At 38.2% G+C, this 127747-nt stretch overlaps 6 protein-coding genes across 13 annotated transcripts in view; 1 reads left to right on the forward strand and 5 right to left on the reverse strand.

Annotated features, from left to right (window-relative positions):
• cndp2 (carnosine dipeptidase 2) overlaps nucleotides 1-23971 on the reverse strand; it is a 24738-nt gene extending 767 nt beyond the window's left edge. The window contains exons 1-12 of one of the 5 annotated variants that reach the window (XM_059022327.1): nucleotides 23885-23971; nucleotides 14480-14557; nucleotides 13052-13195; nucleotides 12379-12541; nucleotides 10119-10207; nucleotides 9095-9295; nucleotides 8432-8516; nucleotides 6844-7004; nucleotides 5987-6151; nucleotides 3588-3729; nucleotides 2527-2674; nucleotides 1-9 (exon numbers count right to left, since the gene is read on the reverse strand). The exon at nucleotides 1-9 is cut by the window's left edge and continues 767 nt beyond it. In XM_059022327.1, coding sequence (XP_058878310.1) covers nucleotides 1-9; nucleotides 2527-2674; nucleotides 3588-3729; nucleotides 5987-6151; nucleotides 6844-7004; nucleotides 8432-8516; nucleotides 9095-9295; nucleotides 10119-10207; nucleotides 12379-12541; nucleotides 13052-13195; nucleotides 14480-14539 — 1367 coding nt within the window. In that variant the 5' untranslated portion in view covers nucleotides 14540-14557; nucleotides 23885-23971. The other 4 variants (XM_059022326.1, XM_059022325.1, XM_059022328.1 and 1 more) reach the window with 4 other exon arrangements.
• Nucleotides 23972-32595: 8624 nt separating this feature from the next.
• On the reverse strand, nucleotides 32596-46701 carry LOC117400130 (CD83 antigen-like). 3 transcript variants are annotated; one of them, XR_004663370.2, is made up of 6 exons: nucleotides 46474-46701; nucleotides 37596-37729; nucleotides 34416-34647; nucleotides 34216-34313; nucleotides 33309-33681; nucleotides 32596-33242 (listed from the first exon to the last, which is right to left on the reverse strand). XR_004663370.2 is itself a non-coding variant. In XM_034920635.2 (5 exons), exons 1-5 carry the CDS (start codon nucleotides 46565-46567, stop codon nucleotides 33496-33498), a joined length of 744 nt encoding a protein of 247 aa, XP_034776526.2. In that variant the 5' UTR covers nucleotides 46568-46701; the 3' UTR covers nucleotides 32596-33495. The 3 variants fall into 3 exon arrangements, 2 of the variants coding, with proteins under 2 accessions (XP_034776526.2, XP_033855465.3); XM_034920635.2 differs by having other exon boundaries at nucleotides 32596-33681; XM_033999574.3 differs by lacking the exon at nucleotides 46474-46701 and adding an exon at nucleotides 37836-38411 and having other exon boundaries at nucleotides 32596-33681.
• A 5422-nt stretch (nucleotides 46702-52123) lies between these two features.
• On the reverse strand, nucleotides 52124-78097 carry LOC117400009 (collagen alpha-1(II) chain-like). The gene is made up of 22 exons (XM_033999466.3): nucleotides 78012-78097; nucleotides 77160-77213; nucleotides 76650-76703; nucleotides 72610-72663; nucleotides 72466-72519; nucleotides 71864-71917; nucleotides 71725-71778; nucleotides 70116-70169; nucleotides 69971-70024; nucleotides 69745-69789; nucleotides 69219-69272; nucleotides 69061-69114; nucleotides 67491-67544; nucleotides 64889-64960; nucleotides 64760-64795; nucleotides 64253-64297; nucleotides 64135-64167; nucleotides 63641-63787; nucleotides 61436-61612; nucleotides 53815-53905; nucleotides 53633-53710; nucleotides 52124-52729 (listed from the first exon to the last, which is right to left on the reverse strand). Exons 1-22 carry the CDS (start codon nucleotides 78051-78053, stop codon nucleotides 52533-52535), a joined length of 1557 nt encoding a protein of 518 aa, XP_033855357.3. The 5' UTR covers nucleotides 78054-78097; the 3' UTR covers nucleotides 52124-52532.
• Nucleotides 78058-98538, reverse strand: LOC131737000 (collagen alpha-1(IX) chain-like). Its single transcript, XM_059023413.1, has 9 exons — nucleotides 96832-98538; nucleotides 87342-87450; nucleotides 87115-87192; nucleotides 86403-86651; nucleotides 80312-80435; nucleotides 79297-79690; nucleotides 78338-78415; nucleotides 78227-78238; nucleotides 78058-78072 (listed from the first exon to the last, which is right to left on the reverse strand). The coding sequence occupies exons 1-9, from the start codon at nucleotides 96850-96852 to the stop codon at nucleotides 78058-78060; spliced, it is 1080 nt and encodes a 359-aa protein (XP_058879396.1). The 5' UTR covers nucleotides 96853-98538.
• Nucleotides 98539-98657: 119 nt separating this feature from the next.
• Nucleotides 98658-106109, reverse strand: snrnp48 (small nuclear ribonucleoprotein 48 (U11/U12)). 2 transcript variants are annotated; one of them, XM_033998911.3, is made up of 9 exons: nucleotides 105647-106109; nucleotides 105381-105497; nucleotides 104279-104339; nucleotides 104080-104145; nucleotides 101860-102045; nucleotides 101457-101578; nucleotides 99604-99734; nucleotides 99146-99271; nucleotides 98658-98992 (listed from the first exon to the last, which is right to left on the reverse strand). In XM_033998911.3, exons 1-9 carry the CDS (start codon nucleotides 105923-105925, stop codon nucleotides 98941-98943), a joined length of 1140 nt encoding a protein of 379 aa, XP_033854802.3. In that variant the 5' UTR covers nucleotides 105926-106109; the 3' UTR covers nucleotides 98658-98940. The 2 variants fall into 2 exon arrangements, with proteins under 2 accessions (XP_033854802.3, XP_058878313.1); XM_059022330.1 differs by lacking the exon at nucleotides 104080-104145.
• Nucleotides 106110-108689: 2580 nt separating this feature from the next.
• On the forward strand, nucleotides 108690-112248 carry smim13 (small integral membrane protein 13). Its single transcript, XM_034000788.3, has 2 exons — nucleotides 108690-109130; nucleotides 111086-112248. Exons 1-2 carry the CDS (start codon nucleotides 109055-109057, stop codon nucleotides 111274-111276), a joined length of 267 nt encoding a protein of 88 aa, XP_033856679.1. The 5' UTR covers nucleotides 108690-109054; the 3' UTR covers nucleotides 111277-112248.
• Nucleotides 112249-127747: the final 15499 nt, after the last annotated feature.

Below are 127747 nucleotides of genomic sequence, written 5' to 3' on the forward strand. Positions count from 1 at the left end.
TAATTAGACCTGTGAAGAGAGACAATAAAGTTAGTAGTAATACATTACTCAACCGAGTAAAGGGCATGTAGTCTGGCAATGACAGGCAGACTTGCATGCAGTGTGGAGTAGTGGTTAGGGCTCTGGACTCTTGACTGGAGGGTTGTGGGTTCAATCCCCAGTGGGGGACACTGCTGTTGTACCCTTGAGCAAGGTACTTTACCTAGATTGCTCCAGTAAAAACCCAACTGTATAAATGGGTAATTGTATATAAAATAATGTGATATCTGTATAATGTGAAATAATGTATAATGTGATATCTTGTAACAATTGTAAGTCGCCCTGGATAAGGGCGTCTGCTAAGAAATAAATAATAATAATAATAATAATATTCTCTACATGGCAAAGCATTATCGAACACCCTGTAGTGTTTCGAACAAATAACTTATTAACCGCTACCATCTCCTGTGCTGTACCCATTCCTTTAAATGGACTAGATTTTCCAAAGTCATTATTATACAAAGTTATTATTCTGGGAGAAGAAAAATCAAATATTTAAGAAAAATCAAATATGTAATTGATGGCTGTTATGCCATAAAAAAAGAAGTTGCAATTCCTTTATATAAATATATTATTCATTATTTCATTCTAGGTAATTAGAACCAATCACGAAAAACTCCATTGCAAGGTACTACCAAGATGTTGATGCCTACAGAACATTGATAGAATGTCTAGCTCTAAAAACCACACAAATTGAAAAGGTAAATTAATCTGTAATGTAAAGCAATACAAGCTGTTTACCAGTTGCTAATTACTATAAAACCCTGATTAGAAGGCATTATCTGTGCGGTACCTTTCCAAACACAGCCAGTTAACAGACAGTAATGCTCTTTAAATTAGGGATCTATTGCTTAATTAATAACCCAAAATATGTTAATGATAAGCAAACACAATGATGTTGAAAAATAAATTGCAAGGATAGGTATAGCACAGGGGGCAGTTATAGATAGTATGTTTACTTCGTGTCGATTAGGTGAAAAGATTCTTATTTCAGCTACCCATTTACACTTCAGCAGTGCTCTAAACCTGCTCTGAACATGTATGCGCGTGCATAGGCCCTGAACTAAAGTGTGTAACCCCCATGGCGGCGTGTTTACTTTAGCTACAACACGAGGGTCTATAAAAAGCATGGACCATGCAGGAATACTAATTTCTATCTGCATTCTCAATTAAATATTACCTTTACAATATTATGTACAAAAAAAAAATAACTTTGTTTAAAATGAAGCATATACTTTGATTCGTAATATTGTAAAACGCAAGTGGTCCCCCCATGTCTATGTATTAAAGTAGGTTTTATATTAGTTTAACCTTCTCAGATAACAAGATTAATATGTATTAAAAATGAAATATTTAAACACAGGGCAAAAGTTTTAATTTAAGAAATAAACAGTATTTTACTAAAGAAAATATGCCTTTACCTGTAAACAATTAGCAGGTTTTTTTCTGTTTGCTCCAAACTTGAATGAGTACTGTTCTGCTTCTAAAGCAGCGTTTTTTTTTAAAATTTTATTTAAAGATGTAGTCAGTTAATAACCATTTTGCACAGAGCAGCAATAAACTGTGTATATATCCTTCATGTTTATAGACCTTTCTGTAATCATCGGGGATCATCCAAACCTAAACAGTAACTGTATTCATTTGTTAAAAGTTAGACACAGTAGTTGTTTTTGCAAAAAAATAAATTATGTGGGTATCGGTGTGAGTAGTCCTACAGTGAATATGTGTGTGTTTGGATATTATAGCTAACAGTACTGGAGGTGAAACACTGTTCTGGAAATCGTAAAAGGGGGCATTCATTTCTAATCAAGATGTATTTTTATAAATAAGTTTGTCATGTATTGTTATTGACGTATGCAGGACACGTTTCAAGTAAAAATAAGAGGGCAATACAGTATGAAACTGATACATATCATAGCATATAAGAAGTAAACTAGTATTTTGTTGGTTTTATGTTTTCATGTCATTATCAGACAAGTGTAATTGTCATTCTAGTACTAGTAGCCTCTTATTAGCGGTTACCAAAATAAATGTCCCAGGATCCTGTGTATGAGTGGAAACGCCCAGAATAGATGATTTAAAAAAAAATGGTAGCAAGCACCAGATCTGATGACTTTGGTCTGTCATGTTCCCAAGATGGCCGAGTGACAGTGATGCTGTGGGTGTTGTTTAATAATGTGCCTCTGTGTGAACCGACTTAGGGATGGATGTGTTCACAGTAGAGCAAAAAAAAAAAACAGACCAAAGCCGTCGCATAGCCAGTTCTGGAGTAGGCCACTTTTGTGATGGCTGGAATTAGGACGGCTGTCTTTACACTAACAAAAAAAAAATCTGTTGTGTCCAGTGTAAATCAGGGGATCTTAAGGGCAGCAATGAGTTTTTCTTAACTCTTCACTTTGTAGTAATGATTTAAGGATCTAAATAAAGGGAGTTTTGGTTGGCACGTCTTCCTTGGTCTGTCCCTTAATTGTTAACCTGGTTTCTCACCTGTTGATCTTCTCATTCTGGGAATGCGCTCCGTCGTCCGAAGCTCCGAGTGGTAGCAGCATGACATTTTGACCCGTGGCTTCTTGGAAAGTCAGGGTGACAGGAATGCTTCCTCCTTCTCTTGTTAGGTCCGGCTCCACACCAAAGACTTTGTGTAGAAGACAAAAATCAAACAAGTGGGTCAGTAACATACATCCTCTGCCACAGCTCAACTACAAAACTAGAACTATTAGTACCGTGAACAAGTAGATCGCCATGACATACACTACCAACACAAATTATGGACACAACAAATGATTTACGGCAAGACTAGGGGTGGGGATTTTGTTGCGCATTTTTCCTTACTCGGACCCCTTACTTACTAAATATCTTGGTATCTCTGAATTGATAATGATGTCCTCTTCAAACATATATAAAATATTTGAAAGAGCAGTCTGTCCCACAAGTGCAGTGGTATCCCAGATAAGATCCACTTACTATCAATGCAGAATGATGGGGTATGACATGTTCTCTTCATTTTACCCTCAAAAAAAGGTTGCTGGCTAAGGACTGCCCAGAACAACACTGCATTCAATACTGTACAAGTCTCGGCAGTCATCACTGGGTAAAATAGAGAACAAATGCTCCACCCAGTCATTTAGCATTGGTAGTAAATGGATCATATTTAGGGTACTACTGAACTTGTGAGATGTCTTGTTAAAAGAGATGATTATCTATTCAGGGATGCCAAAATATTTAGTAAATAAGAGGTCTGGGTGAGCAAAAATGGACAATAAAATTCCCACCCCTAGTCTTTCTGTAAATCAACTGTTGTTTCCATAATTAGTGTCTGTACTGTATATCCAGCATTATGTAACAATTGTGACATATGTACAAAACCAAACTGACCTTCATATATCCAGCTTCTGATAATCTCAATAACATGTGCTAAAGGTAATTACCACTGATTGTGATTTGTTTAATATGGCTATTCTGTTTGGTAAGACCGGTCTACCCATTTTTCAGGTCTCCTGATCTTGCATCAATGGTAGTTTGCCTTTTAACTCCACACTGTCACATACCTGTTTTGATGGCCTTCCTGCCAGCTACATAGTGGGGGTGGTTGAAGTCAGACACCCAGGACTTTGCTCCATGACCCATAGTCACCTTCATCTTGTTGGGACTGTCTTGTTCAGCAAACTTTTTGGTCAAATGATCAACAACCTTTAAGAAAGAAAAACAAACAAATAAGTGTAACTGAACACTAGAAGCCCAGCGGCAGTCATTTTGGTGGTTTTTGGTTTTAAAATGTAATTTTCTCCAGTCATGTAACACATATGGGGCTGTGCATTCATGTACCTTTCTGTCCGTATGTATTAAATAAAGGAGATGTATTACATTATACCTAAAAGCCCCGGAAGCAGTCACATTGACGGCCACACAGAAAACAATTGTATTTTGATTATACAGAACGGTATTCTACTTTATTATTTTTATTTACCAGTCCGCAATGTGTTTAGCTGTAATCAGATTAGTCTCTACTTTCTGCCTGAGTGAATGACTGACAATCTATTGTTTTCAATCAGCCTTTTGAAGGCTGGCACCTGCTTGCCAGCTGCACGGCTTTGGTCAGTCAATTAGCATCGGGACTAGTGAAAATAAACACCAGAGACCGTGGAGTTTTACAACGCAACAAAATATGGAGTTGATGTTTGGATCAGATGGCGCTGAAGTATTCCGTGAAAGCTGGCTCCCGACGGTTGCCTGTTCAGGTGTTTTACAAAGTATTGGACCTAGCAGCCATCAACTCCTGGGTACTTTACAAAGAATGCACGGAGAAGAATTTACCAAGGCAACTTCGCAAGAAGCATTTGGAACAGAGGGAGACCGCCAAGTGTGTACCCACAGCTGAAGCTGGCAACCCCGCTGAGAGCCTCAAGAGACGCCAATGCCAGGTTGGCAAGCGCAATAAAAATAAAACTTTGGACAGCACATTATCTGTGTTGATTGTGAACAGCCTTAGACTCAAGGTAAAGGAATACCCCTTTGTCAAAAAAAAAGAAAAAGAAATTAAGACTTTTTTTGTGCTGTGCACTTCTGTAAAATCTTTTTTTTCTAAGTTTATTTGTCTACGTTGTTCAGTTGCTTTTGCTCATCTGATAATAAACCGATTACTGTGGAAAAGTTAAAAATATATTGCTATCGTTTCAGTTTTATAAATATGTATGTTGTAAACCGATAAAAAAACGAATTACATCCGACTGTTTCTCCTTTCGTTATACTATTTACAGTGTTTTGAATACAGCCGTCAAAAACTGCTGCGGGGCTTCTAGGTATGAGTATATCTCCGGTCTTTCTAGTGTTAATGAACATTAAATTGATATACTGCATGCCAGTACTGCACAAGCAAACTGAAAACACTAATGGCTAGCAGCACATACAAATTCAAAGATACATACAATTTCTAAACATAAAATAGAAATTTTACTAACAAAGTTTTTATTTTATTTTATGTGCTGTCTGACCCTTCTTCATATTAGCAATACAATTTAGCAGCAAATTTGTATTATTTATTTTGAATGGCTTTAACATCTACTGTACTGAAAATAACTGGTGCATGCAACTTTGCTGTGAGTTTGAAATGCATGGGTATAATGGTACTGTGCATTTCCTGCCAAGATGAGCATGTAGATCAGCAAAGCACCAGGAAGCCATTCATTTGTGTTTAAATATATTTACAAATAAGCTCACACCATTAAAAATGCATACATTTTATTACTGTACAAATCTGTCCAAAGTTATTAAAACTGAATTTGATTCAACATTGTGCTCTTGTTTTTCAGCAAGTGCAATTCCTTCCCATAAGCGGACCACAGCCATGACATCCCTTAACAACGTGCTGCTACAATCAACGCAACAAGGGAAATAACTCAATTAGTTTTGATTGAGATGTCCAATAGAATAAGACATTAATTCAAAGGGTCATCCTTTAGAATGTAAACTTTTCCATCTCCTGCCGAGAAGACAGTGTGAATCAGGAGGTCATCCGCAGGGCTCTGGGCTAGAGGACAGCAGTCTCCTGTAATACAGTACTGCATATAACAGGCACAGTGCCATCTTCAATGCAATACTGAAAAAGCAGATAATAGTATGTGTTCCTAATTAAGCCACTAAACCATTTAAAACAAATTATATGACTTTTGTCTACTTCTACATTTAGAAAGTTGAACACAACCTATATTTAAGTATATTTTTCCATGATGGAGTAATGGAGAAGAGATATTTTAGAATAAGAAAAACTGTAGTCTGAAGTATTACACCTTGTTATGAATAAGCATATTTTGTCATTTCTCATCATTTACTGCATAAAACGACATAAAATAAATGTATCTGGGGCTGTGGTAACCCAGTTCTGTGTGTATTCGTTAATGGCTGGGATGTGAACACAAACACACATGCAAAAATGCCCTAGTTTGATTACCAGTTTCTCTACGACATTTGGGTCCATGTCAGGCACCAGACGAAGGGAGAATTTTCCAATCACTTTCCTGGGAATGACGGTTTTGGCTCCTGAAGCAGAGAAAGCTCCCTCAATGCCGTGCAGGGAGAGGGATGGGTATCTCCAGCGGTGCATCAGAATTTGTTCCTGCAGACAGGAGATTTAATGAAAAATAAATAAATAAATGAAATAAACATAAAATGTATGCATATCAAGAGATTCTATGCTTGACATGAAGAAAAACATCACTGTACGGTATGGATAAAAACATATAAAATATGTAACCAGCACGTTGTAATGTGGACTGTTTGATTTTTGTTTGAAAAAAGAAATTGGTGCCTATTGCAGAGTAAAGGCCGTCAGATATGTAGTCCATTACTCAAATGACCTTTAAATCCACCATTAATCAACTGTAATACATCATATGTGGCCTGGAGTTTGTCTGCTTTTATTTTCTAAGCATTTACATTGTTGGTTTCAGTTTAAAGTGAGATTCTCTGTCGGCTAACAGTTTCACTCTGTGTGTTCCTAACATCTCTACCCCTTATTGAATAGGTTTGCATAAAATTCAGTCATGTTCTTTTAAATTAGTAAAGTTCACTCCAAGTTGAGGTACAATACTGCCATCTTTTGGTAGTTTTAACATTTTCGTGTGCCAACAATTTTAGCTTGATCAATGCAAGTCAATAACTAACAGTACACACAGATGAATTGTTTCCAATACAAAGGTGCCCAGAAATGAGGGAATCGTGCTGAGTGGAGCCACCAGAATTATCACTGCTCTCAGTGTGCTGTTCAGTTGTGGCCCTACGTTGCTGAGCTGTAAAGACAGACTGTACCTTTGTGTCATGCAGAAGCTTGCAGGCTCCCACGTCTCTGCAGTACTCCTTCATATCAAAGTCGATTTTTTCATACAAATTCTTCTCTTCGTCAGTTAGTGGAGCCACTGCCTCATAAATCCCAGGGATAAGAATCTTACCTTTCTTATCTACAAGACTGTCTGTAGAGCAAACACAGAGAAATGTAAAACAAAAAAATATTGAAATTGTAGAAATCTTTAAAGTAATTGTAGCTAACAAAATAATTCCCTAAATCTTAGCCATTTTGCCCTTTCTTTAGCTGCATATCTCTCAAATGTGCAGATTTGAAAGAAACACATTTTATAGCAAAACGTGTACTTTAATTTTAAAACATGATATCAATATTTTAATTCTGTGTTTGTTTTACAGGAAATATTTTACACTTGCACTTCCTGGGTCATTTCACCTCAGCAGTGTCTTCTGGGTCATACCATGTTACTGACTGAAACCATGTCAGTCAATTGGGGAAGGAGCTGATTGGCTATTGACAGGAAAGAAGCCACTTTATGAAGTGGAGTCTTGGGGACAACAAGCCAAGTATAGTACGAGATATCATGTTTTAAACAGAAATACATGTTTACAATAACCGAGGCATATATAAACGAAAGGAAGTGCACAAAAGGCAAGATTTATGAAATTATTTTGTTAGCTACTATCACTTTAACAAGTAATAAAAGTGTTTTAAAGATCCAGTATCATGCTGCAGTTTAAACTTTCTTGCTGCCACAATATACAGTAAGATACTTTTAGGGATGTTGATATTTTAATAATTCAAACATGTATTTGTCTTTTTTTCTATTATTACAGCAACACAAAAAACAAATTAATTAAATCATTAACAGCCTGTGAAAAATGTCGGAATGACAATTCGGAATAACCAGGCTTCTGGTAAGAAAAGGGGCATGAGAGGATTACAGGTTCTGACCTCAGCTCACAACCACAGCGGTCTTGGTATTTAATTTACTGTACAGAATTACTGCTGAAATAAGCATTTTAATGAAATGTTACAATAACGTGTCTCAAATACAGAAATGAAACGTGTCTAAAAACCAATAGGCCATTGAGTTCATTCATCCCAGATGACTCTATTGCACGTGACACCAAGCAGACCATATCCTAGCAACCTGAGCAGTTTCTGTCTGTAAAACTTAGGTTGGGGGAACTCTCGAGTTAGATTAATAGGTGCATCTACTGACTTTTATTGTGGTGCACCTGAATGAAGAATGAAGATGTTAAATTTCGGGACTGCAGCCAAAAATATAAACATACAGTACCACCATGCTTCAGGATACATCTGGGCAGACAGGAAACAGCACAGCAAATTCCCATACATCTTACAAGTATTGTTATAACTTTGGACATGATACTGTCTCTTTAATCAAGGACAACTTCTAATACAACGGCAACCAATAAATAAAAGAATCTGCATTTTAGAAAAAAACAGGAAATAAATTAAGTGGTAGGTAAAATGGTTGTCTTAATAATAAACTAGTGAAAGTCAAAGTGTTTCATTAAGATTTTTGGGTTATGTTGACCACCTTCATTTTAGTTAGTTACCATCACTTACCCATCAGGGCAATGAGGTCTGTCATGGCTTCGTGCATTGAACCTCCAAAAACACCCGAGTGAAGGTCCTTGTCACTGCATTCTACCTGCACAGGGCACATGCAAGTCATTCCAAGCATTTATTCCATGACAACTATCCATATCTGATCCACAATGACACTATCAACAGTGAATACATATGGTTAAGAAATTTGGCTTGTTCATTTTTGCTTTGTGGAAGCAGCTAAATAGGGTTTGCCCGTTAATTCTACCGGTATGTACAGCTATGGCCAAAAGTTTTGCATCACCTAGAATTTTAGGATTGAGACATCGTTTACAAAAGAATATATAGATAAAAACATAAATGAGATCTTTTATTTAACATTATGTAATCAAAGAAACTACAAAATGATATCGCAAAACTCATGTAACTCAAACTTAACGTAACTTTATTCAGCAGGTTTCATTCGACTTTATGAAGCAAAATTACCAGTATTTAATTCTAAAGGGTGATGCTAAACCTTTGTCTATAGCTGTAGAGCCAAACAAAGCAGATAAATGTTTTGTCTGAGTTATTTACTAACATCATTTTACCAAGCTGAATGCAACTTACTACTGATCCTCACAAGCTTCACTTATTTCAAACTACAATTTCCATATTTCAAAACTTAACGCAGCTGTTTACCTCCAAGAAGAAATAGCAGATGCCCCTGAGTCCGTACGTGATGCAAGGCTTGTTTTTGCCCAGCCAGTAGTTATCAGAAATGCAGACATAGTCAACTCCCTTGAAGAAAGAGTCTTTGCGAGCAAAAATAAGGTCATCAAGCCCTTCTGACCCAGACTCCTCCATTCCTTCAAAGCAGAACTTGATGTTGATTGGAAGCTCCTTTTACATTGCAGGAATAAAAAAATAGTGACATTTATATTAATTAACCCTAAACTTCAAGTGATGGAAATATTTTGCCAGTGCAAAAGCTTACAAATTCTGGCCCTGTACATTTAATTCCTAACACTTATCACACTGCTTTTTGCCATTAGGACAGAAATCTTAAATATGCTGTGTAAATGACACCGGAGAAAAGATTTCAGACAGAGTCCAAAAAATAATAAAACCTGTATCAGGGGGAATCTAAAGTAAATATGATAAATTATTTATTTCTAAGTTTGAAATGGAGGGGAGAAGTACAAACGGGAGTCTAAATTGCTAGTACACAGCAAATAAATAAACTTGATGATGATCGTGGGAATTATAAATTTAAAATATTGTATTTATAATTGAGAACATTTGATGGAACGAATATATTGAAAGGTATAACGAATTTAATCTTCGGCTCTCGACCTAATCCTTCTGCGCACATTGTGCGCGTTGGCACGAACATTCGTGCAGCCCTGAGGTAAGGTAGTCCAAAAAATTGTGATCCTGATAAATCAAGTTCTGTGAAACCAGCTTGATAAGTACAGACCCCAGCCCAGAAAGTAAGGAAAACAAAAGTTCATTATGACACAGTTAAGGCAAAAGTCTTTAAGAGATTACTGAGCTAATGTTGTGCGCAACTACAATAACTACTAATTGTTAATGATGAAAGCATTGATATCTGCTTCTGATAACACTTTAGCAAGAGAAGCATTTGCCAAATGTACAGATTCTTTTGGACCTTGGAACTTCCCTTATGCTGACAAGGCATCAGCATGGCAGAGATTTCCCTTACCTGTTGTGTTTTTTGATAAGCTTCTATGCAGTTTAACCAAGCCAGCACAGGTCCTTTGTCATCAGTGGACCCTCTTCCAAAAAGCTTTCCTGTAACAGACCACAAGTGAATAAGTCATGCTCATAACACTGTGTTTTTTTAGGAACATCTAAATGACCTAGCTGTCTGGCAGTAAAGGACAGATAAAAGCTCAAGCTTTGTGAAATGATCAATTATTGTGGGGGACCACCTTGCATTCTCTTTTTTTTTGGTTTAAATTTAGAATCTCCAATAATTTTTTAATTTTCTCCCAATTTGGAACGCCCAATTATTATTATTTTTCTCCTACTGACAAGTTTAAATGTTACTTTAGAGTACAAAACTTACAGTAAATACTTCAACATCATTTCTGGTCGGTCGAGGGTCTCCGACCCTGTGCGACGAGTCGGAATGATGTTCTCTACAATTTTGTGATGCATGTCTTTTTTGGAAAGGTGTACAGCCTTAACAGATCGTCAAACTAAATCATCACCTGTCATTCTAAAATATCTCTCACTGTCACATACCCGCATCTCTCTAATTAGTTTGAAATTATCCCTTTCGGGTTCTCTGTTGGTTGAGAGGACGGATGTACCAACGACGTCGCTTTTGATTTTTTTTTTTAATCCTCTTGTATAAGAGGTGCAAACTCAGCACATCTACTTAAATGTTTATTTATATTCAATTTCACAAATGCAGTCTGTATTTAAAATAAAACCTTTGTCAGAATACACTGTTAAAGCAAAGAAAGTGCCTTCTGTATATATTATTTTGAGATTTATTCTGTTACAGTAAAATCAATAAACAAATGGAAAATTAATGAGCAGTCTTAAAAAAGAAATGCAACATATACAGAGTCTGCCTTAACTGTGGTTTACTCTTTTGCTGGGAAGTATAAAACACTACACTTCACTGCCTTGATTTTATCTATAGCTTAATGCATTTTGTTGGAAAATGTGTTTTTTTTTTCGTTAAACTGCACTAATATTCCAGTTTTGTGTGACAAGGTTATGACTAAGAGACAAGTATTGAATAAACAACTTTTACCATTTTTTCAAAACTATTCTTCCTTTTCATCACTGGCTTTTGTAATGCGAAATATCAACATTTGCTACCGGCTGAAAACATGTATGTTTCAGAAAAATTAAGATCATTTTTATATCTGTGAAAGACCAAACATTTCTGTAATTTTAAACTTTATCTTTTCACTAGTTGAGCCATTATATACATATATACAATCACTGTGGAGTTTTATGCCTGGACGTAGCAGGGGTGGAATTAAGACTCCTATTGCATAGCAGTCTCATCCATTCCAGGTTTAACTACAGGCTTGATTAGCCCCAGGTTATAGTTAACAAGCTCAGGTGTGTCTTATTAAACATAGTAAAAACAGCAATGGTATGCAATGGTAGTCGTATTTATACCCTCTGTAGCATGTACTGTATTCAGAAAATGTACTGTATTCACAAAATGCATTGTTAACCACCTAACAAGCTAAAGAAATAACAATCTTTAGAATGTTTTAGTATCTCGCCACACCTGTCTTTGTGATTGCCTTGAGACTGGTAAAACTAATGGGTGATCTGTTGTGGATGAATTTGATTTAGCACAATTTGTTGCTGAAGTGTTCAGCCTCATTTTACTCTTACACAACTTGTAGATTTGTCAGACAAACGTTCACCTGAGTAGTAATGTTAGCGTGATCGCTACGTGCTAATGTTTTTTTTTTATCATAATAAATTATGCAACAGCTATAAACTGCTAATGGTTATGCTAAGCAAATTTGAAAAAAAAACTAGTTAAAGGGATGATAGAAAGAAACCCATGGAAGTAATTATTTAATGAAGGTGACCTTTCCCCAGTACAGATAGAAAAAACAACTTGTGGATATTGTGCAATGTTTAACACGCAATCTTTCCCCAGTGAGAAACATTTCACTACCAATGCATCCTGCAATTCCTCTGCTGTACCCAAGTGGTTGAAAATCTCAGCTCGAGCAAATGTTTGAGAGAACTTGCAGTATGTCACAATGAAGCCAAGTGGACTTTGGAAAACAAGATCAAAAGTAACTTGCTCCTCCTAGTTGTAAATATCTTATCAACAATACAGCATCCATCAACCATTCTGTTCATAGTTTAATCCATTTTTATTTAATACAGCACTGTATTTTTTTGTAGCAGGCCTATACTGAACTGTGATTTAATCAACCAAACTTTTTAAAAATACAACCCTTGTTCCTTACCATCCTTTTCCACCAGTGTGAAGGGCTCAGTGTCCCAGCCATCGTCAATGTCAGCCGGCTGGACGTCCAGATGGCCGTAGATACACACAGTCTTCTTTTTTGGGTCTGAGCCCAGTTTTCCAAGAATGATTGGAGGCAGGGGGATCTCAGCTCCTTCTGAAAGCTGTACAAAAACAAAGTACATTTACAGAGTTAGAAAGATATATTCGCAGAGAGTATGTTTATATAAAGTTTTGTATTCTACCAGCAATTATGTTTTTTGAAAAATGGATTTGAGAACTCATGTGACACTTAAGCAGGTGACATGTACAGAATTGAAAAGGTCAAAATACATTGATATATGTTTTTTCAAATTAGGAGGCACAAAAACATGGAAAGACTACACATGCAGGCTAGCAAAATGATTACCAGTTAGACTGAGCAACAGGGAAAATGATAAAAAAAAAATCTGCATCTTTAAAGCAACAAACCATTTAGAAAGAAACTAAAAAAGGCAGTTTTTTAATGAAAAAAGCAAAGCATTCCAGGGAACATGAAGTAAAAGGAAGGGCACATGAGAAAATGGTTTATAATACATATGTACAGTACAGAAATGTCATAATTTGTTATCGCAATGTTACAGGTTGCAGCAGCATCCAATTCAGAAATGGGTATCTATGCTTGGTGAATTTACCTTTTGTTTCCCAATATCGACAAGTTCCACTGTTCCTCCGAGCCGTTCAATCTCTTTGGCAGCAATCTCCATCATTCTCTTTATCTCTCCTCGCTTCTCTGGCCATGCGGACACACTCTGCACTGCCACCCATTCTGCCAGTCGCTAAAGAGATGAAATGGGAAAGGTTTCAAGTATATTTGTCTACAGAATACCTCAAATCTATAGAATAGTATATGGACTAATATTTTATAAAGATCTAGTTTAGATGCTTATTTGTGTTCACAACCTTGAGGTGCCCGTTTTGCACTGCTGACACATATCGGAATCAATCAAGTGAACATGGTAGTATTAGTTATGCTTGATTTAAAAAAAAAAAATCTATATTTGCTGCATGGTTGTACGCTGGTAACCAAGACTTTGAGGAAGTTCTAACAGAAGAAGTTTGTAAACATCCACATTTATATAACCCCCTCACTTAAAGAATATAGATGCCCAAATAATTGAAACTGTGTTGGTGTGTATTATTCAGAAAAATATAGAAAAGTACTGGAGAGAATGTGTGATAGATATGTGAGAGCTAAAAAAACCCTGAATCATGGATTCATAAGCTCGTGGCCACACTTTGCTGGGAATTGCCAGTTGCTCTGTGCAGTGTGACTGCAAGTCTTTCTGCAGGTGTGGCTGCATTGCTGTGTATTTTTGCATTCAAGCAAGGTTCCAATCTGTTTAACAGATTGTCAAACCTTTCACCTGTCATTCTAAAATACCTCAAATATTTCTCACTGTCATATACCCACATCTCTCTAATTAATGTATACAATTCTCCCTTTCAGTTTCTCTGTTGGTTGAGAGGGCGGAGTATACCAACCATGTCATTTTTGATTTTTTTTTAAACCTTTTGTATGCTGCTGCACAGCTTTTATAGTTATCTGGATCTGACGTATCGCGTTCATCTGCGACAAAAGTATGAACCAGCTTAGGCTAACTAGTTTCAGTTTCTATTACACAACTACAATCCTGCAAGTCATGCCACAAGTACAGGCATGTGATTCCACCTCTTGTGACTTCCACCACAGTACTGGCCTGATGTTATATGCTCCAAACAATGTAGACCATTGTTTTGTTTAACAAATTATATTGCCTATAAATGTTTGTGGAAAATACAGACATTCAAAAAAGAAAAACACAATTTAAAAGAACAAATTAAAGAAGAAATAAATGTTGAAAATGTATTCTAATGTGTTTATTATCACCTTTTTTATATGATCTTATTGTTTACACAGACAGCGTTTCTGAATAAATCAGTGTCAATGCGTTTTCTTTGTTTTACTAAGTATTAGAAACACATAATTTGTATCATTTTAGTGTTAGCCATTATACATGGCTTCAAATATTAAGTTTCAATGACAGTTACAGTTTACAAAGTTGACAATATTTGAATCTTACCTCAATATAGAGCTCCTGGTGTTCATCCACATACTTAAACAATTTTGGAATGCAAGACATCTTCAGAACACTTGAAGGCTGCTGAAAAAAAAAGTAATGCTGGTGTTGGTGTGGACTACAGACAAAGTGACAACTCAGTTGTTTCCTACTTTTTAAGATCAGACCAATGTTAATCTACTTAAGCACCACCCCTACATGCACGAGGACTGCTGACACTTGCAAAAATAATAAGTTAGTTGCCTGGAGTTAAAGAAAAACACCCTTGTCATCAAGATTTAATGAATGAACTTTAATACAGTGACACACAATCTTTAGCTCAAAGCAGTGATTACCAAGGCTTTAAAACCATTTATAGTATTAGCCACATCACTGGTCCTGTGCGCTGAAAATCTTTCAAAATGTAACTGTTGTTTTTTACTTAATTCTAGATATGCATATGCAGGGCTCTAAATTGGCAATAAAAAAGGGCAAGGCCAAAATGGCCTTCAGTTAAATACATTTGTAATTAAGACAAGGCCAAAGTGTAGGATGTTGTGTAATTTTGCTTAGCAATCATATTTACAGCTAATTATTGACCATATAAAGAAACAGCAGTTTAACTATTTATTTATTTAGAAAATGCTGGAGTTGTTTTGTCAATCAGCAGCCTTGATTCGAAAAGGATTGTTGCCCCCTCCCCCAACTCTCTTTCTTTTGATTCAAGAACCAACCAGGAGTAGAGCAATGCACTCCCTTTTGTAGTACAGCAAACCCCACCCCTGAAGTCGTGGAATACCAATCACTATGTGACAAGTATTCTTAAAGCACTTGACCAGAGATACTATACAGCTCTTTAGTCACAAACACTTACTTCCTTGGATATTGTTGCTACGTGGTTCTAAACAATGTGGCGCTCTCATTGTTTTCTGCATAGACTTTTTAAAAAACGAATTAAAAGGGGGAGAAAACTATTTCAAATCAGACGAATAACAATCATTTATGTATGAATGTACACTTGGTGTCTTGAAAACCAAAAAGGTTTCACACCTACGATGTCGAGGCAAGTTTCTCGCTTAATTCGCACTCAGATTTTACTGCAATTTATTTATAAAGTATATATATATATAATGATTTAAAATGTATTTTAAAAAAAGAATACTAGTAGTTGATAATATTAATGAAAAAGACATGGACTAGTTGACACCGATTTATTATTCTGCTGTACATTTTAACAGTTGTGCTTCTGTTCTCTGTAGTATACAGTAATATAATAATAACAATGAACATGATAAAATTACATGTCGATACACCAATTGTTGCGTTTATTTTTTTATTAGTAGCCTATTATTCGGACAGTTTCCTACAAACCGGCATGTTACCATTTAGGGACCAGCAATACATAAAAACGAAACTGCAGTTTTATCTTTCTCTGAAAGTTTCTGAATGGTGGTTGCAGTCAGCAGCACAACACTAGACCATACTTTAATTTACAGAGGTTTTAAAATGCACTAATGCCTTTTGTCATTGACTCACCAGCTTGTTTAGAACCACCTTGTTTAGGGGAGCAGTGTGGAGTAGTGGTTAGGGCTCTGGACTCTTGACCGGAGGAACGTGGGTTCAATCCCAGGTGTGGGACGCTGCTGTTGTACCCTTGATTATTATTATTATTATTATTTATTTCTTAGCAGACGCCCTTATCCAGGGCGACTTACAAGATATCTTTGAACGTTCTGGGGTCTGTTTCAATTATCTATAAATATATATTTTTAGACCTAATTTTATAGATTTTTAAATTAGTAACATTACTGAGTCTGGTTTTCAAAACTTTTTTTTATTTTTTTTTTAATTTACATTAGTTTCAAAAAGAGAAAAACCCCTGTTAAATTTACAGAAAATAAATGCAGGCAATTTAAGTAAGTAAGGTTGTTTCTTTGACCGGTGGGTCGTGGGTTCAGTCCCATGTGGGGGACACTGCTGCTGTACCCTTGAGCAAGGTACTTTACCTAGATTGCTCCAAAAAAAACCCAACTGTATAAATGGGTAATTGTATGTAAAAAGAATGTAATATCTTGTAACAATTGTAAGTCGCCCTGGATAAGGGCGTCTGCTAAGAAATAAATAATAATAACCTAGCAGCGGATGTGATGTCACAATAAAGAAGAGCACAGAACGAGATGGTAAACTCACAGTGCTTACAAAGGTACCATGAAATGTTCCTGTCAGGACACTGCCCTCTGATTGGCTATAATTTTACTGTTAATAAAACAATGAATAACCTTCTCCCTACACCGAAACCCTAACCTTAAGGTCAGTATCCTATACTGCAGTCATTACACATACACATCTAAAGTAGTTCATGTTGGGCAGTGAATAAGCGTTTTTGTTAATTAAAAAAAAAAAAAGTGACCGGAGGTGCGGACTTCCTAAGTTGTCCTGACAGGAACATTTCGTGGTACCTTTGTAAGCACTGCGGTAAACTCGGCCGTTTCTTCCTTCTTTGCTCGCGCGGGGAAATAGAGCGTTCCGGAGCTCACTTTCTCCCTATCTGCTGAATGTGAAATCTGCCGCACGTCTCAGTTTAAGCACTCTCATGATTAAATCACTGCAACTTATAACACGATTCACATTGGTTCACAGAGACACATGCCTGCTTTACAAGTCCATGCCATTATGTATACGATTAATGCATTTTTATCGCCAGCCAACCACTTTATATTGACCAAGTCGGTCCTGAAACTGCCTGCTGCTCAGCACAAATTCTTTCTTTTTTTATTATTGAATACAGCATAAACTTACTTAAATCAAATTCAAATGTTTTAATAAGGATAAAGTTTGTATTACTTTTTTTATTTTTTTATGCCCATGAAAGTGCTTATATAATTTTTATTTCCAGATTAAATATAACAAAAGTTAAGTTTTTTTCCCTGAAAATTTCATTTTATGAATATGAAATATCCCTAAAATGATTAAAAGGTTCATTATATATTGTAATTCCTCTTCATTCACTACTTGGATTTCAGTAGGTACCTTTTAATCCAAAATCTTTTTTTAATCTTATGTGAGTTTATCAAATTCAGTACACACTGATTCGGGATTTCCAATGATGAGATTAGGTAAAATGCTCTTGACAAACCCTCTGCTTTTGATAACAGGCCTCTAATTAAGCAAAAATTCGAACTGCTCCAAATCCAGTGGGTGCCTCATCAAGCGTATTGTGGTTACCATAGAAAGGGAGTTCCCCAGCGTGGTGAGTTGCCATGGTAACATGACGCTTTGCGAGGCACTCAAGGTTTGTGCGTCACGCGGCAATGCCACAGTTGCCAAGTCCGCTTATAATATAAGATGGTAATTGCGAGTTTTTTTGTGATTTCTTTTGAGCTGCAAGTAGAATTAGACATTTTTTCGTTTTGCACCTATTTTAATAACTGTTTTCAAAATCCCAAGTAACCGCACATAAATTGTCACCTTATTCTTTATTTTTTGGTTCATATTTAAATCAGAAGACGGGTGATAAAACACTATATTGTTTACATATTTACTGCTAATGATTTGTATTTTTTAACCTGTGTGAAGCGTCAGTTATAGTTATCAAATGGATTTTTGACAGAAATTAATTTTTGATCATTTTAATGGTTTTATGTTTTTAATAATAAGTTTTATTTAAAAAAAAAACAAAAAAAAAAAACTTAATAGTACTCACTGGAACCGGATCCTTGAAATTTGGATCCAGTTCGCCCAAAGCAGGAACCGTGTACCCGGTTTCAAAGGAACCGGTTCGTACACTACTGTGCAGGAGTCTTCAAAGTAACAGAGCAAGTTAAGAAAGAGTGTTGTGTTAGAATTAAATATTGTATCGACCAAGCTACAAATACAATGCCTTCCGATGTTTGGCAATTATTTTCTAAAGTAAGACAGCCAGAAAATAAAGAAAGAAAGTAATGTCTGATAACACCACTAATCTGCGTGACCATTTAATAAGATGTCACCCTACAAAACTTCAGACAAAATCTGCATTTATTCATCTGAATAATATCTTTGGTCAGAAGTATTAAGCATCCCGGCAACGTCAGTCCCTAGTGAGCAGGTATTCAGTAATGCTGGGCAGATTTTAAGCAAGTGCCAGTCATCGCTTAAATTAAAACGAGGTATGACACAGGCCCGGTTTTTGGGATGGAACCGCATAACAGTCTCGCGTTTTGATTGTTCCATGTCACATGAATACGTCGTCACACGAGTGGAAAAGCGTGCAGGCATTTTTAACATTGTGATCAGATAGATTGATCTGCTTTCCACAACCTTACCATTAAAATATAATGTGGTATTACACTGTACTGATATTACAAACTATGAGGAATTACTTTATATAAATTATCATGTTATGCAAGAAAGTAGAATTGGCTTTCTGTGGTGGTGTACTTTTTTCTAGCATATATCTATAATCGTTTTTGCGATATATTTTAATATAAAACATATACGCTATTGCAGTTTTGTTACAGGATACATTAGTTTATCTCTAATGTCATCACAGTTTTACATATAGACTGCCCCTGATTTCATTTACGTCGCAAATTCTGGGCCGCTTTACTTTTCAGATAATGTCCCAAATTCTGGGCCGATTTGGTTTGCAGATAACATCCCAAATTCTGGGCCGCTTTGGTTTTTAGATAACGTCCCAAATTCTGGGCCGCTTTGGTTTTTAGATAACGTCCCAAATTCTGGGCCGCTTTGGTTTTTAGATAACGTCCCAAATTCTGGGCCGCTTTGATAACATCCCAATTTCTGGGCTGCTCTGGTTTTCAGATAACGTTCCGAATTCTGCATTTTCGAATTCAGGCCAGTTTTTGAGATATTCTGCTCAGCTGACAGCCGAGTTTCTAAATCATGCATGCACAGTTTACCATAAACTGGACCGTTAATTCATTTAAGAGTACATGAATCAAAGTTAATGTATTTTTTACTCTCCTCAGAAAACATTTAGGAACATGGTATACCAAAAAAAAAAAAGGTCATCTCATTTGCTTATGTAATGTCCATCAATATATAGTGAGGCATAGGGGTTTATCAGAACTTCTGGGTTTAAGAGACCAGTGCCCTTCAACAACTTCAAATAAATCCTATTGTATTGTATTAGTCAGCATTTCCCTTATCTATTCCTTATCATTTATACTGTAGGTCAGGGGTTTTCAGCCTTTTTTTGAAACTGTACCCCTTCTATCTGGAGGTTTCAGCTCGAGTACCCCTTTACAATTTTCGCTCAACTGAATGGTACCTCAGTTACAATAAAATGGAGAATAATCTGATGACCCCCCCCCCCCCCCGTTTATTTAATAAATCTGGGTGACAAACTGCTGGTTTAGGACAGAACAACAAACAGTAAGCTTAATTCTTAAAACTTTTAACTACAAGTATTTGGATGCACAGAATTAAAAAGACAAGTATTGGGTTAGGAGCACACCTATTTTTTTGTAACTTTGACGGCCTTTTGTAAAAGTTTGAAGGCCTTTTGATACCCAGCATACACTGCAATACCCAGCAAAGTTATACACTGATATTCTGATAGCACAGCAATTCAAATGAAGTTTGTAATTGGTTGTGTTCCTCAAATACACAATAAAAAGTGATATTTATAGGGTATACAGTTATACAGCGATACAGTGGTTTCATACATCTAAGAACAGGTACTGCGAGCATCTGGATTCATACTCAGAGGTACTCTGTAGCCTCCTGGGACATTCACAGCTTGTTTGACACCCTCTTGTAGTTGCCCGTTTCTGCATATAAAGCAAAATGCTGTTTGTCAATCTCTTTTTTTTCTTATAAATCAGTTTTTGCAGGAAACATTCCAAAAACACTTGAATCAGTTAGGGACTACCAGTCTGACACTACAGGCCTTTAAATTGCAGTACCAATTTGCAAGTTGCTAAGTGGTTGCGTTCCTCAAATTTGCACTGCAAAGTGATATCTTAAAGAATAGGGTATATAGTGCTTTTTTTCGCCTCCCCTCGCTTTTGGTGCAAAACTGTGCTCCGATACACTCAGGCTGATACTGTGATCACAAAACACTTGGAATGGACTTAAATTGGTGCTTCTGTACTCTTTTTAGATGCACAACAATCTTAGCTAAAGAAAATGGGTTCCTTCGAGTTCGTAAGACCCACGACCGCCATTAGCTGAGCCTTACGCCGATGGTGTTTTTATAATGGGATTTGCCATAGGGAAGGGGGTGGTCTCTTATCGTACCCGTATCTCCACGACCCCTGGGCCAACAAACTCAGAAGGACATTCTTTGCGTGCACAAGACTCTTAGCTAAAGAAAGACATCAGCCACGGGTTCAAACGCCACCCCACCGCCAGATGGTGGGCGTTGCCCCAAAGGGGTTTTATAATGGGATTTCCCATAGACATTTTTCAGGGTGCTGTATCTCGGGTTCCGGGGGTCCCCAAGACTTGAAAATCGGTATGGAGGTCCACCTCGGGGCCCCTGTCGATCCCTCCAAGCGACGTGTCCCCAGCTAGAAAGGACACCAGTTTAGACTTTTTTTGCCAACCTGGAGCTCAAAAGCTATTGGAAATGCAACCTTGACATGCCATCATGCTGAAAATTTGTTGAAAATGTAGCATTTGAAAACGGGTGGCTCCCTGTGAAAGAGGGCCCCCAAACATGACCCTAGGAAGTTCAACCCGGTTTCTAGGCCCCAGGGGTAGACCCCGAAAAGGGTAGTTTTTGGACATTTTTGACAGGGTGTATCTCGGGTTCTGTGGGGGTTAGGAACTTGAATTTTTTTTTGCGTTGGGGCCCCATGGGGCCCCGCACAAGGAGTCACCATTTTCATGGTTCAAATGCCAGGATGGCTTGGCAAAGTGAATTTTTTCGTCATGACATGAGTTTTTGGGTGAACCACCACACCTTTTTAGGGGGTGGTTTGGGGTGCTCCCCTGAGTCTATATCACTTTGAATGGTGCTTCTACGTGCTCGGGTTCGAGAGATATGCCTGAAAATGTGTTTTATAACACTGCCACAGACATGAATGGGGCTGAATACCCAAAAATATATTTTGCAAAGAATTGCTACGGTGGGTGTATGCGTGCAGGGGTTGCATGGTGGTGTGTGCGTGCAGGGGTTGCATGGTGGGTGTATGCGTGCAGAGGTTGCATGGTGGGTGTATGCGTGCAGGGGTTGCATGGTGGTGTGTGCGTGCAGGGGTTGCATGGTGGTGTGTGCGTGCAGGGGTTGCATGGTGGTGTGTGCGTGCAGGGGTTGCATGGTGGTACACGTGTGTGGTGGGGAATTGGAGTTCAGGTTTTGCGCACAAGAGGGGCGGGGAAAAGACTGGGAAGGGTAGGGTAAAAGAAAAATTACTACAATCATTTATTTTCACTTTCGACTCCCAGTCTCCTTACCATCACTTTATGATTTTATTTTGTGATTATTTAATTATTGTCAAAATAAACGGCCTTCATCTACTCACAGTTGCAGTCTCATTTCTGTCCAAAAAGAACCTGAAACACTACAATATACTGATGGACGTTACATAAGAAAACGAGATGTCCTTTTTTCGGAATACCATGTTCCTTCCCAAAAATGTGTTTTAATATTAGCCTTTAATAAAGGAAAACGACTGCTTAAATTAATTTTCATGTATCTATTTCAGTGCAATGTAGTTTCTTCATGTAATAAGAAATACGTTTTTTAACATTTACATTTTTGTTTTTTTCATTAAAAAAAAAAAAAAAAAGATTTCTGGGGAGAGTAAAAAATACATGAACTTTGATTAATGTACTAAGGGTTACTCTGCTATGAATTAACGATCCAGTTTATGGTAAACTGTGCATGCATGACTTAGAAACTCGGCTGTCAGCTGATTCCCCAAAACTGGGCTGAATTCGGAAATGCAAAGCGGCCCAGAATTTGGGATGTTATCTAAAAACCAAGGCTGCCCAGAATTTGGGACGTTATCTAAAAACCAAAGCGGGCCAGAATTTGGGACGTTATGTAAAAACCGAAGCGGCCCAGAATTTGGGACGTTATCTAAAAACCAAGACGGCCCAGAATTTGGGACGTTATCTAAAAACCAAGGCGGCCCAGAATTTGGGACGTTAGCTAAAAACCAAAGCGGCCCAGAATTTGGGACATTATCTGAAAAGCAAAGCGGCCCAGAATTTGGGACGTAAATGAAAACAGGGGCAGTCTATATGTAAAACTGTGATTACATTAGAGATAAACTAATGTATCCTGTAACAAAACTGCAATAGCGTATATGTTTTATATTAAAATATATCGCAAAAACGATTATAAATATATGCTACTTGAAAGAAAAAAGTACATCACCACAGAAAGCCAATTCTTACATTCGTGCATAACATGATAATTTATATAAAGTAATTCCTCATAGTTTGTTATATCAGTACAGTGTAATACCACATATTTTAATGGTAAGGTTGTGGAAAGCAGATCACTCTCTCTATCTGATCACAATGTTAAAATGCCTGCAGGCTTTCCCACTCGTGTAACGACATATTCATGTGACAGACATGGACCAATCAAAACGCGAGACTGTTATGCGGTTCCATCCCAAAAACCGGGCCTGTGTCATACCTCATTAAAACACAATATGGACACTATCATGTTCCTTAACAACACTCTTGTTACTAAACTGCTGTGAACAGTGATAACTTTTTTTAAATTAGGGTTTTGTTCTTCTCTTGATTGGATGTTAATCTGACTTGGATTTGGATTTGGATTTTGCTTTGACCCTCAACTGGTTCAAATGAATAAGGTATATATATATATATATATATATATATATATATATATATATATATATATATATATATATACACACACACAGATGTAATCAATTTAATATGCTTAATAGTTTTTAAAGCGTTACTAGCAATGTTACACAGTAATCCACAGGTCCACATGTATTACTGCGGTTTTATTTATTTATTTTTACCCTTTCACAACGTTGACAGATCGATGTACCTGTTTTTTTGGAGAACGATAGTGAAAAATTAGGCATCGCCCCAGCCTGACATTTTAATCGCTCACAGAGAAATGTTGTACTGTTCAAGTTCAAGTCCATCACACTGCATGGTCTGGGCCAGCCCGGATCGTAAAAAGCAAACAGATCCTAAACGCCGTCCTAACTTGTGACACTGACCGACATACACTGTGAACTCATCTCCATCTTTTTTTGAATGAGCAAGCAATCGGCTGCAGTACACTACAAGACATCACACAAGCATGTGGAACAAGTACACCAACAAAAGTAAAATCATTTCACCCGTATGAACATGTCCAATAATACCCCGCTTACACGTGACCTGTTCGGCAGGCGATATCTCGGTTATATGAGTGTAGTGCACATTTACAAAGCTAGTACACGTACACACCAGATCCATCGCAGTTCTTTGCTTACTCACCCAATCTGTGCATGAACAAAGTACAGCAGGATACGCACTAAGCAATGAGCCAGGAAAGTGATTGCGTCACTTCCTAAGCAACTGACTTGACAACTGTGAGCCTGTATCTAACCAAACCAAAAACAAGGCCTCGTCAGCATTGCAGTTGCCTTTAGCGATTAATTAAATTAATAAAGCGTGATGAATAGTCAATAAATTCCTGTCAGATCGGTATTTTTGTTTGGCAGTTTGTAAGTGTGTGATTGTGAATCGAAGTGTTCCGCATTTTCTTTTTTTTGTTACCTGCGAGTAACATTTTCTGTACATTTTTCGGGGGGCTTATTTTTCAAACATTAATCGTGTAAATGTGTAAATAGATGTACATTTTTATATGGCTTTTTGCAACAAAATATTCGAAATGGAATAACCTGTAATACAAAAATAAATATTATACCATTAAAAAAAAAAGAAAAAGTACTGAGGCGTGCTATGCCGTATGTGCCTCGGTGTTAAGACGTTTTCTGCACCAATACTTTGATATCTATATCTATGGAGATGCACCCCCCAAGTGAAACAAATTGGGTACCCGTGAAAGGGGAGCTCTAAACATACGTGAGCGTCGTGGACAAATGTGCTATGATGATATAATCCAGTTAAGTTTATAAAGTTAATTTATAAAGCCGGATATAAATATATATCCACTGTACGTGGATTTGTCCCCCCTTTGTGGGAAGGCTTATTATTTTTATTATTATAATGCACTGCACCTGAGTAATACAAGGATGATTATTGTATTAACTTAACGTAGACCTGCGGCCGTATTGTAATACAATACTTTACAGAGCTTGCCATAGGGCTGACACGCTTGGTTGAATAGGTCTGTCCCTCATCCTATACGTTAGTATATCTTATCCTTGTTTAAGCGTGTAGCTGTTACTAGAGAAGCATTAACAGATTGCCTGTGAAGTGCTGTCTCTCCAGATATCTGCTTGAATAAAGACTACCTTCTTTATCACCGACGCTTGGAGATTGATTTCATTTTTCGTCCCTACAGCCTATTTATTATTTTTGTATTACAGGTTATTATATTTCGAATATTTTGTTGCAAAAAGAAATATGAAAAATGGGAAAACAAGCCTGAATCCGTTTTTGTATTTTAAACTCAGAAATTAGAAAATGAAAAACGAGTCGTTCTCTGGTTTTCCGATTTCCGATTCTGAATTAAAAAACGATTGGCCAAAATGTGCACGGACCCTTTGCACTGTTGCGTTCCGTTTTGTGGTTCTGATTTAAGAAATAACCCAGTGCACATTGCCATTTTTAGATGTTAAAACTCCAAATTATGTACATGTATTATATATATATATATATATATATATATATATATATATATATATATATATATATATATATATATATATATATATATATGTTGGAAAGATTGTGTTATTTTATTGCCAATCTTAACCCTGCATTTATTTTCTGTATACATAGATTTGATGATGTCATATACTTTACCCTCTACACTGCTTTGGATAAGTTTGTAAACCAAATTGAGTCAAAAGCTTTGTTAAAGTCTGTAAAACAAGCAAATATTTTATTTTTATTTTGGTTTACAAGTTTGTCTATTAGGTTGTGTAGGGTGTAAATATGGTCAGATGTCTGGTGTTTTGGAAGGAAGCCAATCTGACTCTTGCTCAGGACACTGTGTTCGGTAAGGAAGGCCGGTATCCGGGCGTTAATGATACTGAAGAACACCTTCCCCAGATTACTGCTCACATAGATGCCCCGGTAGTTATTGGGGTCGAATTTGTCTCCATTTTTATATATGGGTGTAATTAGTCCTTGATTCCAGATATCAGGGAAATAACCGTATTCTATTCTGGAGGGCCTGCAGTTTCTCCTTTAGCTCCTGCTGAGTGATCGGAGAGTCCAGGGGGTTCTGATTTTCTTTAATTGACAATTCCATTTGTTTTAGTTTTTCATAAATATTTTTTGGTCTAATATTTGTCCATTTTGTGGTATTGTTTTTTATATAGTTTTCAAAATGTTCTTTCTATGTGTTTCCATTTTGGATAGCCAATTCGTCCGGTTTTGATTTATTCAGTTTGTTCCAATTTTCCCAGAATTGGTTTGAGTTAATGGACTCCTCGATTTCTGTCAGTTGTTTATTGGTGTGGTTGTTCTTTTTCTTTTTGAGTGTGTGTTTGTAATTAATTAATGTCTCACTGTAGCTAAGGCGTAGATCTTGGTTGTCTGGTTGTCTGTGTTTTCTATTTGATAATTGTCAAAGTTGTTTTCTTAAATTCTTACTATCTTTGTCAAACCAATTGTCTTTCAATTTTTTCTATTTAGTGTTCCTATTTATTTTTAATTTAGATTTTAGAGCTGTCTGTTTATATATATTATTCAGATTATCTACAGCCAGATTTACACCTTGTTTACTACCACAGAGTATGGGGTGACCAGAAAGGTGTCTATTAATGATTGTATTTCTGGGTTTCCAATTGCTTTGTGGTATTCTTCTGCACTGTTTGGAGCCCATCTGTATGAATGATTGAGGTTGTACAGCTTGCTGGGCTGCGTCTGCATGTTGCTGCTCTGCTCTGTTCTTTTAAGGAACGCAGTGGTTCGGCTGTGATCTGACAGGGGATTGAGGCCTGGCAGTGAATGTCAGTAATGGTGTAATCTACTACACTGTTGCCAAGAGCCGAGCTGTAGTTGTATCTTCCTAAAGAGTCCCCTCGGAACCTACCATTGACAATGTACAGGCCAAGGTCTTGACAGAGCTGCAGTATCTTTCTTCCATTTTTATTTGTCTCCCGGTCATAACTGTTTATGTGGGAGCTGACGGGTGTGCAGTATAGAGGTTTTTGACCAAATATGTGATTGTCTCCCTGTGTGCTGATACAGTCAGGCAGTGTGCCTGTCCTGGCATTCAGATCTCCACAGATCACCACATTCCCCTGGGCCTGGAAATGGCATATCTCTGTCTGGAGACTGGAAAATATTTCCTCATCGAAGTATGGGGATTCTGAGGGGGGAATACATATTGCACACAGGTAGATGTCATTCTATTTTGAGACTATATTTTTGCCAATTTTTAACCACATATGTGACTCTGCTTTTTTATGAGCTGAATATACTTGGTGAGCTCTGCTTTATACCAGATGATAATTCCCCCAGAGTCTCTGCCATGCTGAATTGTGCTGTGTTTCAGCGAGGGCACTATTATCTCCCTATAGCCTGAGGGACAGTGAGTGGACACGTCTGCCCTGCACCAAGTGTCCTGTAGAATAATCAGATCGATGTTTTGAATACTATTTACAAATTCAGGGGCTGTGCTCTTCAGCCCGAATGCTGAGGAGCTCAGCCCCTGGATGTTCCACATTGTTATTGTTAATGCTTTTTCATCAATTCTAACTACTATTCTTCCAGAAACCATTCAATAACTTGGAATGAAATAAAAAATGTTTTGAATATATATATATATATATATATATATATATATATATATATATATATATAATTTGCTATTTACTATTATTATATATTTTCGAGTGTACTGTATATATACACACTTCTTAACTATTGCAGTTAACGTATATTTTTTGTTTTTTTGTAACATTTTTGATGTCAGTTACTTAGCTCACGAACCGAGTGCAGATGAGGTTGAGGAGGTGGCATGTCTCCCCCAGTTCTGTGCTGGCAGTCCCTGTTTGCCGACTGAGAACCGCGGCGTAGCTGTGCTGGGCCTGCTGGTGGACCTGCTGCTGGGCTGGCTGTGCGGGGTGGTGTGCTGGGCCAGTCTTGGGTCTGCTGGGCTGGGCTGGGATGGCTGTGTGGGGTGGTGGGCCGGGCCAGTCCTGGTTCTGCTGGGCTGGGCTGGGTGGGTGTCGCTGGTGTTGTCCCTGTGGTGGTCTCAGGTTCCTGGGGGTCCACCTCATTGGCTCTGGGTCCGCAGGTCATTGGTTCCCGTATGTATTATTATGTGGCTGGAGGAGCCAAGGCTCGACACGGACAGCTCCTGCAGGGACTTCCCCGTCGTCAGACACCATATCTTTGATACCTTCCGTCCGGGGAAGAGGCACTGCTCACTGATGAATTTCCCATTGGAGTCTATCAGCAGGGCTACTTCAGCGTGGTGTTGTCTGCTTGAGGGGGTGGGGGCTGCCTCTGGCTCTGGTTCCGGCTCTGGTCCAGTGTCAGACTGTGTGTTCTATCCCTGTGTGAGGTCTGCGTTGTGTGTCGGTGTGTCAGCCTGTGTCAGCAGGGCTTTGCTGCTGTCTGGTTGACCATGCTCCCCGTGGAATTGCTATTGCTGGGGGCGGTGTGTCTCCTCTCTCTCTGCTGCATATCCTCTCTCACTCCCGCCAGCTCCCTCTTTAGAGTCTCTCTGTCCTGTTGCAGCTCCTTCACCTCTGCTCTCAGCTCTCTGAACAAGGCTTTGTATTCATTTTTCACCTGGGTGAGCTGGTCTCTGAGTTGCTGTGTGGGGGGTTCGTTGTCTGAGAGCCTGGTCAGCACCAGCTCCCGGAGCTCCACCAGCTCCACCTGCAGCAGGGCCAGGCTCTCCCTGAGCTGCGAGACTGTGCTGTGGAGCTCCGGGGGTGGGGCGGGGCATGGGGGGTTACTGTCAGTGTCTGCAGGGGATGTGCTCTCAATGCTGTCAGTGTTGTCAGGGGCAGGGAAGCTCATCTCAGTAGCTTGCTGTTCATCCTTACTCTTTTCTTTGTTCTCTGGTTTTAATTTTTCAGTTTCTGCCATATGTTTTAGGGTTATGAAAATGTCTTCAAAACGCACCAGACTGGCTTCACTGCCCTGCACCACAATAGTGCTGTTCTGGTATAGATTAATAGTTATTAGTACCTGCCCCCCTTTACTGATGCCCCTCTTTATTATAAATCTGTAGTTTCTGCAGATTGCTGCATGCCAGGCACTGGTGTTCTCAGTGTGGAACAGCAGGTTGGTAATCACAGTCCTGTCTTTAGACTGCATGGAGTCTGAAATGAGAGTCTCTGGTCTGGGCTCTCCCTCAGTATTCTTTGTTTGTGCAGTTTCCTGGCCTGTACACTTTTCACCTCTAGAGGGTATGTGATGATTGCAGAGCAGTGGGTGCGGGGGAGGGGCTGCTCTGCTTTCTCTGCCATTGCTCAATGTATCCATTTCTCACACAGACCAACTGCCACTTACACTCTTAGACTGAATTTGAATTTTTGCAGTATTTACAGTATATTATTTCTTAATTTCTATAATTAAATGTTTTAATTTGAGTGGCTTACCTTGTTCTTATTTTCTATAGCAGACTACTCTGTAGTTCTCTCTTTCAGGCTTTCTTTTTATTTTCTGTCCTTTATTTTCCTTCTTTCTTTATTTCCTTCCTTATTTTTCTTCCTTCCTTCCTTCCTTCCTTCCTTCTTTCTTTTCTCCTCTAGTTTTGTTCCTCACCTCTGGTCCTTTTTAACTATTTCTCTTTAAAGTTTAAATTAATCTTTTTCAGCTGTAGATGTTCTTCTTGCTTTTAATTATATTATTTTATTTTAATTCTCCATTATTTATTTCATTCTAATGTAATATAACTGGTTTATTTAGGAGCTCAAGTTAAGCATGACTGATAAGCATGAATCTCTCTCTCTCTCTCTGGTAGTACACTATTACATAGCCTACCTGCTGCATAACATTGCTTGTCTTTACTGTGTTAAAACATGTACCTACACAAAAAATAGTTATAGATTACAGCAAACATGGTACATCTCTCTCTCTCTCTCTCTCTCTCTCTCTCTCTCTCTCTCTCTCTATACAGTATATATATATATATATATATATATATATATATATATATATATATATATATATATATATATATATTTATTTATTTATTTCTTAACAGACACCCTTATCCAGGGCGACTTACAATTGTTACAAGATATCACATTATTTTTACATACAATTACCAATTTATACAGTTGGGTTTTTACTGGAGCAATTTAGGTATAGTACCTTGCTCAAGGGTACAGCAGCAGTGTCCCCTACCAGGGATTGAACCCACAAAACTCCGGTCAAGAGTCCAGAGACCTAACCACTACTCCACACTGCTGCCCATATATATATATATAATTATATACTTAAAAAAAAAAAATTGTAGTCGCCAATTATTTTTTATTATTTTCTCCCAATTTAGAATAATCAATTATTATTTAAGCTCGGCTCACCGCTACCACCCCTGTGCTGACTCCAGACGGTCGCTGGTGCACGGTGAGCCGAGGACACGTGACCGACCTAAACCCTCCCCTCCCCCAGGTGGCGCTCGGCCAATTGTGCACCACCCCCTGCAAGCTTCTGTCCAAGGTCGGCAATGAAATAGCCTAGACTCGAACCGTCGACGTCTAGTCTATAGAGCGCATCTTGCACTCCACGCGGAGTGCCTTTACCGGATGCGCCACTCGGGAGCCGCTATATGTTATTATATTTAATTACTTTTTTAAAATTTTTTATTAAAAAAAAAAAAAAAAAAAAAAAACATAGCTTACAATCCTGCATCTTTTAGCCATATTCTGAATTGGTTTTTATCCGTTGGAAAACGGGAACATTTACAACTTTCTCTTTCACTCTGGTGGTTTCAGTCGGGTACAAAACACTGCACCATCATGAATGCTCGTTAGAATTCATAAAAGCAGCTTATTTAATTAAACTAAGTTTATAATAATTTCTGGTGGAGATCAATGGATACTGTAGGTTTGATCAGACTTTGTTTACAAACAGAGGCCCTGTTGTCATGGGAACGTGACGTACCACTTTCCTAGCGTATTCTGTAAGACTTCCTGTTCCCACGCCTGTTAGTGATACATACAAATCGAAAGACCTAACACCCAATCATGAGAACAAGTCAGTCGTCTGTTCTTTTTCTTCTTCTTCTGATTAGAGATTGGTGGCGCATGCCATCTAATAACAGATGATGTGCTCCCTCTAACACCCTTATACAATATTTTTGTGTAGATACATCCCCATTTTCCAGTAGTCAGTATGCATGTTGCTAACTGCCCAGTTTTGGACCGGACATCCGGTTTTAAGGGAATGTGTACCGTGTATGGTCAGAACCACTGACCGGACAGCAAAAGACCGGTTCTTGCGAATCTTGCACTGTTCATTGCCGTTTGTGTATTTCCATTCTCGTTCTCTAATTAAAAACCTGCAATTGGGTTTTGTTTGCAGCACCCAGAACTTGACATCCAAAATCCCAAACACTCCATACTGCACCTTTATATATCATAGCTAAACATTTCTGTTCTGCCCCCCAAGTTGTCCCAGCAATAGCTGTCAACAAATTCATACATTGCTTGCATTTCTTCTCAATATTCTGAATTTGTTTGCGTCTGGTCTTGCAGTTTGAGCAGAGGGCAAGGTTGCCATATCCACGGTTCTCCCGCAGAATTGGGCTACTTTGAAAAGCCAGCCATGTGAGCCAGCTTCTTGCATCAGCTCAAATCTCACCCAGAATTTAAGGTCAGCATTAAAGTCTTTTTTAAAAATATTATTTATATATCTATTTAACTTTATTCTTTATTGCTATTCATTTAAAATAAATATATGTGTCCAGGTTTATATTAAAGTAGGTCAGCTTGAGGCACTTCAGAATTCCCTAAAATGCAGGAAGTTACATAATTGTGTTTTTGTTTTGTTTTTTTCACTTCATGGAGTTTTGCTTCAGGTTATGTAATTTTAGGTTTTTTATTTTTTAATCTACATGGTTGTCTTTGTGGACCATTTTATTATATGTGAAAAACACTGTAGACCCCCTAAAAATAAGCCCCAAAAAAACTTACGTGATTAAGTTGTGCCACTCTTGGTGCCCCTCTGTGCTAATTTCCAGAATCGCCACTGGCTGTTTGTTTGTTCCATGAGATTGGCGTCTAATTGTAGATTTGGAGACTTGGTGACCCCAAGATGCAACCAAGTACTGTAATTCTCCAACTGTGGCCCTTGGATTTCCCTTTGCCTCCCGAACCATCTGCCTCAGTGTGCGTGGGGGCAAGATACACTTGTGTCCTCTACCAGGCAAGTTTACCACTGTTCCAGTGGTTTTGAACTTCTTAATTATTGCCCTAATAGTGGTAAGTGGTATATTTTGTTTTTTAGCTATTGTTTTGTACCCATTGCCTGATTTATGAAGGTCAACAACCATTTGTCTCTTTTCATTTGTGAGTTCTTTGCCTTTCCCCATGGTGATGGATGACAAATGGATTTCATATGCGTGTTACCTCATTTTTATACCCCAGTGAAACAGGAAGCCATGGAAGGTCAGAATACAGTTCCTTAAGACTGAGATGAACTTAAAGAAGTAGATTGTTAATGCAGATTTAATTTTGTTTGATTTTATTTATAAGAATGTTTAGGGGTGCCAATACTTCTGACACCTATCTTTTTGAGAAAAAATGTTATTACTTGTTAATATAAAAACTTTTTCTCTGAGCAATTGTATTAGAATAAAAGAATATGGTTTTCCCATATATTTGAGCATAAAATATAGCTCATTACCTGTGTGGTTTATTTTATACAGCCTTTTTTGCTCATCTTTATCAAGGGTGCCAATAATTTTGGAGGTGACTGTATATATGTAACAAAATAGTAATTTGTGCACTACAATGCTTAATATTAAAGAGGTGCTGACCAGTGTAAGGTAATTGTATATAATGAAGGTAAAGTCTCTACAGCAATACAAAAGTACAAAAATCTTTGAGCCAAACATTCAGTTTTAATAGCTTACCAAAAGAGTTTCCATAGGTCACACTCTCATCATTTTTCTTATTCAGATGGATTCAATGCGTAACTCCTGCAATATTATAGCTTATTTATTTAACTTTCACAGAATCAAAAAGTAAAAGCAGAACTACTTATTCCTGTTGAAATTACTCCAAGTAAATATAAAACTTCTCCTTTAAGCAAAGGAAAAAACAATATCTTGAAACTTTAGCGGTATGCCATGTTTCCAGCAATCTTCTTTAGCGATCTGATTATCCATACTAAATGGTCTGTGGACCCAAATGTTTGACTTGCAGTACCCTTCCTTAGTATTCCTGAAACTCTTATAATTTACTTTTTCAAAATCATAATACACCCACGAGATGGCACTGTTGTACCACAGGACCCCTGTAACATACATCCTCTGCCATGACTTTAAATAAAAAATAGACCTATTGGTACAAAGAAAAACTTGAGGATCACAATATGAACATCATTTTATAGAACAGAATAATGCCATTTTTAATCACACTGCATGGTCTGTAGTTATAGTTCTTCTATGGCAAGGGTTTTAGTATTTCTTTTTTAAATTCTTGGACTTTAATAAAAAAAAAAAAAAGTATGTTTGTGCCTCTCCGCTCTGAGTCTCCCATCATTCAGCTGAGCAACAGGCTGATGTTGCTATGGACTACAGATTATTTAGTACATGTGATTGTCCAAACTGTACCACGTTTGTGAAGCATTCCTTCATCAATATCTATTAGTTCAGCTCTTTCTCTCTGTCACTTTTCACTGGCTAACTGCAACCTGGATTGGCGACCGGAGTCTCAGCCATGGCAAACATCTCTATCTTGCGAGGTTAGCTACTGTAGGAGCAAGACGTTCATCCCAAATCAAGGTAATAACAGGCAAGTGTGGTGCTGACAGGTATTTCCAGCAGGATTCTGGGCTTCACCTCCATTCAAGCTGGTGTTCTGAAGTAATGGTAAGTTTGCCTTCTTCTGAATATTCTTCATGTTTATCTTAACCTGCTCCTTAGTAACACTGAGGCCACCATCTAAAACAGTTTTCAAACATTTCTAAAAAAAAAAAAAGAAAAAGTTAATTACATTACCAAGCATTGAAGCACTGTTTATTAAGGCAGCAGCAAAGTGACATGTTCTTATTAGGAAGTAAATTATTTCATAACTACGATATGACACTTGCAAAGACATTTAGCTGTTGGAAATATCAGTCAAATTGTTAGTCTGAATAGTTTCTTGCTAGTTTTATAGGAGTAAAATTTGCCTTTGCAATGCTTCAAAACAGACATTTAAATTATGTGAGTCTTAGATAATTTTGCATCTATAAACCCTTTTAACACAACATACAGTATTTTCTCTGGAAAATAAAAGTTCACAAATTGTTATTGTTAGAAATGCCCCTGCCATTAACCTGGCTTCTGTACATGATACAATACATGAATAATACTAGTTATTAGTTGCCACTTTTGTCTAATTGTTTTTCTACTACACAATATTATACATATTCTGTAAAAGTAGTTCCATATTGTACAATATTTATTTCACTATAAAAATAAGACATAATGATAATGCAGTGAATACAACACTTACCCAAGACAAGAAACAAGCCACTAAAGCTACCAGTATTATCATTGAGAAAACAATACAGTAAGCGTCCAAGTAAGTAACTGTCTGATGAGTTGGACAACCTATAAGAAAAAGAAGACAAAAGGGTTTCATTTTAACAGTTAGGAAAGTGTGTGCTTTGTTAATTAGACAATTAGAGCTTTGTATGGAAACTCAGTACTCACCAAGAACCTTTAATCGAATGTATCCCTTTTTGTTCTGCATTCCAAGTGGAGCTGATAGAGAGCATTTGTACTTCCCACTGTCCTCCACTGTGGCCTTGTTTATTTTCAGATCATTTGAACCATCATCCAGTACTTCAACTGACCGATTGAAGCCATTAAACTTTTGGGTCAGATTGCTCTTTAGTTTCTTGCGAATGATTCCTGTCAAAGAGTCTGGGAGATCTTCATTACACTGAAAACAAAGAAGTATATTTTTATAGGTGAATAAACAATGTTTATTTTGCTGGTAAAAAAGATGTGCAGATACTTGCTATAAGTAAATATCCCCCCTCTGCTCCCCCGCTTTCAGAGCCTGCTCCTTCTCCACCCTTGCACCTCAGTGGTCGAACGACCTACCCACGGATATCAGGACTCACACCTGTTCAGACAGCATCTGTAAACCTCACAACTCTCAGCTATACTGGACTATATGGCACCCAATTGTATCAGTACTTGCATCAGCTTGTAATTGCACTGAACTGCTCCATACCTTGCCGTATTCTACTACTGCTCTTAATATAACTACTTCCTGTATCTTGTATTTGACTTTACTCTTATAGGTATCTGTATTCATGTTTTTTTATAATTGCTCTTATTTGAAATCATTCTCATCCACTCATCGTACTAATATCTTTACTATAAGTTTACTGCTCTTAGTCAAACCCACTCTTAAATATAATTATTTACCGTATTCTCTATTTTTTTTCTCTTATTTGAATTTGATCTTTTGCTACTGATTTTATTGTACTTTACAACTGCTCTTATCTGAAATGTGATATTCTGAAATGTGCTACTTTACAATGTGATATTTTGCAATGTGATACTTTGGGGTGCCTGCTAAGCAATTATTATTATTATTATTATTATTATTATTATTATTATTATTATTATTATTATTATTATTATTATTATTATTATTAATAATAATAATAATAATAATAATAATAATAAAGAGATACCACATCTTTTTATGACAAGCCTCTGAACTGTACATTCAGTAGATGGGATTCCCACTGCAGATGGGTTTTCAATTGTAATTCTCAATCTTCTGTTACATCGTGAAATACTTAAAGCTGTTAATTAGCAAATAACCCTTATACAGTAAAGTATTATTGAATCACGAAATAACACAGATCATATGGGATATATAAGGTGCAACCATTTTAACACTAACAAATCATCTTCAACTAGTAGCTGGCTGGGTTAAGAAATATAAAGATGCATCTGTCCACTGTTATTAAACCAGGAAGAACGGTTGTATTTAAACTCCTAAGCCAGTGGTTCACAAGACATGACCCCTGCTGAACAGAGGTATAACCGTACATTTAAATGTGCTCATACTGTAATTGAGCGAACATTTGGAATCCTCAAAATGCGATTCCGATGTTTGGATGTCTCTGGGGGAACACTATAGTGCACTCCTCTGAGGGCTAGCGATATCATCCTGGCTTCTTGTGTTTTTTAACATAAGAAGCTCATACCTGTCAACTTTTGAAAATACAAAATCGGGAGTGGGGAGGGGTGGTGCAATCCGCAACATTTTTTTTTTATTTGGTAAGTATTCACTCTCTACCTCCAGGCTGCTAAAAAGACTTTTTCACATATCCGCCTATACCCCAGTCCACAGGGGGTTGGATATGTGATGTTGTACTGTATTGCCTTTAAGCGCACACTCTTTTGCTAATCAGACTAGTAGCCATTCTTCACACTTTCTTGAATGCAATATATATTTTTTTTTGTGATCCCTTCACTTCATCTGTACTCAGTATTCTAGTTGGGATCTTATCAGGGAATTTTATAATTTTAACTTAACTGTTCTTACCTTGTAATGCACTGTTTCTGCTAAATATAACACAAAACAAAGTTTGCTGGGTTTTTTTTTTATTGTATTCGCTATAGCAACCAAATTTGGTTCATCTTTATACTACTGTATTTTAAGCCAGTATTTACATACATATTTGCTGTCATTTAATAATTGAGGATGAACCAGAATCTCTTCCTATTTTTAACAAATTAGTCAAGAGGCCTGTGATCTTTCAACACCCACAGTGCTGAACAGACAGACACTTTATTCAACAACAAACAGGAACTTAACAACACAATGCCCACTCAATCCATGTAAAAATAGATTTTCTAGTTTCTGTCCACTGAATCACCTGTTTTCCTCTCTACAACCTTCCTTACCAATACATAAGTTATTCAGTGTACTCTTACACCCAAATACATGTGGACCAAGTCATCTAAATGTGATTCATATCTGACCACGTGTTTTGTTTTTGTACATGCTGTATTGATAATCCACATACAAATCTGAGGAGACTATTGAGACACATAGACCTTGATTGAAAACACTGGCAGAGCATGCAAGCAAAATAATTTATATCAAAATAGGAAGAACATTTATATAAAACATTTATGGAACAGTTTTTGTTGATTATATATATATATATATATATATATATATATATATATATATATATGAAACAAAAACACATTGTAAATGTGAAAAAATGCCAAGTTATCAAAAGTGCCCAGCCATTTAAAGTAGAGATATCAGAAATACAAGCCAAGTTAGTAGAAACAATTTGTGCTGGGCAAAGTTGCCCCAATAGTTTCTTGAAACTTGGCTTGTGCTTTTGATATCTCTACTTTAAATGACTGGGCACTTTTGATAACTTGGCATTTTTTTTCTCACTTTTCTAATGTGTTTTTGTTTCAGATAGATAGTCACTGTCAGTTCTCGCGCTTCGCTGTAACTTGGCGAAAGGAATTACCATTCCTCTCGATTATTATTATTATTATTATTATTATTATTATTATTATTATTATTATTATTATTATTATTATTTAGCAGTCTTACAATTGTTACATGGATGAAGGTTATATATGCATCCTGAGCCATTCGAAAAAAAGGCATAATACGTAGTGAAGTCAAAAGAGTATGGCTGTATCACATCAATACCATACATAAATGTATATATATTTTATACAAAAGATTTGACAGCTCATTGCTAGTGTGTTTAATCAAGAAGATACTGACACCAAGGACACACAATGTTATTCGTTGTTTTCGTGTGGCTCCTTAGATATTTCTGGCTCTCTTTAAGAATAACACACAAAAAAAGGTTATGTTTCTCGTACCTTGTACCAGAGTAAAGATCGATATGTCACCCCTAACTCCATTCCAGCTTCACACGTGAGAACTGCATCTTCATCACAATTTACTGTAATCTCCTTTACTGTAGCATTCACAGCAGAGTAAACACAAGCGTAGACTGTAAAAAAACAAACAAAAAAATTGAATATAAATACCGTATATTACAAAGACTTACATTTAATTATTCAACTTACAACCATGCGAATTCTAAAAATTCTGCTTACCATATGCAAAAACCAGAAACACAAAATGAACCATCTTTGGCAAACGTGTAACACTCTTCGCTCTGAAGGAACCAATGACACTGCTGTAGGAACACGCCTGCTACTTTTACAGAATTGACTGAAACTGAGTGTCGCGTTATTGTGCGTAACCAGGAAACCCCGGCCCTCCCAGCAGTTGTTGATGCATAGTTCACCCCTTAGTCTCTGTTGTTGTTTTGGATAAAAGCGTCTGCTTAATGACTAATTCATTAATTTACGAACTTAACATAAACATTCCATCATTAAAATGAAAAAAGTAGAACGGCGACTTTGGCTACGAATAGGTTTCTTAAACAAAATATAGGCTACATTTAGTGTTTCTATTTAAAGGTAAGCAACGTATTTTATAATCATTTTGAATGAAAAGCGAGGGCTGTGTTGTAATTCAGCGAAAAAAAAATGTTTGGGAAGATTTGATGGTGGTCTGTTGCTTGCGCCCTGAAATGTTTTAGCCCCCCTTGGCACCTTGTTCCATGTAGCTAGGGGACGCTCTCCTTATATGCATACACACACAACTTCTGCAAAACGTTATTTCGTTTTCTGTTTACATTTTACTTTCTTTCTTTACAATGACACCACAGTAATGTGGTCGTATTTTCACAGGGTTAAAAACATAAACCCAAGCTAGAACGTCAAGTTTTAAATGAGAAATGTTTTAATTTACATTGTGGGATTTTTTAATATATTAAAAAAAATCCCAACATGTAAAATCCCCAAACAAACACTAACCAGCGGAATTACCATACGCAGACAAAACTACTACTAGTTCCGTTTGGGGGATTTACCTACTACATGTTTTTTAGGTTTCGTCTCCCGCGTAATGGAAATACCAAACAAGCAGAACGCACAATGCCCATTTGTTCTTATAAGTTTAGTACCATAAGGACGTACTTTTAAAATATTAAATCACGACTCACGAGAATAGTATACAGTTACAAAGCCTTATAAAGGTAAGAAAATCTGAATAACACATTCATTCAATTATACAAGGAATAAACTACATCAAAGCATGCATAATGAACTTGTAATCGTATCGAGGGCTTCTGGTGACAAGTTAAATGACGAGAGAGCAATGGTCGAGTTATTTATCCATCACTAGAAGCCCGAGATACGATTATAGGCTTTTGACACTTTGTTGTACTTTACTTTTTATAATTAGTTGTAGTCGTTTACTATAGCTTGAAAAAGTATAGCACACATGACCACCCCCCCCCCCCCCCCTTTTTTAATGCTTTTGTTTTGCCACTAGACTGTATTGTGTTTTTTTTAAAGTCTATTTGGTTACCGTAGTAAATTATACTTTCATATCTGTGTCACTTTAAATGCCTGTATGCTTCTCAGTGTACCACGGAGGGCGTGCGGCTTGTTAAATTATTCTCAGTTTTAACGCATCACTGACAGGACACATTTCGCCAGTATGTTGTCGAGTTGATGTTGGTTTTCACGATTTTCTTCCATTTGCACTTTTTGGAAATTTATATCACTCAACATGTGCAAGCATTTTACTGATTGTCAACGAACATATCTCTTTATCAGTAATATTTTGAAATCTGATCTTCATTTTTATTAAACTGAGTGTGTGCTGTGGTGAAGTCAGTTAAGATGCCCACGCGACCTGTACATAATAAACCTTATAATCTTACAGCTGTACATAATAAAACTCTGGGAGCTTTAATATTATGTATACGGCTGTAAATGGCTACTACTGATTATAAAGAAAATAAAGCTGTTTACAATCTTTTTTGTTTGGAAACCAGTAGGTATGACAATCACATTTTCTTTAGAAATTTCTAAAACAAGAATATGAATATTCACATTTGATAATAAAACAGTTGGCACAGAGTAATATAATTAATGAGAGACCCCTGTGATTGTGCCAGAAATCACAATATATTTCCATAATGTAATATACATTTTAAGTGAGTTTGCAGCTGCAGGCTGAGAAACAATTTATCTGAGCAAAACTAACACCATCATCATTGGAATGAGCACATGTATAAAAAGATACACTGTCATTTCTAATATATTACATCCATGTAGATTTTTATAATCTAAACAGGAAATCCATCACAATAACAACATTTTTTAAAATTATTGTTCTTTATAACTACATGGAAGTTCAGAAAATTGACTCCTGTTTCCCAGTAAGCAAGCACTTATCGATATTTGTTTTTAAGTAGAAATTACTTTCAAAGGGCATGTTAGACTGAATCACTCATTTTTATTTAAATAAACATAATGAAGTCTTATGTTTGTGATGCCTCCTACAGTTTGAGAACCTCTGGTATAAATAAACCGTATGGTGTGGTTGCATGCCTTATTTTAGAGTAGCGCATCATGAAACCACATTAGTAACAGTCTTTCCAAAACAGCTGGGTGTTGAAGTAGACTGCATGAATTCTAAGAGGATGCTCCCATGCTCACAAGGCAGTGAGGGATAAACTCAAAATGATACTGCTTATGCTGACACTGCTTTATGGATAAATAGAGACAACATCAGTCTCAATTATTGCTTGGAGAGAGTCAGGATGTTTTGTACTGCTATAGCAATGTGATCGATGAGGAATCTTTATTTGCATTTGTGCAGTATCGGTACAGTTTTTTTTAGACATGTTAGAAATAGGCCATATAGTATGTGCAAGCAGGCCTTTTGTTAATTATATTCCATCTGGAACGTTGGAATTACAAATATATATATATATATATATACACACACTGAGTGTACAAAACATTAGGAACACCTTCCTAATATTGAGTTTTTGCCCCTTTTGCCCTCAGAACAGCCTCAATTTGTTGGGGCAATAACTGTATAAGGTGTCGAAAGCGTTCCACAGGGATGCTGGCCCATGTTGACTCCAATGCTTCCCACAGTTGTGTCAAGTTGGCTGGTAGTGGATCTCTACTCCGAATAGCTTGTTCCATCTCATCCCACAGATGCTTAATTGGATTGAGATCTGGTGACTGGGCAGGCCACTGCAGTAAGCTGAATTCACTGTCATGTTCATGGAACCATTTCTGGACAATCCTAGCCCTGTAGCCCGTCTGTTGCTCTGCACAATTCGTGTCAGCCTCCTTTGGCCTCTTTCATCAATGAGCCATTTTTGACCACTGGCCTCGTCACTCTATTTCATGGAAAGAGCAGGTGTTCCTAATGTTCTGTACACTCAGTGTATATACAGTGCCTTGCAAAAGTATTCAGACCCCTGACCAATTCTCTCATATTACTGAATTACAAATGGTACATTGAAATTTCGTTCTGTTTGATATTTTATTTTAAAACACTGAAACTCAAAATCAATTATTGTAAGGTGACATTGGTTTTATGTTGGGAAATATTTTTAAGAAAAATAAAAAAACTGAAATATCTTGCTTGCATAAGTATTCAACCCCCACACATTAGCCACCTTTCACTGCAATAACAGCTTTAAGTCTTTTGGGGTAAGTATGTACCAGCTTTGCACACAGTGTCGGAGTGATTTTGGCCCATTATTCTTGGCAGATTTGCTCCAGGTTGTTCAGGTTGGTTGGACGATGCTTGTGGACCGCAATTTTCAAATAGTGCCACAGATTCTCAATGGGATTGAGATCAGGACTTTGACTGGGCCACTGTAGGACATTCACCTTTTTGTTCTTGAGCCACTCCAATGTTGCTTTGGCCTTGTGCTTGGGATCATTGTCCTGCTGAAAGGTGAATTTCCTCCCAAGCTTCAGTTTTTTAGCGGACTGAAGCAGGTTCTCTTGCAGTATTTCCCTGTATTTTGCTCCATCCATTCTTCCTTCAATTTTAACAAGATGCCCAGTCCCTGCTGATGAGAAGCATCCCCACAGCATGATGCTGCCACCACCATACTTCACTGTAAGGATGGTGTGTCTTGAGGCATGGGCAGTGTTAGGTTTGCGCCACACATAGCGCTTTGAGTTTTGGCCAAAAAGCTCTATCTTGGTCTCATCTGACCACAAAACCTTTTCCCACATCGCAGCTGGGTCACTCTCATGCTTTCTGGCAAACTCCAGACGTGCTTTCAGATGATACTTTTTGAGTAACGGCTTCTTTCTTGCCACCCTCCCATACAGGCCAGTGTTATGCAGAGCTCTTGATATGGTTGACTGGTGCACCATTACTCCACTCCCAGCCACTGAACTCTGTAGCTCCTTCAAAGTGATTGTTGGCCTCTCTGTGGCTTCTCTCACAAGTCTCCTTCTTGTTTGAGTGCTGAGTTTTGAGGGACGGCCTTTTCTTGGCAGTGCCTGGGTGGTGTGATGCAGCTTCCACTTCCTGATTATTGATCCAACTGTGCTCACTGGGATATCCAAACACTTGGATATTATTTTGTACCCTTTCCCTAATCTATGCATTTATATTACTTTATCTCTAACTTCTGTAGAACGCTCTTTGGTCTTCATTTTCCTTCAGATTGACAGCCTGACAACAGTCCTTCAACAGTGGGGTTTTTATCCAGAAAATGTGACAGCAACTTTAATGGTTCACAGGTGGAGGCCAATGGTAAGGTAATTGTGTCCTTGTTAGGGCAATTTCTTTCATTGGTGTAAACTGGGAGCTTCCACAGCACTGGGGTTGAATACTTATGCAAGCAAGATATTTCAGTTTTTTATTTTTCTTAAAAATATTTCCCAACATAAAACCAATGTCACCTTACAATAATTGATTTTGAGTTTCAGTGTTTTAAAATAAAATATCAAACAGAACGAAATTTCAATGTACCATTTGTAATTCAGTAATATGAGAGAATTGGTCAGGGGTCTGAATACTTTTGCAAGGCACTGTATATATATATATATATATATATATATATATATATATATATATATATATATATATAAGGCTGTAAGAAAATAGCGGGCTGTCAATTTGTTGCAGAAACCGCAACTTTTAACGCAAACCACAACTTTTTATAGTTGCCGCAACTTTTAATGTGACTACAATGTTTCTATTATTTATATGTAATTTTGTTGTAAAATAATGCTGAAAAATAAACTGTAACAGAAAAGGAAATATATTGTCTTTTACTACTGGGGGATTAGAATGCCTTGTCATCCTCTCTAGCCAATCAGTGATCTTCTTTCCCGTTGCTGTGGTTAGCAACAGGAAAAAAGATGTGGGTCATGATGAAAGTACTGGACATACTGTTAAATTTTGTGACTGGAGGTTTATTGCTGTTTTGCAACTACTGTAGTGGCTGTTCAATTTTGTAAGTGAGCTTTTACTGTTATGCAAGTAATGCGTCATTATTGTTGGCTGCTCACTTGTAATGAAACACAGCGTAAAATGTTTTATTTCAAATGTTGATAAAGTGGGAGTCTTAAGAACTTATGTTCTGGTTATGTATTTGTATGTTTTTTTCTTACTGTTGTTTTTGAACAAATGAACAAAAAATAATCTTGAAAGCAAGTCTATATACGTGCAACTGTTTATATTTATGGCCACGCGGAAACCGTAACTTTAATACACAGTGGCCTCTATACTCAAAAGTGTCTGTACCAAAATGCCTTAATAAGGAACGTTTAAGGCACATTTTAAAGAATATTTGCGATACTCAAAGCACTCCTTCCCACATTCCGACTATTTAATTAAAATAATACTAGTTTTTCGCAATTCCGACGACTGATGAAATTCCTAGAGTTTGGCTTGTTATCTCATCATTAACTTTTAACGTCATTTAGTAGTTTGAAGTGATACACAAAAGTTTTAGTAATGTTTAAGGAGACTTTTTTCTGTAAAAATTTACTGACAGGTTTGGTCTGCCCTAAAAAGCATATTACCCTAGCGTTCTCCATAGGAACTGGATTTGTGCCGTTGTGCCCTCGTGTTGTAGCAGGTATATGGGTAATGCTACCTCTTTTGCTGTTATTAAAGGGCCAAGCAATGTAGTTGCTGTCTGGAAAATGATTATTACTATTTTATGTGTACTTATTTACTGCATTTACTTGTTTGAATGACTCACAAAGCCAAGCATTACTGACAGGGCCGGCCTTAGGGCAAGGGGGGCCGGCCTTAGGGCAAGGGGGCCCCGCGTGCGTCACAAATTGTATGACGTCTTCAGAGTCGAAACAGTCTCGCGAGTATTATGTCGGCCCCTCACAAGTACGAGTCGGGCCATTGTAAAAGGAAAATAAAAAATACAGTACCTGCAACTGCCAAGTCAGCCAAACACAGCCTGTCGTCTCGACTGGAGCTCAGCATATTTCAACAACAACAAACCGAGAAATGAACAGTTCAGTAATATTGTTCAACTCAGATATCTGGCACTGTCCTGTGTTTTCTCTCATTATGTATGTTGTCCTTTATTAACATTCAGGATTATTTTCCTAAAACTCAGCGGAATGGTACCCAATGAATCATTATAAGTTCAAGGTAAATCTAGGTTTTAAAGAAAATAATTAGAAAAAATGGTTTTCTAATAGCAGAAGTGCCCTCAAGATGAAGGCTCTACTCTGTGGTAGCTGACCTTGACTTTCATTTAGCACCCTCACCTTCGGCTTGGGACACAGAACTCCAGTCGCGGTCAACTACGACACGGTAGAGCCTTCATCGACAGGCACTATGGCTTAAGTAATTCAGTAACGCAAATGCAGAAAGGGTTCTCCTATTTTTTAAACCCCTTGTTTCTTACCTGTTCATCTAAATCTAGTCAATATTTCCATCGACATGAAGCTATTACACATACTATGGTACCTTTTCACGTACTGACAGCTATCTAACTGACCTTACAAAGGCTATTTCTTGGAAAGTGGTAACTAAAATTTGATTTATAAATGTATTGAGTTTTGTTAGGATTATTTATGGTTGTCTACTTGTTGGTTGACTTTCTTTTTGTTAATTGTCACTAACTTATCAGTATGTTGTTTTTTTACAGTGTGTGTTGCAGGAAACAAGAGTGCATTTTATTGCTAGGTTTATTAAGTTTTTTATTTATTTGAGTTATAAAGGGTAAATATGAATTGGTGCCCCTGGGAATAGGAATCATTCTCAACTCTGTTTTTGACAGTTGTGTTTAAATTATATTTACAGTGCTTACTTCAAGGTGATATGGTCATGCACACAATTACATTGTAGCTTTTGGAATCACAGTAGGACAATGGTGCACCGCAAGGGCCATTCTAGACAAGATATTTGTTACAACCATTCCCCTTAATTGCTTAATTGAACCAATTAAACCTCTATTCAGGTATTAATCCATTCATTATTTGATTGATAAACTCTTCAACCTAATGTGGAATGACCCTAGAGGACCAAAGTTGTGCAAATGAAATAAAAAAAAAAATTGTGCAAAATATACTGGGGAAACTTATGCGTCAAGTTCAGGTCAATTAATACAATTTTCTTATTTTTACTGTAATTCTCCTCAGAGTGAGACCATATTTGTGAATTGTATGAAAAACTATAAAACCCTACACTGTAGGAGAGAAAGTCAGACATGTGAGTCCTAATAAACATATAGTTAAGTCAGAAGAATATCTCTCTGTTACATAGAAGTTGCATTCTAGGAAACTAGAAAACAGATATTTGAAATGCACACCCAGGGCACTATGTGACTATGGGGATATTAGTGTTGCGATTTTTGTTGGTGCTTCTTTGTTTCATCAAAAGACGGAGGAATCAACAAAGAACAAAGGAAGAGACAAACATGACTTAAAATGTGACAGCACATACATTCATATTATACAGGTATGAATACCAGTGGTACAGGGCCTTTTTAGAAAAACTACCGATATTAAGTGAACGTAGATTTACATTAACATGTGGCATTGTACTGTAGGTTATACTCAGGGCTTCTGATTTTCAGAAGGATTGTAACACTCTTGCGAGATTTAAAATGAGATGTTCTTGCCCGTGAGATTTAAAGCTATATTACAGTACATAGTATTTACATGCTTGTGGAATTTAAAACAAAATTACAAATTGTAGCAAAATGTAAGAAAATGCCTAAACACACAAAAACCCCAGAATATGCCCGTAAGGATTTTGTTGTGGAAGTCAGCAGAGGAAAGAAGGTACAATTCAAGTGTGCAAGTACTGTCCAGTTACTATTCAGATTGTGACAGAAAAAACTGAAAGTAACCGAAAACAATAATTTCATAGAGTATATAAAAAGCGAAAGCCCCCCAAAAAACGATTTACATATTAAAATAGCTAAAAAATAAGCACCGCAAAATGAAATTAATAAAAACCAATAAACAGAGTTATACTTGACTAAAGAAAGGCCATTGCTTAAATTTCTACAGAACTGGAGAAAAGACAACCCTGTGAATTCTGATTATTTTAGTGTCCTCTGGAGGCAACCAGGGAGGCAGATTTCATACAGGTGTAGGGGTCAGTGAAGGTTAAACAAATATAATGAAGCGCACTTGCTGAGCAGAGCTGCAAGGTATGCTGTTAGCAAGAGATGTTTTTCTCAAGACAAGGACCAATACATTAAAATCTGGTTATACAATTTCATTGACTGAGGCACTTTACGGAATGAGAAACTAAAAAGATACAGCTACATTTAGATTTGTTTTCTTAATGCCCTAATAACTGTCTAGCAAACCATAAGCACTCAACAGTTATAATAAGTGCACGTTGTTGCATACCACTTACCGTTAAACCTTGTTTTTCTGATGAGTTTATGTTTAGCTGACATCATTTTTATTTCTGATCCATTTTTGAGGTTGTGAAAGCATTGATCGCACATGAGCACCTTAAAAAATTGATGGTCGCACCAACAACTTTTTTCGTTGCTTATAGCAGAGGAGACCGGGATTTTAACTGCCGCGACCCTGCACTCTACACACACTGTGCCGCTCCGTCCGCCCCGCCCACCACACAGGAAAACAACAGCGCTCAAAGCTGATTCGCTAAAAGAGCCGACGTCGCGAAACAAATCCGCCCCTTTCCGGCGAATCTATTCTGATACAGTCTCCCTAGAATTAGAATTATTCTAGAATTAAGTCTCCCCGGTGGAATAGTTTCACGCCCCCTCACCACAGAGTCTCCATTATCTCTGATCGGGTTTAATTGCATTTTCAGCTATTATGTTGAACTGAAAAAAAAAATCTAATTTTTTTCGTTAATCAAGCTTAACTGTTCAATTTGGCATATCCTTGACGGTTAAAAAACTAAAAATAATGAGATATAAGAACTACCTGAATGAATTAAGAACATTCCCGTTCCTTGTGTACTAATCATCGTCTTTAAACAATCATTGGTTGCCTTGACATAGTAATTGTTTCTACACTGTCAAGATCTACAGCTACTCCAGCCACTCTTTTCCTCTTTTTAAAAATGTGCAATTTACCATATAACCTGTTTAAACAATTAAAATCTTCAACATCAGATTCACTGGAGGGCGGATTTGTTATGGGGGCGGACTTATTTCATGACAACGGCTCCCTTAGCAAGGGAGTCTGATACCCCTTCTCCACTGGCACATCCCACCCATGAGGGCTCGGTACAGGTACGGGTGGTTCTCCACTGGCTATTTGTCGAGCCAAGCGAGAACCACAACGTGAAACTCAGGCATCTGAATCCGGGTCAGGGGCGGGGCTGAGGATTTTCACCATTACGCTGTATCAGTCAGTACACGCCAGAAAAAAAAAAAAAAAACACGGCGGGCAGGGAGGGTGATGAGAGAAAAGTACAGCCTTGGGACGCTGAGGAAGTGCATGCTCCAGTTTTTCTGTGGACAGACAGAAGTGTTCAGGAAGATCTGGAGTGATGCAACAGAAATGAGAAAGTTTATGCCCGAGTTTTGACGATTTGAAGCAAATGGAGATAAACCGTGGAGATGGTACACTTAACTCACTCACTCAAAAACACAAATTTCTACCACATTTCTCATCCTTGACCTTTATTATATTAATATAAAGAGAAAAAGTGAAAAATAAAACAATTCTAAACTTATTTACAAAAATATAGTCAAACAAAATACTGTACAGCTGTACCAGACATACAACTACGGATATCATTGCGCTCGCGCAGATTCTTTTTTTTTTTTTTTTTTTTAAAGCACCCAAATAAAAAAAACAACAAGAAAAAACAACAACTATCCTTAAATGGGATATCTTTGGCAAATCATATTTTTAAAACCACCTTTTTTCCCTTTCAACAGAACTAATTGAACTTTAGTAAGTTTATATAATCAGTAGAATGTTTGGATTATAAAGACATAACTAAATCTATTTACAAAATATAGCGATACAAGATACAGCTGTTCCGTCTGTATTCATTTTTGAACACCATTTGTTTGCACATTTTTGGCAAACTGAGTTAATTAATAACAACAATTAATAACATATGTCTTTCATTGCGTGTGATGTCAGTAGCACGGCTTGGCTCTGCAGTGGATAAACAACCCTGTAACCCAGGCTCCCCTGAACCGTAAAAATATCCCCAGACCAAATCAAAAATCAAAAAAAGAGAAATTCAAGCCCTGAACATAATAGGTGCTTTTATATGTATTTTGGTGTTTTTTTTTCATTACATAATGTGTACATTATGAGTGGGAAAATGTATCCTTCCATTCTAGACTTTGTTCCAATCCAAGTCTGCTTTTTTTAAAAAAATATTGATTACAGGTTTCGCCCCTTTTAGTTTACGGTTTGTTACTGACCAGCTGAGCTGATGACACGTGATTGAGTAGGGTGGAGATTTAGTATCCAAAGTCAGCAGTGATTTTCCTTACTTTAAAAATCTTTTGCCTAGGCCACATTTGATCAGCTGCTGATCAGAAACAAAGAATACATTGAAAATGGTTGCATGAAGTAGCAAAGTCCAGCAACCTGCTGCACAATTAATGTTATGATTTTTCAATAAAGAACCTGTCGAATTTGTTACTGTAAAGGTGAGTGATTTATTACAATATGCAATCCTGAATTTAGCATTTCACTAACCAGGTTGACATAAAACTATTTGTCTGAAAAATGTTTTTGCTGTCTGAAAAAAATGCTACTGACAATTTAGAGTAACACTGACAATGATTTAAGCTATTATTATTATTATTATTATTATTATTATTATTATTATTATTATTAAAATATAATGTTAATGCATGTTTTTGTGCTCATATACTACCTTAACACCAAAAAATCTAGTGCATTTATTGCATAGCAAACTTTAAATTAATATGCATTACATATATATAAAAAAAGTAAACAATAAAAACAAGACCATGATGGAGAACCCAGGTAAACTCCCAAGGCAAGGTTCAAACTGCAAATGGGGCTAAATGAAGCCACGGCTTGTCAGTTCACAGCCTCGGTATGGCAGTAAAAAGAAGAGGAAAATTTGCTTCCAAACGGCTTTTAAAACACTCAACGTGGACATGCATTGCCATTGATTGGTACTCAGTTGTAAAGGTGAGGGAAGCACAGATTTTCTTGTTTTGAAATCAACACATTAATGAATGGATTTATTTAATACCTGTCTTTGAACACTTCTTAAAGGCAATTACAAGTATGAGCACCAGTTTCAGCACACCCTTGTTATTATTTAACCTTGTGTGTATTCCAATAACCAAGTATTTGTTTACAAAGCCTTTAGCAATTCTTGTTAATGTTTTACTGAACCGGCTGTTTCCCGAGGAAAGATGAGTCACTGACTGGTTTTACTTCCAGTTTCTATTTTCAGCATGGAATTTTATTGGGTTTTGCAAGCTGACTTGACACTGACTAATTCGTCATTATTGTTTTGGCTTTAATTTTAAAGCAGTAGTTGGGAAAACCCAATAGATTCTAGACAGTTAAGTGATTCTGGGTCATTTTATTTTAAAAATAATTAAAGACAAAATACAAAGTACTAAAGTAACAGTTTTCCGTGTAGTAAGAGCAGATGAAGAATTGTTCATTTCTGATTTAAAAAAAAAAAAAAAAAAATAACAGTTGAACATTAAAACTAATAATTAAAGATACGATTGTGTCACGGAAATTGTGAAAATCGTGAATTTGAACAAAAGTCCATGAAATCTTGGAAATGAATATAAAAACACATTTGGTTAGGCACTTCCTTTATTTAAAGATGCAACGTCATGCAGTGAAAATTCAAATCAGCCAGTATCTGCAAATTGTTTGGTTGTGTATGCATACAGCATTTACATGTAGCTATGAAGATCAGCGAATGAGATTTGTATTTTGTAGCATGTACATGAACACAGTCTGTTACTGTAAACTGTACAAATAGTTTAAAGCATTCAGACACTGTTAAACTGGAGGTTTTCAACATTTCCAACAATAAATACAATAATAGAATACTACTTTATCCCAGCTGGGATCAAAATAATTAATTGTAGCCCTGTCCGGCTACTTACCTCAAATGGCTGAAGCTAGTTAAAACGAGAGTACACCCAGCCGACAACGTGGTAGACCCGGGGAAGGGCGGAATTTAGTTGCAGGCTTTGCAATGCGCTAGGCCGCGACGGGGGATAACTAGCCAAAATGGCTAAAATTAACATTAAAAACTTAGCGACTGAAAAAATATATATATATATATATATATATATATATATATATATATATATATATACACATACTGCTTTTAGCCAAGGTGATCGAGAAAAAACGAGTCATAAAGCACAATAAAGTAGTAATAAAAACTATACTCAGGCTCACTGTTGCGAGTAATACGTTGCGTATTGATAATTTATTAATCGAACCGTAATTAGCCAAAAAAGTTCAGCTGTGCATTAAGCTATATTTAAGCCAATCAGCTTCCAACATCCGAACGTTCGGTTTTATATAAACAAATATTTGACATGCTGATTTTGTGTGAGTATATATATATATATATATATATATATATATATATATATATCTATATCTATATAAATATAGATCTAGATATATATTGACAAACGCAGGCTGGCGCATCACACAGGGCGAGGCAATCCACACACAGGTGGAGGGCACGAACCTGGGACCTCTGGCACTAAAACATAGCACTAATACTACTGTGCAAAGGAGGCGGCTGCTTTGCAAGGACCGTATATCGGGTTTATGGTTTTTTTTTCAGATTGTGATTACGTCACCTACCAGCCCTGCTGCTGCCTTCCCCCGTGCACGCTACAATATGTACATTTACGCCAGATGCGCACAGAACAAGGAACATGTTTGCCAAACATTTGTCAGGTTTCATATAATTTAGAAACCCAGGTGTGTATTCAACATTGAAATCATCTGCCAGAAAACTTCAGGGCTTCTCAGAGAGTGTTTTTAGGTTAGGTTTCCAAATGCATTAAAAAAAAGTAATTAACACATAATATTTTTTAGTTTTTTCTGTATCAATACATTTTTTAATGAACACAGCTATTAACAGATATATGAGTTGAAAACAAAATATATCTGAAATGAAGTAGCTGTTTCAAGGGAGTGTTGGTACAGTTCTTGGTGACAATTGTATAATACCGGTATATAATTGTAAATGTTCTTCCAGTATGTGGATACTAACTTAGTGATTAATGTAATTAAATACATTGATTTGGGTCAAATAAATGATCAATTTGTGTGTCTCTAAGATGACAGTCTCAACACTAACCACATTTTTTTACTGGATTTTACTAGAATGTACTAAATGCCAAGTTTATTGTGTTTATGGAGAAAGAAAGCTTTTGGCAAAGCAAAAAAATGCAACACCTGCAGTTAACATATAGGAAGCAAAATATATAGATTGACAGCTATAAAGAAATTAACTCATAACTAGTGTTATATAAGTCTGTATATGGCTGTAAAATATCTATATATCAAATCATATGTTATTTCATAACTTACTTTACCCAAATTCCTTAAATCCCCTTCAGACCCCAGAACCAGAAGTCTTGTAGTCACACAGGGGCCTATTTTAACGATCTAAACCATGGCAGATCTTAATACCAACACACTCAAATTCATTATCATTTTTTTGACAAACCTAATTTCACTTGATTTTTACTATAAGCAGTAATATTAATTTTACTATATGGAGTAATGTTTCTATATATAAAACCCCAAGGGGAAAGCACCAGTTACATTAATATAGAGTTAAAGAGTGACAGTATTTTGAATCTTGCACCATTTAAATAGACCCCATGGTGTTTTATCTGCATAGGGGGGGAAGAAATCCTGACTGAAGGGGATATAGCACCTACATCTTCCAAACAGCTATTTATAAAATGCACAGTATGAACAAACTTGTTCTGTGTGTTCAATGCTTTAGAGTTAGCATTAGCACCATTAAATCATATAGTTTATAAATGTAGAAAGCAAAAACCTGACACATGTACTTAAGATTCTGTACAGAATTATTTACATTTCTCTTTTTTATTTTAATCTAATCCACAGAAATAAAAAATAAAAAAATTAATCAAAGTAGTCTGGAACCATTCGGAATGAGTTAGCAAAGCCTGAACATTTAAATTTTTTTGATCAAATCAGGTTGGGGAGGTGGGCTGGTTCTTCTGGTTTTCTATGGTAATAATGCAGTCTCACAATCTTTGTGGTTCTAGATAGTCACATCATTTTAAACAAATTCAGAAAATGATGCTTTAAAAAGCTGCTTCTATGAGAGCTTTAGTTTTGACTCCAGTTAAAGTAAATGTAAAGATTGTACTTTAAACAACCTCAGATGTATGTGGAGAAACTCACACAATGTCATTGTCGATAAATTCAGTTTTCTTGTGTGCTGTTTTTTTCTTAAATTACTGGTCCTTTCACAAGCTCGTGTTCTGAGCGAAGTGCAGGAGCGTGGATACTACAGTCTCGAGCTTCACAATGTCCAGGAACGCCAGCAGATCCAGGCAATCCTGGTCGGCCTGTAGGACCAGAATGACCACGAGGGCCTTCCAACCCTGGAATACCATTTTTGGGAACGCCTGCAAAGCCGGGAAGTCCTGGAACATAATATTTGATAATTGGTTACTGTCTTTAATACATTAACTAATAAGCTGCATACATTTTGCAGTTCAAAATGTGGCTTGTTGCTAGTATTGTCCAAAACATGAACACATAAATGGAAAACTTAAGGTGTCCTAGCACATCAATATAATATAATAATGTAAATTGCGTAAACCAAGAGTCTCCTGTGGTTTCTCAGGCTGCTGTTGTAAAGAAAGTTGGCGTGTCAACATCGCAGGTGTCTCGCCTTGTGATAAGATGTGATTTCATTATTTTTCATTTCATGTAGAAGTAAAAAACATTGATTCATTTTGTTTAGGAATAAAAAATAATTGAAAGTATGTTTTTAACATTTAATCATAATGTGATGTGATCTCATTATTTTTCTTTTCATTAAGAAACAGAAGTGTGACTAAGGTCGTCTCAGATGCCTCTCGTTTACTTGGGACAGCCACTTACTCTTAAATCAACATATCAACTTCTATTTTCAATAACACGATCAACATAAAGGGCAGTGGGTAGGAGGGTGGATATTTAAATATCTCAAAAACACAGGGAAATTTTGTAAAGAAACCAATAACTGAAAATATACCACAAGCATGTTTGTTAACTTAAAATATGCAGAAAACTTATTCACTACACTTTTTTTCAGTTTATTAAGAAACTCCTGAGAACACCACTAACATATGTTGTTTTTTACATATGGAGCTATCTTTCAGTTCAGTTATATCTCTTTCATACCTCATTGGTAGATATAAACAGGAAACTTACGAACTTCAACGTTTAAGGAGTGTGTTCTATTACATGAAACACCTTCTCATGCCGATGTAGAAACTTTTCAAACGGCTCATTTTAATGCAGTTGCTAGAATGAAATCTCAAAGCACTGTTGAAGCCTACCTCTGGGACCCTGGTGTCCATCATGTCCTGGAAGTCCTGTTCCTCTGTCTCCTGTTTCACCTTTCTCACCTTTACTGCCTAGAGAGAGAGAGAGAGAGAGAGAGAGAGAGAGTCAGACAGTGAGACAAGGCTGCTAAGGTCAATATGACAGAACCAAAAACTCTATCTCAAAGCTGCCTTACCTTGTTCTCCAGGAGCTCCGTTCATTCCCTCCACTCCAATCGGTCCCCTTTTCCCTTGAGTTCCTTTTTTCCCAGCAAGACCACCTTTGCCCTGTCAAATAATTACAGTTATATTGTGAAAACTAGATCCAGTAGTACTTTGTTTTTCCTACAGAATACATGGATACGCTGCAGCCATGCTGATCCATATTCATGTTCACACACCAGAAGACACCAGGCTACATGAACACTTATATACATCCTCAATTACTAAGTCACAGTACACTTCATTACATGAATAGGGACTCTGGAGTTAAGTGTCTCTTAAAATTGTAGCAGCAAAGTATTCCAGCCTGGTTTGCAAAATGCTTTTTCTCCAAATGACCAAAATCCACACTTCCTTGCAATCTCAGTCAGTATACAGTATTTGCTTGAAATAGCGCCTGGGTTCTTATTTTCTCTTTACCTGGGCAGTTATTTGGATAAGAGCATCTATTTGAGAATTGGCCACTGTGAATCCATCGATGCAGCACCACCTGGGTTATAATATATATGCTCCTTGCTCTCGTTCACATAAGTCAATTATTCATATACAATATTAGTAAACCTTTATTGCAAATGTTGTCTGATGACAGTATTTTATACAGAAGTGGACATAGAGCACCGTGGTGTAAAAAAGCATTGCAGTTAAAATGCATAACACCCAACAGCAATCAAAGGCTATCACAAGAGAGTCATTTCCCTTGCAGTAGTGTTGTTTTATTAACACATTGTTATTGATATTTCTGTCATTCATCAAGAAAATGTAGGATTACACTTAAATAAGGAATGCACATAACACATGTAATCAGCTTTAAATTTTGATTTTTTTTCTCTCTCAATAGCTTGTAACACAACAGCGCAGTGTACATTATTGCTTCAGATTTTTAAAAAATGATAAAGCACCCCTGATACAAAAAATGTTATTGGTGTAAGCCAATAAACACCGGAAAAACACTGGAAATGGTTTTTCAATTCAGATTGAGCAGCTGCAGCCCTTTAACTTCAGGGTACAACATCGGGCCAGGGTCCGCCACACCAACGCGGATGCCCTGTCCTGAGGGCTGTGACCACTGCCAGAGAAAGGAGGACCGGGAGCAGGAGCTGCAAGCAGAGCAGCACAGAAGAGGCTCGAAACCCGCAGAGCAGCTGCCTGGAATGGGGGACCCAGCCCCGCTAACAACCTGTGGGCAGCTGACCTGGTTGCAGGAGCGGGACCCCGATCTCCTTCCTGTCCTGGAGTGGGTGGAGTGGCGGCAGCATCCGTCCTGAGAAGCCATTGCCCAGCTCTCTCCAGTCGTGAAGGAACTGGGCACAATGGTCCCGCTTGGCCGTGCGGGGGGAAGTCCTGCAGCGTCACAGGGAAGCCCCCGCCAAACAAAAAGGCTGCTGGCAGGTGGTGGTGCCCAGGGACCTTCGGGACACATCACGGCACCCCTGGAACAGGCCACTTCGGAGACACCAAAACCTTGCAGCAACTCCGGCAGGGCTTTTACTGGGGCCAATGCCGCCGTGATGTGACGGACTACTGCCGCCGCTGCAACAACTGTACAGCCAAGAATGAATTGCCCGATCTGTCACGAGCCCCCCTCCAGCAGTTCCCGGTCGGTGGGCCCATGGAGCGGATAGGAGTCGACATCCTGGGTCCCTTCCCCTGCTCTGAAAGGGGGAGCCACTTTGTCCTGGTTGCCATGGACTACTTTTCAAAGTGGCCTGAGGCGTATGCCCTGCCCAATCAGTTCGACTGGGGCTTGCAGCTGCCCCTGGTCCTGTTGGCGTGTCGCTCCACTGTGCAGGAGTCTACCAGCTCCACCCCGGCCCTTCTGATGCTAGGACGCGAGCTGTGGACCCCGGCAGCGTCGGTGTTCGGCTGACCACCTGACTCTAAGGTGATTCCCCCGGGACTGGAATGTGCTCGGCGGCTCCAAGTCCAGCTCGACCTCACCCACAAGTTTGTCCAGGATCAAATTCAGGCGACAGGCCGCCACCAGAAGTGCAACTATGACACTCGGGCAAAAGGAAGGCTGTTTTGAGCCGGTGAGCTGGTCTGGGTATACAACCCGCAGCGCAAGCGCGGTTGCTGCCCCAAGCTGGAAAGTGCTTGGGTGGGGCCATGCCGGGTGCTGGAGCCACTAGGGGATGTCATCTACTGGGTGCAGATCCCTAACCGTGGCCGGAAAGTGGTGCTACACCAGGGACGACTTGCTCCCTGCCGAGGGCTGGCCCGCAGAGACACCTGTGGAGCAGCCTCGTGGATCACCCCCTGGAGCAACGCCATCAGCAGGACCAGTTAGTCCACCAGCTACCTCACCCGGAGCAATCGCAGCAAGGCCACAAAGGCCAAGGTGGAGACCCCGCAATTTCCTGGATTAAAAGAGCCTCTCAGAATGATGAGTACTTGGGGGGGCTGTGTAATGGTGGGTCCCGTGGCGGACTGGTGAGATGGGCGGGGCCGACGCACTGACTGCTTGTTAACAACCCTGAATAGCGAACCCCGCGGGGCGAGGCGTGGTCACCGCGCTGGAGTGAACTGGAGAACTCAGACTGTACTTTTCCATCCAGCAAGGTTACCCGCGGTCAGGCTGGGCCAACCCCCCCCCCCCCCCCCCCTTCATCTAGAATGTCCAGATCCCCAGACTTACTTGTTTCGACTATTCTCTTACATTTGTAAGGGAACCATTCCGAGTGGCGCATAATGCAATTACTTAAAGGAATACTGTGATCAGAATATTTAAATACTGCCTATGAGAGCACTTAATATTGATATAGAATTTGAGTAATTGGAATAAGGACCTCTCAGAATAACTGCAAACTTCATATAAAAAGTAAGGGGACAGTTTAAAACTAAGAAAAGAACATTTGTACTTTAAGTAGTACGGTACTGCAGGAGTAGTTTTTTTAGGATTAAATCCAATTTTCAGAATACAGCTGCTAGAATTCTGACTAAAACCAGGAAAAGTGAGCATATTACCCCTGTTTTGGCCTCTCTGCACTGGCTCCCTGTGAAGTGTAGAATTGATTTTACGATTGTCTTGTTAACTTATAAGTAGGGGTCTACCTAAATCGCGATTTCGTGGAAATCGTGAAATTGAGGGGTGACCGCAAAATTCACCTCTTAGGGGCCAATGCATGCAAACAAGTACAGAGAGGTAAAAAAAGGTTGTTTTAATGAACATACCGCACAACGCAAGCAACGCAAAGTGCGTATCTTCCTTCTGTAGATAGCCCTTTTTTATTCCTTTGTCATCCTGTGTGCATTGCACTTAAGCAAAAAGCAAGCAAACAAAAAAAACATTCACAAGTAAAATTTACAAAAGAAATTCTCCAGAGCAGTTAACGTTCTTGTTTACTATTCAAATGACAAAGTTTTAATCAGCCTATCAGTGCGTCTTTACTGCTTTTATGTGATCTGTACTGTGCAGTAGGGGTCTACTACAGAGGCTGCTGAACAGAATGTAAAATAAACAGCTTTCAGAAAACAAACTGGAAAGTCAGCGCAGACAAAAAGTATTCCTGTCTGCAAGTTAAATCAGTACTAAAACGATCCAGCACAGCCACCTCGCTTCAACCTGCTGCTTACAGTTGGAATTTTAGACCCGAATAGCCACGTCTTCTTTGTTTTGACTCGGTACTAATAAAATAAGTTATGGGATGGGACAAATAACATGACAACGAACGTGCTGCATACATTGCCTTTATTAAAGTATGCCAGATGCCCTTGTGTAACCGAGTTTTGGGGCTGTTTCTAATCGATTTCCACACCTGTATAACTTGGCAAAGCCTTAACTTCCAACCAATTCAGTGGATGCAGACGTGTAGTCTCAATGTATGGGCAAGTCAACTGTTGGGAGATGTTGCATACTCACCTTTAACAAATGACAGCACTCTGTTTTAGTAAGGAAGCAAGTACCACTATTTTTAGGCTTCATGGTGTTCTGAAATACCGTCTACTTAGGTTTATTTAATGTTTAAACAGGTCTGCGAAATGTCCGCGAAATCCTCATTTTATTCCGCAACATACCTGTGAAAAATACGTAAATTTACCACGATTTAAGTAGACTCCTACTTATAAGGCCCTGAGTGGATTAGAACCTAGTTATTTGCAGGAGTTACTACCCTGTATCTTCCGAATCGCACTGAGATCACAGGATGTGGGGTTGCTGGTTATTCCTGGGGTCAACAAAAGCAACAGGGGAGGTAGAGCTTTTTTTTGTAGAGCTCCTAAATTATGGAATGCTCGGCCTGTGTTAGTCAGGAAAGCTGGGAACGCTACAGTCGAGACCAAAACATACTTTTATAAAATGGGTTTCTTGTCTTATACCCCTTTCCACTGGCACATCCAACCCGTGAGGGCTCGGTACGGTATGGGTACAGGTGGTTCTCCACTGGATTTGTCAAGCAGATCAAGAACCAAACTGTGAAACTATAGCCTCACAAGACATCTGAATCTGGCTACGAGCCAAGCCGGGTCAGGGGCGGGGTTAAGGATTTTCGTCATTAATTTGCATCAGTCAGTACACTCCAGAAATAAAAACAACAAACATGGCGGGCAGCGAGTGTGATGAGAGAAAAATACAGCCTTGGGATGATGAGGAAGTGCATGCTCTAGTTTTTTTGTGGGCAGATAAAAGTGTTCAAGAAGATCTGGAGTCTGCATCAGAAATGAGAATGTTTATGACCGAATTTCTGACCATTTGAAGCAAATGGACATAAATCGCGGGTATGGTACTCTTAACTCACATACTCAAAAACACAAAATTTTACCAAATTTCTCACCCGTTATATTAATAAAAAGAAAAATAAAACAATTCTCAAACATATAGTCAAACAAAATACTGTACCAGACATACAACGACGGCTCTCGTTGCGCCCGCGCAGCTTTAGTTTTTTAAGCACCCAAACAAAAAACAACTCTAAAAAACAACAAAAAAAACAACTATCCTTAACTTGATATCTTTGACAAATCATATTTTTAAAATCTTTTTTTTCCCCCTTCAACAGAACTAATTGAACTTTAGTAAGTCGATATAATCAGCGAAATTTGTGGATTAAAAAGAAATTCCTAAATATATTTACAAAATATAGCTATACAAGATACAGCTGTATCGTTGGTCTATTAATTTTTAAACACCATTTGTTTGAGCATCTTCTGGCAAACTTGAGTTTATTAATAACAATAATTAATAACAGCTGTCTTTCATTGCGTGTGACGTCAGTAGCACGGCTCGGCTCTGCAGTGGAAAAACAACCCTGGCTCTCCTTAACCACACCGTGAGGGCTCGGTACGGCCCTGGTGTGGCTCGGTTTTACAGTGGAAAAGAGGCATTAGTGGGTTTTAATGTAACTTTTGATACTGCATTATTATTATTATTATTATTATTATTTGTTTATTTAGCAGACGCCTTTATCCAAGGCGACTTACTGAGACTAGGGTGTGTGAACTATGCATCAGCTGCAGAGTCACTTACAACTACATCTCAACCGAAAGACGGAGCACAAGGAGGTTAAGTGACTTGCTCAGGGTCACACAATGAGTCAGTGGCTGAGGTGGGATTTGAACCAGGGACCTCCTGGTTACAAGACCTTTTCTTTAACCACTGGACCACACAGCCTCTTATTATTATTATTATTATTATTATTATTATTATTATTATTAAGCGTGTGTATGTCTGTGTGTGTGTGTGTGTATATATATATATATTTATATATTATACTGTTATTTAAATCTGATATTTAAATGGTCTGATTGTGGTAGATGTGTGTGTAATATGCTATACAAATGTATTGTGGTTTTCTTTTCAGCTTTACAGTGCTTTGAGAGACTGTTGTATAAAAAGCGCTACATAAATGCAAATAAATAAATAAATACATTTCAAACAAAAATGGTGACAAATAGTTGTTAACACATTCAAAACCTTTAATGTTTATATAGTTTTATAATGACATGTTTCGATTAGAAGTGTTTTTCAATGTCTTCAATAGGGGCTCAAAGTCTTTTTTAATATCTTCAAAAGACATTGAAAAAAACATATTGTTAAAATATTTGTCATTTAATTTATTACTTTTCATTTAGTATTTCTAAATTCAATAACATAAAATATAAAATTAATGAGGGTTTTGTCATTAAACCCCAAATACTTTAAGGAACTAGAATGGCACTGTTTTTGGAATGGAATAAAACTAGCAAGAAACAACTCAGTGTTTGTTGTGGCTTGTGTGTTTCCTAATTTAACACATTTTTGTGGTTACAATGTGGTGTTATGACCAAACTGAACAGAGATTATGGAGAAAAGGTATTTATCAGGAGTGTGTAGAGTACTGAGTATAAATTAGTGTCTATATATATATATAGACACTATATATAAATTGTTCCGAGTGTGTGTTATACAAGAGTACACATTACGACTTAATTAGGACCTGTCACTAATGTAAAACAATGTCTGGTCACTTTCTGAGTAGCCATTTCTGTGTACTATTAGAGTATTGATACCCATACAAGTATGGTGGTTCTAAGAACGAGTATGAATACAAATAACGGCTCCTCTGCACCCTTACTATTAATCAAGCTGTGCGTCCCTGTGACAGAGATCGAATGGTGCTTGGTGTTAGATCTCCCTCTCGACCTGTGAGGGCACTGTGTAAAAGGAACAGAGTACCCTTAACTAAATGGTATGACAATTTATTCCATAGGGTAGGTGGAAGTTGGTCATTTAGGAAAGGGGAGGAGCTACGGTATCCAAACTCAATGACCCAGACGGTAAACGGCATGGCATCCGAGGATTGGAGGAGAGGATGTGCTCATTAACCTAGGGGTCATGAGCGAGGATATAAATAGGGGACATAGCGTAAGTGATCTGTTCCTTTGTGAATGGTTAGAAAACAACCTAAAAGGAGTCCCTGCATTTAAAAACTGTGAGTGTTCTGTTAGTCTGTCTTGTAAACGTTGTTTGTTTGTTTCGTCTGTTTAAGATTACTAGCACGATCCGGAGCTGCAGCCCCAGGCCAGCATTAAACCCGGACACCAGCACTTCACTTTCCACTGAGAACTGTCTTTTCACCACAAGCACTTAATTCACGCACCATAGGAACTGTGTCTGTGTCTTTGTGTTTTGTGTGGGTGATAAAACTGGACTTTTTTGTTGCGGGTCAAACCCGTGGGATTTTACAAACCGAAGTGATACATGCCGCTGTAATCACTTCCAGCATTATTATTTACAGGTGTTTGCCATAAGGCTCTGGACATTGTAGTCATTTCTCAATAAACACCCTTGCACCTGTTCGTAATTGTCTGTGTGATTTGTACCTGACTGCACTCACCTGTATCCATTCACCACTTTGCCACAGTCCCTTATTTACAATGATGAACAGCATTCCCTAACACCCATAGTGGAGATTGTAACTGTATGCAGAACATCATGTGGAAACTTGCTTGCTCAAAAAATACTCCACACTGACAAATGCAAGACTGGTGTATGACCTTCTTAAGCTGGCTCCACACAACGCTGCATTACCCTTTGGTAGCAACCACAGAAGGAATCTCATTGATGCCTTATAAACCCTGTTGCATCCCAGAAAGAACATCTGTAAAACAAATGTTACATACTGCTTTTCCTGGTGGTCCAGGCAATCCTCGACTTCCTGGAGGTCCGATGAGAACCCTGTTGTTGATTGGGCAGCCACTGGCGCACTTGGATCGGATGGAAGCTGCATGTTGTGATATCTGTGCTGTTACCACGCCACGGCACAATTCATAGATCTGTGCATCAGACAGAGCTGGGCCCTGTTAAGAAAAAAAGAAAAATATACAGACGTGCTCAAATTTGTTGGTACCCTTACAGCTCATTGAAATAATGCTTCATTCCTCCTGAAAAGTGATGAAATTAAAAGCTATTTTATCATGTATACTTGCATGCCTTTGGTATGTCATAGAATAAAGCAAAGAAGCTGTGAAAAGAGATGAATTATTGCTTATTCTACAAAGATATTCTAAAATGGCCTGGACACATTTGTTGGTACCCCTTAGAAAAGATAATAAATAATTGGATTATAGTGATATTTCAAAATAATTAGTTTCTTTAATTAGTATCACACATGTCTCCAATCTTGTAATCAGTCATTCAGCCTATTTAAATGGAGAAAAGTAGCCACTGTGCTGTTTGGTATCATTGTGTGCACCACACTGAACATGGACCAGAGAAAGCAAAGGAGAGAGTTGTCTGAGGAGATCAGAAAGAAAATAATAGACAAGCATGGTAAAGGTAAAGGCTACAAGACCATCTCCAAGCAGCTTGATGTTCCTGTGACAACAGTTGCAAATATTATTAAGAAGTTTAAGGTCCATGGAACTGTAGCCAACCTCCCTGGGCGTGGCCGCAAGAGGAAAATCGACCCCAGAGTGAACAGAAGGATAGTGCGAATGGTAGAAAAAGAACCAAGGATAACTGCCAAAGAGATACAAGCTGAACTCCAAGGTGAAGGTACGTCAGTTTCTGATCGCACCATCCGTCGCTTTTTGAGCGAAAGTGGGCTCCATGGAAGACTACCCAGGAGGACTCCACTTTTGAAAGAAAAACATAAAAAAGCCAGACTGGAATTTGCTAAAATGCATATTGACAAGCCACAATCCTTCTGGGAGAATGTCCTTTGGACAGATGAGTCAAAACTGGAGCTTTTTGGCAAGTCACATCAGCTCTATGTTCACAGACGAAAAAATGAAGCTTTCAAAGAAAAGAACACCATACCTACAGTAAAACATGGAGGAGGCTCGGTTATGTTTTGGGGCTGCTTTGCTGCGCCTGGCACAGGGTGCCTTGAATCTGTGCAGGGCACAATGAAATCTCAATACTATCAAGGCATTCTGGAGCGAAACGTACTGCCCAGTGTCAAAAAGCTCTGTCTCAGTCGCAGGTCATGGGTCCTCCAACAGGATAATGACCCAAAACACACAGCTAAAAGCACCCAAGAATGGATAAGAACAAAACATTGGACTATTCTGAAGTGGCCTTCTATGAGTCCTGATCTGAATCCTATCGAACATCTATGGAAAGAGCTGAAACTTGCAGTCTGGAGAAGGCACCCATCAAACCTGAGACAGCTGGAGCAGTTTGCTCAGGAAGAGTGGGCAAAACTACCTGTTAACAGGTGCAGAAGTCTCATTGAGAGCTACAGAAAACATTTGATTGCAGTGATTGCCTCTAAAGGTTGTGCAACAAAATATTAGGTTAGCGGTCCCATCATTTTTGTCCATGCCATTTTCATTTGTTTTCTTATTTACAATATTATGTTGAATAAAAAATCAAAAGCAAAGTCTGATTTCTATTAAATATGGAATAAACAATGGTGGATGCCAATTACTTTTGTCAGTTTCAAGTTATTTCAGAGAAAATTGTGCATTCTTCGTTTTTTGTGGAGGGGTACCAACAAATTTGAGCACGTCTGTATATATATATGCATACATTGTTTTTAATTGTTTTTTTAGGGACAGTAGTGTTCTGCAAATCAGGCCTGTCCAGCCCGCCAAAAAGCACACGTAAAGTTAATATATTATATATACAGTGTATATATACTTTAGCATTTGGCTGTTTTTGTCAGTTTAGCTTCATTAGTTAACAGTAACTAAAAACTTAAAAGCTTCCAACTTCAGCTAGCTATCTTCATATAATACAATTTTTAACAATGATTGGGTTTTTTTTGCCTATGCCTGGCATAAATCTGATTTAAGCAGGTACCAAAGGCGCTAACATTTCTGGCGACTTATGGTAAGAGCTGGTGGCCGTGTCGTTCAGGTAGATTAAATGTTGTCTCATACCGGTGGCCCTTGGACTCCTTTGGCTCCTGCAGCTCCCACGTCTCCAGAGTCTCCTGAGGGACCAGATTCACCCCTCGTACCAGGGATACCAGGGGGGCCATTTCTTCCTAATGGGCCGTCTGGACCTGAAGAGCCACGCTCACCACGCTAGGGACACACAACAGTAGATACTATAGGTATCAGACACTGCTCATGATGAAACAAACTGCAGTATTGCAGTAAACATTTGAAAAACGCACTATTTTGCTATCTCAAGACTGCCAAAGGTTTGCTAGATTTCCTTTTTGTTTCTGGAGCTTAATGGGTAGTCAGAGCTAGAACGTTAGCAAGAATTTTGGAACAGGGAGCCTAGTGGGTATACAGTATATACAAAAGATAACCTGGAAGCATTCCTTACATGTGTACACATTTATGATGGTAATATGTTTATGTACGTATTTGTTTAAGTTATTTTTTCACAGCTCCTGAAGATATTAAATGACAAACATACAGACCTGCCCTTTGTCTCCTTGGAAACCTGTGCTACCCTATAGTAAAAGAGAAAGGACAACAGTTAACATCTCAGCACCATTAATAATGAAATATTTTAAATGATCATGTAATATAAAATACCTTGTCCCCTTCAACTCCTTTGATACCTGTGCTTCCTTGTTGACCCTGGGAAAACAAGGTATGAATTCATTTAATTTACTTTGGATAAAAAAATAAAAATTATATTATAAACAATAAACACATAAGCTCATACAGCTCAAAACAATGCATTTGATGCGAAGAACACTGAAGTTAAATGCTTTTGATTGAATAGTGCAAAAACAAAATGGAGCAGCTACTAGTATTGTAAAAACTAAAAGATAGCCGTAACATGTGGTAAACGATGGTGTTTGTGGTGGGAGATACCTGGCCATTCAGATAGTTCATTCACCTATTTTTGTTAGAACTTTTGTTCTAAACTGATTAAATAGTGGATCTGAAATTACATTAAAAAGTGCTTCTATGTACAATCATTTATATTTACAGGCGTCTTTAGGATAAGGGATGGTGCAGTGTTTAAATAGGTAGGATGGCACAGTACATAGTGGCAATGCTTCATAAATATAGTCAGATTTAAGACAAACGCACCTTTTCACCATCCGGGCCTGTCTCCCCTTGAGAGCCCTGAGAAAATGAGTATAAGAGTCAGAAGGAAATGAATAGAAACCAAAGCAGTCAATTGAGGATAGACTGGCATCAACATGGAGAATCACTTACAGGAGGACCCTTTAATCCTTGAGGCCCAGGCTTCCCAGGTTTACCTGGATCACCTGTGTTTCCTCTCGCTCCCTGCATTAAAAAATAACAATAAAACAGATTACAAACCAATGCTACAGCATGACTGAAGCAGACATCTCGTTTCACTTGTACAGTTTCTAAGAATGTAATGCCACATTCTTTAATGTAATATACACTTGCATGAATCCCTGTATTATAAAGTGGCATGCCTATGTTATTCACAGAGTTGACTGGCACCAATTACATTTGCAGATGCAAATAGGACCCAGGCACATATTTATCAGTACTAACAACAGGTCAGCAGTACATTATAACAACTAGTATTAATCACAATGCAAAACCGCTTAAGCGAGTGCGAAAAGAAAACTATACGATATAATAATATGAACCGTAGCAATTAAACCAATTACCTCTGGTCTTCAAGTTTATGACATCTCCCATTCTCCTATATTGAATTGTTATCTAATCTCTACAATGGGCGTTTCAATCATGACACAGAAGCAGAGCAGGTGGGAAAAAATGCTTATATTTTATTTCAACATGCAGTAACCGTTGTTCAAAGCAAAAATCCCAACCTTTTAAACTACATTCTCTTTCTGTCTCCTATGTACTATGAATGGTTGCAAATACAACTTTTCATTCATACACAATATTTTTATCCACATGTCATATTTATCTAATGGAAGATAAAAATCTTGACAGCTTTGTGGCTTGTATATTTTAACTGGATGAAATACGATCATAACTGTTATTATGATTATCTATAAGAATTTTTAAAGAAGTAAATAATCGACACAACACATTATCAATATTATTGAAATTATATGTTATTGTTCCAACCCTAGAAACATGGCGAAAGTATTGCAACTATTTTGTACAAGAGTAAGTAGAATGTTTAGATATCAAGGTGTGTTCAATAACTTTAATGCATTTGTGCATCACTGACGAAATTCTTTGCTTGCCATACTGAGAGTGTCGATTGGATAATGCAAGGGATTTAATGTAAGTGATTAAAAAAAAATTGCAAACTCTTTTCAGTCGTTTGTTTAGTATAAAGGGGAAGTTCAATTTTGTAATTTATGAGGAGTGACTTGTTTCATGACAAACATTTAAGAAAGTTCCACTGTGGTTAGTGTGGGAAGATGGGTGGGAGGCAAAGAACTAGAGTGAGTCTGACACATCCTCAGCCTTTGGCTTCGGGCAATACAATCCCCTAGAGGACACTATATACGAAACCCTAATTATCCAGTCCAGATTTCTTCACTTACCTAAAACAAAAACTGTAAATAACAAAACTAATTTGAGAATACATAGTCTATCCCACTGCAGTCAGGATATTATGCCTAAAAATTTGAAAAAGAGACAGCTTGTGCAGCTAGGGAAAAGCTAAATTGAATTTATAGGGCAATCTCCTTATCAGAAATCAATATTCCCCCAATAACACTATTATGCTTTCCAGAATTATTATGTTAAAAAAATAACACCACGATACGTATCAAACAGCAAACAAAACATAACTGTCCATCAATATTATAACCCTGTAGTATTTGTGTAGCGAATTATTTAAAAAAAACATTGACGTGGTTGTCTCTGTCTTTTTAAAATCACCTTTTTTCATGTTACATGGTATTCTGTGAGGTACTCAAAGCTTCAAGATCACTTTTTAATACAGAAAATTAAAAAGTGATATAAAAAATGTAATTATCTACTTCAAAACAAACAAACAAAAAGCTTTTTAATGCATTTAAATGCAATATACTTGCTCTTATATGTTTTCCAGAAGCACATGTTTATATCACAACAATACCAAAAAGAGTAAAATTAATGGATTTGCTTTGCGGTCATGCGTATTTTTAATCATATTCATGCATTTTGTGTTTTCTTTTTCATTAAACAAAATTATTTCTTAATTATTTTTTTATTTGGAATACATCCAAACAAACAATGAAAAAAAGTTGTATTCAGTTTTATTCTGCTTGTAGAAAAACTTTACTCAGAGCATGGGGCTCTATTTTCCACTGTGCTGTAACAAAGCATGACTTACTTAATTCAGTAAGGTCAAACAAATAATGCTATAATCACACTTTCTGTAAACCACATGTACATATCACCTAAACTGAGATATATAACTTAAATGAAGGATAATTTCCAACAGTAAGGAGGAGAAAGATTTGAATGTCCTGACATGGCCTTCTTATTTTGCATCAAACTGGGAACGGTATGGTCCTGAAGGGAAAACTCTCTACAACTAAGGAGGAGCTGGCTATAGCACTAAAGTAGAGGTGGTTAAAAATTACAAAATGGCCTTCAATGAACAAAAGTAGTGGCAGTTTGGAGAGTTAGTTTGGGAAAGGACTGGGTGCTGCAGGTTGTACTCTCTGTTAGCTCACTGAGAAAGTCTTAACTTGTTGATTTATTTTGTTAACTTTGTTTTGTAAAATAAAAGTGTGCATAGAAAGCGCTGAACTGCAATCTCCTGTTTCTTGTGTTTGCTATTCCTGCCACTAGTCCTACCACTATCATACCACAAAGGCAGCTACAGAACACTTACAAACATAAAAATGGATAGCAGATTTCTTACCTGGGCACCCTGCCTTCCTTGTGGGCCTCTTGGTCCTGGATCCCCTCTTTCACCCTGAAACAACGAAGCACAATATCAACTAATTACCCTTTTTCTTTACAGTGCAATGCAGTAGTCAGAAAACCTGAAGACACAAGACGATCCATGATAAACATTTAATTATGTATTGAGAACTATGGACCCTACTGACACTGTGCCACAACAGGGATATAGCAAAGACATCCATACACTTGTCACCATTCCAGTTATCATAAAACTTGGTTACAACATTCTTTACCACATATTATGGAGAATATATTGGAACCTTGGAATATATGGAGCAACATGCCCCACGTAACGCATCCGGTAAAGGCACATTGCCGGTTCGAGTCCAGGCTATTCCATTGCCGACCGTGGACGGGAGTTCCCAGGGGGTGGCGCACAATTGGCCAAGCACTGCCCGGTGGTGGGGGGGGGGGGGGGGGGTCACTGTATTTAATGTATTATGCATTGTTCCTCACTATCTTGTAAAGTGCTTTGTGATGGTGGTCCACTATGAAAGGCGCTATATAAAATAAATATTGATATTGATGTCACTTACATTTTTACATGTACAGTACCTTCAGTCAATGTAGGCCATGGTGTTCTACTTTTTCAAGATACTGATAGCTCTAGGTTTGTATTTAAAGCTGTGGTTAATATACTTGTATGCTATAACCCCACTTCTTTTACTATGACATTTTTAACTTAAATTTACATGTCCCTTAAATCCTGCATCAAAAACATAATTATGTAACTTTGTGACTGGACTATTGAGACAAGGCCATTTTCTATCATCTTTGGGTTTGTGGCCAGCAAGGCCTAACCATAGTAATAAAATAAAAAAAACTCACGCAGGTTAATCAGTACTGCTCTGCATGTACATAGACCAGTATGGCTTATGCCACAGGTCGAGTGGTTTGTTAACTGATTGGGATTCATAGTGTGCTACAAATACAACCTTTATGAATATGTACAGTATCCAGCAACATGTTATTTTACTCATGACAAAAGAAAATATTGATTTTAAAACTTCACTTTTTTTCACCAATGCAAAGTAGTTATTTCAAATTAGAAGGATAATTAGTAGACTGGTGGATGAACTTCCTGTTGCTGACTTTCAAAATTATATAGTGTAGAAATCATATAGACATTCGAACGGATGTTTAAGAGTTTAGTATTTTTACTTGTATGTTATTGTATTATTCATTTATAATGGGACATGTTAATAAATTAAACTACTTACTAACAGACTATAGATAGTTCTCACTGTCACTGGTATGGCAAGTTCTTTTACTGCGAGACCTCTCGTCAAAGGCACTGAAAATATACTATATATAGATCTTCATTTTGCATTAAAATGTCAAGTGTATCATACATAAGGCACTGTCACTGTTTTTTGTGGCACTGCTGATAAGTGATTGTACATTTTTGTGTTTAAAAAAGCTTTCTGTTCACCAAAAAGTGGATGTGTATTGTTTTAACTTTTGCTGTTCATCATGTGGTAAAAACATTCTATATATGCCACTATGAATTAATCTGTTTTTATTACCTTTTGTCCGAATGATCCTGGTTCACCTTCTACTCCAGGAACTCCTATAGGACCCTAAAAAAACACACATTACAGCTTCAGCTTTTTTATATTTACATTTTCCATCACAATGCATTCATCGATTTTGACCGCTTCATTTAGTTTTAGCAGCAACTTACATCGTCCCCTGGCTCGCCATCACTGCCAGGAATTCCTCCCAAGCCAGAGCCTCCCTTAATAAATTAGGACAGAAAGAAACAAGAATTAACACGTGAATATTGTATTTCTAACTTACTGACCTCCCCAATAAGTTTAGTATTGCAAACTGATAAAGTCTTCTAGACTACATCTCTCACCTTCTTACATGTAACTAAAGGTTACACATATTACTAATTACCAAATATATTACTATGTGATATGTGCCCTATTACCAAAGATAAGATGTTCCAGAGCTCAGTCTCAGCTGAGGGATGATTGTAAATCCAAGTGCTACTCAGAGTAGTACAGCCAATGTGTTTGTGAGTGGTCATGTACTCCCAAGTGTGGACAGGTGATGCTCTAAGGAGCTGACTGATTCCTTTATAGACTATGGAATGGACACTGGATAAGAGACCCCTCCCCACCTTCACAAACAAATAGGATTTACTGAATGCAATTAGCAATCGTTTTAATTAATAGTTTTTTATGCACATTATATATATATACCTTTATGCCTGGATCTCCTCTCTCTCCCATAATTCCAGGATAACCCTATAAAAGATAAAAACAAATTAACAACAACAATTAAATGATTGCTTACTGAAACAAGATGTTGATCTGATTGATTCCAGGCGGGATGTCTATCATGTGTAAAAAATGATGAATGGTTTTTGACCATAAAAAAAAAACGTGTTACATTCTATAAGAAAATTGTTTTTTTCTTCACACATACCATATAACCCTGCTCCCCAGTGTCTCCTGAAAATCCAGGTGCACCAATTTGACCCTGAAAAAAAGGTGACAAGGAGAGCATTTTAGTAAAGTAAGAACATTTAAAAAATAGCAATTTACTGAAGAATTTTTTAAAATCAACATACCTTTTCTCCCATGGGCCCAGCAGATCCCTCCTCACCAGTCTTTCCTATAAACCCCTGTTGACAACAATCATTCTTGTTAATCTCCAATATGACAACTTTTTCACTAAATGTTGCTTCACCCATTTTATCAAGGGCAAAAACAATGGTATGCTACATCAGTAGTAACATTCAGGGGTTAATTTGTAAGCAAAAAGGTACCAGATCTTGAAGGAAGAGGCCTAATGTCCTGACCTTGATTTACAGTAGCTTCTATATATGCTTCATGTTCTCATCTGCTTTATTATTGGTGTTGGTAGCTGAATACCCACCTTTCCCTAGCCATATTTTAACATAATCTTCAGGCTTGGACAATGCCAGTGGCAGGCCGATTAATCTTTTTGTGTTTTGTCATTTGGGGTGTAAAAAAATGAGTAATGTTCTTACTTACAGACATCACACCCGAAAATATATCCTTACAGTACACTTTTCTCATTCAATTCATGAACAGGAAAGTGTTTTTTTTTTGTACAAGTTGAGGTTTTTTTTGCAAATGGTTTTTTTCAGATGGTTCATCATCTGAAACTGTATAATTCTCGCCTGTCAGACAAAAATGTATCTGGGATCCGGGTGCTATCTGTCACACATTAACCCTTGTTAACATTTTAATTTTGTTGACATACTTACCTTATCATAACGAACCAATCCACATTGCAGTACATTAGTCCACATCCCTACTAATGTGCTACCAAACCAGGACCACTGCTATATTTATTTAATTCCACTGCTGGTATACTGTGGTCAACTAACAGTTCTGCTGCTGTAGTGCACTGTTGTTATCATGCCTACTTTCTCTCAGTTGGGTAGGACACAAAACCAACACTTGTAGCAATTTACCTATTCTGTAAAAGTATTAGTAAGGAATTATAGAGTAACTGTAGGAGCAAACATTTACATTTGTTTTTAGTATAGTTCATAGTTTAATATATTACTGTAGTGTAATATGTTAAACACTGATAAAACACCCCTGATACAAAATAAATGAAATCAGTGTATATCCAATAAACCCTGGAAAAACACTGGAAGCGGTTACTCAATTCACGGTGACTTCACCCCTTTCCGAGTGCAGTTAGTTATGCAATGTCCCTCCTTCCCGATTTGTAACTAGCATCGATTTGTTCTACAACTACTGAGTGGCAGCAAATCCCTACATCTCTGTTTGAGACTACATAGACAGGGCGGATTGTACACGCTTGCAAGATTTCAAACGAGATTACAAGCAGATATGGAGGATTGTTTTTGCTACACATTGTGGTGAAATAAAAAAAAAAAAGAAATGCTCAGACACACAAAAACCTGAGAAGAATGTGTCTGGAACCATATGGATTGTGTTGTGAAGACAGCAAAGAAAAGAAGGTACTGCAGTTACTATATATACTGTGCCAGGAAAAAACGCCCAAGAATTTTGGAAAGTAACCGAAAACAATAATCTCACACAGTATATAAAAAGTGAAAGGCCCAAAAAAAAAAAAAAAAGATTTCAGGGTATCTACATAAAACTCAGAAATAGCTAAAAAATAAATACAAAAAAATTAAATGAATAAACAGTGAAAAACAGAGACCCTATTTATACCTTTTCTCCTTTGGTTCCCCCATGTCCTGTCTCTCCTGGTTGACCGACTTCCCCCTGCAAGAAGATACAGCAGTCAAACAGACATCCACCAAATGTGATCATGAACTTTTTATATTACACACATCATAATACTACATACGGTCGCGCCTTTCGGTCCTACTTCACCCATAGGCCCCGTCAGTCCAATGTCACCCTGCAGTATAAAGATAAGACATTTTTTAAACATGCAAATAACATTTCGAAACGCTTCAGTTGCCTTGTGAACTCAGTAATTATCACTCCTAATATCTGTTTAGTTACACAGTAATTGCTCCTATAGAGAAATCTGAAAAGTCATATTCAAATGTCCAGGTACAGTACTAACTAACACATGTTTTAGTCTTTCTGAATCCCTATTGATATTGATCGAACCCTCCCATCTCTACTGGGTTACCTGGAGGTCTTGGAATAAATCTGTACTCTGCTTTTGATCAATTCTGATTTGATTTTGATTTTGGAAGGAAGCAATTATTATACAGATCTTGTGTCCCCTCCTCATCAGGATTTAATTAGGATTTGTGTATAAAATAAATGATTAGAACTACTACAAAATGAGTTACTGATATTTTATGACTCATTGCTGATATCTGTTCGGTTCTAGTTTTGTTTTCAGATACCAGTGACCGGTGAGGCCATGAAAGCAAATATTCCTGCAAACTATTCCAAAAAAACATGCTAGTGTTAATAGCATTGTCAACGTACCTTTGAGCCAGAACCACCCATCTCACCTGGGTCACCCGGGGGTCCTGGAATACCCTGCAAAAAAAAATACGTTTAAGTATATAAATTACATACTAAAGACATCCCACGCAAAAAAAAAAAAAAAAGGAAATAAGAACCACTCACCATGACTCCAGAAAATCCTGAAGGACCATCAGAACCCTTAGGACCAGAATCACCCTGAAAAGAAAAGAAAGCATCCATATTCAATTATACTGGCTTCAATTGACTCAAGTAACATTGTCAGAAGTGGCAAAGTATGTCCAGTGGAATCAACTTCTGATTTTTGAAGAAGACACCAGTGTATTGAGCATTTTTTAATCTTTGATTTACAAAGGAGGATACGGACAACATGCCCCACATGTCGACCTGTTCCTATCCAGTTTTAAGTAACTTTAGCATAACGGAGGCAGAAGTTTTAAAGGGATTGGAGCTCTTAAAATAAACAAATCCCCTGGGCCGGATGAGATCCTCCCAATAGTACTCAAAGAAATGAAAGAAGTTATTTACAAACCCGCTAACCAAGATCATGCAGCAGTCTCTTGACACAGGGGTTGTACCGACAGACGGGAGAATTGCAAATGTAATACCGATCCATAAAAAGGGAGACAAAACCGAACCAGGTAACTACAGACCAATAAGCCTGACTTCTATTATATGTAAACTTATGGAATGTATAATAAGATCCAAAATGGAAAATTACCTATATGGTAACAGTATCCTGGGAGACAGTTAGCATGGTTTTAAGGAAAGGGAGATCGTGTCTAACTAACTTGCTTGATTTTTTTGAGGATGTAACATCGACAATGGATAATAGCAAAGCATATGACGTGATTTATTTAGATTTCCAGAAAGCTTTTGACAAAGTCCCACATAAAAGATTAATTCTCAAACTGTACACAGTAGGGATTCAAAGAAATGCATGCACATGGATTAGGGAGTGGTTAACAGGTAGAAAACAGAAAGTACTGATTAGAGGAGAAACCTTAAAATGGAGCGAGGTAACCAGTGGTGTACCATAGGGATCAGTATTAGGTCCTCTGCTATTCCTAATCTACATTAATGATTTAGATTCTAGTATAGTAAGCAAACTCGTTAAATTTGCAGACGACACAAAAATAGGAGGAGTGGCAAACACTGTTGCAGCAGCAAAGGCCATTCAAAATTATCTAGACAGAATTCAGAACTGGGCAGACACATGGCAAATGACATTTAATAGAGAAAAGTGTAAGGTACTGCACACAGGCAATAAAAATGTGCATTATAAATATCATATGGGAGATACTGAAATTGAAGTATATAAGGAATACATGAAAAAGACCTAGGAGTTTATGTTGACTCAGAAGTGTCTTCATCTAGACAATGTGGGGAAGCTATAAAAAAGGCCAACAAGATGCTCGGATATATTGTAAAAAGTGTTGAATTTAAATCAAGGGAAGTAATGTTAAATCTTTACAATGCATTAGTAAGACCTCATCTAGAATATTGTGTTCAGTTCTGGTAACCTCGTTACAAAAAGGATATTGCTGCTCTAGAAAGAGTGCAATGAAGAGCGACCAGAATTATCCCGGGTTTAAAAGGCATGTCATATGCAGACAGGCTAAAAGAATTGTGAGGGTCTGGAACCAACTCCCCAGTAATGTTGTTGAAGCTGACACCCTAGGATCCTTCAAGAAGCTGCTTGATGAGATTCTGGGATCAATAAGCTACTAACAACCAAACGAGCAAGATGGGCTGAATGGCCTCCTCTCATTTGTAAACTTTCTTATGTTCTTATGTTCTTATTTGTAATTGAAATGATCAAATCCATTAATGCCACACTGTATTTTGAATCTATGAACACAAACTCGACTCACTTGCTACTTCTTAACTCTGTGTAATGTTTTGTTGTTGTATTTTGTTACATAAATTCACATTTCCTTGCATATTTTGTATAAAGCAGGCGATGCTGCGCTTATGTTCACAAAATAAAATCAGCGAGTCCAAATGTTTCTCATTCTTGGTGGTTGATTCATCACACACACAGTTTAAGTACTGTAAAAATGGTTTAATTTTAGAATTCTATATAGCATGTATCATGCTGCAGGGCTTGAATTTCATTTCTGTGTGCTGGTGGGATTTCTCCCCTATGCTGCAGCCAATGGGGGGGATTCCAAAATTCGAGGGGGGAATGGCAAAAAAAAAGGCACTTTTGCATATAAAAAACTATATATGTTTTACTGCATCATCATTCACACTGGTGTTGCTTTAAAATAAGCTGCTTCCAGGAGACCTAACAGCTGTTCATCACTGTGAGACAGAGCACTCTCCATTGCTTTTGCCATTGCCTGACGTGAAGTTTTTGCAGCAGAAGAAAAAGGTGCTTTTCTTTTTAACCAGAGCTCCTTTTCTTTTTTTTAACTCTTTACACTCAGCCCTATTTCCACCTGTTTTTCACTGTTTTAATTTATGTACTACTGGATAGTTTGTACTGCATGCATGTAACATATCAAAGGCCACAAAATTTGCTATCCTATTATGTAAGTTGCAAATGGATCAGGCATACTATATGTGGTAGAGATGAGAATATATGTTAGAAAAAACTAAAAAAAGTTTTTCCAAAATAATCATGTTTGTTGTAATCATAGATGGCTCAAAAAAAAAAAAAGGAAACACTGCACCATTAAAGCTCAATATGAAATGAACATAGGTGGGGAAGCTGAGCTTCTAAGCTTTCCAACGATACCTCCCCTTTCAGTCTAGCTTCTACAATGACAGAGCAATAGACTCAAAACGAAACCCAAGCTGTGAACTCTGTCACATGATGAGAGGCTTAACTTCAGGCGATCGTAGTTCCCGGCTAGGAGTACCGCAAAGTACCACCAAATGTTCCTGTGAGGACACTGCAGTCTGATTGGTTATCATGTTATTGTTAATAAAACAATGAATAATCCTCTCCCAACACCGAAACCCTAAACCTAAGGTCAGTATCATATACTGCAGCCATTACACATCTAAAGTAGTTCATGTTTGGCAGTGAATAATTGTTTTTGTTACTTTAGAAAAAAGTGACCAGAGGTGCTGACTTCCTCAGTTGTCCTGACAGGAACATTTCGTGGTACCTTTGTAGGCACTGCGTACCGCATACACACACTGAATATGTCTTTGGAAAGCCCCGAGTCTGTACTTTTAAATAAGCCATGGTACCAGGTAGGTGGCTTTTACAGTGCCTGAATAATATGGGCGTAATCTTCGGTCCGCTGGCGCCCAAAAATGAATGGGGCTGAGTTTTAATAGTTAAAGCGAAAGTCACCGCTTGCAAAACAACACCTAGATAGACTTAATATTGTCTTTTTTTTTTCAAAACTGTTTACTTACTGCAGTGTACTGAGTTTCTATAATCCTTAAAGATAACGTCCGAGAATCATGTACGAGAGAATAAAGTCTTGCGGCACTTAAAATATCCAGCACTGCTTTTATTTATTTACTTATTTTAACCAGAACTACTCAGAATGCGGCTCATAGTGCTTTCATCACAGACACTCACTTCCTTATAGATTGTTGTAGCATTTCAGGCATTCTAAATTGGGTGAAAAATACAGTAGCTTGGTGTCTTAAAATATCTCTGCGGGATTTTCCTGCACTGAAAGTTGCAGATATGCGGTAGCAACTTGGAAAATGCACAATTCCCGCAATCCTGCACTGAAATTCAAGCCCTGTGCTAACTGTAGAGCACTCTATGGCCTTGAGACTATAAAACATTATTCAAATGTGAACCAGCCACCTGTGTAGTGATGCCAGGACTGAGGTTTGATTTACTAAAATGGAGCTAAAATAGTGAGAATCATTTTCAGGCATCCTTATTGCTAATTATTATTATTATTATTATTATTATTATTATTATTATTCATTTCTTAGCAGACGCCCTTATCCAGGGCGACTTACAATTGTTACAAGATATCACATTATTTCACATTATACAGATATCACATTATTTTTTACATACAATTACCCATTTATACAGTTGGGTTTTTTACTGGAGCAATCTAGGTAAAGTACCTTGCTCAAGGGTACAGCAGCAGTGTCCCCTAGCTGGGGATTGAACCCACGACCCTCCGGTCAAGAGTCCAGAGCCCTAACCACTACTCCACACTGCTGTCCAGTGTATAATTACACTATAACCTTACCACAGGGCCAGGATCCCCTCCTCTTCCTGGTGCACCTTTGGAGCCCTTGTACCCCTAAAAACAAGGTGAACATATCTGAGTAATATAAGAAGTCATTTCATGGGCAAATATTTAAATGACTCTATCTTGTCAAACTTGCTTATATATGGTACATGTGTTCAATTCATAACATGGTCAACATAGTGACACCAAAATTATTCAAACAGCATGTTAAATTTCAATATCCATAACTCTATATATTTCAGCTCTTCTATATCTATTGTCTCTTTATTACATAATTGTAGGTCATATATATGTGTGTGTGTGTGAGCGTGTGCATGTGCGTGTGTGTGTGTGTGTTATTTGAAATTTAGTATTGGCATATTCATTTCTGTACTCCCCTCATTTAGTTGTTTGAAACATGCTTTCAAACACAATCTGGCTTTATCTTAGTTCTTTATAGAAGCGCTAATAAGCAAAAACTATACAAACAAACATTTTTAGTTATCTCTTTTTTTTTTTTTATCTTACCTCTCTGCCTTGTTCGCCAGGAAAACCCAGCTGGCCTTGTTCACCACGGCTACCCTGCAAGGAAAAATCACGTTTCGTTTTGGAGTCGATTCAGTTGATCTAAACAGTGGCAGATCTGCATAGCATCCCTGTTTATATATTATATGAATAGAATAGGACTTTGCAAACCAAACTTCTAACAGTACATGTGAGGCTCTTCAGTGTGTTTATCTATACAGTTATATATTGTAGTTATAGAGCTTCTAACCTCATCTCAACTTATTGGCTAGGGACAGAATCCTTAACGTCAGTGCATCACATAACATTGCCCATTCCACAAACAGTCATTTTGAATTTGGACCTTCTATAGAGGATCACTGAAACTTTGTGGGAGTTTTTTGGGTCCTACAGAACTGTTAATTTTGAACCATGATTGGATACCAATGTTAGAAACATGTTATTCAACCAACAAAAGTCCCTTTACCTGCACAAGTAGCATTCATTTGCATTAATTAATGCATTGGGAGTCACATGCAGAACGTAACATCTCATTTTACAATTGGACTCCCTGTTCTCTGTTTATTTAGTGGCAGGTGAAATTAACAGGCTGTGTGTATATCTCTCAAAAAGATGCCATGCACAAGAGCTAGCTCACAGATCCCTGTGGTGCTGAAACAAACTCCTGAGTGAAGCAAGAAAAGTGGGGAGATGCTACCTTTTGCCTTTAAGGTCACTATGACAACCACATCCTTGATCGTTCACAGCTGGCTACATGCCAACTCTAATAAGAGCCAAATGAATTAATGCACATGTACAGCTTTACTTAAAAATTGTTAGCGTAGCTTATTAAAGCAAGTAGAAAATAGGACTTACTTTTGGACCGGCAAAACCAGCAAAGCCAGGCTCCCCTGGCATACAGTCACATTCTGTTGGGCTGGCATTTAGTCCCAACAAAGCACACTGTTTTGTGAGGGATACAAAAAACAACACATAGATTACTAGAACCAATAAAATGAGCAACAAAATGGAAAAAAAAATACATGGATTGTATGGATTAATTTCAATAAATAAATGAATGCATAACTTACCCGTTCATCTTTCTGAAAAAAAAGACAAAAGGTCAGCATTTATATCCCATAAAACAAGTACTTTGTTTGATGCAAGTTTACTATCTGGCACAATTATTGCACCGCACTCACAGTTCCTGGGATGTCACAACAGGGTTCGTCTCCTGCTTTGTTGGGGTTGCTGTAAATCTGCAGTTGCTGAACATCAACCTGTGGGATAGAAAGTAATCTTGATTGATTTTGCTGTCAAAAGTACAAAAGCCTGATGTTTAAAACCCACATAAGGTTGACCATATACTGCTTGGTACTCTTATTTGTTTTTTTTTTTCTTTCTGATTGTTAGGATCCTTCTGGCCTTAAGCCCAGGTGAAGTAAAAAGAAAAACAAGACTGTTAAAGGTGATGAAACATTCAAAATAGAAGACAAATCTGGGAAAATTCATTTAAATATTATGAAGTGTATGGATTCAAATTAAACCAACAGGTTCCTAAAAAATAAACAGGTGTTTTTGTATTTTAACCTATGTGACAGGTTACTGCTACTTGTTTGATATCATAATAGAAAAGAAGATATCATTCTATTTCTTGGTATTGTCATAACTCATCTGTGGACTCAAACATGTTCCTGTTGAGTTCTGTGTCCATTGAACCCACATTCAGAATAAACATTTCCACTAGCAACAAGGCATAGAAATCTCTGCTGTTCTGAGCCCTGGCACTCATTCAACCTGCACTATGTGTGTTTTCATAACCATTCTACTTACTGACAACCATTCAAAACAACCTGCTGATCAAGAACTGTTTCAGAGTTCGGTCAGATGAAACACATCTAAAGACTGAATACTTTATAGAAAACAATAGCTCATCAACATGATCATCACCTGAGTCAATCAGATTTCACATTTGGCTCTGGTAGGTTCTAAATCACAAATAAAGAAAAGTATAATATTGTGTAGTCTGCACTTGTCAAACATGCCACCAGCCTACATCTGACACCAGAACATTTACACAAATCCTATGCCCTCAGGATGTTATCACTTATTAATCAATATAATAACATTGAAAAATAAGGATGGTAGCTACGGTACTCACAGGAAGGGTTGCAGCATCCCTACTTCTTGTGGCTAAAGATGTCAGGCCATCAGTTCTGATGGATCCGTGTTGACTGAAGGGGGCGCTGCCGACCTGCTGGCAATCCACGTACAGGGTGAGCTGGCTCTTCTGAGCGCTGAGCGAGAGCTTGTGCCACTCTCCGTCGAAGAGGCGGCCTACGTTTTCAAAAGTGGTGACCTTCTCCTCCCCAGCAGCGGCCGCGTTGAAGACATCGACAGCGTCGATCTCCCCGTAGAGCCGCAGGTGGAACTGGTCTCCACCTTGCTGGTCCTTCACGTCCACCAGGTTCCACACCTCCTTTGGAGTGTCCTCCAGCATCCGAAATGTGGAAACCATTGAGAACTCCTGAGGGAACCCATGTGGCTGAACCAGTCTACGCAAAGAGAGAAAAGCAACACACGTTCCAGGTGCTATCTGGGAGCTAGGGGGGCACAAGAACTGCTTTTTTTATAGCATGTGTATTCAGGCACTCGTCAACATGCTCATTTCCGCTATTCTGTACTAGTATTCATAGTGGAGACACACAATATTGATGTATGGAGGGTGGACAATAGGAAAGGGATCAAGAGTCCAAAATTGGGAACACCTTTCCCTATTATGTTGGATATTTGCATATGACCATCACCCGCACCAACCGGGATACCTGTTTTGCATTATAAATGTATATATTGTGGCATTATTTCAATACAGTATTTGGGGATTTATAACTCTTTAAATGTAATCAGATTACTTATTTCTATATATAACGCTGTTCCATGCAAATTGAGAAACTGTCTCATTCTTCAGTTTGGACATTCTCAATTAGTTAAAGAAGATACACAGTTGTATTTGCAATGTCGCCAGCGACATGACAAAATGTATTTGTCTTTATTGTAACATTTAGCCTAAATGGCATTGTTACCTGTGTATGACTAAACCACAGTATCTCACTTCACAGACAAGGTTAAAGGAAATTTTGATAAGCATGTAAAATATTGCACTCAGAATGCCATACCTTGTTTCCCGTCTAACCTGCACTTTTGGTCCAAGGCGATAAGCACTTATGTCCTGCTGGGTTCCTGGCACAATATTCACTCCCACAGCACTGGGTACCCTCATCTCCGCAAGAACATCCGTCCCTGCAAGGAGGAGTCAAACAAACCAATGAAGGTCTCGTTTTTGGTCAGGTTCCACATTTTCAGAATCTGACATGCCCTCTTTGAAGTTGCTTCAGTGCTCTGGACTAGTCATGTAAGCTGTTTAATTGAGTCAATAACTGTAACTCCCATCATCACACTGTGAGTTGTTGAAGTTTACATGCAACCTGCAAACCAATGTATCCCACCGCCTGCATTAGGCGTTTAGATTATCTGATGATGCCTCTTATTGTCACACTTGCTGTCATATTACACCGGGAATGGGCAACTCCAAGTTTAACAGATATAATGAAGTATGTGTAGTTAACTGCTTTAGGACCTGGATTGAGGTTTCATTTGTTCAAATAAAGAATTAAGAACATGGTTGGAACAAAGACATGGTCAGGAAGGGCCAGAGTTGTCCATTCTTGACTTGCACCATCAGTCACCAATAATTCCCAGATGCATGTAGAGCGACCAGTTGTTGTCTTCCTTGGTGGCTGACTTTCCTTAAAGAAGTGTGACACTGTACGTATTTTTTTTCTTCTTTCAATAACAACAAGATTGCATAATAAATTTCCAACTAAATTGGCTTACAATACTGCTAAAATATGGGAACAGCACAGAATGAATTAATTTCCATTTAAAAACAGGATGTCAATTAAAATAGTGTATTTATCCACAGCCAAATATACAGTACTGTGTAACAGCATTACAAGTGCAAATATCATGAGCAACATTCACATTATGTGTATGGTTATAATTTCTTGTAAGAAATGCCAGGTGAAGAGCAGCCAACAGCTGTGACGATCTACCCTCCTTTAAAGAGGTATAGCTAAATAAATAATCTCATAAACATTCCCTGTTATGCATTTCTGTTCATATGTGCAGTTGTATAGCTATTACAGCAAACATACATTTTCATGTTAAAAAAAATGTTACTGCACCTGCGAGACCTACATAGCAAATACAGCGACAGGTAATATTCATGGAATTGCTTCATTATTTACGACCCCTTTACGACCTACTGTATCTCAAAAGTTTAACTTTTGCCCATTCCTAATATATAGCCGATGGAGCCAACAGTTGAAGACTGCATCCCAGTGCAGCGCTGAGTAGGTTAAAGACAGCTATAGTGACACATGATTAAAGCTCAACCACAGAGCTACTTAGAACGATTGTAATAATAATCGTAAAGACTTTTGATTGTGCGACCATCACTCAGGGATGTTTGTAGTCTGTCTGGTTGATTTCTAGCTGAAAAGAGTTATTAAAATGGAATCTGAAATAATATACAATTTAATAAAATATGTTTTAAAAAAATAATAATAATAATAATAGATGGGCTTCAGTGAGTTACAAGAAAATAATTCCATCTAGGATTTCTGTGACGTCATAAATTACGAGACCGAAGGTTGAGTAATTTATAAACCGTCACAGAAACCCAAGATGGAATTGTTTTCCTGTAACTCACTGAAGAGGCCCATCTGTTATTTATTAACATTACATGGATACCCTTGTGATGCTAATATTAAAGAAGACAAGGTTCAGCAGTACAGTTGGGTTTTTTTAAACATAGTGTTTCGGTGTTGTACAGATGTTCTATGTCATTATCCGTTAGTGTTTCAGATTTATTTGATGATTCCCTTTACCTTGTTTTAATTTCCCGTTCAACTCCAGTTTCTCTGGGAATACAAATGTACCAGCTTTACATCATTTTTTTTTTTTTTAACATATTCTCATTTTGTTGATCATTAATGAACATTTCTGTACTGCGGCTGTTGTAGAGTGATTGAAAACGAGACATTTTGTCTTTGAATTGAAAGTGATGGTCTCAAGGAGTCGAATGGGTCAAATTTCAAGTATATTTTCATCTAGAGGAATTATCGAATGGCTCAGGATGCAAATATAGCCTTCATCCATCCTATATGTGGTGTGTGTGTCCATTGCTATTTTATGCTGTTTGCAGTCAACTCATGTTTCAATATCGTCTTTGAGCTCTGCAAGCCCAACTACTCTCTCTATTATAGTTGAAAAGTAATATTATCACATGATTTGAATGTAATGAGGAAAGCTGTTGCCAGGTAAAAGCAGATTTAGAGACAAATGATAAGGAACCAATCTACTCGGAGAAAGGATCCTTGAGGAGGTTCAGAAGCATTTTAACTAGAAAGGAAGGGGGGAGAAAACAAAAAAAAACATAAGGGAGACCACATCAAAACAAGGGCAACAACTCAGGTAAGACAGCCATTAAATGTATTTATCTAAATGCTAGAAGTCTCAGAAGCAAAATGTTAGAACTTGAAGCTACTGCACTAACAAGTAACTATGATGTGATAGGTGTTACAGAAACTTGGTTGTCTGAGTGTGATGGAGACGAATATAAAATTAGTGGGTATAAACTGTATAGGAAAGACAGGCAGGACAGAAGAGGCAGAGGGGTAGCTCTATACATAAGAAATAGTCTTGAAGCCCAGGTGTTAAATCTGGACGCTGAATCAATATGGGTCAGAATAATGGACAAAAATTCAAAGGGCATAATAATAGGAGCATGCTATAGACCGCCAAATTCAGACGCCGAGCAAAATAATCTGTTATACAATGACATTAGAAATGCATGTAGCAAAGGAGAAGCCATACTAATGGGGGATTTCAACTTCCCCCATATAAAATGGGAAAACCTGGTGGGGAGCATGACGGACGAAATTTAAATGGTATAAATAACAAATGACTGCTTCCTAACGCAATTTGTCAAGGCACCGACTAGAGGAACCCTCAAAATAGAGCAAGGTAACCAGTGGTGTACCACAGGGATCAGTATTAGGTCTACATTAATGATTTAGATTCTGGTATAGTAAGCAAACTTGTTAAATTTGCAGATGACACAAAAATAGGAGGCATGGCAAAAACTGTTGCAGCAGCAAAGGTCATTCAAAATGATCTAGACAGCATTCAGAACTGGGCAGACACATGGCAAATGACATTTAATAGAGAAAAGTGTAAGGTACTGCACACAGGCAATAAAAATGTGCATTATAAATATCATATGGGAGGTACTGAAATTGAAGAAGGAATCTATGAAAAAGACCTAGGAGTTTATGTTGACTCAGAAATGTCTTCATCTAGACAATGTGGGGAAGCTATAAAAAAGGCCAACAAGATGCTCGGATATATTGTGAAAAGTGTTGAATTTAAATCAAGGGAAGTAATGTTAAATCTTTACAATGCATTAGTAAGACCTCATCTAGAATATTGTGTTCAGTTCTGGTCACCTCGTTACAAAAAGGATATTGCTGCTCTAGAAAGAGTGTAAAGAAGAGCAACCAGAATTATCCTGGGTTTAAAAGGCATTTTGTATGCAGACAGGCTAAAAGAATTGAATCTATTCAGTTTTGAACAAAGAAGACTACGCAGTGATCTGTTTCAAGCATTCAGAATTCTAAAAGGTATAGACAATGTCGACCCAGGGGACTTTTTTGAACTGAAAAAAGAAACAAGGACCAGGGGTCACAAATGGAGATTAGATAAAGGGGCTTTTAGAACAGAAAATAGGAGAAACTTTTTTACACAGAGAATTGTGAGGGTCTGGAACCAACTCCCCAGTAATGTTGTTGAAGCTGACACCCTGGGATCCTTCAAGAAGCTGCTTGTGAGATTCTGGGATCAATAAGCTACTAACAACCAAACGAGGAAGATGGGCCGAATGGCCTCCTCTCGTTTGTAAACTTTCTTATGTTCTCATATTTTTCTTATAACTCGGTAATGGAGGAGAGTGACAGAGGGGGATTACAATGTGTTTGTTTACTGTATGAGGATGACAGTAACATTCTGGGAAAACCCCAGACTGATAATTATAACTCATAATAAAAAAACACCAAAAACATTATCTGAATAAAAAACCCCAAACTGATAATTACAACTCATAATAAAAAACACCAAAAAAATGATCTGAATAAACAATATTTGTTTTGTAAATACAGAAAGAAACCCACTAAAAAACTGTGTGAAAATGCTGAAAACATCTTTGTTATGGCATAGTGCCATATCACATTTTACAAGCTAATGTAAGCAGCGTTCACAGTTAGTCATGTGGTCAGGGCAAGTGATGAGGCACCGGAGTCTTTCAAACTTCACTCTTTTTTTTTTTTTTTACAAATCCTAAAATAACATTAATTCATTATATAATTTAAAGGTATCTATACCTTTTAGAATCGGCTAAGTAGTTAAGATTCTTCCATTGTACATTTTGTACACACAACAAATAAAACCATTACTGACTGCCATGGGATTTACATAATGCATACAGTACATGAAACACAATGGAAAACAAAGAACAAACTGTTTATACATGAACATATTGTTTAACATAGTTTGAAAAAGTTAACAATAGACATTATAAAACCATACTCATTATGCCATAAACATTTCATCAGCATTTAGTGTCTAAATTAAGCCCAAACATATATAGTCAAATTCTACTACATTTAACATTAACTTCTCTATTGTCAGTACAATTGACAGCAGTGTGGAGTAGTGGTTAGGGCTCTGGACTCTTGACTGGAGAGTTGTGGGTTCAATCCCTGGTGGGGGACAATGCTGCTGTATCCTTGAGCAAGGTACTTTACCTAGCTTGCTCCAGTAAAAACCCAACTGTATAAATGGGTAATTGTATGTAAAAAATAATGTGATATCTTGTAACAATTATAAGTCGTCCTGGATAAGGGCGTCTGCTAAGAAATAAATAATAATATTCAGTTAAAATTTTATAGCATTTTCCAGCACCAGTGAATCCCTTTTTTGCACTAATCTCCTATTTTTTAGGGGTAATCAGGGGATAACCACCCTGATTGATGCAATCGTGGGTGATTCCAAAGTGCTATAAAATACTAGAAGAAATCCAACTGTGGGGCATAGGTTAATCAAATCAACTCCTTGGTCTGCAGAGTACCAAGGTTTACCCGTGTGATAAAGAACAGTACATGTAACAGTACATGTAACAGTGCCCCTGCTGTTCATTATTTACAATAGTATGAGTATTGAATAGTTATCCAGCACATGTGGGATAAACATTCCTCTTGAATGCTAAAGGAAAAATCAAATAGTTCGAGTTCACAGACAACACTGTATATGAAAAAATCTCTTGGATTCTAAACAGTAAAGAAATTTGTGAACAAAGCAGCAATTTTGCAAAGTTGACAGGTGAGAGTTCTTACCTATACAGGTACAGCAGGTATAGCACTATCAGGTGGTGGGGATAACTATGGTCACCCAAGACTGCAGTACAATTGATTCAATAATGTATTTGTCCATTTATCAGTCTTTATTTAACCAATACATTGACTTTGTAGGATACTTTATACCATCTACATTCTAATAATATTACATTTCTTGTAATAGTTGTTTCAGCTTAAAACCAGGCATACTACTTAATGTATTTTTAGAAATGACAACTTGGGGATGTTCGGCAGTTTTTTCTTTCTCTTCTGAAACTGTTTTTTTGTTTCGTTTACTAAATTGCAGAGGGGACAGGAATTAAAGTTGTGATCCTCTAGTGGTCATTTCTAAAACCAAATCATGTCATTAATACAGATTTCAGAAACAAGAGCATTAGTAAGCCTGAGTCAACACTGTGGAGATTGTTACTCATGAAACAACAGTAATTGTACAGTTTTAGATAAAAGCACCTTCTAACTGAAAACCTACCATAGTATCAGCCTTTATAAAGGTCTAACAGATATGCTGTCTTAGCAACCATGAATGAAACTGACAAAAGTAAATATATATATACGTTTTATATATTTACAGCATACACTATTCAGGGATTAAGTTTGTATATGAATAATGTGTCATGTGCGGGACTAAAGGGATTTTTAAACTTTGCATATAATTTACCAAGTACAGTTAATCTGGCCAGTTTATTAAGAACAAATAACTTCCCTATGAAGTGACAAAAACATTTTAAACAAATACCTTCGTCATCATAGACTTCAGGGGCAGGGAAGTAGTCATCATATGGCTCGGGGGTGGTTGTTGGGAAGCGGTAGGGCACACTAGTAGTCATGGTGGTGACCTCTTTAGCAGCAACATAGGACTCTGTGGTTGTGGCGTAAGGGTACTCCTCTTCAGTGATCATTGTAACCAGTGGAGTAGTTTGGGGATAGGGGTAGCCAGAAGCTGTGTGCTCTTCATAACCAGGTGTGGGCTCCACAGGGTACTCATCTGAAAGAGTTTGTTACACGGTAAACCATCAGGGTTAGTATGAGGGACCGGAAAACAGACAATGCCTTTCTATAAAATCTTTACTAAGTTTCATAACAGTAGTTCTCTAGATAGGTGTAAATGTGTCGTATGATTGCATGTACTGGTGCCTTCACTAACCCTGTTGTCACGGACTGACATTCAGTTCATATAGCTGTCAACTAGTTGCTGAAATTGTACATTTTTTATAAGGTTATGTAATGAAGCTATATACATGGTATATATACACACACTGTTCCTGTTAGGATGTAATAAACCCCATGAAACACATGTAGAGAATGGTTACCAATAAGAAGTATACTGAAATCAAGTTACACATTTGATATGAGATGTGTTTCTTTCAAACTAGTGAATCTGAGATCTGCCTAGAAATAGACAATTCACATCAAGTATGACTCATCAAGTATATTGTTAGATTTACTACCTGGATGGGGGTAACCTGATGGCTCGCCATTTAAATCTTCTACCGCTGATCCTTCATAGACATGGGAATCGTAATCTCCTTCATCAGCGAGACAGATAATTAAGCATAAATGTCACATATCGTGATGAAACACAATCAAATGAATTAATTGTGATGACATTAAAAATAAAATATGTTGCACACATCAGTCTCTTGCATTATAAACGAATGAGGATAGTTCCACTCACCTGAATGGTAGCCAGAAAAATCCTGTCCATAGGACTGAAGAGACTGCAGAGCAACAAGGGCCCAGACAATCAGCCACGGCCTGACTCCTCGCCTTGATGCAGATGAAACCTACAATTTACAATTACAACAAACTGTGTCAGCTCAGCAGGTGGCAACTGTTCAGTTACAATAGAGTAGCATACCCCTAATGTCAACCAAGTGTAATACAACCATAACGTGCTTCCAAACAGCACAACTAACACGCGTACAATCCTATGTTATGGATCCTCATATTCACAACAGCATCTACCATATTCTGCACTTGTGTGTTTTTACCACTGTTTTCACACTGACACTGTGAGTGGTGTTGAGTTTGAACTGAAGCAAGAATCACACTTTTGTTCACACTTACCTTCATGTGTCTCTGAGTGCGACTGACTACTGGACTAACTAATCCACCTCCTGGGCTAGTTTCCAGTCGGCATTAATTACTATTTAGTATTTTTTACCCTGCATTTGCATGTGTAAACAAACTAAGCCACATTAAAAAATAATGTTTTTTTCTGCATGTGTTATGCCCATATAGATGTGCTTTACACAGAACTCCAGAGTCAACTCCAGTTTTAGTGTGTCTACACTGGAGAAAAACTGAACTGCATCAAATCTGGGATTAGTTTTTAGTGCTGCTGCCTTCTCCCAGGTATCACATTGCAAGGTTTATGATTCAAACAAAGTCTTAAGCATATAATACAATTGTACTGTATGTACATATTGAAAACTCCAGAGATGTACCCTACTTAGCTCAATCCAGACGGTTGTCATGCTGACACGCTGGGGAGACCGCACTGTGGTTGATCCCAGGAGCCAGCATCGCAGCCGCTGTGTGTGCTGATACGCTAGGGAGGCAAAATAAACTGATCCCTGGAGCCAGCATTACACTTCAGCCATCAAAACCAGGTAGAAGGATATCTACAGCATCAGATGGAAAGAAACGCAAATGGATGGAGACGCAGATGGATCACATTAGTTTACTGTAAAGCTATGTCTTAGTTGGTGCTTATCTTGGTGAGAGCAGAGTTCAAATCAGCATGTTTTAACATCTACTCTCATGTAATGGAAATCATGAAGATCTGGATACGTCCAGTGACTGCTGTGAATAGTGCAGCTGGCAACAAGGGAAAGACCTAGTGACAGCCTGGAGAGACAGCTGACAGGAGGAAAGAGACTCCATCGTGGCTGGCAAGGGTTAGCTACCCTAGTCGGCAGTATCCAGCTCTGTGTTTCCAAAGGTAAACAAGATGCTGGAGACACCCGCCCAAGGCTTCTAAGAAATTAAAGAGAAAAATACCCCTAGAGTCTGCGAGGGTGGGGGTGAAAGATGACTCAACGTTGGACAACACGGTTAACGACTTAGGAACGGAAATGGATATGAGAATGGAGAATACTTCACAAAAGACTAGTTCAAGCAAAGACATGGAACTCCAGCTTTGTGTCTGCAGCTGGAGCAAGGTGGCAACGGTCAGGGGTTTGAAGATTCATCAAGGGAAAATTAAATGCTTCAGGGAGAAGGGACAAGGGCCTCGCATTGATCAGTACTTCTTACAAAGTCAGTCAAGTCAGTCGAATGAAATCCAGCGACAGGAAGCAAACCACAGTTTGCAGGATATCAGCACCCCTGTCATAGACGTGAAGAGGACTTGCATGGATACAGCTAGCGATGAACCTAATGATCCTTGTGAACCCAGTCAGATGAACCAGCGTAAGAGAGAAAAGAACCTCAAAGGGCACAAGCCGAGTTTAATGGCCAAGAGCTTGTGAGAAAACTGCATGGGACACAGTAAACACAGATCTCTGTTTTGCGTTGGAAAGGTTAAGTGGAACAGTTGAAAAGAAGCAGGATAAATTTGGGGACATCATCTACACATGTGGAAGCGAGAGGTTTGGAGTTTGAAAAAAGGAAGGAAAAAGTACAAACTATTCCTGGAATGTCTAGACGGCAGCAGGAGATTAAACGCTTAGGCTACATACACACACACACTGTAGTTGGCTCGACAAGTGTATTTACAAACTACACTCGCTGCGGTTGTTTGTTGTACACACACACCTTTCATTACTGAAGTGAGTGACTCCCTGTTTAAACAAACCACTGAACCCGGGCCATCATTACATGCCGATCGTGAGGTTTTGTGTGAGAACATGGAGGCTGTTTTTGTTTCTGCTTTTGGAAGAAAGTACTGTACGTAATCGATCGAGAGCTCGTCAAGCGCAGCAATGCTCTTTTCTGCAAAACCAGAGGAGACGCCGATTCGCTTTTTCTGCACTGCTAAATACAGTGGCGACGATCTGCAGTACCATGACGGTACATCGAAACATTTGGGTGATCTTCCGACCAGAAGGCTGGTGGGAACGACTTGAGTGGTTTCCAAATGACTGGATTAAAAATGTACGCATGTCTAAGGAGTCGTATATACGTCTTTGTCATTTACTGACACATTTCCTGGAGTGCCAAAACACACAGATGAGACGTTCGGTATCGGTGGAAAAACGAGTTGCGGTCGCACTGTGGCGTTTGGGGATACAAATTGTCCCATATTGTTTTATTTAAGTTGCAAAACCAAAAATACATTTTTTTTGCTTACAACAAAATATTATCCAACTGTACTTTGATTACATAAAAAAGTGTGCACTTTTTACCATTGTTACGAATTTACTATTCATCAATATTACAAAATCAACTTCAGGCACCTATATATCTATTTTTAGCCATGTTTATCACATGGAAATGTCTGATAAACAATGACATCATTGGTTGCGCAGAAATCCACTGAGCACTAACTGCGGTTGTGTTAGTGTGGTTGTAATACACACACACACAGTTAGTGCGCATTAACTAACCGAACTGAATTAATAACCGCACTCGATACTTGCTCTGAAAAGGATTAACTAGTGCGGTTGTCGCTGCCCTTTGTAACCGAACTGTGTGTGTATACAAAACCGTATTAAGAGCAAAAGGTGAACTCACAACTTAGCCTGTGTGTGTACGTAGCCTTAGTTAGAGAAAGGAGGCAGCTGAGGAAGCAATGGAGAAGAGCAGAACAAAGTCAATCTGTTACAAAGGGTCATAAAAAAATAAGCTTGCAACACTGCACAGAGCTGAGCGCCTACGGAAACACTACAAAAAGAATGAGCGTGCGAGAACTAACTTTTATAAAGATCCATTCAAATTTATAAAGAAGTTATTCACCAGTGAGAAAAAAGGCACACAAAAAGCAACTAAGTCTGAGCTGGAGAGATATTTGGAGGAAACACAGAGATTCAAAAAGGCAAGAGCCTATGTCAATTCCTTCAGACATCCCACCTATCAATCCACCAGAATATCAAATGGAGAACTGTGCACCTAAGTGGAAAGAAGTAGAGCGAGCTGTGAAAAAAGCAAGGGCTTCATCATCTCCAGGGCCTAATGGAGTTCCGTACAAAGTGTACAAGAGTGCTACAGGAGTTCTGCGAATCCTGTGGAACTTGATGAAAGTGGCATGGGAAAAACAGGTTGTACCAAGAGCATGGTGTCGAGCAGGTGGAGTTTTTATACCTAAAGAAAAAGATTCTACAAGCATCAGTCAGTTTCGCCTTATTTCCCTATTAAATGTAGAAGGCAAGATTTTCTTCAGCATTACTGCTCAGAGATTGTCAATATACCTATTTAATAACTGCTTCATTGACACTTCAGTACAAAAAGCAGGCATTCCAGGTTTCCCAGGATGCTTAAAACACATCAGTGTGATCTGGCAACAAATTCAATCAGCTAAAAAGGAGAGGAGGGAGCTCCATGTGACATTCCTGGATTTGGCTAATTCATATGGTTCAGTGCCACATGAACTTCTTTGGGGAGCATTTGTTTTTTTCAGTGTACTGATGACAATAACAAATTTTGTGATAGCCTGCTTTTGGAGATTTGCAATTTAGTTTTTCAACTTCAGAATTCAGCACTACATGGCAATGCCTAGAAGTTAGAATAATGGTAGGATGCACCATTTCTCCACTGGCTTTTACCATGGCAATGGAAGTAATCATTAGGGCATCAAAATGGGTAGTGGGAGGAGAGCGCTTGGCTTCTGGAATGCGACTACCAACAATTTCAGCATACATCTATGACATGACAACCATGACTACAACAGTAGCCTGCACTAATCGGTTATTGGGCAAATTAACCAATAACATCGAATGGGCATGAATGCAATTCTAGCCTGCTAAATCAAGGAGCACCTCTATAATTAAAGGTAAAGTAGTAGATAAAAGGTTCTACATTAATGGTGAGGCAATACCAACAGTGTCTGAGAAGCCAGTGAAAAGTCTTGGGAGATGGTACGACGGGGATCTAAAGGACACCGTTCATGTGGGAGAAGTTAGACAACAAGCAGTAGAAGGGTTGAAGAGCATAGACAGCAGCACTTTATCAGGCAAACTGAAACTCTGGTACTTTCAGTTTGGTCTACTGCCAAGGCTGCTGTGGCCACTGACTGTGTACGAGGTTTCTTTGACAGCAGTAGAGAAGCTGGAAGCTTTAATCAGTTCATACGTCAGGAAATGGTTGGGAGTTCCACGCTGCTTCAGCAGAGTGGAACTTTATGGTAAAGGAATACTGCAGCTACCAGTCTCCTTTCTAACCGAGGAGTTTACGTGCGCCAAGGTCAGACTGGAAATTACTTTAGTAGAGTCACGCAAGAAATGCATAATGGAGGCAGCACCTGTGTTGAAAACCATGGAAGATGCAAAGGCTGCCCTTTGAATCGGTGATATCATGGGGCAAGTTCAGCATGGAAGAGGGGGTCTTGGTCTCAGTTCAGCTCCTCCTACATGGCACAAAGCAGCCCCAGCTCAACAGAGGAAGCCGGTAGTCAACGAGGTGGAAAAGCTGGAGGAGAGGATGAGGTGTGTAAAGGCCGTTTCTCAGGCCAAGAAGGGAGAATGGATGAGATGGGAAAGTGTGGAACAATGCAAGATCGGCTGGCAAGACCTATGGACAGTGGAAAAGAACAAGATCAGTTTCCTCATCAGGTCAACAAATGATGTTCTCCCATCACCACAGAACCTAAATCTCTGGGTAGGTGAGGATCCCTCATGTCCTTTGTGTTCATCAACTGCAACATTAAGGCACATTTTGACAGGATGTAAGGTGGGTCTTAGGCAAGGACGGTTTACTTGGCACCATAACCAGGTGCTGTGATGTTTGGCCTTAGCATTGGAAGATAAGCGTAACATGACCAATAAGAAGCCACCAGTTCCATCAAAGCATTACACACAAAAGACAACAGGAGAGCAACCACAAGAAAAGGTGTAAACACCAAGCCTTGCCCAGGACAACTGGAAGCTGCTAGAGACTGGAAAATCCTGAGATTGCCACCACTAACCTTCGACCAAATATTGTCTTGTGGTCTGGATCAGCATGCCCTGTTCACCTGGTACAGTTAACAGTGCCATGGGATGATGCTGTGGATGAGGCGTATGAGAGGAAGAAACTGTGGTATGCTCAACTAGCTGCTGAAGCGGAACAGCGAGGATGTAGAGTCCGGGTTCACCCAGTGGAGGTGGGTTGTCGAGGACTTGTGGCACACTCTACAACCTGGTTTCTCAGAGACGTCGGGTTCAGGTAAGTAAGCTGGGCTGAGTTGAGTGGGGGACGGAGGGGGGTGATGCTGGGACGCCAGAATCACTGTCGAGCCCTCTTGAGGTGTCGTTGGCTAGTCGACGAAACACAGAGGACAGAAGGTGCCCACTTGAAAACCCCAGAGATGTACCCTACTTCACTCAATCCAGACAATTACACCGCACTGTGGTTGATCCCCGGAGACAGCATCACAGCCGTTGTGTGTGCTGATGCGCTGGGGAGGCAAAATAAGCTGATCCCTGGAGCCAGCATTAAACTTCAGCCATCAACACCAGGCAGAAGGATATCTACATCATCAGATGGAAAGAAACACAAATGGATGGAGATGCAGATGGATCACAATAGTTTACGGTAAAGCTATGTCTTATTTGGTGCTTGTCTTGGTGAGAACTGAATTCAAATCAGCATGAAGTTTTAACATCTACTCTCATGTAATGGAAATCATTACACACAATATACAGTATGTCATTTGCAGGCTATGCACACAGTCACGGACTGTGTATTTATTTCAATAGATGGTAGGTTGTGGAGCCTGTTGGAGATACTTGCCATTGACAATACAAAATGTAATTTTAAATATATTTGATTAACAATAACACCATTCCATGAATTTATTTATGTATATATATTTATCACTACACAATACACGCTTCCTGAATACACGCTGTTATTTTATTTAATGTTTGTGCTAAATCAGTGGTATGCCATCATATTTCTCAACAGGCTACCTTCAGGGATTCATAACAGGTGTCAGTGGTTACCATGAAATACAGTTTTAATGAAAATGTTAATAGATTTAGGCTCATATTAACTTAGTACTGTACCTACAACAAACCCATGAAATAATGAGCATGTATTTGGATATTTTTAACATAGGAGGGGAGGGACAGCTAAATCTCACCTACTATCTCGAAAATTATCTATTTACTCCATATTGAAATAAACACACACAATAATATTATGAAGATCTTATTATCAGTTATTATTGTGTTCATGCCAACATACCACACTGTCCATGTGTATTATAGTTGATACTGCATCTTTTAAACAATAACGGATTATAAGTAATCATAATAATAATAAATGTGGTGTAGTAATGGACATCAAGTATGACAATTTATATAATGTTAAACTGTTTTTATCATACTACTGTAAACCCCCTTTTATTTGACTGCCATTATTTTTGCTACACCAATTTAATCGCTCACTAAATGCCTGCTAATTTTATACAGGTTTTCTGTTTGTCCTTCATCATTTAAATCAATGCTGTCTAATTTTGTTATTTAAAATTGCCCCCCCCCCCCCCCCAAAAAAGGGCAGTATATATAATATAAAAAATATATCAATGTACACCGTATGTCACTAAATATTTCTAAAGAAAATAAAATAGTTGACGTCCTTGGATTATAGGCAGTGCTTCTTCTAACAGATCATTTAAAAAGGAACATTCTCTCATGAAGGCTGAACATTCCACACTCACAGTAAACTTCTATTTGTGAGCCCTTTTTCCCTGGGATATCATAAAAAGTCATTTCAGCACAAGTGGGCATGTCAGTATCGGCGAGTTTGCTCACTCCGGACTGTGAAACAAACAGCTAAGTGCAAAACTTACTCTTCTGAAAATACCAAAATGCCTTTACACAGGTAAGGCAGTAAAGTCTGTCACAGCAGAAATCACACACTGGAATGAATTTCTCAAGAATAAAGCCTATATAGCTTGAACCGGCCACACGCATAGCATGTCAATAATCAGGAGTATAATATATACATAGTCAGGTTAGTGTTGAAGTGTTAAAAAACAAGACATCTATATAAAGCATCAACTTGATATTGCATCTTTCTCAAGTATCAAGTACGTGTTAAACTGAGGTCCCAATTATACTGTTTTATTCTAGTTAATCATTGGTCAAAAAGGTCTTCCATTCACTAAAAATTATTCAATAATAATAATAATAATAATAATATGAAAGAAACTACAATAGTTATTTAATATTGGAAAGGGAAAAGGGACCACATTTCTTAGACTCTTCACACTTTACACCTGGAAAGGTTGCAGAGTGATTGTGGTAGACTGAACTGCTATGTAAAAATATGGGATTTAAAACTCTTATTCTAGTGCATTATTTAAATCATGTCAAATAATTGCAAAATTTGTGGTGTTTTTTGTTATTGTTGTATATTTTATGTAATCAATCAAATTATATTTTTGAAAAAATGTAATAAAAATAATTGACATAAACTTAAATCATTCAACAAGAAAAAAAACAAACTACATACTGCATATAAACCATTAGTCATAAGCTATTATTTAAAATAATCGGTCATACTAAATTAATAAATAACAGGTGGGTATGTACAAGAACCCAGCAAATGAAGATTGTTGAAAATATTATAAACTATAATAGGAAACACTATTAAGTTTCTGTGAGTTGTTTAAATTAATTTTGTGTTTCTATTCAAGTTACTATATAACCACATTCCAATTATGTAGAAATACATTAACACATCAATCTTGCTCTGCAAGAACAAACTACTAATTAATTAAAAGTACACACATTCCAATGTGTAATATATATATATATATATATATATATATATATATATATATATATATATATATATATATATATATATATATATATATTATATTATATTATATTATATATATATTATATTATATTATATTATATATATATATATATATATATATATATATATATATATATGCCTAAAAGGTAGACAGTTGATGACACCTAACACCAGATACAAACTGGATACAGTTAATCAGCTCCAATCCTCCAGCCATTGGGGCCCCTAGGCCTCAAGGGACTTGAGGGTGTGCAAGACATGCCACTGTACAGGGATTGCTGCTTTAGAATTGCTACAAAGTATGCTTTGTGATGTAAATATGTATAATAATATTTCACCACAAAGTTATTCTGTGATATTTACTCACCAGCATATTTAAAATTTATAATTTTCATTTGCACAAAAAAAAAAGTATTCTGAATTTAACTTGAAAGAAAGTAACTTTTAATATTACTTTTACATTTCTCTAGAAAATGTGACAATAAATGTAGGTAATCTATATACTGTTTGGACTGGCTTGGTGTATTTTAAGATTCTTAATGCCAAAACCTGGAAAAGGCAACAGCATTCAATGAGTTTAATCTGTTGTTGAGGCATCATTAGGCTTCTTTTGGGAAGCCACTTGACACTGATTTCACACATGCACTTAAGATGCTTAGTCATACATTGCATACCACCCTTGTTCGTGTGGCTTTCAAATAAACTTAAAAGATATAAAAAAACTAAAGAGAATTACCTTTGACATTCTATTAATTATTTTGACACTCTAGTAAGTAACCTATAATGATACCACTGTAACGGATCTTTCTTTTAAAAAATACTCACTGCTGTGCTGAGTAGAACAGGGAAAATAACACTAGAGATGCTGCATTGTTTCCTTTGGCTTTTCGATATGTCTCTGTCAGTTACAACAGTAACCACTTTCACAATGAAACCCCAAGTAAACTTTAATGTTGACAAGGCAGGGGAGGAAGGGGTTAAAGGGTTGTAAGACAAGCGCAGAAATGCCATATAATCTAGATTTACTATTCTAATTCACAAGAGTCATTGGGTAGTGTTTAATACACAAATACATGTTAACAGGTGATACTAACCAATGAAACTCACAACTCATTCCAATATTGTTACTCGTACATTTATCCAGACTAGTGGTTGTTACAGTAAATTTGTCATGTTTTCAGTAGATGCAAGTCGTAATTCGGTTGCAGACATATTTAACATGCATTCACAAAACAAAAGAGGGTACATTGTCTTACCTTTGCATTTGAAGCTGCCATGATTTCAGTGTGCTACAGCCTATCTCAGTGTGCTAAAGCCTATCTCAGCGTATGCAAGTACAGACACGTGTCCCAGGTAGTACTCAATTTTACTGCCTTCTTAAGACTTTTTTCATCATTATATCATCCAGCGATTTTAGTCCCCCTGGTCAGCCTAGTGAACTAGCTACCTGGTACTTCAAGGCAGGATTTCATCTGCCTCTCAGTTTGTCAGGCTGATCTCAGAGGGCCACCAGCAGAAATTTACTCTCCCCAGACTGGTGAGAAATACCTGACCCTCTTAAGTGCAAATATCCCCCCAGATCGCCCTTCATCCTCAGACACACCCCTAATGTACGAATATTCTGCAACGTGGCATTTCTGTGCTGCAGAAATCTCTCCTTTAAAAGGGGATCGTCTCAAAGTTCTGATCATATAGAGAGGTATTATTATTAAATTGATTTTTTTTTTATTTTAATCTGATTTTAATTTGTACTCATTTTTATTTATTTCTACCTGCTGAGTTTAGGCTTACATCACACTTTGCTATTCTTTAAGGGGTGAGAATGCACACATTTTGGAACACATATATTTTTTACTGCCAGAGATGCACACAAAGTAAAAGTTAACACCAGCATATGCAAAAGTAAAACTATCAACTCAAATAGTTGGTTGACTTTTAATTAAAACAAAAATAAGTAATTCTGTAAAAGCAATACATTTTTAAACACTTAAAAAAAAAAATTCCATATTCATATATCTTGCCTGTTGTGTGGAGTTACTTTTCTGGACCTCTTTGCAGTTTTGAAAGATAGCCAAAGGTTTTGCATCACCCTATAGAATTTTGCTTCATAAAGTCTATGAAACCTGCTGAATAATGTTACGTTAACATACTGAATTACCTACCGCTTTATAGTTTTCTATATACAGTACTTAAAAAACTGACAACTTGAAAAAAGTGACATTTCAACATTAAATAATGTACTGCTAGTATGGCTTCCGGTAGACTTTTGCAATATAATTTTGTAGTTTATTTGATTACATGATGTTAAATAAAATATCTAAAACATGTTTATATTGTTTTTTTTTTCTTTTTAAGTTATGTCTCAATCCTAAAATTCTATGTGATACTAAACTTTTGCACATAGCTGTATTAGATACCATTTTATATACATTTAAACGTTTTGTGACTACTGTTAAAGAAGCCAACAGGAAGATTTATATTTTAATGATATAGTTAGTGTCAGATTTTAAAAAAATAATAATTATTTTAAATTTCTGATATGCAGTAGGACTTTTTATACTGGTAAGTGGGAACTAGAATGCATCGAAGTGGATTACACACACCTTTAAGGTCCCAAGGTATGACTCATACATGACAATCCTCACATTCATTTAACACAAGAATGGAGGAGGTTATGGCTTGACCCATGCAGTAGGTCATGAGACATTTAAGGCATGTACACAACAAGGGCTCACAAATAAACAGGGCCTAGTAGCAGATACTCATGAAGGACTCACAGTCTCATTAACTCTTTAACGACATGGTTACCTATTCCCAGAAAAGGGAATCTATAGTTGATGTCCAGCAGACATCCATTCATGTTCAGTGTACTATACCACCCCAAATAGATTAGGTTGGTCCTAACATTTAGACGGCGATGTCGTTGTTTCTTCTTATTTTATATATCAGCTATTCTAAAATCTAATTTTTACTGAGGCATGCGATAAGCAGATTCCACACCAGCTAGAAACCTGGAGCTACACTGACACATTCTTGTGTAGGTGGCACTCAAAACTCCAATGAATTGTCATACTCAAGTATGTTTAATGGTAAAGGGAGTTTAATATTTATACAGCATCACACAAAAAGTTACCATAGTAAAATGTACTACATAAAGCTCTGTAGCTTCTTTCCTTTATAGTGCAGATATCGCTGTTGAAATTCATACTCTGATCAATAATCAGAAGTACTGCACAAGTTTTCTATAGTGGTATATCTGTTTCCTCAAAGTAATCCTACTAAATGAGTTTATATATACCACTTTAGAGTATTTTTTTGTTACTGTAATTTTACTTCAGCAGACTATTTTACAGCAAAGATAACATTTATTTTCTTCTTTTGTGGTCCCGATGTCTTTGATCAGGAGAACGTGATTTCCTGGAGAAAAAAAACAAAACCAAAAAAAACACACATTTGAACCAAGATAAATGCTATTTTAAAATCTATAAATACACATTTTTAGACGTTGTTGGAAGGGTGCATGTTTTTTCTATATTTGCAAATACTGACATTTGCATCTTGGCTACATACCTCTTCCTCCTGGAATCCCGATCCCGGCTTCTCTTCCGTCTGTGCCGTGAACGCTCTGCATCTTTCGAGCTCCCATGCGACCGATGGGACTCCACTGAGGCTGACCTCCTGTCATCTGATTTTCGTCTGGGAAAATAAATAAATAAAATACTGCATACAGCGCATGTTTCTTAGGATCACTGCTTAACAGAGTTGATCTCCCGCTGGGGGCCAGAGCTGCTTGGTGGACCACACCCACTTTCTTGTTCAACAAGGAGATGTTCTGCGGCTACCTGCCGGTCCATTCAGATAATACTATCAATCCTGAGATTAATGGTATGCTAGCAATGGAGAAGGACACTAGGCTAAATTTCTTATGAATATAAAAAAGGATGTGGTACTTTTGGCCATGGCTTCCTTACACATTTGCCTATGCAAGGGGTATACTATCTAACTGCAGTGACTGAAACTCATCATACCTCTGTGATGTTGCAGTGCGAGACAGGCTGCCTTCCCTGCTGTGTCCTTGTGCCTTGTGGGGTGTCTCGTCCTCGAGCTGCCACAGCCTGGCCAGCTCCCCCGAGTGCACGTCAATCACCTCTCGAATAACCTGCAATGAGAATAGACAATTGTACTCTAGTCCTTGCTACCAGAAGGCAATTTAAAAAGAAATTGTAATTGGCAGTCTTAAGATCTTAAGACTAAAGAGGAAAGGATTACCATCTGTATATGGCAGGATTAAGATGATGTAGATAGATGCCAACAGAGTTCTACATTTAGTCATTAGGCCACGTTACAGGAGTGTTTTACTTTTCTCGAGAGATATCTGTTCCTCGTGAAATAAACGTGGACATGGTGCCTTTTTGTGTTCACATGTAAAGCCTCACTTCCCTTTGGAACGCCTACTTTTCCCCGAACGCTACGCAAATAAAGCAGCGGGGGAGCATATTTTGTATCTATTCATACCAAATATTGCATCCTCATTTGCACTGTACTTGTAGGACTGCTTCTGCTTAACAAAGAATTGGAATATTGAGTAGTGTTGTTAAGTCGCAAAAATTCCACACCACATTTTATTTTGAGAGTGTGTTAAACAATGTTCGTGTTGTGCATTGTATCAAGCTGCCTCATCATATCCTCTTCCCTTAGGGATATTAACACCTGACTCGCTTCAGACGTTTTGACAGTTTGGAAAGCTATTTGGAAGTGTATTCTGAAGTACTGTACAGTAGCTGTAACCACCTGAATTCACAAGCCCATGATGCAGTTTATCAAACATTTAGTAATAGTTTTATACAGAAACTTGGTAAATACAATCTGTATGATACTTTACAAACACATTTATATCTGTGTATGATTAGCATTATGCAAAGTTCTAGGGAAGACAGAAAAAATTGGGTTATTTGCAACATTAATCTGATAAAGGAAATACTGCAAACAAAACATTCATTTCCCTGCTCCCATCTTTGGACCATGGTAACTTAAATATTCCTATGTGACTTTTATAGCAGATTTATAGCAGATTTTTGAACGAGCTAATTAACATTTTCCCGAGAAACTTGTATTTACATGTGTAAGCGGGCGCTGATTTCATGAGCATTTCCTGGAATCTCACAAGAAATGGAGACTTTCACGGTAAAATACTGAATCCGTTTTTGGGACATTTTCACGAGCTTTCCTTGCCAAGTTTCACACGCATTGTCCATTCACTTGAAACAAACCAACATGTAAACTGGCCTATTGTCGAGTGTGAACTACTTGTTATTTTTTAAGTCTGAGACTTATTTTGGTGTAAACGTTTGTTACAGTTTATCTATTAATACAGCTTCCCCTCCATTTTACAATTCGCTAATTCAGAAACGTAGGCCATGTTGACAGCAAGTTGTGTGTACTATACTGAGCAAGCACCATTCCCTATCCTCCACATTTTAAATTTGTTACCACATTGTCATTTTAAGGCAAGTTTCAAGGGCTTTCTGCCAAAAAACCAATTGGCGTATCACGGATGAGCAATCCCTGTTGGTCCACTTGAGTTGGACTTACCCGTGTGTAAGCTACAGTGAAAAAAAAAAAAAAACAAAGGAGCACCAAAGTTCTTGTTTGCAGACGGATCTAGGGAAAACCCCAACCATTTAAAGACTAAAACACTCCTGTTCATAACCAAATAACCAACCTCTGCTACAATGGGTAAGTAACCAATATCAGACCAGTGGCAAATACTTGTTTGATGTAAGTGCAGAGTATCCACAAAAGAAAGATCTGTCAGTCCTATTGGCTTATTCTGGTAAGGATTTATAAATACATTATTTAGTTTGCCATTGTTAAACCTTACCTCTGTGTAAGACTTTTTTGTAATATGGACATTTTTGGCTCTGTAGGACTGGCGCCTCCTCTTATAGTCCCTCATTTCTGCAAGAACCTCAAGATGCGATTTTGGACAATTCAGGTCCTCATCTACAGCAAAACAGATTTATTTAAACACTGAGTACCAACAGGTTCTGTGCAAAAAGACTGGCAGAAAGAAAAAGAGCAGACCCAAAGAGTGGGTTTGTTATAGGCAAAAAAAAAAGTCTTTATTTCTGTAGTAGGCATTTTCTTTTTTCTCCTTTAAATAGTGTTCCTTAAATAATTAGCTAGAACATAAACGATCAGTTCCTTGCACTTATCTACGACAAACATCCAACACATTACACAATTATGGAAACTGAGCAGAAAAAAAAAACAATGATACATACCTCGTTTGAGCTTATCCGCTAAATCCACGTACAAATCGTCATTTTCAGCAGACTCCGTCTTAGATTTCTGTCGGCTGGTCTCTGCGATCACATGATTGTAAATGGCAAGCCGATCCGCCACGGTCAGGTCACAGATTGCACGCTTGTGATTCTCAGGCACTTCCACAGGAGCTGAAGAATACTCACCTACAGTACACAAACAATTTATTTATACATGTACTGAACAGAAAGCATTGGGGAAAGGAGATATATGGATATGTCTATAGTTCAGTTTAATAAACAGGCCCCATTATCTGTGTTTTTAATCAGGGTATTTGGCATGTTTTATAAAGATGCTAATTTCCGTATTTTATCTTTGGGGCTGTCTCCGAGCTAGCCTGATCAAGGCTGAATTCGTTAAACAAGCCTTCTGTTGCAGTTTTTATACTTTTATACTGGCTTCATTACATAAATACTGCCTTACTCAGAGACTGCCCAAACGTAAAATAAGTTGGTGTCTTCATTCAACATGCCAAATATCCATGAGGTCCGAGTAAATAAGAAGTACTAATTAAGAAGACATTGATTAAAAGGGAATGGGAATTGGAAACTGGTTTTAAAAAGGATCTTTTTTTTTTTTTTTTTTTTTTTTTTTTTTTAAAGAAACTGACCCCAATCCTCAGTGTAAACCACCTGGAGATTTTGAAAGTTACTGAAAAACATTGGATACTTTTCTGTGTCTTACAAATGTCTCCCATTACGTACAGGAAAACAAGCACTGAACTTAAGACGATGGAGAACTGTGTTGCAATTTGCCAGAAGATTTATTCCAAAACAGCTTGTTCTTTGTAAGACAAGTTTCAAATTCACATTAACAACAAGAGAAGGAATAATGCTACAGATACAAAGGGTTATAAAATTGATTTAAAACCTCTGTGGCTTTTTACAGAAAAATATAATCTTAATCCCACATGCAGAGATACAGCACAACAAACAGAGAAATGAACTAAACCAATGCTTGATCACGTAGATAAGGCATTGTCATCTCTCGTCTTTCACGCCTTGTTTACAACAAAAGGCTTTTACATCACAAACGACACAACGTACTACTGTGCCTTCTTGCCAGTGCAGTTGAATACTTAAAGCACCAGTCTCCTTGCAGGTTCTTGGATTCAGCTAAAAAGCTTACTACTCAGCTGCTTTTCAGCCATAAGCGACATGATTTGTTTGAAAGGATATCATTTTGAAAGGATACTGCATGTAAACAGTGGTGCAAGTCTGTATATGAGAACAGTCATGTTCACCCTTCCTCTTATACTCACCCCTGTTACTGAAAGAGAAAATAATACAGTAGTAACATTACAATTATTTAGATTATAAACAAACACATGGGGCGAACGTATTTACCCCAGTAAGAGGAAGTAGCTTAAAATTCCATTTAGTATGTCTTCAATCCTTGAGCTGATTGCAATGATGCAAATCTGTTTATTCAATCCGACAAGGAGTTAAGAGCTGCTCTTCTGTTCTACTTGGCTGCCATAGACACATATAACGTAGGCTTGATCAGGCAAGGACTTTCTATTAGTATTAGTAAGTGACAGCATCATATAGAGCACTGCTGTGTATTGCCAGAAAAGCAAAAGGAAACATTAGTCAGTGTCAGATTACTAGATGGTGCTCCTCTTACATCTATAAAAGACAACTAGAACTGAAGAGCAACTCCTGAACCCAGATGAAATCAATTTACTAAAGAAGATTAAAAAACAGACTATTTGCCAGAAGAACCGCATCATAATTTTAAATTATGAAAATGAAATTTCAAGCTACTTGCTTTAAGTTTGTAATATCTTTTCAAAAAAACAAACTTAGAAATTAAAGTACATTCCTAGATTTTAATGACGCTTTGTTAGAACTTTAAAAAAAATGGTGCAAACAAAGCATTTAACAAATGCCATCTTGTATTCCAAGTACTATTAAAAAGCACATTGATAAGACCCTTATTGCATATCAGTTTACCCTGGACTTGTATAACTTGAACTAACAGCAGAACTGTAAGATATTCAGGCAAAGAAAGCTGAAGGTGTAGGTTCTCTGCAGGTACTTGTCTTGCTTTACATGTGCTTAATTCACCTGGGGAAATATGTACCCATTCCTCAGAAGGTGCTTTGTGTTCAACTACTGTAAACTTGAGCAAACCAAAAATAAGCAATGACAATGTTACAAAGTAAGCTTTGCTCTTACTTTGATTGTTCTTTCCGTCTTCACTGGCTTCTGCTTGTAGTATTATCTGGCTCTGCAAACTTCTGTCTGCAAACCAACCCCCCCCCCCCCCCCAAAAAAAATCATGTTCATATATGGAATGTAAAGAAAGTTAAAATGCAATTTTAATTTCCACAATTAAATACTGAAAGAAAAAAAAAAAAAAAAAAAAAAAACTCACCAATAGTCATGGTGGGTATGTTTGCCTTCTCATAGAAAACAGACGGATCATACATTTCTGCCTGAGGGAACAAAGCTAGACATTAATACACTCTCCAATTTAGAAAGGCACAATATTGAGCTTAAGTAATAGAGAAGAACCCCTCCCACTAGATCAACAGTTAACTAATGCAGCCACTAGCAGGATTGTGTGGCCTGTCAAAAATCTCTCTCCTTTTTGCTTTGTGTCAGTGCTCATTGGTTGATCAACTAGATAAGTCTTTAGTGAGAAGAAACTATCTGAATATTCAAAACGAATTAGAAGGCATACATCGAAGTCAGTGTCTGTCACATAGTTAATAGATATTAGAAAGACGTATCAATGTGTTTTGCCTTGCACCAATTTACCACCTTGCCAGAATTTGCACCAGTTTCTAAAATGGCAAGTGATGTGTGGGATTAACATAAAAAACAGGATCAACAAAGTGCTGCTTCAGATCTGGCAAGTAATGCAAGTGTGTGTCACGCTTTCCAAACAAGGCCCAATTTGCAAGGTAAATGTTACCTGTACCGTCAACGTTTTGTTGTGATCCTATTGACTAGAAAGTAACACAGTTTTTAGTTGTGTGTACACCTTTAACAAAAAGGCATAAGTAAACCTCTGTGATGCTATTCCTTCATGAAAATGTGGTTTTTGCCACTGTTTATTGAGAAAAAACTACAATGAAAAACTATTTTTTTAGCTGGAAATTGTGCAGCATGTGAACACAACAGGAAAGTGAAAGCAGTTTTTGTATTTATGTAACTTAAATACGTTAATGTACTTTAGATTATGTATTGTATTTGTTTATATAAACTACCGATTAAACCATTAAGTTTTTATCCTGTTGTCCGAGCAATAATATTAATTTTAAAAATATTTGTGTCTCCAGTTTATTAATAGAAGGGACTGGCACCAAGATCCAGTAGAGAAACACTTGTGCACGCGTCTCTACTTTCTTTTTTTTATGATTAGTATTTTGGGAAACAGCAGTGCGGCCACAAGTATTGCAGGCCGCCCTAGTCTGAGGCCACAAAGAATGTTTTAAAAGCACTGCACTACACTTGTTACTCATTTTACTGACCTGCTCCTCTTTTGAATATCCCAGTTTATTCAATCGACAGAATGCCACATGCTTTTCCAAGGATTGCTTTGGGATTATATGATGGAAATCATATGGACAAACAGTAGTGGGCTCAAGCTGGAAAAAACACAGAAACATTATCAGTTTGTTCGTTTCTTGGACATCGCAAGTGACATAGGGGCAAGCAGGTTTCTGGCACGCAAATCAACAAGGTCTGATTTCTAAAAAAGCAGAAATAAATACAAGAACAGGTCAATATACCCTACCTGAGCGATGCTGCCATCAGTGTTAGGGCTCCACCCAAATGCTGCAAACAGGCCATCTAGCTTTTTCTGGCAGTTCTCTGTGAATTCTGTCAACTCCTCTAACTTTTCTAGGCGGGACTGTAACTTCTCTGACAGATCAATATCGATGGCATTATCACACATTGTTTTAATTTTAAATAAGAATTTTAAATAAGAAAGCAAAACACGCTGCAAACCACACAATCCGACCAAACAACCAGACGTACAGGAAACCGGAACTGGCATAAAGCATGTGACCATCAAGCATATGAGCAGAAGCTGCGCGGTCTGCGTGACCTCTGATGTCAAATCTGGCTGTGGTCACACAGACGGCGAGCTTGAACGGTTCTGTGCACAATGACAAAAGTCTTCGCGTCATGAACGCACCCACTGCGTAGTAGCAAAGATCTTCGAAAAAGACAGGATAGTCAACTCCGCCTTTTCTTCTGTCCATGTCGAAGCGGTGCATCATGGGAATCAAAAGAGTTCCGGTAGCGACTTTTCCCCTATCTGTATAATGTAAAATCTGCCTCATTTCCTATTCCAAGCTTTCTCTTTTTAAAACGATTGCATTTTTAAACACGACTCACCTAGATTTATTTGGAGACACACCTCCTTAACACATATGTGTTATTATTTATACGATCAATGTTTTCACCTGGCCTGACGAGCTCTTTATCGCCGAAGTGCAGACAGAAATTGCCACTTCATGCATATTCATGAGCAGTCAAGACTGGGGCGTGGTTTGGTTGTCAAGGAGAGACAACAACTAGTACTACAGTATAAATAATGCCTCGGAGGTTGTAGCAATATTGAAAAAAAAATAGTAATATCTCCCTTTTCACGTAAATTTACATCTTTTTAAATGAAGCAGTTGCTTAATTAATAAGACATAACTATACAAAGTATTTTAATAATAGACACTATTTTCAATAATATAAATTGTATTTGTAATAATAGACACTTTTAATAATGCGTAAACAATGGATCATATATATATATATATATATATATATATATATATATATATATATATATATATATATATATATATATATTAGCTCAAAGAGCCAGCTGCCCATATATATAAGGAGAAAGGATATGAAACAGATGTCACAAGTGACGGTTTATAATCTCTGTATTTTGTTGTGTGTTTTATTAGTGAATTTGGGGCTAGTTCTGCTGTGCACTGTGACCTTGCGTTTGGGTTAAGCACTTTCCCCACAGTTAATAGGAAGTCCCGCCTTACTTGCCAGTCCAGCCAATGATAGTCATTGGCTGACTATAAAAAGGGAAGAACAGGGACCAGAAAAGAAGACAAGTGTTTTGAGAAGAAGTGAGCAATGTGTCTGGAGGAATAGTGAGGTGACAGCAGCACAGAGAACAGTCTAAGGTTGATTGCAGGAACAAAGAAACGGGTTTAGAGTTTGTTGTTTTTTTTTTTGGGGGGGGGGGGACTTGATTAGGATGTTTGTTTTTTGGATTTTGTGGGTTTATTGTTTTATTATCACTGCCACTGTTGGACTGTGTTTGAGCTACTTTTTTTTTAGTTTTTTGTGGCTTTTGCTATTGTTTTAAACTTGTTGCTGTGTGGTTTTTAGTATTCTATTTTTACCCTGTTGAGAAACAATACATTGTTTTTATCTATCCAAGCATCCAGTGTGTGTATATTGGAACCTGGGGATAAAAAGAACCTGCATAGGGAAATTATTATCTACTTGGTCAACAAGGTCCTTGTCCTTGCCAAACCCAATTAAGGTGGTGTAGTCTAAAAAGCAGATGTCACAAGTGATGGTTTATAATCTCTGTATTTTATTGTGTGTTTTTATTAGTGAATCTGGGGCTAGTTCTGCAGTGCACTGTGACCTGGCGTTTGGGTTAAGCACTTTCCCCACAGTTAGTCATTACAAATTCTACAAGCAGGTTTACTATGGTTACCCCTGGTCACCCCACCTGTGACGCAGACTTCAACCTTTGACAAGCTTCTTAAACAAATACATCTTTTTAAACTAAGCAGTTGCTATTAATTAATGGATACAGACAACAAATAGACAATGCTTTTTTTTTAAATTACGCATTTAAGAACATAAGAAAGTTTACAAACAAGAAGGCCATTCGGCCCATCTTGCTCGTTTGGTTGTTAGTAGCTTATTGACCCCAGAATCTCATCAAGCAGCTTCTGGAAGGATCCCAGGGTCTCGGCTTCAATAACATTAGTGGGGAGCTGGTTCCCTCACAATTCTCTGTAAAAACGTGCCTCCTATTTATTTTCTATTCTAAATACCCCTTTATCTAATTTTTGTTTGTGACCTCTATTGCTTATTTTTTCAGGTCGAAAATGTCCCATAGGTCAGCATTGTCAATACCTTGTAGAATACTTCTTGAATCGCATCTTTGCGTAGTCTTCTTTATTCAAGATGGTATACATGAAGCCGTGAACACCCTTGTCAACGGCATATTAAATCTATGATAAGTGATGTATAATGTTACAATAAAGTTAATATCAATCAATTACCAAACTGACTGTATAGGTAGGTAATCCAGACAAGTGTTTGAATAGTTGGTATATTGGTGTTTACTCTTAATGATTAATTTGATGTGAAAATGATTCACCACACACACATAATTTAATGAGATGCAAAATAATATTTTTTAAAAAAATCCCTATGTTTATTTGTTCCGTTAAAATAAGTACATACATACATATATAAATAAATAAACGAGTGTCTTGTCATGGTAATAGGTGATCAAAGAAATAAAGTAAAGCTAAACAAAAATAAAATCTGCCTGGCAGTTATGCGGCCCCCAAGCCCCAGGAACATTAATGGCCTTACATATTCTCTGAGTGTCAGTCCAGTCCATGAGCGTTTTTTTTTTTCAATCACATGTAGGCAGACTCCTCCTTGACAATTTAGTAGCACCTCCTTGAACTTTGTTAGATTTAGCAATGGCTCCTGGAAAAACTACAGTAGTTTGTGTAGCTTCATGCTGATTGTAACGCTCCATAACGTAGACTACAAACCCCAGAAGCTACCGCGCGAAAAAAGGGCACATGCTCTGTTGTGCACTGCGTTTCCAGTCTTTTTAAGTACAGACTGTAAACTCACGTACTGTCTTTATGTAGTAAAGGATGTGTGTCTGTATGTATATATGTTTTTTTAATGTGTAGCACTTTTTAATGGGAAGTCTGTCACTACTTCAGTATTTGATTTAACCCGGTTTTGTTCGTGTCAGCAGTAGATCCATAATTTATGCTGTTTAGTTTTTGTTTAGACTAAACGGTCGGCGCAGTATTTTACTGTACTCCTTTAGAAAGGTAGCTACTGGGACCTCTCTATCAACACCACCAATGGATAAATAGAAGAGGAAGGTGTACATTGCCCGTAAAGAATGTGGCAGAGCATTGGTCTGACCTTCTTGGTTATTGTTGCCACCCTAGTATGTGTCTTGCTGTTCATGCTGTTTGGTAAGTACGCTGTCATAATGGGACCTAATTAACTTACAAATGTGTGCTTCAAAACAGCATGTATTTATAGTCGTGTATTTTATTCATGCACTAAACTGGTTGATCACTGTTAAAAGTATACGACTAACGGTTTCCAAACGTGAGCAGCAAACGTATAGCTACGTCTTCTTGGTTATAGTGGGAATAGGCTGATCACTTGAAATTAAATACAGTAGCAATGTCCTAGATTTGAAAACCACATCGTCGTACTAATCTACCTTCTGTACAGAGTGTCTCTTCAGTTTCATGGGTATTATCATTACATGCTTCTGCTCTCGGTATCTGCAGCAGTAATCACACAAACGTAGACCAAACATAATTTACTGTAATAAATACAATGACACATAGTCACACAAGAACAGCTTCGGTTCACGTAGGATTTGCTGCACATGTTTTAACAATTGTAAAACACATTACTTTGTGAAACTAATTCTACAAGGCAAGCCAAATGATCATGTTGAGAGATCTTAAATTGCATTTTAAGATATCTTAAATATGTGATGATATCTGTAAAACACTTTGTGATATCTCAAATTGATTTACAGATATCTTTAAATAATATGTACATACAGGGGTGTGGCATTTTTTTGGGGGGGGGGGAAAAACAAACTTCTTGTCCAAGGGACAAAATGCTAGACAAATCTATTTGTCCTTCTTAAAATTCTACTTGCCTCCTCCCCGCCGCACAACACAGACACAAACAAGTAGAATATAACTTGTAGGATTTTGCTTTTATTTAACAGTGAACACAATCAATTAATTAGTGATTAACGGGGGTGGATGGTTCACTAAATTCAAGATGTTCAAAATGTTCCCCTTGATGCCACCCCACCTCAACAAATGTATGACATACTGTACTTGAAGGAAGTGTTCCTTTCAGTGCAGCTTGGAACACATCTGCTAGTAAATATAAGTAACAAAGAGTACAACTATAACAAGCAATGGAGTTATTAAAATATAAAAATAGCTTCTGCCTGTTTTTTTTTTTCCCCACACTGAATTCAACTGCTGATGTACAGGTGTTTTGTACAGAAATGTATGCACAATTTTTACATATCAGTAAGGAAATACAGCTAAAGAAATTAGAGATGAAAGCATGCAGTATAAGTCTGGATTTTTTCATTAATTCTGCCTTAACTGGGGTCTGTCAAAACACACACCATGTACACACTCACCAAACCCACCACGAGACAAATGATTTCTCCTTCCCCGTTATACACTCCCCTATTAGCACTCAAGTACCTAATTGGGGAATGGCCACACCTGTGATTGCTGGCGGGAACAGATTTAACCTCATCCCTGCCAACCTTACATTCCCACACACACACTATTTACAGCACCAGGGCTTCTGCCCTGCCACATGAGGCTACTACTAAAAATGGAAACAAGTCTAACAAGAACAGGTCATTTCAGAGGGGCTGGTATGAGAGCGTGGATTGGCTGACTGGGGGTTCGCTCACATGGAGAAAGTATGGCTTACTGATTTAAAAAAAAATATGGATGCAAATCTATAAATAGCATATCTAGCTCGGCAGGGACTAGCATTCCGTTGTCACGATGAAACGCTAGTTTTCACATACAGGGAAATAAGTTTCACGAATTACTTTCTGCTTACATTGAACAAGAAATTATATTTACTAGTATGTCAAAAACCATAGAGAATGACTTGATTTTATCCATGTCCTTTACTCTGCTAGAAGAGATCAAGAAAGAAATTAATGAAGCTCCTGTTTTTGCATGGCAGATTGATGAAACAACATGTTTGTAGTTCTGCCTCTTCTGACTTAGAAGTCACCAGCAGCCACTGGTACAGAACGGTATATAATTATTTTGTTGGTCATTTATTGAAGTTATGTCACAGTAAGAAACATTAAAAGCTTTGTTTCACTCTTTTTTTTTTTCTTCTCTCTCTCCAGGGTGGTACGTTGTGTGGCAGCTGTTCTTGTCGAAATTTAAATTCCTGCGGGAGCTGGTGGGAGACACAGGGTCCCAGGAGGGAGACACTGAACCATCCGAAATGGAGGCAGAGCATGAGTCGCCTCCAACGCCCCGCCACAGACCCAAAACTGCCCGGCAACGGAAAGCACCAGCTGAAGAGGCCATGTAAAGTACCCGGCCTGGGCACCCTTCTCAAACCTTTTAGTTAGGCCTCTAAAGACAGCTGCATCCTACGAGTTGGTTTCAGACACAAAGCATATTTAATGTAACATTACTCTCAGTGTGGTACACCACTACTGAAATGTATGCAGTATCTACTATAAACCATGTTTTTCTGACTCTGGTTTCTCATTTGAGCACATGCTGCTGCTAGCGAGTAGTGCTGTTGTCCATTAAATTTTACTGCTTAGTTCTCGGGCATGCATTTGCTTGCCAAAACAAAAAATGCTGTCTTTTACAGACAGAGCAGCATTTGGCAAAATCAGCTTATTCTAATTGGACAACAGTTCAGTAGATTAGTAGATTTTCCAGCTCAGAACTGAATGATGCTCATAGTCATGCTAATGTGCAATGAAAGGAATATCTGATCGTGTCTAAATGGGGCAGCTGTAGCCAAACTGTTAGATGCTCTTCAATAAGCAACAGAACTTGATCCTTGGCCTGCTTCTGCCAGTAGGTACCTCAAAGGAAGAATGTTACATCATGACACAACACTACATGGTAATGGGCATTATTACATCCTAGTTTGCATGGCTTAACAGGTCTGTTTTATACAATTGTTATAAAAACAACTGATCATAGCTTTCAGCCCTCTGTGAAATGCACGTTGTGGTGCACATTCACATTATTTGTATGTTTTTTTTTTGTTTGTTTATTGTACAGTATCTGAATGTGTTGTGCTTTATGGTTAATGTAATTTGTATTTAACATCTCAACACTGTAAACTGTCAGTTTACAAGTTGTGTATTTCAGTTCTTTGCAATAGCTATTGCTCTAAATAAATATATTTCTTAAAAAAAAAAGTTTGTTTTAATGGTATTACTAAATAACATGCATGGCTTTGCATGAAAAAAAGAAGTCAAGGCAATGAAGTATCAAGATTTGTTACAATGTGAAGGAATAAAACCCTAAATTAAATGGACCTTTTTATATTTCAACTGATTAAAGTGTGAATGGCAGAACATAGCCTTATAAATTATATTCATTATTAGTTTATAGAAAAAAAAAAAAAAAAGTTTGTTTATAAAGTGAAAAGATTAACCCAGTTAACATGTAAAACTGTCCCATGCTAACATAGGTGTGTGTTTTTTTACTTTCTTGATCATTAATAGAGGGGACTTGATTTGAGGTTCCCCCATATAGGGGAGACTGGTGTGCTAACAAGGGACAAGCCTTGATGGGCCGAATGAATGGCCTTCCCTCGTTCCCAGACTTTTCTTATGTTCTTTTATAACGATATGTTAAAAAAACAATTATACAAAGCATAGTTTCATATTTGAAAGATTGATAGTTTTCTGTTACCAACTTGCACACAAAATTTTACAACAACAACAATAACAAAATCCCAGTAATGGATTAGGCAAACAAGTGATCTATTTGGCAACACATTTTGAAAAGGGCACTTTATGAAATTTGAATATCCCACTGGTATATTAATTCATGTGGATTTGTGTTGACTGCAAATGAAGCACATTTAAAGATTTTCAGGTGGGTAGTACAATTGATTTCGTGCATTGTCCACTTTTTCAAGGGCCGCGAATGTTTTCAGTCCCTTTTGCAAACTTTTACAGACAGAGAACAGTAATGAAACAGTCCACACGGGGGCAGTGTTGCCTAACTTTTAATATTTATCCAGCCAAAGTGAAATTCTTGTTACCAGAAAAATATTATCTACTTACCAGATTATACATTATGCTATCTGGGATTTACATTTGTCCCAGATGAAGCTTGTAATATGCATTTTTGTCACAGTTTATAAAGTAAATAATTTTCTGTTACCTTAACACTGCAGGTAGGTGTTGTAGTATAAAACCCACGAATATAATGACATTTATATTTAAGAGAATTTCCTCCAAGGAATATGATTTCTGTTTTGTTCCAATTAAGAAAGCAACCATTTTTCTTTGAAGATAACTTTATGTTTCAACAGCAGTAAGATAAAGTTCATACCTTGTTTACTTGCAGGACCATCTGATACACATTCTTCTTTAAAATCAACAAACTTGTGCTAAAGATCCCTTTGCTCTTTACTTGCATATCCCTAATAAGAAAAAGCATGCAAAGAACAAAAAGAATTTCAGCACAACAATTTAAGGAGGCTGTGAATATGGGCAACATGTTAACTATGTTATTAAGAGGTAACAAAAGGAAATTAAAGTCATAATCACAGTTTTGTAGATCAGTTTTAGACAAAAGTGTCCGTTTTAGTTTTTTTTACATAAAGAGATCAATTCCCAGATTATTTTAAAGTGTTTTGATGAGATTGTTCAAAATCTTTGTAATTCAAACCAATGCTGTTGGATTTTGATGTCTATACTCGTCCTGCTGATCATCACACTACATTATAATGTACAGACTATTAAACCACTAGATATTATTATTTTTTAAAATTAAACAAATGTAGAATATTTAGGTTGCTATTTGATGTATTATTTTATTCTGAATACAGCAAAAATTATGGTACTCACGGTACGGCTAGTTTCACGCTGGTCATTTTGTAAAGCCAAGCCGAGCCAGAACCGTGAAACTCTGGCCTCGCAAGATATACTGTCCGAAACAATAAAGTCTACCAAAAGATTTCACAGGAATTGAGAAAAGTGGGACTAAACCGCAGCGCGAAACAGTGTTGTGAAATAAATAAATAAATAAAATAGGATTACAAAAAAAAGATTATAACAATAAAAGCATGTCAGACCGCAAAAAAAGGAAATATTATGATTTAATGGACTCAGTTCTTGGTCACAGACCTGCAACGACCGGCACCTGTTGAATTCGGCGACTTGTCTTCTGGAATCGATGTGGAGTCCCACGCGGAATGAAGGTAAGTTTACATATTACAACATTTTACGACATTTCTACACCAAGATATTTAAAATGCTTAACTACTTTTATGTCTGAGGGAAAGGCTATATCTGTCATTGCAGCATTCAGAGGCATCAATGCAGATTTGGACCAGATTTGGATAAGGAATTCAGCGCGCCGTCTGAGTAAAAGATTAAGGTCTTTCCTAGTGAGATCCAATTCGAGCTCAATGACTCCCAAGAAAGAGTCTTGTAGAGTGTACTCTAGTAGAGCTAATTTGGTTTCAAGATATTTAATTTTATGGAGGCGCGATTTATTAAGATTAGCAGCACATAATGTAACAGTATCTCTAATAAAGCCCTTTACTGCATGACAGAAGATACGAGAATCATTTACTGAATCACGATTGAAATCGAGAAATAGGCATTGACATTAAAGAACAGATCATACAATACTAGATCAGTTAGATTATAGCAAGGTTGTGTTACCTTGCTATAATCTGACTGATCTAGTATTATATATATATATATATATATATATATATATATATATATATATATATATATATTGGTGTCTATTCCACCCAGAAAAAATTACTAATTCAATTGGTATAAAAATTGACAGTTTATCAGTTTATATGCAAATGCAATGTGAAAAGTCTATAGGAGGCTAGGATTGTAAAGTTGGAGAAGTTTTATAAAAATCCAATGCAGTTTAGTGTGTTCAGGATGTGCAGTGTAACAGACAGACAGACAGAGAGACAGATGTACAAGAGCAGTGCAATAGGGTCTGCATTTTGAATGAGCTACAAATGAACTGTCATTGAGTGAGCCAGTTCAAAAGGATTACAATCAGGTCTGAATTATAACTTGTGTCATCTTGCACCAGGAAACAAACCAATACAGCACACTATTCTGATTAAAACTATTGTAACTAATGCAAAACGTGGTGCTAAGACTTTAATTAAAAAAGTAAATACCTGTACAGCATTTCAGCACTGCAGGCTGCAGATAATGTACACACTTTCTGAAGTGAAATGCTTGGGCCAGAGATCACTGTCAGGAAATGGCTGTGGTAAGCTAAGGAAATGACTCTTTGTTTATCACTCTCCTAGATATATAAATAGAAACTTGTCAATTTTGTATCCTTAAAGCAAAGATTGCACAATTACAACAGGATTATAAAGTAGCCTATGAAAGACAATGTTCAACACCAATAACATTTCCCCTACCGTTTACCTATACTCCTCCAATAATAAAGTTAAAAGTGCAATGTCATGTGACACGATGGCTCGTGTGGTGACGTCAGGCCAGGAAGTAACTGACACTCAGACAGCACTGGGGTATGTAAGCGCTCCTGCACAGATTCAATAAAGAAAACCAAAACACAAAACAAAAGGCATGGTGGCCAAAACAAACAGACTAACAAACAGACATGGAACACAACAAGTATTATACTGGGGTCGAACCAGCATACATAGTGATTGTTCTTTTTAGGTTTCACTCTACCTCCTGATTCTCATTCCGCCTCTGAACACCCAGCCCAAGTGAAAGATGTGTGTCTCTTTGATGTAGCTGTGCCTGGCTCGATTGCTTGTTAAATCATTCAATTGGGCAGGCACAGTCTGCACGTGAACTAATTATGCACCCCGTGCCCCCATACAAATACCCACTTTAATCTGCATGTGAAGTGATTGTGCAATCCCCGTGCCTAAATACAAATATACATCTTAAATCATCTGTGCTACATAACCCACACTCTGTGCACCACTACATACATATAACAGACAACATAACACAAAATACGCACAGGGGCGGGGCACACCACCACTGTCCCACATCAGTTGTATAATATAATCTGATTCCTCATTACTGTTAACTGCATTCGTCCATACTTCACCCTTGTGCATTGGCTATGTTTAGTACAAAAATCGAGGTAGCGCGCAATGCCAGTGGCGCTGAAAAAATCCACTTGGCCCTGTCCTTTTTTATTTTGACTTCTATGTGCTACGCCAGTGGGTGTCATTTTATGGTAATTTTTTTTTATTTTTATTTTTTATAAATTTAGTCGTCGCCAATTATTTTTACCCCGGTTTTCACCCCAATATAGCATGCCCAATTATTATCTGTATCCCCGGCTCACCGCTCGCAACCCCCCCGCCGACTCAGGAAACGGAGGCTGGAACACGCGTCCTCCGAAACGTGCTCCTTCCAAGCCGTCATTTTTCGCACTGCAGATCCACAGCAATGCTACCAGACCTATAGTGCCGGAGGACAACACAGATCTGGCGGCTCCGCTGCAGAGCCACAGGCGCCCTATCGGCCACAGGGGTCGCTGATGCGCGGTGAGCCGTGGATTCCCCTGTCGACCTAAGCCCTCCCTACACGGGCAGCGCTCAGCCAATTGTGCGCCGCCCCCTAGGAACTCTCGGTCACGGTCAGCTGTGACATAGCCTGGATTCGAACCAGCGATCTCCAGGCTATAGAGCACATCCTGCGAGGAGCGCCTTTACTGGATGCGCCACTCGGGAGCCCCCCCATTTTATGGTAATTAAGGAGGGACTATGCTAATATTTCAGATGTCACACATTAAATCTATTGTTTACAATGACTTTGTAAGATTTCAGAATGCTGTTACAGAAAGGTTCCAATTTTACTTACCCCCCCCCTCTATCAATTCACCATCAGAATAGCTTCACAGTAATACGAACTTCATTCGAGGTAAAACAACATGTGTCTGGTAAAAGAAACACAATTTAACTCCAAATCAATTCATTTTCAAAGAAAAAAAAAGGCTATAACTACTGTAAGACAGCAGGGAGGGGGTTAAAGCCTCCCTGCAGGAAAACATGTGCGGAATGCACATTTGTTTAATTTAATTGTATTTGGTTTATTGTTTCATTGTTTTTCTTTATTGTTGAATTTAATTTGTTAATTGTTTTATTATTAATTATCCCTTGCACCTGGTAATTATTGTTAAATCAGAACCAGGTGCAGGGTATTTAAAGAGGGCAGTCAGATTGTTCAGGATTGCTGAGGGGAAGGAGGCAGAAGAGGTGCTCTGCTTCTGAGCAGTCAAGAAGAAAAGCGTACAGTGTGAACCTGTGTGGTTTGGTTAAAGTGTTTTTTATGTGACAGGTAAATGGCCTAGCCGTCCTGTGTTAGTTAGGTTCCTGTGTGTTAGTTAGTGCTCGTAAAGAGCTAGGGGTTTATGTTGTGTTTGTTTTGTGAATTAAAAATAGTGCAACCGCACTTGAAAAACTCTGGTGTCCTTGGTTTGGTTTTAAAGGGGCAATGAACCGTGAGTAGTGCGAGTTGGTTCACACTACTATAATTATTATAAGAGCACTGTTGTATTAAAATACTTTCCAACAGCAGGATTTGATCCTATGATTGTAAGATCTGCAAGCTTAGGCTTTATATTGATTGAGCTGCATGGAAAGTTCAGCTTGCTGCTGAGATTTCAGTGGTTTTATCAGCAACAGTTTTGACTCATGGAACGAAATTAATCATACCGCACTGGCCTACCCACTCCAGACATTCCACACTAGAAAAGTATAGTACGATGACAGTATGACATCACAAGGCTAGAAAAAGAACATTACATTCTGGGTGCCAAAAGTCGTTATAAACAAAGTCCTCATTGGCTTTGTAGTTTGCTTGCATTCCGGCACATTTAGCTGCAGGCCTGCAAAAAAGCTTCCTATGTGAAGCTTTCTTGTCTTTCTCTTTTATGGCGATTGTAGCCAACAAAATGATTCCAGAAATCCGACCTGTTTTGCACTGATTAATTACATCAGTATAAAATGTGCAGATTTCATGATACTTGTTGCTACGTTAGGTTAAAGAAAGTTTTCATGTGTTGCGTTTGCACTTTCTTGGTGATTTCACTTGTCTTATGGATCAAACGTTACTGGCTGAATGCAGTTAGGACGGGAAGCAGCTGAAGAAGATTTGGCATTGAAGAAGATTTACAGAACTATTTTGTTAGCTCAAATCTCTTCAACTTGCTCCTGGAACTCCCTTTGGCAGCTGGAGTTTAAAAGTGTCACCCGAAAGCTCCCCAGAGCTCAAGTATGAAAAGCACAAATGCAAATATATCCAAACAATGTTTTTTTTTACCAGTACCAGACACCACACCTTAACATTTCTATCCAGGAAAAGAAATATGGAAAAAATTTATTTTTAGCAGCGCTATGATTGATCTAAGCTGGTCATTATGTGGCAGCTTGGTTTGACAACACTGTGTCAAGCAAATGTGTGGCAGGGCAGAAGCCCTGAACGTGTAAATAATGTGTAAATGTAAAGTGGAAATATGAAAGTGTGTGTTAGATGTGGCAGTTTTGGGTGTTTGTGGTGGTGGTTGGCAGGAATAGGGTTAATTCCTATCCCTGCCAAATACATACAGACGTGCTCAAATTTGTTGGTACCCTTACAGCTCATTGAAATAATGCTTCATTCCTCCTGAAAAGTGATGAAATTAAAAGCTACTTTATCATGTATACTTGCATGCCTTTGGTATGTCATAGAATAAAGCAAAGAAGCTGTGAAAAGAGATGAATTATTGCTTATTCTACAAAGATATTCTAAAATGGCCTGGACACATTTGTTGGTACCCCTTAGAAAAGATAATAAATAATTGGATTATAGTGATATTTCAAAATAATTAGTTTCTTTAATTAGTATCACACATGTCTCCAATCTTGTAATCAGTCATTCAGCCTATTTAAATGGAGAAAAGTAGCCACTGTGCTGTTTGGTATCATTGTGTGCACCACACTGAACATGGACCAGAGAAAGCAAAGGAGAGAGTTGTCTGAGGAGATCAGAAAGAAAATAATAGACAAGCATGGTAAAGGTAAAGGCTACAAGACCATCTCCAAGCAGCTTGATGTTCCTGTGACAACAGTTGCAAATATTATTAAGAAGTTTAAGGTCCATGGAACTGTAGCCAACCTCCCTGGGCGTGGCCGCAAGAGGAAAATCGACCCCAGATTGAACAGAAGGATAGTGCGAATGGTAGAAAAAGAACCAAGGATAACTGCCAAAGAGATACAAGCTGAACTCCAAGGTGAAGGTACGTCAGTTTCTGATCGCACCATCCGTCGCTTTTTGAGCGAAAGTGGGCTCCATGGAAGAAGACCCAGGAGGACTCCACTTTTGAAAGAAAAACATAAAAAAGCCAGACTGGAATTTGCTAAAATGCATATTGACAAGCCACAATCCTTCTGGGAGAATGTCCTTTGGACAGATGAGTCAAAACTGGAGCTTTTTGGCAAGTCACATCAGCTCTATGTTCACAGACGAAAAAATGAAGCTTTCAAAGAAAAGAACACCATACCTACAGTAAAACATGGAGGAGGCTCGGTTATGTTTTGGGGCTGCTTTGCTGCGCCTGGCACAGGGTGCCTTGAATCTGTGCAGGGCACAATGTAATCTCAATACTATCAAGGCATTCTGGAGCGAAACGTACTGCCCAGTGTCAAAAAGCTCTGTCTCAGTCGCAGGTCATGGGTCCTCCAACAGGATAATGACCCAAAACACACAGCTAAAAGCACCCAAGAATGGATAAGAACAAAACATTGGACTATTCTGAAGTGGCCTTCTATGAGTCCTGATCTGAATCCTATAGAACATCTATGGAAAGAGCTGAAACTTGCAGTCTGGAGAAGGCACCCATCAAACCTGAGACAGCTGGAGCAGTTTGCTCAGGAAGAGTGGGCCAAACTACCTGTTAACAGGTGCAGAAGTCTCATTGAGAGCTACAGAAAACGTTTGATTGCAGTGATTGCCTCTAAAGGTTGTGCAACAAAATATTAGGTTAGCGGTCCCATCATTTTTGTCCATGCCATTTTCATTTGTTTTCTTATTTACAATATTATGTTGAATAAAAAATCAAAAGCAAAGTCTGATTTCTATTAAATATGGAATAAACAATGGTGGATGCCAATTACTTTTGTCAGTTTCAAGTTATTTCAGAGAAAATTGTGCATTCTTCGTTTTTTGTGGAGGGGTACCAACAAATTTGAGCACGTCTGTATGCAGAATGTAGCCAGGTATTTAAGGGACCTAAAGAACTCCATTTAGGGAAAGAGCCTGCGAGAGAGACACGTGCTCCTGAAATGTTCGTTTAAAAACCGCACTGTGATAGCACTGCTTGGGTGAGGGTTCTTTTTGTTTTTTTTCATTTTTGTGGTACGTGATTGTTTTTGTTTGCTATGTGAGCTGTGTTTTGTTTTCTTATTTTTTTTGTTTAATAAACCTGCGCAGCAGCGCTTAAACTGCAGGTTTACTGTCTCCGAGTCTCTGTCCACCCAGCCATCCTGTCACAAAAGGGTAGATGTTAAGCCATAAAGTTTTACAGAATGTTTTCTGATAATGGAAGCAGTAAATCAGTTCCCTTTCAATTTGAAGACAACCAACAACCAATACTTTTGGGATATACCTGCCACAGCTCAGGTATTTACTGAGCATTTTATGTCAGAGCTGCCAATAGGCCCCTCCGGGGAGTGATGTCCTGGGTCCCACCTACCGCGGGATTAAGTAGTCATTCCACTGAGATCACTTTCTCTTTTGCTTTTCACTCAGGTAGGTACGGTAGGTGTATACTAACCTGTCCAGTTGCGTGACTGAGTCTAGAGCTCACACTCGACTCAGTTTTATTGCTGGAAGTCGATTTGCCACTTCCCCAGAATCAGAAACTCTGCTTCTGAAAACTGATCTATAAACGCTGCGCAACTGAGCTCCCGTTTAATCTTTTCTTTTCAACAGCCTAAATCGCCTTGCGATTGTAGTTTGCTTTCCTAACCTTGCAGTGTTGCTGCTTTGTTTTTTTAAAAAAGAAAAGCCTACCGCTTCAGCTTCTGCTGTGTGTGTGTGACTGTGTTTTTTCCACTAAAAAACAAAAACAAACAAAAAAAGAAAAACATGTGCTTCCACCATTAGGTCTGGTTCTACCTTGCTCCACTGTCGAGTAGACTCCACGGATACATCGACCCACACACCTTGGTGTGTTGGGTCTTAAATAAAAATAAAAAAATAAAAAAGTCTCTCTCTTTCTTTTTTCTTACTGTCTGTATGCTGTGCTCCACTCCGCTGTAAGCTACGTGCTACCCCGGTTGTGTGTGTGCACGTGGTCCAGACTAGACACCCAGCCTAGTACCCTCGGTGCCCTCGGTGCTTAAACACTCTGTGCTTTAGCACCCTCTGTGCCTCGGTTCCTCGGAGCCTTGGTGCTTCGGCGCCCTCAGTGCCCCAGAGCCTCAGTGCCTTGGTGCATCGGCACCCTTGGTGCTTAGACACTCCATGCCTCGGTGCTTTGCCCCGGCACGTCAATAACATGTCCAGATTTCACCCTTGCATATGCTCCCCCCACAGGACAAGCACCTCCTCTGTGTCCAGTGCCTAGGTACGCAGCACACCTTCTCTGTCTTAGGGGATGAGACGTTCTGCACAATCTCTGCAACGTCCCAGCCACAGACCCTGCGCAGGAGGCTCGCGGAGGCACCGGCCTCCCTCCTCCTCCGTCTGCCCTCAAGCCCTTCACAGAGCATTTCCTGCGCACAGGCTCCAGCCCATCAATCTCACAGCCGCTCAAAGTCTCCTACAAGAGCATTAAGCGGGCGACACACTCGAGGCAGACTGTGACCGGGATGGTTCTGATCCCCACTGTGCCGCGTGGAGACCTGAGGCATCGCCTTCAGGCTTCCGCGGCAGTTAATAACTGGGGCCGCCCGCAAGAACAGGGAAATGCCAGACATGGGGGCCCAACACAACAGCGCTCTGGGAGGCAGTTCCAACGATGCCATAGGCAGCGTCCATAGCAGGTTCCACCCCAGCCTTAGCAGCCCCAGCAGGGCCCCTGAAGGCTTGCGGCCTCAGATCCACCCCTTCTCACAACACCAGCTACAATACTGGCACACTTGCACCTCAGACTCTTGGGTTCTCGCCACAGTACACACTGGTTACGCGCTGCAGTTCCGTGCGGGCCCTCCTCCCTTTCGAGGGATCACGGTTACATCTGTGAGCGACCCTCTCCAGGTTTTGGCCCTTAGGCAAGAAGTAAATACATTACTTCTCAAACAAGCCATTCGCCTTGTAGAACCCAACTCTCAAGAGGAGGAGTTCTACTCAAAGTATTTTCTGGTGCCAAAAAACGACAGTTGCCTTCGCCCCATCCTAGACCTGAGACACCTCAGTGGGTTCTTGAGGGAGAGGAGGTTCCAGATGGTCACACACCGTCACATCCTCCAGTCTGTCTGGCTGGGCAACTGGTTTACCACTGAGGATTTAAAGAACGCATATTTTCACATCCATATTCGTCCCTTTCAGGGAAGCGTCTTTGAGTTTTCTGTGCTGCCATCCAGCCTCTCCTTAGCCCCACACACGTTCTCAAACTGCGTGGATGCCAACCTAACCCCCTTGTGGCTGCAGGGGATCAGGGTGTTGAACTACCTGGACAACTGGTTGATCTGTTCCCAGTTGCAGGAAGGAGCAGTAGCCCACACGGCGATTGTGATGGAGCATCTGTCGAGGCTGGATCTCACCCTCAACGATGCCAAAAGCCAATTAATACTGATGCAAAGTATGGTTTACATGGGTCTCTGGCTGGACTCCCTTACAATGCGAGCCTACCTGTTAGACGATAGAGTGGCTGCCATTCACAAGCCCTGTTTCAACAGAGGTCGACAGTACAACTGTTGTTGTCTCAGAAGTTACTGGGTCTGATGGCTGCAGCTTTCTCAGCCCTCCAGCTGGGGTTACTCCATATGTGCCCGATTCAGGCGAGTGCTTCACCTCGCTCTCCAGCATTTCCTTCCAGTGCTCCAGAGGAGACATGTCCTTGTCCACACGGATAACATGTCGGTAGTAGCGTATGTAAACCGCCAGGGTGGACTTCGGTCCCCGGGGTTACACCGCATAGTCTTTTGGCTACTGATCTGGGCACAAAGGAACCTGCTATCCCTCTGGGCTGTTCATTTACCTGGAGTGGTTCATTGGGCAAAGGACCTCCTTTTGAGGGAGGGTCTTCACCCGTCAGAATGGCGACTCCAACCGCAGGAGGTAGAGGAATGTTTCAGGAAGGCCCCGGTCGATCTCTTTGCCACAGCTGAGATAACTCACTGCCCCTTATGGTTCTCCCTCCACCGCTGCGGTGGTTGACTAGGCATCGACGCCCTATCCCACGAGTGGCCCAGGACGCTCTTGTACGCGTTCCCGCCAATACCGTTGCTCCCGGCCTTCCTAGAGACGGTCCAGAGAGAGAAGGCGGCAGTTCTCCTGATGACCCCCAGATGGCCCGGGAGAACCTGGTACATTGCAGAATGCTAGGGCCTCCTCCACAAGGTCGTTGTACGCCTATAAGTTGAAGTATTTTCAAAATTGGTGATGATCCCATCTATTGCCCTATAGCAATTATTTTACAGTTTCTGCTAGAGACGGGTAGATCCCCCTCTGCGTTGAAAGTGTACCTAGCAGCCATATCTGCATGCCATGTCCTTATTAACTCGGGGTCCCCGGGCACTCATTTCCTGGCGACCTGTTTTCTGAAAGGTGCTCGGCAGTTACGGCCTCCTAGTAAGGACGTCCTCCCTGAGTGGAGTCTAGGTGTTGGTATTGGAGGCTCTCATTGAGTCTATATATTCCATAGAATTTAAATATCTCTCTATGAAGACAGCCTTTTTGCTAGCCATCACCTTCACTAAGCGGGTTAGTGAGCTATAGGCTCTGTCAGTGCACAGCCCCTGTATGCGTGTTTGAGATGATGGAAACAGGGTATCATTACGCACGAACCCTGCTTTCCACCTGAATCAGTCAGTGGAACTAGAGGCTTTCTATACCCGTCCTTTTTCTTCAGAGGAGGATCGGAGATTGAATTTCTTCTGCCCGGTTCAGGCATTGAGATGTTATGTGGATAGGATGAGAGCGCGGTGCCAGTCTGACCAGCTGTTTGTCTGTCATGGTGAAAGGACCCTGGCTCAAGCCCTCTCTAAGCAGCAACTGTCTCACTGGATTGTGGACATGAAACTAATGCCGGCTTACCCCCGCCTGGGAGGGTGACCGCGCACTCTACCAGAGGAGTGGCTACGTCATGGGCCCTCTTTAGAGGAGCTTTATTGACTGATATTTGTACTGCGGCTAGCTGGGCTTCTCCGCATATTTTCACCAGGTTCTACCGGCTTAATGTGGTCGATCCCTCTATGCCTTAATTAGACACAACGGTCTTAGAGGTTGCACGCTCACACCACAAACATTAGTTTGGCGGTAGCGAGATGTCCCTCGTCTGCTGTCTCCACTCTCCCTCACGATGGCTTTGGTATACTTTCACAAAAGTATTGGTTGTTGGTCGTCTTCTTTTTCAGGGAACCAGGGTTATATCTGTAACCTAACGTTTTAGAAACAAGTCTGTGGCTAACTGTTTCAAACAGGGTACCTGTAAGGAAGTAGTAACTTTATTGAATGATTCTGTGATGTTACTTAGTACAACAGGGACAGGAATAAAAATGAGAAGCACTTGAAATATTTATACCTTTGTGTAAATGGGTTGTGCATCACCATGGACAATCAAATTTTAATTTGCATATTACAGCACACATTTCAAATGTGCATATCAAATAACATCCCTAATATGTCTTTAGTAGTTCAGGACAAACCTCCACCACACATACATTTTAATAATTACTTTTTATTGATGATTATGAACAATTGCCTCAAACCCACTTGGTATGAAGGTACAACACCTGCCTGCCCACAAAGCACAAAGAGACCATCATTTCAATTCACTATGTTTTTTTTGTGAATTTAGAATACACAACAAAAACATGATTCATTTGCATTTGTCATTTAAATTCTCAAAAATAATAGTTTAAAATAAAATAAAAAGTTTTAGTCTTAGACGTTTTCTCGAGCAGTCAGTAAACCCAAATCTGCCTCAGTCACTAAATGACCAACTTTTGTTTCCAGTAAAATGTAATGAAGGGAAAATAATTAATGATTGGTTTCCTGTTGTAAATGTTTCCAACTTTTCACAACATGTCAATGAGTCATAACATTTACTCTTTCTTTAGAAGCCTTATCCTGCAATACTGATTCATTGATGAAACGATGGGTGTGGGTTGGAATCTAAGCAATCTTTAAAGGTTTTACAGAAAACGATACCTCTGCACAGCTCAAAGCAGACAGTGGATTTTTTTATGATCTCAACATAATCCCTTTGTTTTTGGGCAACATGCCTTGGCTTGTCCCTATACTATAATGAATCATCTCTTTCTTGGGGCCATCTTCAAGTACATTTCAAGAAAATGATTTTGTCTACTCTGCCCCGCCAAAAGTTCTGAACACTCCTTGTGATTTATAGTGCTTGGGTGAGACAGTTGTTGTCCATTCGACCAAGCTCAGACTGCTTGCTTATTAATACTTTGGTATCTCTGAATAAATAATCATCATCTACAATAGTTACTGACATCACAGCTATCACATTGAATGTTTCGGCAGCCCCTATTGCAGAAACACATTTTGGGGCTAAATGAAAGAACAAATATCCCATCCAGTCATTCTGAATTGGTAGTAAATGGATAACATTTGTCATGCTAATGCTCTTGTGAGATGGCTCGCCCCTTAAATTATTTTTCTAATTTCTGAAGAGGGTATAATTATCTATTCAGGGATACCAAGATATGTAGTTAGCAAGTGGGGTAAAATGGGCAAAAGAATGTCCCAGCTGCAAACATCACAAACCAGCAGGGATTTCCAGATACTTTCGTCAGTCACATTTACTGTAACCTGTATCACAGATATAGACATTAAAATTGCCTACTACCTAATCCTGTAATATCTATTGTTTGACTCATATAACTTGCAACATGAAAGGCACTGTACTTTCTGAGTACTGTATCCGACACCTGAGGTTTTATCTTGCATTCAGTGCCCTTTCTCTGAAGAATTCATGTCCTTGAAAGTTCATTAATAAAATATAACACTACCCTCCAATGACATTCAGGAAAGGATTAGAACTGGTATGAACAGGACCAGATATTAACCAGAAACACAGCAGTCTGTTATCTGGCAAGCCCAGTTGTCGTGGAAATACCACAGCTTTCAATGGCTTAATGGTTTGTTACTTTGAGGGAGTTATGCAGGTGCATTATAAAGTCATTTGGTCACTTCATGGAATACCAATTCCTGATCAAATTGAAGTACACCACCTGTGAAGATGCAGTGAATGCCCATGTTAAAGTACTGTCTATAGGTATAAGATAAGGAGCTCTTTAGGCTGAAGTGGTAGTTCTGTTTGACTGCTCCACCAGCCAAGTTTCATTGTTCTGTTACATATAGGTGTGTTCCACAAGAGTAGTGCAAAGTGGTCATGTGACTTTATGATAGATAGCTCTGAAAGTAATGGGTACTTAAGAGTAAGTAGCGGGGTTCCGAAAAAAATAGCGTTACACATCCCCACGTGTCCACTCTAGTGCACTGATAGTGTAAGGATTATTGCCCACACTGTCAAACAAGTAACACAGCAACAACGAGCCATGATGTGCTATGGAACAGAAAAGCCAGAGCAGTTTTTTTATTTTATTTTTTTTAAATCTTTCTTCCTGCAGTGATTTAGTTGACAGATCTCAAACCCTAGTGCACTAAAGCGGACCTTTTGAAAAGAGCTTTGAAATAGACTTTATAGTTATAAGTGTACAAAGTTGGCGGGATGTTAACAATGAAAATAAAAAATTACAGGTACATTAGTTAAACAGTTGTAGCAACACGTGGACATGCAACGCTGTGTTTTTCAGAACCCCGCTACTTACTCTTTAAGTTAAAAATATCACAGAGGGGGGCAAAGAAGACAAAAAAACATTAGCATTTTAATGGTTCGTAATCACTTTCTACAAAATAACACTCTGGATTTCAAAACAGACCAGACACTGTTTCCTTTTGGAAACTGTTTAGTTATACAGTAGTCTCTGCGTATAGGAACATCTCCTAAGAGAACACTTTGTCTAAGCGAACACCCTGGTGGTGAAACTGATTTTTCCCATTGGAAATGCACCGCCTAAAGGAACAGGAACTCCGCTTAAAAGAACACCTTTTGGCACCGCTAGTGATTCGTTCACAACTGATACAGTACTGTTCTGTAACCTGATAACTCATCACCACCAAACTTAAATTCAAATGGTTTATTCAATCTTTTCGAATGTGTCATGTTATCGCAAGAGTGTCTTGAGGCACACTGATTGGTTTATTCAATCTTTCCAGAACCGCCATCATATCATTGCCTTGCTTTGTATTCTGATTTCCACGAGTGCATCTCATCGCTACAAAATGACATGTTAACTATCGGCGAAACGCGTCGCTGTTTCTCTTGCTACAAAAAGTTGGAACTTGTTTGAGCTCCAGAAAAAAATCTGAATCAGATGCAGTCGCCGAGCAATTTGGTGTTTCCCGTTCTGGTGAGTTGTTTCACCATTGTGTTAAATAATGTTGTGCATGTCTTGAATATTGCTTCTGTACAGGTATTCATAATCTACAGCTGATGCTGTATTTTTTAAAGTTTGTAGGGGTGCTGTGTTAATTTAGCTTGACAGTTAGTTTATTAATGTTAGTTTGTCTGTTTCTTTATTATTA

This window comes from Acipenser ruthenus, chromosome 4 (genome assembly GCF_902713425.1).
Source record: "Acipenser ruthenus chromosome 4, fAciRut3.2 maternal haplotype, whole genome shotgun sequence".
In the NCBI taxonomy this organism is placed as follows: Eukaryota; Metazoa; Chordata; class Actinopteri; order Acipenseriformes; family Acipenseridae; genus Acipenser; species Acipenser ruthenus.

Coding starts and splice junctions, on each gene's coding strand:
- LOC117400130 (XM_034920635.2), bottom strand. CDS start 46,567: ATGTGCGATCAATGCTTTCACAACCTCAAAAATGGATCAGAAATAAAA. Junction 34,648..37,595: donor GATCTTTACTCTGGTACAAG/GTACGAGAAACA, acceptor CTTTGTTTTCAG/TGTAATGAAGATCTCCCAGA. Junction 33,682..34,215: donor TGGCTTGTTTCTTGTCTTGG/GTAAGTGTTGTA, acceptor TTTTTTTTTTAG/AAATGTTTGAAAACTGTTTT.
- LOC117400009 (XM_033999466.3), bottom strand. CDS start 78,053: ATGCCAGGGGAGCCTGGCTTTGCTGGTTTTGCCGGTCCAAAA. Junction 72,520..72,609: donor CAGGATTTTCTGGAGTCATG/GTGAGTGGTTCT, acceptor TTTTTTTTGCAG/GGTATTCCAGGACCCCCGGG. Junction 53,906..61,435: donor CTGGACCACCAGGAAAAGCA/GTATGTAACATT, acceptor ATTATTTGACAG/GGCAAAGGTGGTCTTGCTGG.
- LOC131737000 (XM_059023413.1), bottom strand. CDS start 96,852: ATGGCAGCTTCAAATGCAAAG. Junction 87,451..96,831: donor TGGCAGCTTCAAATGCAAAG/GTAAGACAATGT, acceptor TGTAAATTGTAG/GTTTCATCTGCATCAAGGCG. Junction 80,436..86,402: donor TGAAGTCTATGATGACGAAG/GTATTTGTTTAA, acceptor TCCTCCTTGCAG/GGACGGATGTTCTTGCGGAG.
- snrnp48 (XM_033998911.3), bottom strand. CDS start 105,925: ATGGTCACATGCTTTATGCCAGTTCCGGTTTCCTGTACGTCTGGTTGT. Junction 101,579..101,859: donor AGCGGATAAGCTCAAACGAG/GTATGTATCATT, acceptor GTTTTGCTGTAG/ATGAGGACCTGAATTGTCCA. Junction 99,735..101,456: donor CAAAAAAGTCTTACACAGAG/GTAAGGTTTAAC, acceptor TTCTCATTGCAG/GTTATTCGAGAGGTGATTGA.
- smim13 (XM_034000788.3), top strand. CDS start 109,055: ATGTGGCAGAGCATTGGTCTGACCTTCTTGGTTATTGTTGCCACCCTA. Junction 109,131..111,085: donor CTTGCTGTTCATGCTGTTTG/GTAAGTACGCTG, acceptor CTCTCTCTCCAG/GGTGGTACGTTGTGTGGCAG.